At 38.4% G+C, this 144,179-nt stretch overlaps 1 protein-coding gene across 6 annotated transcripts; it reads right to left on the reverse strand.

Annotated features, from left to right (window-relative positions):
• Positions 1-803: 803 nt before the first annotated feature.
• LDAH (lipid droplet associated hydrolase) lies at positions 804-111,926 on the reverse strand. Of its 6 annotated transcripts, none has more exons than XM_053939065.1 (8): positions 111,783-111,926; positions 110,590-110,812; positions 98,086-98,244; positions 79,819-79,953; positions 63,668-63,837; positions 37,900-38,140; positions 13,471-13,553; positions 804-1,123 (listed from the first exon to the last, which is right to left on the reverse strand). In XM_053939065.1, exons 3-8 carry the CDS (start codon positions 98,237-98,239, stop codon positions 932-934), a joined length of 975 nt encoding a protein of 324 aa, XP_053795040.1. In that variant the 5' UTR covers positions 98,240-98,244; positions 110,590-110,812; positions 111,783-111,926; the 3' UTR covers positions 804-931. The 6 variants fall into 6 exon arrangements, with proteins under 6 accessions (XP_053795040.1, XP_053795041.1, XP_053795037.1 ...); XM_053939066.1 differs by lacking the exon at positions 111,783-111,926 and adding an exon at positions 111,440-111,575; XM_053939068.1 differs by lacking the exon at positions 110,590-110,812 and adding an exon at positions 3,851-3,927 and having other exon boundaries at positions 1,046-1,123.
• Positions 111,927-144,179: the final 32,253 nt, after the last annotated feature.

Genomic DNA, 144,179 nt, shown 5'->3' on the forward strand with positions numbered 1-144,179 from the left:
TACCTAATTTGTGGCTTGGCAGAAAATTCCATACTTCAGTCCTTAGAGCAAAGAACTGAAATTTAGACATGCATCAAAAGTGGTTCAATTCTTTAAAGTTGCTGAGCAAGCACTGTTCTCATGGACTTCATCAGGAGAGCTAGGCCACCTAGAAGTTCTTATACATGGATTCTGCAATCCATTTTAACTTTTAAATACTGACATTTTTGACCAGTGTACTTTCCCTTCTCTACAGTCAATTGAAAAATGAAACACTTGGCCATGTTCCAGGCAAGAGATCCTTATGTATTCCCTTGCTGAGCAGCCACAGATACCTTACAGCATTTTTAATACCCCATGGAGTCCTGGCAGTGCCCCAAACCCATGGTGAGACTTGGAGAAACTGCACACCTGATCTACACATCTTCCCTGAACTCATCCCAAACTCAGCTTGACCACTGGCCCCCTCTGACCCAGAGGAGACAACGTCAGGGCTGCCCAGGGCCTTGGGCTGCTCTGGCTGCCATGCACCTGGCTTACACAGAATGGTGAGACATGAGGAGAGGGCCAGGCCTTTCACAGCGTAGCAGGACCCATTGCCAGGACCCACCCACATCCTGACACTTCTCCAGCAGAGACTGGGGTGGCAGTAGCTCAGGTACAGTTGTATCAGCATTGTCTAGAGCGCCAGCAGGCAATAAATATTCCACCCTTTGCCAAGTCTTCCAGAGTCCTGAAGACTTGGGATGAAACTACATAAGCACTGAGACAATAAAACTGTACTTTGGACCAGCCAGTCTCTCTTTAACTTTCTCTAAGACATCTCAATAGAAAACAAGCTATAATCTATAGTAAACATAAAAAAAATAAGACAGACTCTCTCACAAAAAAAAAAAAATTACACGTTCACAAAATAATTACATCATTTTCTTGTTGATCACTGAATTAGTGTTTATAATTTGGTCAGATCATCCTGTAGCCAGTCTGTGATCATGGCAGCCATCTCCTTGCTGGCATCAAGCACGAAGGCATGGCGGAGCCCCTTCTCACAGAGCCGAATGTCCCCGTCTGGAAAATCCATTTTGATCTCATCGTAGTAGTGCTGTGGACACCAGCTGTCTCCAGTTCCATAGTAAAAAATCAGCTAGAAAGAAAAGCATATCAAATAATCAGTGTGGACAGTTACTGATGGAGCAACCAATACAATTGTTTGGAAATAAGTAATACATCAAATCCTGAGATACACTGTGAGGAATAGCAGATCAGTAATTCTTGGTTGTTTCCAGGTCTGCAGGTCTCCAATTAAATGCTCTGCAACTCGGTTTCCTCACCTGCAAAACTGTGGAACACAATACAGGTTTAACTCTGAAAACAGAAATCTGCTGATGAAAGTCTGTCTGACTTAGTAAATTTCTTATTATGGCTCAAAACATCGAGTTGTCCATGGAGTCCACCCCCAAGCAGCCCAGCCTCTGTGTTTTCCATAGCTGTTAGCAGTTTCCTGTGTTAGCTTTCCAGCTATTTTAAAAAAGCATGACCAGGCACATCTTCACCTATATTAGGTTGCTCAAATCCCCATCCAACCTGACCTTAAATATTTTCAGGGCTGGGGCATCTCCATGACCTCTCTGGGCAACCTGTGCCAGTGTCTCACCACCCTTGTTGTGAAAACACTTCCTCCTGATAGCTAGTCTGAACTGATCCTCTTTCAGTTTAAAACTACTGCCCCTTGTCCTATTGCAATAGGCCTTGCTAAAAATTTTGTCCCATTTTTCTTACAGGCCCCCTTTAGGTACTGGATGGTGCTCTAAGGTCTCCTGGAACCTTCCCTTCTCCAGGCTGAACTGTCCCAACTCTCTATCTTATCCTTGTGAAGTGCTGCCTGTGTGGAGTGCAGGCACCTCCCAGAGACCAACAATTTTCTTCTGGGTTGTAACTCGGAACTAAAATTCTACAAAAGTCCATTTTGTTTTGATCTTGCCCAAATAACCTTGGCCAATGACATACATGAAGCAGGTGCCACCTGCCCTAGAGCCCACCTGAACACAAAAGTTGTAAATTCCAGGAAAATACCATCTTCAGGGAAGAGTCTTTTCTCTCTGTTAGAAACAGTGAATGTCATGTTTCCCCAAGTCATCGTTTCTCCTCATTTTCATCTCGACTTTGCATGCTATAGCTGTGCTTTTCAATTTCTGTAAAGTATATCAGGGGAAAGTAGTTTTCTGGGAGAGAGTAAAAACCTATGGATTTCAGACTGTACAAGAACAAGATTAATGGGGAGCACTTCTCATACTAAAATGTTTGAGTGCAGGTACCAGAAGGATGCTGATTGCTCAACACATCACACACAGCTTGGCCCAATTCCATTATTCACATTTGTTTCATATTTCATTTCTGTACTTCAGTGAATAATTGAGCAATGCTAACATAAATTAGGGGACAAGAAGTTTTCCTTTCATCACAAATATCTTCAATTCCATCATTTTTGTAGCCATGTGGAATATAAATAAATAGACCCACTGGGGTAGAGGTAGGCTAAGAGCCCAGACTGCATTTCACAAACTATTACAAGGTTTTGTCTAACTCACTTTTCTCTTGCTGAAGTTTGCCCAAATCTTGTACATTACTGATTATTGGCTATATCCAAAATATAGTATCTCAGTTGCACAGACACCAACCCCAGTTATACTTCTATTTATGTACAAAACATAGAACATAAACCATCCCATGTTAACAAACATTATTGGTTTCCTTTGTCACTCACTACTTGCTGAAAACAAGGTGTGTGTAGCTCTAGCAGAAAATTTCTTTTGCTCTTGCCTTCAAGTCATCAATCACAAGATATCACACTACCAGAAGTTCTCCAGAAAACCCAATGTAAAATGTCCAGATGCATTCAGGCCTTTTGGAAGCAAAACATCTGACCAAATTATGTTTAACCCTGGGCTCTATTACCAACAGATACAGAAATAAAGATTATGAAACTGAGGGAAAAAAAACAATGGAGCAGATCCAATTTAATGGAGTAATCCTTGAAATGGTTAGATTTTTTGAAGGGCAAGTCACAGAGACTCATCACATGATCATTTAGAAAAAGATGATAAGCCAATTACACTTACAAAGGTGGATAAAATACTTGGCTTATTCTGCATGGACTGTGAAATGGGCTGTTCTCCAGGTAGGGTTGTAAACTTGAGAACTCGCAGATTTGAAAATGCCTAAATAGAAGATTTATGTGCATTCTTAGCTTGCCCCTGGTATATCTGCATTACAGTTTAATCTTTCACTGCATGATCCAAAGGATCCTTGATTCACTCAATCCTCTGACAAGTTGACATTCAGCTGATGAGCTGCTATTTGATAGTATTTTTCATTTTAAATTCTGTGTGCGGTCTGAGGATTTATTTACTACATATTTCATGGTTTACAGACAAGATTTATTTTCTTTATGCTCTACATTCCTCTGGCATGCACTACTACAGGATTCACATGCTCACATTTATTAATTTAGTTTTGCAACACCTTAGTGGCAATTTTTATCTTCATTTCGCAGGTGGGGAGCACAGAAATTAATGTCAAACTACATTTATTAATATGAAAACATGTAGTGTAGAGTGAAACACCTTGAGCTGGTTTTCCAGTGTGTGCAGCATTACACACTATTGACTGTACTCAAAGGATAGCACTACTGGACTGCTTATGCAGGTGTTCTGAAACACTGTTTATCTGTCTGTAATACACATTTCAAGGTTTTAAATGAGATGTTCAGAAAAATGAGAACAAACAGTGACTATCTATGAAAAATATTGATGATTTCACCAAGAACCTATTCTCTTCAAAGTTTAGGTGCCTTTACAATCAACTTACTCACTTTCATTTCAATAGGCATTTTACCCCTTCTGCCACAGATGAGGTTGTACATCCTGCTGTCTCCTCCATTACACAGCTCTTTTGGTTAATGAAAGAAGAAAAAGAAAAAGGGATGTTTTAATGAAATATCAGCGCTGAATACTTACATGAAAAGTGTCAGAATTGAGGTCAGTGCTCCCCAACTGTGAAATGTTTGGTAATGCAACTGGTTTTAGCAGAACCTGTGTATACAGTCTGCCGGGCTTCGAGGAGGTAAACCAAACCTCAGGTATTTCACATGTGGCACCTACAAGTACTGCCAACATTGTCAACACCTCTAGATTTGCTGCTTTAGGCCCCTGTTCCTTAAGGTCATGGTGTAATTGAAAGAAGCAGCACTGTCAGCTTCTGGCCAGAGGAGCATGGGACACCTTCCTGCTGGTGTCACATTGGAGGCGTCCAGCACAGAAATTAATGATTTAGTTTGAAAATCTATGGTGTGTTTTTGGAGCAAATGTCCACTTTGTCCATATTTACCATACTTTGGATACCATACTTTGGACCACATGGAGTCCTTCCAACTGAAACTACAGCAAAGATGCTCTTCAGGATAACACTTAAAAAACTCCAGTCACCAATGGACATTTAGTCAACTGTTGGCCAAAATAATAACCCTCTCAGGCACCTCCATTGGGAACACCAGGTCCTCACCACTTACTCTCCATCTCTAAAAATTCCCTTCTGTTGTTCTGCTTCTGTTCTTAAGGCAAACGTAGTAAATGGCATCTGCTGAGAACAGGAACAATAAGATTTCAGAAATTTAGGTTCCATTCCAAGCAGAAAAGGGCAGAACTTTTACCAACTACTGGTCTTGCTGTCCAGTCATTTGCTCACTCTTTACAGGTATGACTTCTTGAGACCCTTTCTGGTCTCAAGACTGCCCTACACCCCCTTCGGTTCTTTATTTCAGTTTTATTCTCCATATCTCATTATTTCTAATTCCTACTACTTCTGTTTCTTGTTCTCGTCCCCCCTTCTTGCCCTGCAAAGTCCAAATTTTAGTCTCCTGGGTCCTCCATCTCCTTTTGAGTCCCAACTCCAACCCCAGTTGTTTTTTCTAGAGCCTTTGCTCCCAGAGCTGTTCCCCAAGCATCTCTCAGAGTAGCAGTTGTTCCTGTCAGCAGGATTGAGTTCAGTTCAGCATAAAGACATCTATATACAGGTCACTGTACTGTGGTGTTTACCAGGCATCTCAATTTCCATCACACATTCATGAAAGATGGCCTTGCTTGGGTAGTTCCAAGCCACCACCTCATATGGCACCAGAAGCCTTCCTTTGGCCAAACAAACAAAGCCTTTGGTTCTTCCTGCCTCCTCCTCCTCCTCCTCTCTGTTACTGCTCCCTCACTAGTTACCTCTACTGGCTCAGAGCATGTCTCCTCTACACAGGAATGAGAAGCTTCCCTCTCCAAGCTAGGAATTGCTACCATGAGAAAACAGTGCATTTTCCCCGAGTTTTATTTGTAGACATTGTAGAATCCTTTGGATTGAAATAAAACCAGTCAAGGTAGGAAAGACACTTGTGTCATACATGCAACTAAGTAAGGTCTGGGTCTGTTATAATCAACTAAGAACAGTTTTTAAACAGATGGTTTGGGGAACTTGATTTGATGCTGCACTTATTTTGCCTGCTTATTTCATGTGCAGGTGGTGGTGTGTGCACTCTGTCCATGTGCCCATGCCTGCACATCCAAAACTTTAACAGAAGTGTTTTATAATTGCAGAATTGTTTTCAAAATGCTTCCTTATTACTGGATTGTGAGAAAGACTAAGACTGCAATCAAGTTTTCAGTGATCTAGATGTTGGTACAGGACCTAGGAATCCTGACAGCTACTTGACTGCCATTTATGAGACAGAGGATCTCCTTTTGAATGACAAAATGTATCTGCTCTTTGCCTGTGTCATACACAGACATGAAATATACAGACTTTAAAATGCCACCCTCTTTCCTAATACATTTAAACAACATAGTTTTAGATATATTTAAATAAAAGTTTTCAGAATCCATCTTCCCATCTTAATTTTAACATCAGGAGCTTTGCTATTGCAGCAGGCAGGCAGGAATAATTAACAAACCATGTGTAACCAGAGGCACATGGGATCTCCATTAATGTAGGGAACACTGGCATGCACTGCATGGCCTGCATGGCTCTGTAAAGTGCGTATTTTCCTGTGGATGGTGGATGGCTGTAAAGACATCCTGAGTCAGCACAAACACTGCAACAGCAATGGAAAGCTGCTGCCAATCTAAGCATTCAGAAATGATGAGTCAGGCCCCCAAAATAATTAGACTAGCTTAAAAATAAACAGATTTCCAAAACAATAAATAGGAAGTTCTTTCTGTTTTTGCTGTGGGCTTAAACTTTCCAATATTTGCATTTTTTAACTTTTCTGCCATGAGGGTGAGAGGATTATCTTTTATTCTTTTGCAATATTGAATGGTGAGACTTCCAGGTATTCCTGACTCAGAAGAGAAATGGCAGCTACCACTGGACATGACAAAGACTTTATGATTCCTCATGCAATATCCTGCTTGCTATGAGTGACTAAAACATGTCCTCCATCAGGATCTGCTGTTGAAGGCACAATGAAGGGGAGGTGGGCTGTCTTTGCCAGCCATTTCAATGCTGCATTTGAAATAGTTATGCAATTTCTAAACTCCAAATAGCTTTAAAATAACAGCAGTATTCTTAGATGATGATCTACCATTAAATGGCTCAGAAGTATTTTCAACCTTAGCTTCTGTAAAATAAAACACAAGTCTGAATAGGGTTCTGTCAGCCTCATACCCTGTAATATGCTATGTGTACTCTGACACTGCACAATGATGGCAGCTGCTAAGTAAACATCAGAAGAATCTGAGATTTGTATCAACAGGATGTTTACATTTTAAAGAGTTTCTAAGAAAATAATAAAGATTTCCTGCAGTTGACTCCATTGGCACTCGTTATAGTATGTATGACAGTTCACAGAAGTACAAATTACAGAAAGATTTATTTTCTGCCTCTTCTGTAACTGTCATAGACCAGCACTGAAAAATAAATCAAAAAAGTTAAATATATTAATTGAATTTGTTATATCTCTCTGGATGTTGGTACATGTTATAACAACTTTAGAATCTTATGACATGAGCAGGCTTCACTCCAGCTGATGGCCAGGAGTGAAGGACTGATCTCTGTGGATATAAAGGAGTGGCACACATGCAATAGCAGGACTGCACCAGTGTCCTTGTCGAAATCCTTGTCTCTGATACATTCACATTTTATCAATATTACTCCCACATGCATCCCAGAATTAATTTTAGTTTCAACCAAAGTTTATAGAAAATGACTTAGCTTCTCTGGAATTATGAAAGTGTCTCCACCTTATCCTGCCAAAAGAATAGGATAAATGACATGGGAACAGATTGGTTTGGGACATACTTTTTTAAAAATTTGCTTCAGCTGTACTTTGGCTTCTGGGAATTCAAAGAGCTGGCATTGCCTTAGGAAGCCCTAAATGCTTTGGGATATGGTTCTCTGAGATACCATCTCTTTCCCTCATGATCCTGCCATGGCTGAGATCAGCCAGTTTGATGGTCCTGGGGAACTTGCTTCTCAGCTTGTTTTACCAGAACTGGGTTTTCTCAGCTTTCCAAAGGCAGTGTGAAACCAAATGTTTTCAGTTGGACTGTTTTGAGAAAAGGCAGTTGACAATCTGGGGTCTGCGATTCTCTTTATAAATACTGACCTGTAGGACTTGCAGCAAAGGTGTAATGGGTAGTTCAAATGCTTGTGGTGAGTTTATTTAACATAATGGTGGCCAATGTTGTTAAACCAGCATTAAAAAAAAAACAAAACCAGCTTCCCTGGTCTGGAAAGGAGGTGAACAAACATTTTACTATCAGAAAAATTAGGATGCAATCCCTTAGATAGGCCCTGATGTAGTGGCTACTTTGCATGTGATTCCAGGTGTGTGAGTGCTCTCCCCAGTGTCAAGTATTCAAGTATTCTCACACAGTTTTCATGCCTTTATCAATGTTGAGACTTGGTAAATCAACAAAGGCAAAAGGGCTTCTCTAACTCTGCTGCAGTTTATTATCAACACTACTGGCTGCTCTGCACAAAGACCCATAAGATCAAGAGAGACCACTTTTATTGCCACTTTCTCACAGATAATGATGGTCAAACTCAATGCAAAGTAATACTGTGCTTTCAAAAAGGATGCACAGGATTTATCAACAAATCAGGGTGATTAACTTATTTATATTATCTATCTTACTTTTAAAGACTTAAAAGCATTTTGAGGGTATATATTTAGATGTGTCAGGAACATGAATATTTCAGAAGTCAAGTCTGTATAAATACCAAAATAAAAACAAACAGACTTGAAAACACTATTTAAGCAATACTACTGCTGGGACAGATTCTTCCAACTGTATTTACTGCAAACAGATTTTCCCTCTGAGTATCAACCTGACACTGTCTACATTCAGTGGGACTTTATGTAAGGTAAATCAGTCAAATCTCTCTTGCAACAGCAGGATCAGCATCTGGCTGTAAAAGGCAATGCTCCCCAGTGGTGTGCACAGTAGAAGCTAAGAAATAAAGGGGCAGTAAGGGGTTGGTGGTAACTTTTAAATGTTCTTCAGAAGGCTGGGGAAATACTGCTGTCTTTGCTCACTGTGTGTAGCATACACCTTATACTCACCCCAAAAATTTTGGAAATTCTTATAATCACTTCTTTACTAGAATACCACACAGCACAAATGATGGTAACAGGCGCTCAGTTACAGAGTGAATGAGACATCACAGGTAAGCATACTGTGGTACACTGACTTTTTAAAATGCTCACTGGGATCCTTTTCACCAAGAAGAGAGACTGCTGATTCCTGATTAGGCATTCTGGGCACCTCAAAGAAAATTTTGTTCTTGTGGTTAAATGACACCAAAATCCCCAAGCAGATGTGCAACTTCCCTGGCTTCAACTCTGCACCTCCAGGGAGTGCAAGCCAACAAGGATGTGAGACCAGCCAAAAAAAGAGGTGTCCTTGGCTAGAGAGAACACTTTACACCTATTCAGAAAGAGTTTTTGGAAGGTTTTTCACAAATGTAGGCAAGCACCTCACTCAGGCTGTGGGCAGGAGAAGTATTTATAACATTCTTTTAAGCGTGTATCTTCAGATCATACTCCTGTCACTGTGAATAACTACTAACCCCCATGGATGTCTACAGAGACTCAAACAAAAAGACTAGGCAACATCAAAACAGTTGCCTCAGGGGTCAAAATAGTTCTTGATTGATTAGTTTTAAAAAATTTCTCTAGCAGGACAATCTTGCAAAAGAAAAGTGTAGCACTTCTCTGTGGAGAGGAAATACTTCATTCTTCAGCCTTTATTCTAAATCTCTGCATGTCATGGTTTAGTTGATACTTTTGGAGAACACATTATCTATGGTATCATTAGTGTGATATAAATTTGCACTGCTTTAAATTCTAGATATACCATTGCAATAAGCACAAAGTAGTAAACAGAGACTTCATTAATTCAATTATTTCTAAATTGTATTTCTTCCCCACTTAACCATCCATAAGGTCCATAAGCCACCTACAATATAAACTTCCACAGTTTGAATGAAAATAGATTAATAGGTCAATAAATTTCCAGTTTATAACTTTCTTCTCAGACAACAGGTTGGGTTTTTTTTCATCTTTGTATTTCTAATTCAGATGTTTCCTGTCTTTTTCCTTATGCAATCAATGCAACGGCTACACCAGACCATTGGCAAAAAACTCAAGGAACATATAAATGTTTTTGGTTTAACATGCCAGCCAAAAGAATCCTGATTTGCAGCTGGGAGGAGATGGTTTATGATTTTAAAAAATTATGAACCACTAAAAAAGTTCACAGATTCAGGAATTCCTGAAGCCTGTGGAAGCTCTTCAATGGATTTAAAAGGGCTTTGGAGCAGATCCTACAATTCAAAATAGGACTATTGTGTATTACACGTGGACTAATGAACCAGATATACCTCTCAATAAATACAAAATCTGAGGGGTGATTATTTTAAGAGAATTTCCTCTGTAAGCACCTAGTTTTACCCTTTCATGCAATTATCTTCTTGATTTATATAAGGTTATATTTATTATAACAGGTTTATATGCTGAGAAAAAGACTCAGTAAGTCTAAAAAGAGAACAATGAACAGGGCATGCTGCAAACTTAAAAAGCTAAGTGCTGTAGAGAATCTCTAGAAGGAAATATCATTGTCCGTTCCAGGAATGCCCAATACATCCATTTTCCTCTGCCTTTTAATTTTTTTTTTTTTATTCTGTAAAAGCTTCATGATGGTCTGTGCTGATCCATCTTTTCAGAACATGGAATTACACCCACTTCCTCTTGTGCAGGAATAAACTTTTTCTAGTTCAGTAGTATCTTTACCTCCAGCTTCTGTTAGGAAAGGGAGCTGGTGTTATTACAGCAAAAGAACATAGGTAGCTCAGCTTAGACGTGATCGGCTAATAATTAACCTCCAAAGCTGAGGAAATCTTTTATCAGTATGCCTTAACTTATTTGTTTGGATTTTCTGGTTTATCACAACCCCCCATGTCACTGCAATATGAAGCTCAAATTCCTGTATGTCCATGTACTGCTTGATCAGGACAAACAGTTTTACACAATATTTCAAAGGCTCTATCATATTACTTTCTTAGAAGATAGGTCTCCATCCTCCTCATACAGTTCCACTGCTATTTAATGTGCACAAGTCCTGACTTGAAAAGAGTTTAAGTGAAAAACCTCACTTAATTATCCAAACAATATTCCAGCTCCCATTCTTTCAACATAAGTCCAAGCAATTAACTTTGTTAGACTAAGAATCTGCAGTCTGGTGATAAAATTTCTCCTGGTCCCTAGCTAGTATTAATTATAGCTAAACCTGGACATGGAAAGATTGGAATAATTTTGTGTCTCTTCTTTCAGATCACAGAATGCAAATAAGATCCAGAAATAACTTTTCTATTCTGCAGCAGCTGGCAAAATCAGGTGTTAAGATTGGCTTTTACCATATGATCACAGCGACTACTAAACAGTATAAATTTTTTAAAGGAACAGCTTGCCAGTTCTATAGCAACTTGGACTATAGTTCCTGTTTTTATAAACTTCCAACCTTTATAAGTTAAGCCCATTTTTATTGTCAATACTCTTCACATTTAACATGATGCCAACTGAATTTTTTCCCTTAATTCTTACATTCCCAGAAATTACTAGAAGATGAAAAAAGAGAAGCATTTAGCTTCACTTTTAAACCTGCTTTTTCTTCAGTTTGCTAACTCTTACAAGCTTGCTTCAGCTTTTTGTTTTCTTGAGTGTGTTTGCCACACATGTATGAGGACACAGAAGAATCAACAAAAGAAAGTTAACACAGGTTTAAAACAGCTGCTGCCTGCCAAGGCCATGCTTAGATTGACAGAGTCAACAAAAGCACAGATGGAACAGACTAGGACACCTGCAAACTCTTACTGTTAGCTATGGGCCTTCATTCAGTACAAGAAATCGTATTTTTTTAATGTGATATCAAATCACATAATTTGTAATGTGAAGCATCTGATAGACCACCTGAAGTCACTGGAGCAGCAGCTGATTGTCACCACCACTGTCCCACCCAACAAAGCATTTCTGCTTAACTTCAAGCACCTGTGCTTGTGATTAACATTTCCACAAGCACCTGGAGCCCTGCTCCTGCAGTCTTCACTTTGTACCCTGGCCAACATAGGGACCTGCTGTCCCACCCTTCAGGGCACTGACAGCCCTCACCAGCCTCACCTGGCCCCCAGCCCACACTTCTGCACAGGGCTCCAGGGTCTCCAGCTCTGTCCTTCGTAAGTCTCAGCCTCCCAAGTGACACTGTGGAGTGACTTCAGCCCTGGCCCTGTGTCCCAGACCAACATCAGATACACACTACACACAGCTTGACACCTGGATGGCTCCCACCTTGCAGCTTCCCTTCCACCATGTCTTTGGCAATCCCTCCTGGACAGACTTTGGGCCCATGTTTAGCCTTGTCTCCACTCCTGTCTCTGCCCCTGTCCTCTTTTGCTCCTCACTGGATTCTCTGGATGGATGCTGGACCTGTAACATTGATCTGCCTTGTCTGGGACAGTCAATAGACCCTGCTCCTGTGCTCTGCTCAGGTGCTGTGGGACTGCATCCTGCTTGGAGAGGGCACTGCCTGTGTGGGGTCAACCTTGGCTCATGGTTCAGGGAACAGGCAGATCCTCCAGCTCTGTTACACTCAGAGGAGTGATTCAGTCAGTAAAATCAACCATTTTCCTTGAATTCACTGGGCTTTGGATCAACCCATGGAAAGTTTTTTTTAAGACAATGGGAGTATTTGCAGTCTGCAAGATGAGCCCTTCAGACTCTTCACTGAGATTCCCCAGAAAGTGCAGAACTTTGAGTGCTCTGCAACAAAAATGAGAAAGCCCAGACATGCCAGGTACAGTGCAGGGATCCCTGTTAATGTGTGCTACTTCAACTCCTTTAAAATATGAACTTTCAAAGTGCAGAGAAGGCAAATGGGCTAACTAAAAATTAAGTCTATTTTCAGCCACAAAAAGAAAGATTGTTTTATGAAATGAACTTTATACCATTTCTATTTAAAAGGCACAGAGTAATTTTACATAAATCTAGGACCTCTGTCCTAGAAAACTCCATTCTCTGAGGAAAATTTATTCCAGTGCAAAGTGTTAGAATCATTCTTCCAGCAAAAGGACAGGGATGATACAGAAAAATGTAGAGAGGGAAAGGAACACAGTAGCATGTTACCCTGATTAACTACTTACACAGAGGCTATCTTAATAGAAGTTTATTAAATGTCACAGTTTTCTGGCTCATAAGCCATCTGGAATTATCTGACCATGGTCACACTATTAAATTATCTCAGCCTCCAAAACATGGTGACCACAGGGTGACCACATCAGAACTCCAATTAGAACAGTTCCTGGCCTGTGCCAACCCTTGAACTGTGACTGGGAAAATGCAATTAGTCCAGATAAGAACTTTACAGAATCTCTTTCAACAATAAATCCATACAGACAAGAAAGCTCAGTATGAGAAAGGTCCCTGAAATGAATTAATTTACCTGTAGAGCAGTAGCTCCAGCTTCTGAGGAACTTCTCTTATGTTACAATCCAATGGGTGAAATGGTGGAGCCATAATTTTGCTGACTCCTCTCTGTTCCATTTTAAAGCTATGGAAGATTGAGCCTGCAGAATTCCATAATATTTGACACCCCACGTGTGTGATCAGAACTCAGGTAACTACAGGCCCCACTGGGAACCACACCTCATGCCCAGCCAGAACACAGACTGCTTATCCTCCAGCAAGGTAAGCAAACCAGATGGTTCGTCTGATAGTGATGAATGGTACATCTACAAAGGTGTGGATCAACACATTTTAAGAATCAGTGACCCCTTTAATGTAATGACATTCACAAAAAAGCAGAATCAAGCCTGCTGAAATTCTTGTTTTGCACAAATGTAACTAGGTGTAACATCTTCTCGTGCATGTGGGCTCCCTTTGAAAACTGGGGATTAAATAGTTACCTTCTTTAAATTTTGCTTTATGGTTGTACTGTCTCTCTCCACCACCTTCATCATTTCTTGGCTTGCCATGTACAAGATGTTGGCTGCAGAAAAAGAAACAAGCAATAATGTAAATACATAGCAAAACTGTTAAAAAGAACAATACAGACACAACTCTGCAAAAAAGGAGAGCAACTAGAGCAGTCATCGTCTTGACAATCCCATGGAAAAGAATGCCACTGACAGAGCAGTTTGTCTCACTTAACCAAATGATTAAAAAGGCATACAGACTGAATTAACTCACCTCCTATTAATTAATTCCATAATGAATGGAAAAGGAAAGGATTTTTCAATTGTAACTCTTATCTATCTATCCTACAGACTTCTAGATCAGTCCATAGTGAGGACTTTCTCTCTCCTGACCAGAGAAAGAACTCTAATGACTAGCTTGTGTAGCAAGCACATTCCTCTCTCTCTCTCTCAGGATTTTTCATAAAGGTATACAGAGAGAAATGAAAGAGAAAACAATTTCTATTTCTGCTCCTTGTTTTTCTCTTGTGGAATTGTTTGGAGAATTGTTTACCTAGAGTGATCACTTGGTTGGATCATGGTGGATTGTTTGGACCTGATGGCCAATCAGATCCACACGTGTCTGGACTCTGGCGAACAGGATCATGAGTTGTGAGTAGTTAGATATGGTAGTTAGAGGAAGTAGCATGTAGTTTTTATACTTTTATATAGTATATTAATGTATTATAGCATAATTATAATAAAGAAATCATTCAGCCTTCTGAACTAAGTCAGACATCATCATTCTTCCCATTGGGTTCGCCAGCATCTACAACAAGCTTGCACTACATGCTTTTAGAAAGGTAAAGGTCAGTATGAAAATCCCCTATGAAGGGTTTTCAAGACTGGGCTTTAAATACAAAACATAAATTACAAGGCATTATTAAACAGTAGATTATTCAATTATTGACATCTCATTATGCAAGTCATTCAAACATTCAACACAAAAAATAATAAAAACAATGGCAACTACAAATATGTAGTTGTCCTGTGTAAAATTGATGGTACCTGTCCAGTTAGGACTGGACTGGACACCAAATATCTAGGCCTTAGCTCTCTGGAAAGTAAAGTATTAAAAATAGCTTAGTGCAATTTATTTTGAGTTGATCTGGAAGATACTGTCTCAGAGACATAAATGATTAGTCTAACATTTGGACACTTAATTAATTTTATGAAGTCTTGAGTTGAGGCATGTCCCCTGTATGTTAGACAGCAATGGAAACTAAGCACTTCTGAAAAGTGGGCTGGTTTTTCTGGATGCCTAAATATTCACCAATTTAAACATTCTGATACAGAAGGATCACAATGTCCACCTAGCCTGACTTCTCGTACAACAAAACCTACAGAATCTCAGCGTACAGTCCAAAACCTGGCTTTGAACACGCACTGTAGATTATAAATTCTGCTGCTAGAAAAAACATTGTATTCAACTGCAGAATCAGGAGCTGCTCCATGCATTATGTTTCCAGAATATGAGAGGATCTTCAAAGAGTGTTTTAATAAGGGCTAGCCATTTCTGTCATCATCACACTATACTGAAGAAATGTGAAGCCAGCCAATGAATTAGCACTTCTTTTATCTCTTTTTTTGGGCCAGTTAGCTTACTGGGCTAATAAAATGGCCAAGCCTCTCCTGACCTCTGATCACAGAGATATTCATAACCTATATGTGGGCATAAATGACAATATTCTACTTTCTCACCAGCTTGTAAAACCAATGTGGCTAAGTTATCCAAAAGCATTTCAATTTCTAGGTCTCAGAGTAACTGAAAGTATTCTAAGATACTAAATCTTCTCCTGAAAAACAGGAGAAAATGGAAAGATTCTGATAATTTAAAAAATCTGAACCAATGAAGTTTTGTGCACAAGTAGTTAATGACAGTGCTGGATCTGATGTTGCTTTGAGACAGGAGTAAAACATTCTCATACTGTGAGATAGCGAAGGAAATGGCAATCACATAGGTCTTTGGTGGTGACCAAAACATGGAGTTGGCTGAATTCCACCAGTGCTCTAAGGAAACAGAATGCCACTTAAGAGATGAGTGATGCCACTGGAGATCAAATGTTAATAGACAAAGCCAGTGCTCTCAAATGAATAAAAAAAAAAATCCTAGAAAGTAACATGTACTTCTGAGCCAGTCAAAGCAGATGCAATTCAGTTATAGGCCCGCAGAGCTCTGCCTTCTTCAATCAAACATTGAATGCAGCTCATGCAAGTTCTTCCTTTCCTTGACAAGATGAAAGGGTTGTCATAGACAATCCAATAAATTTGCTGGTCCCATCCTACTCTGCTTGGAAAAGTGGTCTGCTGTTTCATGTCTAGCAACCCAGTCATCCAATCCTGTGGTGCAGCTGGCAAAATCAGTGCATCTACAGCATTGTTGAGTTCATATCCTGACATTGGTTGTCTCCTCAATTCATCTTCAAACTGATGAATGACACACCTTGTTTTTAGAAAGATGCACATCTTCAAATGCATCTTCAAAAATCATCTAGGAAAAACTTAAATAAGAGATAGGAAAGAAAACTGGAACAAGTCCAGAGCAGGGTCAGTAAATTGACCACAGGGCTGGAGCACCTCTCCTGTGAAGACAGGCTGAGAGAGTTGGGGCTGTCCAGCCTGGATAAGAGAAGGATTTGGAGAATATTTATAGCACTTTCCAGTATCCAAAGGGGCTGCAACAGAGACAGAGAAGGAATTCTCACAAGGGCATGGACTAACACGATAAGGGGGAATGGCCTTAAGCTCAAAGACGGCATGTTTAGATTGCATATTAGGAAAAAATTCTTTACTGTGAGTGTGGTGAAGCACTGGCACAGGTTGCTTCAGAAGCTGTGGATGCCCCATCTGTGGAAGTGTTCAAGGCCAGGTTGGATGGGGCTTTGAACAATCAAGTCTAGTGAAAGGTGTCCCTACCCATGGCAGGAGAGTTAGAACTGGATGATCTTTAAGGTCCTTTCCAATCCAAACCATTCTGTAAGTCCATAATGAGGAATTCCATAAGTATGTAATTAATTTCTGATTGAGTTCTGTTTCTAATGTGATAACTCTATGACTTTAGTGCTCAGAACTATTACCTATAACTGAAGCTGTTTGCCAAAAGCCCTGTTCTGTATCAAGTCAGGATGTGGAAAGCAGCCCATGCTACTTTAAGTGCTGGTGATTCAGGTGACCAAGGTGGCTCACTGGATTTAGAGGATTTCTCAAAGCACTAAGTGTAAGAGCCTGGATTTGGTAGGATATCTGTGGCAACAGGACTTGTACCAAACGCCCTATATGAGGATCTCAGTATGTCAAGACTTCTACTTTCCAGCCCAGAATGCAGTTCTTGTTAGCAGGCCACAGTGGACAGCACACATGCACAGAGCTTCTGCATTACCTTGCAGTACCTGCAGTGGATGGAGGCCAGGGATGACAAATACCAGTGGCCCTCAGTGCAGAACCTGACAGATTCAACACTACTGGCATGCTGCAGGCAGCTCTCCACCCCCAGTTCAGTCATACAGTGGGAACAATAAGTACTGTCCCTTCTCCCATCTTCCTGGTTCCTCTGTCCTACCTCCTGTTCTCGGTGCTCTCTGCTCATACTTCTGGGTGGCTTGTGTGTTTTTTTCAGTAAATAATAAGAATTGAAGAGGAATTCACACATGTAGTAAACTGAGATTAATCACAGAGATACTAAAAGTAAAACTGTAAGACAGCAAAGGCAGTAAGGGCAGTACTTCAAAAGGAAATGTCTCTGAAGGTTTGGGCACTGTGCAAGAAAGGGAACCAGGAAGGCAGGATTAAGCTAAACCGGATGAACAGCAAGGTTCAAGAGTCTATTTCAACCAAACAGGAATCCTTCAAATTTTGGAAACATGATCCTAGGGAAACCAATAAACAGGAACTTAAACTTCAGCAGGCGTTAAGTAAGAGGAAATTGCAAAGAGCAGAAGTAGGTTTCCAAGAACAAACATTAAGGGATTTAAAAATAAACAATAAAATATTCCTTAGGTATATCAGAAAAAACATGCTTACAACAGAATTTGTATAGGCTAAGGGAGCAGCTAAAAAAGATAATGATGCTGTTTGGAAGATAAATTACTTTCCTTTATGGCATCCAACTTTCTTGTTCAATACATTCAGGAGGTTTTTGCTCTCTATATTCTTTTTCTGGTGATAACAATTTCTCTTTGAGTAGTGAGATATCAAGAAGTAGCAACAGTGGAGAGAGAACAAAGAATACATCAGAGCTAGAAGATATATTCAGGGTTTGAAAGAACTCTAAATAGAGAATTGCTGAGTTAATAACAATCTTGCTACACAAGAATCACCCTGTCCTATGGCTTTGGGAGTAGAAAATACTATCTAATTGCTACTGATTTTACAAAGGAAAATAGGATTTTACTGATCTTTAAATTCTTCAGTATGCACAACCAGTTGACAAAAATTACAGGTCTTTAAAAAACTCTTTCACATACGACACAACAAACTTTGGCTGGAATTAAACATCTATAAAATTAAAGGCTGTAATATGATAAGGAGTTTGAAAGCAAATAAAAAAAAAAGGCTTAGATAATCCTAACAATAAAGAAGGTCTAGAGTTCTCACAACTCTAAAAATAATAAATTTATAGCAATAAAATTTAAATAAATCCTCATAAATTAATACAATCTGAAATTTTGTTTTAAAATCTCTAAATAATTACTGAACACACCTGGCAAATTAATAATTTCTTCTATGGATTAAATCACTTCTCAAGATGACTCTATTTTCAATGATAAAATCTTTAGACCTTAATCTGAATTAAATTACTAAATTGAGGTGGAATGAATCCTGGCCAAAGATTCTAGTCCAGGTCAATATTAAAATAAATGGGTACCTGATTTCTTAATGATCTGGTAAAGTACTTTACTGACAGCATTTACACAGGACACGATGTTTGTCAGTTGTGAGGAACAGGCGGTGAGAATGAGACAGATTCGATGAGAAGAGAGAAAAAAAATCAATGCACTAATGAAATTCAAATTAAAGAAATCAAGATGCATGCAGAAAAAAGACAGAGTATTTTTTCCATTACTAGCTTACAATCAATGCAAAGAACGTAACTGGAATCCAGAGATCCCCCAGATGACTGGTGTTCATTATCTGCATTAACTCAAAAGTCCAATCAGACCATATACCAAGTTTCTTAAATAGTAGTAGGAGGATGATGCAGAATTCTGCAGTACCACTACAGATCACACCATGTGACCATACCTGAAGAACCATTTATTCTGTATGCTGACAGTCACAACCCCTGAGGGACACTGCAAAACTGAGAATGGTGGGGAAAACAATCAAAAAAGTACAATTAAAGATCTGTTGCCATCATGCTCGTGATACTTCATGACACACTGGTTTTCCCTCTCTTAGAGCACAAAATATTTAAATACAAAACAATAAAAGGAAATACTTTTTAATGTTAAATGCAATTAATTATGAACCTTGCTGCCACAGGAAACTGATCTGCACACATATTTGACACATTCACTTTAAGTGTGTTGCCCTGAGCTTCTCTAATTGTAAACACAGTAAATAAAATTAATTTTAGGGCAAATCTCTACAAAGGCCAGATACCTCATACTTACATCAACCTCACCTTTTAGGTACCATTCTCTACATCTGCTACTACTCTTTTCTGGTTTCCTATGGATATGACCAGTGGCTCCTCTTTCTCTTGAATTTTACTGATGCAGAATTTCAGCTTATGCCAGTGTGTCTCTCTCTTCAACAGCAGAGCTGCAGCTCTTTCAGCCCTTGTACCTCTTCATATGTATGAGAATTATGCCTCATTTTACAACATGTTAACCCACATGAATGAACTTGTGACCCACAACAGTCCCATGATATTTTCTTGTGGAACTATTCCTTAACCAGTAATTTACCATCCTTGTAAGAAATTTACACAGAACAACTTGGCTCTCTAATGAATGACAGCATTCTCCTCTCCTTGCCCCCCAGTCTTGTCTTAGCTTATGAAGGTCATTTTGATTCTGTCCCTCTCCAGCACATCTGCAGCATATTCTAGCATGGTGCTTTCTGTAACCTCAGCAAACACACACACTGTATTTCGCTGGTCACATCCCTAAAGCCACTGAACACTAAAGGAATGAAGATAAAACTGATGCAAAATCCTACTAGATATATCTTTCCAGTTTCAAAGATCTTCCTGAATCCCATTTTCCAGGTAGTCATACATTTGTCTAGTAGATGCTTCAGGTATATCATATTCCCCAAACTTTGTTAGAACGTAATGGGAGACACTGTAAATATTTTTATTATGGTCAAAATATCCTAAATTCACTGTTTCCCTCTAATCCACATTACTGTAAGATGTTTAATATCTGGGGAAAGCTATATTTAAAGATATACTATTATAAACCAGGAACAGTAAGCTCTCTTGCTGATACGGAATGTCAATCTGGGCTTCTTCAAAAAAGCTATTTTTCTCAGTGGCTAAGTCACAAGTTCAGGGAGAAATCTCTCTGCTATTTCCTAATACTATACTCTGCTAACCTTGGCATGTTTTGAATATTTAGTTCTTTCCTTTTCAAAAAAACTTGTTCTGTTTCCTTATTTCATGAATACCAAGCGGCTTTTTCTAAGGAAATAACTCAGAACTTACTTCTTTTGTGTGCAATTAGAAAGCCATCTCAAAAGGCTCTCAAGGACTGTTACTTAGAGCTTTTCAGCTGCTCTGAAAATCAGGTTGTGAACTGGGCACAACCAGATGCTGACACTTAAAAAATGAATGGCATCTGAAATCTTTCACCAGGTTTGGAGAGGAAGGATGTCCTGCGGGATCACCTACCCAGTGTTTGCTACATGGTGTTACAGTCTCTGGAAAGATTTCCAACCTGTGACAATGCTTGCTTTAGCAGGAAATCTCTAGAATCTCAGAATCATTACCAAGAGTCCTGGAAAAAATATTTCTTGGGTTTTATTGTCATGATTTCAACTAGAATATAAAATGCAATGTAGAGCCCACATGCTGAACTTCCTGTGTGAAGCTGTTGCACCCAAACCTGCAGAACCAGACACTGCACAAAAATAAAGCACATCCAGCAACCTGCAGCACTATGGCTCAAAATGCAAACGTAGGAAATGCACTTAATGGGCTGTGTGGAAGCTCTGCTGGAGCTGTGACCCCAGTGTCCATGCTGGGCTAGGGTGAGTGTGTAGCTTCAATCTGTTTGGCATCCAACACTGACACTGAAGAGAGAAATACCCAGGGTTCAGTAAAAGTAAAAGAAGACTGAAATAAATATTCTGAAAAATCATTAAAAGTGAAAGGTAAGACTGTGGGACGAAAGGTCAAGAGGCCTGGAATTTTTCTGAATTATCACTGAAATCCTCCAAGACCCTGTGCAAATTAAAAAAAATCTCTATGTCTCAGTTTTCTCATTTTAAAAACACGCTTCAGGCTGCTATGACAATGAAATGTGTTTTGTAGACTGTCTTAAAAATACTTGCAAGTGAAAAACATTGTGTAAAAATGTCTATAAATTAGTCCTTGAAAAATGTATTTCTTTATCAATAATGAAATTTACAGAGCTAAATTCATAATGTTCCCTTAGAATTGCTCACCACTACCTTGAACGTTGCTTTTTACAGTGATAAGTAACAAAATCTTCACAGCTAACTGATGAAGAAAACCTCAAAAACAGAGCCAAAGGTTAGTCTGAAAGTACCCAAAGTCAAAACACGCCTCTGTGAGAAAACTGTGCTGGTTGAACTTAAAATCTTTCTCTGAACTGGCTTACTGAAGCCAACACCAAAGGCTTGGAGGACCTAATACTGCACCCATACATTCTGCATAGGATGTGCTGCCTCTGATTTTAGCAGGAATGTTTGAAGTGACAGTGTTAAATATTTGAAGGATGAGAACTGTCCTGTAGCTTGAAATTTGTGTGTCTTCCACCAGTCCCTAACTGGTATTTGGTTCAACTGAAATAAGCTGATCCTGCCATAAAATGAAGGTGTACGCAGTGGTTGCCTGAGCTTTATAAGTTGTGCACTTGTAGAGCTTCCTCCCAAAAGCAAGGAGGGACTGAAGGAGGGACTTCACCAGTGATAAACCATGAGAACATTCAGTGTCTAAAGAACACAACACAGCTATGATGGGATGAGATGAACACCACTTGCATCAGCTCTTTTGGTAACCTGGATGTTCAGACCCTGAAATGAGGAGGGCGTTCTCACGGACATGAGTGTGAGTGCTCCACAATTCCAGTCACAACACACACAGTGGCTTGAAAGCTCTTTACTGGGCAAGGATGGTTTGCAGCATCAAGGCTGGAGTTAAATCCTAAATCCTGTCTCACAGGGATGTGACTTATGAAGCTATCTCTCTACCTGCTGAGGATACATAAACTGCAGCTCTCTCCTGAAAAGAGTTTGGAAGAAAGAAACAACAATTATTTTTTTCTTATCCTTTGCATGGAAGGCAAAAGTCCAGTGTCCCTGCATCCCTGCACTCTCAGCTCTATCTAGGAAACAGGCTCCTAACAATTTGGCTTTGAACCAGTCAAGGATTTCTAGGAAAAGAAATATAGAAGCTCTTTAGCTTTTCCTGTAAACATATTTTTGCTTATTCATTACGTTGATCTGGTTTGACAATCTAAAGCAAATTTGAGTGGGCTTTGTTCTTAATTTTCTTGGCATAATCCCATTCCTTCAAATCTGTACTTTTGCATATACTGGACTGATGCATGATGAGTCAGCCTGAGTCAGTGGGATAATCTAAAGCACAGAAAGTGAAGCTTATAACATGAATTTTTCCAGTATCATGGCCTTTGTAAATATTCCTTCATATGGATTTATTTCTAACAAAACAAACACAAAAATGTGGTTGCAAACCTACAGAAACTGGCCAAGGTACCTGGTGACAGCTGTAGAACCCCAAAGTGTTTTTATTATGTTCTATTCTATCTCAAGCTACTGATACCCCTTGTAATTAGTAACCAGGTCACCAAGATTTAATAACAAAAAAAAAAGCTAGTGTTAATTAGCCATCATAAATAATTAGGCCTAAGAGCTTAAAATGATTCAAAGTTTAAACAGACAAATACCATGTTTATTGTGTTTTTAACCTTCTTAAAATGCTGTAATTTTTCATAAGCATATCTTTTATATACACAGATTACCTTGAAAAATGGAAGCTCCTCATTTATTCCCAGGTCAGGCTTATGAAATTTACTGCCAACTTAGCTTCTCCCCATGATCCTGCCAGTGACCTTTTTCCTGCCCTGGTAGGATCATTCCCTCTCCATGGATTAAAGGTGATTAAGGATCAGTGTCAGTTCAGTCTCACACATTTGCTAAGCGGAGACGACAAACTGTGCCAAAATGTGTTTGATTTACTTGTGGGGGTTTTGTGATAGAGGAACCCTGATTGGACTCAAATCAAGGATCCAGAAAAGAATAGAGTGCTTTATATCATTGGTAGCTCTTTAACCCAAAGTGTCACAGCAAGGACTTAATATCCTTCAGTTAAATTATTAGTTTTCACAAACAATAATGACTGAAATCAATCAAGCTTTTCAATGCCTCGGGTTATTTAATCTCCAATTCAAGCAGCCAGTTGTTAGATGGATACCTATATCAATTGAGCTAAACTTCAAACACATTGATACAGCCACAGTGTAGCCAAGCAAATCATGTGTGAAATAGAAAACTTCCTGATTTTTAAGAAATGTAGGCTTAGCATTATTATTATTGTTTTCTAAAGATTTCAGAACAATAGTCAAAACCAATTTCTCATCCGTTGACTCTCTGGGTATTAAGAGATCTATGCTAAAACTTGGGAATTTCAGGGAAGAAACACATTTCTTCTTCAGGATAGATAAACTTTATACTTGATTCTTGAAGCAGTACAGAGATTTCCTGTACTTGGACAGAAATATGTGTTTTTCCTTAAGTCTCTATAATTCTTGCTTGATTATTGAATATCCAAAGAAGATTTGCCTGCTTATTTGCAAAAAAAAAAAAAAAAAGAGATTAGATTAGGGCTAATTAATCATAAACTCACACTAAAAACTGAAGGGTCACACTCTGTGGTCTGAGAAAATTTGAGATGATCTGGAACTATGTCTTTATGGAAAGAATTATTGAAAAAAATTACTTTGAAAAAAATTACATGGCGCACATATCCATAAACTATAAAAGGTTATGTATTTCTGACTTAATTCTGATGAACTTTCAGAGATATACATGCCCTATATTAATTTAAAAATAGCTCTGTGTTGTAGTGCTGTGACAAGAGCCCATTCTGTGTGGCTTGCTCTGTAGTCTGTATATTAATTGCATAAAAATGATACTGTGTTCTTTGCTGGGCTAAAGAAATGAATTTACTATGATAGAAAGAATAGACAGAAAGAAATGCCATACTAATGAAACAAGGGGCAAAAACAAAGGAAAAAATCCTTTTCAACTTCATTGGCTAATAAGTTTCAGGAAATCATCAAAATAGTTCCTTTTCCAACAAAAATGAGTGGTTGTGAAGATAGCCCCAATCTAGACAATTTAATGGATGCACACACACATTCTTTAACAGCTTGCTCATCAGACAAACAAGACTACAAAGGGTACCCGAGCTCACTTCATTTCCCTACTGCTGCTGGCTTTAGATTATGTTGACTCTATCAACAAGATTGTGGCTGTAGGTGTTAATTTATTAAGTCTTACACATCAAAATATTGTTCTATTTTATAAGTTAGTAGGAGCTATGCTCTGCAATGGATACAGGGAGAAACACAAAGCCAAATTTGTACTTCAAGGTCCAGATAGTACAATTTCAGCAACATCAGCCTTGGAAGAACATACTGTAACAGTTTCTAGAGTGGACAAATTTAGAGGGAAAGAAGAGCATGGCCAAGCCTTCATGATGCTTCTCAAATGCAAATTGGGTGCCACTACTCAGATCAACCAACCCCTCAAGCAGATGAATACAGAGAGTGGAGAGACACCTTACACTGTTTTGTAAAGGTCACACATACTAAGATATTGTCTTTTTTTCACCAAGAAATTAATAAAGAACTGAAAGGGTTTTTAAGAGATCAGTGATCCCCTTGTGACTGTGGTGCAGGCTGTGGTTATTTTCAGTACTTCTGTAGGGTATTCTGAGATTCTGCAGCACAACAAGTTTTATGACCCTTCCTGGCCATGCTCACCCACCCACTATTTCTGGCTCCCTTGATTCTGTTCCCCATCTATAGAGAAGCTATGCTTTACACACTTAAAAAAAAATTCTTATGTATTCCATTAGCTTTATTTTTCCAGGCTGAATGTCACTCAGTTAATTCATTTATTCCTCAGTAAAACAATATTTTGCAGCTGGTCTCTGTCCTCCCTTGTGTTTGAGGCTGTCTTTTAATGAAAGACAGCTCACTATTGATTCAAAGCCACAAACCTGATGTACAACCAAGCCAGGAAGAGAACTCTTGAGTTATTAAAAATATTTTGCAAATCATTTGTAATATAAAGGAATATTAAGAAGTAGAACAACATGTGAAAGGAAAGCAATTTTACACGAATCCATTACAAGAACATCTCAAGGCCAAGAAATTAATATGAAAAGACAAAGACATTGGAAGTCAAGGAATATTTAGAATTCTCTCAACAAATTCTAATTTAAATCTACATACTGTAACTACAAAAGCCTCAGGTCTTTAAGCCTTTACCTCAAGGAACAATGTCTTTACTAACTGGCAGACTTTTCTACTGCAGAATTTTTGACCATTTCTTGAAAGCATTTTGTTCTGCCTATTGGAAATGACATACCAGGCAAGATGGAATTTGGACCTAATTTCCAACTATTATTTCTTGTTTAAGTCAATAGTATATCTCAGTATGATGGTGTTTATATTCATCCAATTTTGAGCTAATTTTTCAGCAATATTTATCACTATTTCTTAAAAAAAAAAATTCTTGTTTAGTGTATTATTACAACTACTGAACGTCAGTTCTACTAGACTTGATATAAAAAATTTAGGAATGGCTACAATTTACTTAGTTATTCCACATTTCTTACATAGAAGTCTGAGCAAAGGTCTTTATTAGTTTGCCCTTCTCTGACATTAGAGCCTTACAGGTTTGTTCTTAAACCCAGTGCATAGTACAGTTCTCCCAGACATGGCTTGATGGTTTGGAAAATGATGGTGCCTTTCATTGTACCTTCATCAAGTACTCACTAGTTAGAGAAAAATCTACTAAATTGTTCCATAACTGCCAGGTTGTAAAGCACATATTTCCATATTGGCTTACTTTTGAAAGTCCTTTGTCCCTTCACTGATCAACAACTTTGTAAAAAGCCTTTTCTAGTCTATTTTACCCCTCTGCCAACACAAAATGCATCTTCTCAGCTTCTGCTTTGACAATTGTGAAGTCAAACTTCCACAGTCTGTTTTCAACAATCAAACTGTTGTTGCTTTTGCAAGTACAAATGTAGGCTATATCTGCACCAGTGTATGAAGTGGAACCAGGAACTATTCTGAGGCCCTGAGGCCAAGTGGAATAGAATGGCTTGTTTCCACAGAATTAGATTCTTCCCCTACACAAACTGCTTATGGGGATGATGCATGGCAGTGCTAACTCAACTGAGCCTGAATAGCTGGAGAATGCTAACTGGAGAAGGCGAAAACCATACCAGAATTCAGTCACATTTTATGAACTTTCAGATTTGCTTTTAACTAATGTCTGACATCAGGCATGCTTTACCTATATTTGGGTTTCCTCAATCATTCTATGTTGCATCTGTTCACCTGTTTTGCTTGGTTCTTCTATGGTAAACTGTCCCTCATTATGGGTTCTGAAATTCTCAATGCTACTCTTGTATATTTAGTCAGCATTACAGGGCTGGAAGTGATCTCCATTTTTCTTAGGATGAATCAATGGTACTATTGTTATTTTCAGCAGGTACTTATGCATCCTGTCATTAGGAAGCGCACATGATGAAAGTTTCATTATCTTCATAGGAAATCCCATCTAGAATTCTGCTCACATCATTAACTAAAATCTCATCTGAATCACTTTTGTTGCAATGCACTCCATTATATATTACCTCATCTACCATGGACATGTAAGTTAAATTACTGCTCTTTACTTGAAAACTCTTTCTATGTTCTTCAGTTGTCTCCTGTTCAGTCTAAACAACTCTATTTTATACCTGTCACAGGATTCACCTGATTATATGTGGGTACATAAAGCTTAATTTTTCTTCACAGTCAGATGAAAGTACATGGTTCATCTCATCCTTAAGTACTGACCAAGATACATAAGACAAGTGTTACCTCTTTCTCCACTGACTATGTCAGGATTTTAAGGGGACTAGTGAATAAATAGAACTTTATGTTGTAAACGTGTTAAGTATTTCTGTTCTAGCACAGGTGTTACCCTTTTGTGAAAATATGAAGCCAATCTGCCCCATCTTCAAATGCTCTGTATCAAACTGCCATTACTCTCTGCCAATTGCTTTTCCTGCTCTATTACATATATATTTATATATATTTATTTATTTATATATATATCTCAATATATATGTAAAGCAATGCACTGTGAGAAGTAGCTGAACAGTGTATGTTGTGGATTCCCTCCTCTACCATCAAGCATATTACATGCTGCACTTTGGATAGCTCCAAATTTTCTTAGAAGTCCCTTAAATCCATCTGTCATGCTCTGGCGGACATGATATTCAACAGGTCTCTTGTCTTTAATATGTGGATGCAAAGACAAGCACATCTATCCTCCTGCTTTCTCACTGCTCTTCTTTCCCAAGAGTGTTAGGTCCCTTCATATTGATATTCCAGCTCTGTGAGTTCTCTCACCTCTGTCTGTTAAGACAATTAACTAATAATTTTGATGTTTTTTGAAGGTTTGCAGTGTGATTTTATTTTCCATACTTTTGAAATTTACATGACCTGCACATCACCTGCCACATCTACCATCTTCCAGTAGTCCTTTTGTCCCTTATGATTTTCTTTCTCCACCATAATTTCACATCATTCATGAGCACAAATTTGCTCATAGTGATATACAGAGGGATTTTTTATCTTTTCCTTTGAATTCATCAAGTGTCCTTTAGTAACTGTTTCAAGGTTAATCACCTTTTCATGGCTAAGGAAGCCAAAGCTCCCATGACACTGGTCTGATTGAAAGTGCTCCAACCTCTGTGCACACTTGAAAATATTCTTTTGAGGAAGCAGAGTGATTTTAATAGCCAAGTCTTATGCCCTGTGAAAAACAAGCAACCTCATTACCCTGTCATTAGTCTCTCACTCTCTACAGTTTGTTTCCATACATCTTTCTTTCCCATATTGACACTGCAGCTTCCCAGGAGACTTCTGATGCTCTGCCTTACAAAACTGTCATTTACTGTCAGGTTTTTTTTCACAGAATGAATCTGCTATTTCACCATTTGTCATTTAATATCTATTACTGCTATTACATCAGACTGTTGTTTGTGTTGGCTAAGGACCATGTAGAGACTGGGGACATCTTTTGTCAGGTGCTGGCAGTACTGACATGGAAAAGCCTGAAGTGATGCTTTCTTCTGTCACACAAGAGACTTCCAAAAAACCTCCACAAATTCTTAGTCTCTTTCTTCCATAACATTTCATTGATGCATCCCCTAGCAAATCTGCCTCGCAGCAGGATAATTTCACAATAATCTGTTATTACAAAATGCTTCAGAAATATTTTTAAATATGCAAAATTACAATGTTAAATTCCCACTCCTGGGCTCTGTAAAGGTAAATTGGACAATATAAAATTAAATTGATAATTTGCCAGTAATTGTAGCCAAAGGAAAGAGTCCCAAGTGCCTGACTGGATCTTTTTTTTTTTTTGGCATCTAAGAAAGAGTTATACTGCATGTGAGTGCTAATGGTCCCAGTCAAGCTGGCTTCAGCATACTTAGGCTATCAGGAAAATAACATTTCTGCTCCACAGATTTTACAGTTTATTTCTAAATTGTTACTGCTGAACATTGAGTTGCAGATATGCACACAGAGTTTTGCTTGTCCTTTTGAGGGACTACACGCAAAGGGTAAAAGAATAAAATAATTTGACTTCAATGGGATGATTATTGCCGAAGACTCTCCCATGAACAGAGCTGGGACTGTTCAGACTGGAGAAGCAAAGGCTCTGGGAGACCTTATGGTACCTTCCAATACCTAATGGGGCTACAAGAGAGCTGAGAGGGACTTTTACAAGGGCGTGGAGTAATAGGACAAGATGGAATGACTTTAAATTGACAGAGAGCAAGTTTAGATTAGATATTAGGAAGAAATTTATTACTGTGAGGATGGTGAAACACTGGAATGGGTTGTCCAGGGAAGCTGTGGGTGCCCCATCCCTGGAAGTGTTCAAGGACAGGTTGGATGGGGCTTTGAGCAGCCTTTTCTAGTGGAAACTGTCCCTGCCCACGGCAGGGGGGTTGGAACTGGATCATCTTTAAGGTCCTTTCCAAAACAAACCATGCTGTGAGTCTGTGATTTTCATGTGCTGCACAGTTCATCTGAACTTCAACATGCTGCAATACAACTCTTTGAAAAGTTCCTTAAAGGAAAGTTGCCTAAATTGCAAAGTTAAGAATAAATGCTACATTTGTACCAAAATGACCTGTAAATAGTTGGCTGAATTTTTGAAAATAATTTTACCTCAATTAATATACTACTATCTGATCATATTTTTTTCCTGGTAAGTTGCCTGTCTTACTGTAAGGTTCTTCAGTGAAGTGTAACATTAGCTTCATTTCCAGTTTATCTTTTGCTCTTGACGAAGCAATCTCTGTCATTCCTCTGAAGGAGTCAGAAAACAGTGGTAAGAAGTAATAATACCAAACAGCACTGTAATTTCCTATGAGGAAAACATATTTTCTACCAGTAATTATTGCCAACAGCAATCTTGGAAATATTGTATAACTTATTGTTTAAAACATCAAACAGAAGGAACTGCTTTGTATCAAGGATGACTAATGCAGGAACATGTGCTTCCACACATGCACAGACACATTAGATAAAATGTTGATGTTTAGAGGTTTACAAGATATAAACATTGACTTTGGGGTCTGCTTAAGTTTACACTTGAATTTAGAATGCAAACACAGCAGTTAATGTATAACCATGATGGACATGAATAGGCAGAAACAGCTGCAATTGTTACGGACGGGGGCTTCTCCAATCTGCTTGGTACTACAGTTGCAGGAAGATCAGAACTATACAAGAAAATCAGTCAGCTGTGTTTGAGAAAGCAGAGTAGAGGCTAAAGACAAAAATAAAAAGTTATTCAACAATTATACCCAGGTGTTTTGCAAACAATAGATGCTTTGTTGGGGAGTGCGAAAAACACTCATTTACTTTGTGTGATGAAGCATGTGCAGATGAAGTGGCATGTGTGATGGAAAACTGAAATGTCCACAGGCTTAATCCTGCCTGAAGCTACTTTGGAACAACTCCCACCATCTTCAAATGATAGAACTGTCCCTTAAGTAGAAAAATTCATCTCCAGTTTAAGCTCTCACATACCGTGGCAGATGGCTGTGATGCTGGGATTTCTGCCAGTGTCCAGACTTTGGTTATGGAAAGTGTCTGCTCTTACCCTGCAAGAGGGACACAGAAGGATCTGCTGTAGATGGTGCTCATTCCATAAGGAATGGCCAGGATGGACACTGTCTGCAGCAATTCAGCATCTCCACCCTGTGGTTCCTGCCTGAGCTCTATGGGATTACCCTGGTTTGCTAGACAGGGGTCTAGCCTGTGAGTAGCTACATGGAGATCAGTTTAAGTGCCCTTCTGGACTGGGACCTGGTGCTGATTCTTTCTTGAAGAAGCCTAATGAAATTCAACGTCTGGACCACCCATCCTTTGAAAAAGGTGAACCTTCTTTCAAATGAAGTGGCTTTGTTTCATAAGAAAGGTGGACTTCATACCACTTTGTACTTCGTAAACATAATCCACTACTTTTAAACCTCACTTTAAATAGAACTGACCTTTGCACTAAGCAAAGTGACACTCTTGTGCCACTGGGTTTGCTTAAGAAAAGCCAGCATTTCCTTCCCAGATCCATGAAGATTCTGTAGGAATTTTCTCCTTGTCAATATTGTCACATTAAAGAATTATTGAGCACTGGTGGACATCTTCATGACAAGGTGCAGCAGCAAAGTGGATTGCCATATTGTTTTAGCTGATCATAGGAATTAAATCCAAACCAGTGTCCTCTTCAGTCACATGGAATAACAGGTACTAAATTAATTACCTGCTTTGTAAATGCTGTTTTCAGAAAAAAAACTTATTCCAAGACACAAATGTCTGGAATTTACCCATGAGTATGGATTTAGCATGTGTTTAAGTGCTTTGCTGGTACTTCATGATGAAGGAGTTTGGTGAATCAGGCTAAATTTCTAACCAGTAAACACAAGTTATATCAGAGCCATGAGTTCTACTTCAGATATTCCTTGGGGGAGTTTCACCAGACATGTCTCATTCAAAAGGCATGAGCCTGCTGCAGAAGGGAGTCCTTCCCCTGAATTCAGGGGGGTTTGTATTGGCCCAGGAAAAATAAAGTGCCAATTCGCAGATGACTGTCTGGCATAGTTTAACACAAAGCAACTGTAGCTGGTAGCACTTCACTGGCATACACTTATTTTCAACATCCTTTCTGCTTTGTTGATGTTACCTCTTCCTTTTTCATGCCATTTGCAACACATCATTAGACTCACTGCAAATTTGTGGGTGTAAATCATGTCCCTGGGGATGAAGCCTCAGCAGGGGTGAATAAATAATCTCCCCTTCCCCAACCAAATCCCAACTGTGCCTCACATTTCATGGAAATGATCAGCAGTTCCACTATCAAAACATTCACGCCTTATGAGTAATATTTATGATGGGAGTTTTTTATGTTGGGTTTTCCCCCAAGAAGAAAGAGAGGAATAATTAACAGAAACAGACCAAATGAGAAATTTCCACATTATTACTATTATTTTCATAAGGCTTTCACAGGAAAGTAAAAGCTTTTGCAAGTAATAAAAGTCCTCATTAAACATATTTCTTTCTTTTTGAAATGGGGTAAATTATGAAGCAGATTAACTTTAATAAATAAATAGGACTATAAATACATAAAAGTCATTGCCTTCCTCCAGTAATTTAATATGAGCATCCTAGTCTGAAATAAGGAAAAGTTTATTCACTCACAGAAAGAATAGAGCAGATGTGAGGTTTTTCCATCAGCTTAAGTGCTGCCTTGGTAAGGTGAGTTGTCCGACTACATTAAATAAACATTTTAGTCAGGCATCACACAGGAAAATAAACAGTAGCAAAGGAAACATGAAAATATTAAAGACTGTTATTCTGTGGCACCTTTTCCTGCGAAGCAGGTGATAAAATATTACTGTGTTTCCACAGGTAAGGAAACACGCTCTTAAACACTTTACAGAAACACATATTACGATCATCACTTAAAATGTCAGAAGTGGATAGGACTCAACTGTGACAGCACACAAGAGGCTGCTGAGAAATGCTGCAGGACCAGAGGTTTTTGCACACTGGGCCAGGCTGCTGGGCTACCTAAAGCAGCCTTCTGGCAGAACAAATTCAGAGAGGCAAAAAACATCTTGCAGGAGACAGCCGTAGAGTTACCTGATTTCAGGACAGACTTCTCTTGAAGCCTAATTAATCAGATGCTAGTGAAGAGGGAGAGACTACCTGTTGTATCAATTTTTTGACACTTCTGTCCCACTGAGCATCAAAGAATGCACACTGGAAGAGAGAAGACCTGCTGAGCTCCAGTGTTTTTGCCCACCTGTGATATACTGCACTACACTGCACAGATGTAACATGGTTTAGTTTATGTAGATGGAATTTATGTACCATGTCAGTAATTTCTGTTCACCATGAAACTTTGTCTGGCTATCCATCATGTTTGAAATTCTATACATATTTAAATATAAAACATCCTTGAAATGGTTTCTGCATTGTAGCCAGAAGTTATCTACAATGTACATTCATCAGAAGAAATAAAGCAATCACTTTTTACTACCAGGGCTTGGATTTCCATCAGCCTGGAAAACCAACTTGAAAGTGTCCTGGTCTGGGTTCAAAGAACTGCACAGTTACCCAGTGCCCAGAGTGTAGGGAAAGCTTTTATTCTCCTGCCTACTATGATGGTAGGATGGTAAAGATGTAGGTGTGAGATTGCAAGGTGCTTCCTGAAATCCTCTGTAGTATCAGTTTCTGTCTCTATTTTGAAATGCAGTGCATGCACCAGCCTGTCTGGCCAGTGTGGTTTGGGGAAGCTGCTCATTACTAACATACATACATACATATATACATACATACATACATACATACACACACACACACACACACACACACACACACATATATATATATATATATATATTTAAGTTAAACTAGAGGCTAGGCAGGTTCAGTAGATCAACTTGCTGCCTTGGGATGTAGGTCTATGTAGAGTTCTGCTGCTGACCAGCTAAGTGATGCTGGCCAATAGCTCATCCCTTGTCTTGAACACTGGGCTCTTTTCTGAACATGCTGGTACAGCATTTGAAATAATAAAACCTAGATGAGTACATAATGTGCATATCCTCCTTGGCTGTGCATGTCTCAATGGATGGGTTTTGTTCCATTCAGCATGGAAGGCAGAGCTCTTCTGATTTTGTTCCATTCAACAAAAAATCAAAAGAACTATGCTTTCTGTGCTGAATTTACATCTGCTCATCATAACTTCTCTTGCATTTTAATTTAAAAAGCAGAGCAAGAAAGAAAGGTAAACTAAATTTTAGCTGTGCAATTATACAACTTTTAAAAAGATTTTTTCAGGGGCAAAACCTCTTATTTCACCATTTCATGTGAAGATTTTTATCAAGTGCTTACCTAATACCTTAAGCACTGGTTTTTATCTCTGAAAAATACAAGCAGAATAGGTGGAGGTGCTACTGAGTTCCATGAACACAACATGATGCAAAAGCTGCATAGAAAATCTGGAACACATTGTTTCCTGGTATCTGAAGCAAAAAGAACAGTCAGTAGATTTTGAGTGGCATTTATCTCCCTCTGCTTTTGGTTTCTAGTAGAGAGAGTCCCTCTGTGATTAGTAAAATGCATCAGTCATTGCAGGGTGTGATTCACCTTTCCTGCTTTAAAGCCAACTATTCAGACAGTGTGATGTTCACAGTGATCAGATGAAGACCAACCATAATGTCACATTATTATCTCTGATAAATAAAAAGAATTGGAATAGAAACAGATCTCAAGCTATGATAACTCCTGAGGCTGGGTAATTCAAACCCAGAATGCTACCTCCCAGTTGGCTTCCTGGAAAGAAACTTTTAAGATAACTTGAGTCGTCAATGTAAAAGCTTCTGTTCCATTTTCATAGGCAACTGGAAGCTTACATTTTACTGGCTTGTGATGTAAATTTATCTCCAAGGTGCTATTTGATAGTGTAAAATTTATCCCACAATAGAACCTTTTGCTCTCTGGCACCTCAGGGATTTAATTTTGTCATCCTGTACATCCCACAGGGAGAAGCAGCTACTGCTGGGAGATAAGCCTCAATACCTCAGATGGGACTTGCTTCCTATACAGTCCTGTGGAGTACCTGAAACTGCCATAGCCCTTTTTTCCTCTGTAAAACAGGGGAAATTTAAACACTCCACATGAAATCTGAATGTTTCCACACTTGGAACAAGATAAAATTTGAAACACAACTCTGGAGTTTTATCTTAATTATTTGTTGTACAACTTCTGTTGGATGCTTAAATTAACTATTTCTCTTATTTCCAGCTTTCACTCACGTGACAGCCTGAATGAATTTGAAAGCCTTGTTTCAGGCTTCTGAGTCCCCTCCTTCCCAACCTGCCCCAACAGTACAAAGCAGATCTCCCCCAGCCCCAGGCTGCAGAGCTCCCCTGCTCCCCGACCAGGTTAAACAAACAGGTAGATTCCTCCAGGGAAGTCACAGGTTCAAGATCACAAAGGACCCACCTCATTTGGGCCAGTTAGAGGTTTTTCTTGCTATTGTGCTTATCTGTATCTTCCCTGTCATCCAGACATTAACCTCTGACCTGTAAGCCTGCCTCTCGAAAAAGCTGTGCAGTGTTTACCCATTATGTAATGTCTGTGCTTTTGTGGAAATTTTACAGAAACAAATGGAGGAAGTTTGCCAGTCAAACGGCTGGACAATAAATCCTGTCCCATGTAGAAAGAATGGTTTACTGTCCCTGTAAGTCTACTACTGGCATCTGTCACCGAAGAAATGTTTACAAATTTCAGGACATTGGAGTGCAAAAGTATTCCAGCACTGCAGAACTATACATGATTTGTAGAACTACCACCACCGTGTTAGATAGGGGAAGCCTTGTTTTGCTAGCCTGAATAAACAGAGTGAAAATGTTTCAGATAAGTCAGGGTCACTAATGTTCAATATTTCTGTCTATTCATCTCCTAAGTTCCTAAATACAAGTACTCAACTGCTTGTTTGTCCACTGTAATGCTTTTTCTGCCCTAAGATATCTTTGCTAGAAGTTAAACCAGGTAAGCAAAGGCCCTACAACCCCTTTCGCTTATTTCTTATAGGTCCTTTATTATTTATACACCTTATGTTCCCATCCTTCCTTACAATCCATCTTCTTTACAGTCCTTGCTGTCTCTTCTCCTTCTGTGCTGTTTCCTCTTTGGGACAAGACATTCTGTTATGTTCCCTTTCTGGACAGCGTCATCACAGTTCCTCTTGCTGTGTAACTGGGGCTTCCATATATCATCAACTATGGAGTTAGGACAACAGAAAGATGTGTTTGGATAAGAAGCAGGAACAAACGTAATTTGTAACAGTGGGGCAGATCGGTAATGTAATTCTTCCTTCACTGATTCTTTCAGCCAAGGGCCTGATCCTGCAGCAACTGAATGGAGCTTTTCACTCTCAGTGTCAATGGGAGAAGCACTTGGTCTCAGAGTTCTGCTCTAATTAAGTTTTCAAATCTCATTTCCTTTCAGAGGAGAGAAAACATTGTTGTGACTAAGCCTTGGATGTGGTAACAAATCCCTGGCAGGTTGGTTTGTTTTAACGGACGTATTAGATTTAAGGAAACTTTTACCATCTTTTCTGCCCTTAATCACAGCTTTTATTACAATTACAGTAACGCAACAGAGTTACATGCCAAAGGCAATATATATATATTTTTAATGAGTTGACATGCAACCTTCCTGGAGAGAAGAAACAACTTCATTTGCTGAATGTTTCTGAACCATATCTGGTAATTTATTAAGGGAACAGGAAATGTTCAGAAAACCATCTACCACAAATTCAGAGGCTTCAGCAACTCACAGATGAGTAGTCTCATAAGATAGACTCAGTTGTTGTGCTCAATTAGCAAATTTTTGCTGAATGGTAACATTTTCTATTGTCCTCAAACAATAAAAGAGAAGGTTAACAGGCAATATCCGGATGCTCAAAGATTATTAATCCATGCATGTGGTCCTGAGTCACTGGGCTGTAAAACATCATCAGTTTCCAAAGATGTAAACCAAAGGGGAATTCTGCTTGAGAGAGATGCTATCACAAGCCCAAAAGAACTAGTTGCATCAATAAGGCCTATTTATGCAAGTTTTACAAGACATTGGCTCCCAGGGGTTTTCATTCTGGTAGAATTAGTTCAGGCAACAAACTGAACATAGGCAGAGAATACATCCTATGAGTGAAGAGCCTTCAGCCTGGTTTCTTGCTTCAATTTACCTTACAGCTAGGACACAGGTCAGACACTGGTACACACAGGAAATCACAACAGGCTGACAGGCACACATCAACCTGGCTCATTCACCTGGGGACTAAAGAGCTCAGAGGGTCAGCCTCCAACAGCAGAACACAAAATCCTGTTCTGTTAAATGATTCCTGTCGCTGCTGTGGCCTGGGCCAAACAACACATACAAACAATGGCTGGCCATACTTTTTTGGAGGTTAACACAGGCCAAGGACCATTTCCAATACAACCCTGGCTGTGTGTAACCTGTTTTTTAGAGGTAAAAGTTTATCTGTGGGGACCAGAGAAGGATTCCTGGCTTGTGGAGATGTGACCTCACAGACCTCCACATACCTTCTTCTGAGACAAAACTATTAAAGGAAGACACTTGAACACCCCGTGTAGGCATGACTGCATGGTTGCTTTCTCCTTGGTCATCATGAAACTGTCATCAATTAATAGAAACTCAAGTAATAAACTATAGGAGTTCAATCAGAAATGTGCATTATCACCCAGGAGCCTGCTTTTGTCAGGCACAGGGCACTGCAAGGGAGTGACTGTCATTATGTCCTGTCTGTACAACAAAAGTGGGGCTGTCCAGGCTGGCAGCACAAACCCATCCTGCTTTTGGTCTGTCTACAGTCCTACAGTAAGGACTCCCACACAGAGCCACACACCCACAGATCCATGAAAGGTACAGCCCCTCACTGCAATCCAAGTTACTCTGGCACATCTGTTTGGATGATTAGTAAGTAAAATTTAACTGATAGAAGACAGAGCCCAAGTGGAAATGTAGGAATGTGTTTTTACTACCATTAATGCAATCAAAACTTCCTTCTTGCTATTATTACTGCGTTAGCATGTCAATTCCATTCCAAATTGTTTTAAACTGTTAACTTACCAAAATACCTGGAGTATAGCACAATTCATGTTCTGGTTTTCATTCTAAACTTAACATAATAGATCTGAAATTATTCTGCTTCTTGAAGTTGTTTCTCTAGCTAGAATGTGCAAAATATATGTACAATATGCACTGGAGGAGCGTTAATCTTTCTCTTTATGCCCAAAAAAGTGCTGAAATTCAATGCATAAAGTAACTTCTATGTGTCTTTGTAGGCTGAAGGTCCTTTTCTGAATTTACCAAGATTCCAATTCAGATGATAGAGTCTATACAGCTGGCTAAAACAGCTTAATAAAAACAGATGCAAAGAACTCTTTGTGAAACTGATTACTGATTTACATTAACCATTCAATACGAATGAAATGGAAAAAGTAAGCAGATGTAAGTCACATAAAGTAGACTGTAAAAAGAGTGTTTTAATCACGTGAGAAATCACAGCAGTAGTATAGGCCGGTTTGCTTAAGAAATATATATTCTTTGTGAAAATATTTTGTTATTTTGCCTTTAAGATTTTTTTTTTAAATTTACTCACATGAGACTTTCCTGTACCCATGGTCTTAATTTTAGAAAAGACCAGATCTGTTATTCTTCAAAACTCATGCTTTAATATTAAAAAACTAAATCAACATTTAAATTAGAAATTTAGAATTTTTCTCATTAAATGAGAAAAATACAAAAGATGGTTTAACACAGAAAAGGTGCTCACCAATGCAGTCGACACTGAAGAGATTTATGGAGGTTGTTATTGAAGACTCATCACAGGTCTTCATCCCCCGCAGTGCAAACCTCACCAGGGAGGCCTTGACTCCCTCGGGGAGGAAGGACAGCAGGTACACGGGCATGTACAGAGCGTAGCGGAGCTTGCACAGCAGCGGGGTCATGAGCTTCCCCTGGGGGGACTGAGCCATGCGCTCGATGGTCGGGAACAGCAGCACGGAGCGCAGAACCTGCCAGAGCATGAGAAACCACTGTCAGCAAGGCCACAGCACCAAAGCCCAGCCTGCCAGACCCAAGCTTTAAATGAGTCTCCATCGCAATGAAATTGAGTTTCCAGGCACATTGTCCCAAAGGCTATGTGATGTGCCCAGATTCAGTTTTTTTAAAACGTGAAGCAAACAAGTACATGGTTACAAAATTATGTTTTATAATAAGAAAGGGAAGAACTCAAGAGGTGAGTGGCCTTTGGAGATCACGACAAACCGGGAAGCACCAGCAGGAGTAACCCCAGCAGAGGGCAGCAGGCAGGAGCCCTCCACTCAGTCCCGGCGGGCTTTTTATGTCAGGAAAAGTACACTGCCTTTCATTTCACCTGGTAAACTATTTTCTCTAAGTAAACCAACCGAACAAATTTTAAAATGTCAGTTGCTGTGATGGTAACTTTAAAAACTGACAACACACAGAGTTTTAAATTTGCACCTCAATACATGTAAACTTGGTCAGAACAAGAAGCATACAGCCTCTTCACTACAGTGGTACACTGGCATAAAATATTGGTTTTTATATCTTATAATGAAAACAGACAATCTGAAGGTGGTAATTAGTTTATGTTATAATAATACACTATAGCCTTAAAATACAAATAAATTCATTAAAATCACACCCACCCATACTAATCAAAACTGAGTTAATATATTTGCTCATAGTTATATTTCAATGCTAACATCAAGCAAATATTCTAAAAGAATAACTGCAATTTTTTTCTGGAAATAAAAATATATTGCAATAACTCATATAGAAATAACCTTCAAAGAGACACAGCCCTACCTAACAGAAGAATCAATAAAAAAAAAGTAAGAGCGGATCTGGATATGGCATTGTTAGATAATACGGTATAAACAGCTGGGCTTTCTTGGTGACTCAATATCAATAAATGTAGTTACATATGTCTGCTTAGTGCACATCATTCTACATGTCATACAAATTAGATTATTATTTATGTAAAATATATTTTATGATAATTTTCTTTACTCCCAGATGAGACACAGCTAATGTATGCCACTACACCTGTGTGCAGCACTCCTGGTCCCAGCAGCCCTCCAATGGAAGGCAGGGAATGCCACCAAGAGATGCTTACACAATCTGGGCATTGTAACAGAGCATACTGGAAAAAATCAGAAAATATAATAAAATCACAGAATCCTTTAGGTTGGAGAAGGTCTTTAAGATCACTGAGTACACGTACACAAATAAACCATGTTCCCAAGTGCCACATCTATCATTTAAGTACCTCCAGGGATGGTGAATAAACCACTTCCCTTGGGCAGCCTATTAAGTGCTTGGCAACCCCTTCTGTGAAGGAATTTTTCCCAATATCCAATATAAACCTCCCCTGGCACAACTTGTTCCTTGGAAGAAGAGACTGATCCCCACCTAGCTACAACCTTCCTTCAGGTAGTTGTAGAGCAATATGGTCCCCCTGAAACTCCTTTTCCCCACTCACCTCCCTCAGCCACTCCTCATCAGACTTGTGCTCCAGAGCCCTTCCCAGCTCTCTTGTCCTCTGGACACACTCCAGCACCTCAATGTCTTTCCTTTGTCATGAGGGGCCCCAAACTGAACTCAGCACTCGAGGCATGGCCTCAACATTGCCCAGTACAGGGTGATAATCACTGCCCTTGTCCCGCTGGTCACTGACAATTGTGCATCTGTGCTGGGTAGCAGGTCACTAACCATTTCCCCTCAGATTATGGGGGCTTCATTCTGCTCACTGTCCATGTCTGGACACACAACTGGTCAGAGTCAGGTATTGATCTGCTGGCTCTGCCTGTTTCTTCCCTCATCATTCCCTGCAGCTCGAAGGACAGAGAACACTATCTATGCTTTTGATTCCTCAACCAGTTGTCCCAAGGCCCTGAAGTCTCTCTTGATTGTCCTTGGACTGCTTGTTGCAATTTCATTGCTGTCTACCTGAAGAATCAATAAAGGATAATAATCCAAGAGCTGTACCAGGGTGGGAAGATGGGAAGCTTTCTCTTCACATTTTTAACCTGGCTCAGGGAGGCAGCAGGCTTCCGTAAGAAGTGGGTCCATTTCCTTCAGAAGGAGTCTCCTTTGAAAATGACTCATCTGTTTTTTTCATGGTAGCAGTTTTTATGGAAGCAGGTTGTAGACTGACAACCTCAGCAACACCTTCAAGCAGGTGAACCATTGTTCTGGTTACTGTTCTTGCAGAGCCTCACACCTGTCACTCTGGGGCACCTGGAAAGGTGGAGAAGTCCCAGAGGAGACACCGGCTGTGCCAGGCAGGAACTTGTCACCACTGCCCTCTGTCTCTGAAGTCACTGTGTTCAGATAGACAGAGAGAGGGCAGAGAAACCTCTGTGTCATGCATCCATCATCAGAAACTGTACTTCTTACAGAATTTTAAAAGCAGATTTTGAAAGAGTTATTTATATAAAATACAGAAATATTTTAATAAATCTTTCTACTTTCCAGCTGATACTACTTTGGTTTGAGACAAAGAAAAATACCTTCTCAGGGAAATCAATCCTGGGCCTCTTTTTATTAAAGGCAACCAGCAGCTGAAGTAAAGGAATGCAAAACTTTTACTAAATTACATGGTAGTTTTGTGATATTTCAGCTAGGAGCTGAACCCGAACTGTTGTGATCTAAAGCAGATTTGACCTGTGTTCCCAGGCACACTTTAATCCTTTGACATTGCAGTTTATAGATATAGGATTAGTTGCTTGGATGGCTGTACTAACCACAGGGAAAGCTGCTAAACCTTGGCAGAAAAAGGACAAACCAGGAAAGCTGTTACCCCATCCTGTACATTCCTGCATTTTGTAATGGCCCACAAATTTAAAAGATGGAGGATAATTTTATTTAATTTCTCTTTTAAACTTTTTGCAGACAATAACAGAGAAATGTAAATTTGCATTTTTCAAACATTTATTCACTATTTCTTAATTTACTGGCTGGATTCCCAAGCCATGATCTTGAAATGTGCATTTGGCTGCAGAATTGCTTGAAAGACTTAGTTCAACTTCTTTGCAACAGAAGTGTAGATATGAGATTTAACCCATTTTGTTATAATGACACATATAATGATAAAAAAGCATGTCATATTTGTGTCTTGAAATAAGTGAAGTAGAAATATTCAGGTAAGATTAAGGAAATTAATAATATTCAAATGCTCACCATCAATTAATAATTTTTGGTTTTATTTTTATTTTTTTTTTTTTTTTTTTTTTTTTTTTTTTTTTTTTTTACTTTTTAAATGCCTGGAATTTATCTATACACAGTTTACACTAGCTGAAATCAGGTAGATGGCATAGAATTATATTCAAGTTATAATTTTCAGAATTATTATAAAACCGATTATTCTGAAAATGGAGGACACTGCCTGTCATAAGTACCACGTATTGCCACAACTATGAATGACACATAAATACCATTAAATAATGTGCAAAGGTTAATGTTCCTCCTATTTATGGAAACCGTTCTCATAATTCATTAAGTTTCTTGAGATAACCATCAGTCAAAATACAAAAAGTACCACAAATATTTATTTATATAATTAAAAAAATATATCCATGCATATATGTAAGTTTAGATATAATGCACAAATATTAACAATATTAGAGAGTAACATTCAGATTAACCTAGTTTAAACTACCCCCAATTCAAACTCCAGTAATATTTATCTGTTAAGCACATGGAAAGGCAGAGAGCTGAGAAAGAGGAGACATTGGAAACAGAGACTCAAATGGATCCAGGGACTACAGAAAGTTGGCTGAATTCAACTGAAGGCAAATACACCTCGTGTCCAGGAGTTGCTGGGGCCTGTACCACCTATCTTTGATTCTGCTTTGGTCAACCCACTCAAAACAGTACAAGTACTGTTAAATTATACTGTCACTATTGATTATAATTGTCACTATTGATGATTGTGACAATCAACACTATTTGTACAACTGGTCAATTTATTTACCAGTTATTCACTTATCATGCTAGTGAACTGCAAGATGTCAACACTCAGGAGAACACATACGCTGAAGTCCACTATTCAAGGCATAGATGCTCCTTCGGTTACTCAAGGCAGCTGCTTCTATTCCATCATTAATTTTTAACTCTACATTTCACAGGGCTCAAACCCTGTGAAATGAATGGTTCAAGGGCCTACAATCTGATGCAGTGTCTCTGAAGTTCCACATTTTGTTAAGAACCAAAAGCTAACATTACCTGCAAACTTCACATTACTCATGTGGGGCCAAGGCAGCTCCTACTCCCTCGTCTAGCAGTGTGTATATATCACAGAGAGAATGAAATGGTGCATGGCCTGAGCATGCATCCAGAGAACAAACTAGCCCAGAATGTTCTGCTCTTGATTCTTTCAACACACACCGCAGGAGCAAGGCGTGGGGACTTCGGGAGTTTCCCTTTTGACACTGTTTATGTATTTCCATATCTAGAGCAATCAGTCCATTAACTTCAGGAATGTATGAACTGCACAGTAAATTTTAGAACACAGAGGGAAGAGAAACTTCTTATTTTACAGGAAAAGTGAGCTCTCAAAACAAAGAATATTAAATACCCATTCTGTAAAAGCATGGTATTGACCAAGGTGCTTTGTTTAGGAAGGATCCCCACTGAACATGATTCACTTCCCATCATCACTGGTCCATATAAATGGCTAGTAGCAAGATTCCAGTACATACATTCCTGTACATCCGAGCTTTTGATTGAGCTTTTATCCAAATCTATCCAAAGCAAGATGACAAAATGACAATCGAGTACCTTCACAGCTTCACTGCATAAGGCTTATGTCCAAACTTGGGTTTGGATTTGCAGCAAAAGCTGGAAGTTGTTTTGTTTTGATTAAGACGAGAACAGAGTACAAAAAAGCCAAATCATTAAATTTACAATAAGTTGCTGTTTAACGCTGCTCTGTTTAATAGTCTCAACCACACCAGCAAAGGATTTTTAAAAAATGTTTAAATGGTTTCCTTATAAAAACACTACAAGTATGCAAATTGGATAAAGTTTAAAACACCCCCAACAGTAATATTTTCCACTAGTGCCTTCTACTGAATGAGTTTAAATACATCCTTCAGCTACAATTTGACATTTGAGTGGGTAATACTACTTGTTTAAGGGACTGGTAAATGACAGTGCTGAGGATGCAAAATCATGCTTAAAACCTGGATGCCACTTACAACCAGTACTCAAAGAAGTGACTCAATTTTCAGAGCAGTTAAGTCCTTCGATGCCAACAACAGGAGGTCAATGCTTTTGAAATCAGCCAGTTTTGATTACACAAGAAATGCTGGTGGCAGACTCAGGCCCCCAGGTATGTGCCTTCTGAGCTCACACAGCCAAGGCCTGGAGAGGGCTGTCACATCATGCCACCTGCTCTTAATACAGAGAGACATTTTGCTAATAGAAATAAAACGGGAGAGAAAAGCAGTCAGGATGTGAAAAGGCAGATACTGGCCAACAGAAAAGAGCAAGAGCCATTTTGAAGATTTTTTTCAGAGGAGACTCCAATTAGGTGAATACACTAATCATAGCCATGCTTTCTCAGTCCTGTCCCTTGGCTCTCAATGAACAGACCAACCTTACCCATGACAGACCACAGGTATGCTCAGATATCTCTATCAGGGCCGTAAATAAAAAGACTCTTGGTCCATTGAAGAAAATACCAGAAAGTGAAACTTTCTCAGAAATAAATCACTGGTTCACTCTGCTTTAATGACAGAAGCAGTGGTTGCTGGAGGCTCTCACTGGCTTTTGAGCAGGGAAGTTTTTGGAAAGCACTTGCTCCTGCTGCATAACCCATTCTTGATCATCGGGATGGCAGAAATGGTTAATAAAATAACCACCACCAAAAAGATCACAAGGCTCAGATCCCACACCAGTTATGCATTTCAGAGCCCAGAGGGAACTCTGACTTCAAATCAGGGGACAGAAGAAAGGAAACAATCCATGATGTGTTACATCAGAGTCATTGCACCATCTGGTGCTCAGTAATGGAGCGCCCAAGCACCCACACAGCTCTGGAAAGAAAACAAGTGAGGAAGTTTTGAAGGAATTTAAAATTTCTTCAAAATCCTACAAAAAGCAAGAGCTGCTTCTCTGTGAAAAGCAGCACTTCTTTTGATATATATTAAGCCACTCCATGTATTAGTTTGTTATTCCCATCTTGTGTTGGCAGAAGAAGAGCTATTATCTGTCAGGTGAAACCTAGTAAATTTCTCAAAGATAACATAATGATGCACTTAATGGTAATCTACAGTCTACCCTTGACACGGAATGCCACATTAATCACACAATTTCTCCTACTCAGTATGCAGAAACCTGCAGGCAAAACAACAAGAATCAGGGCTTGTGCTTTATTGCCACAGCTGTGCCGAGCAGATTTCCAAGAAAATGCACAGGATAAACCAGACAGTGTTGGCTTGGGCTGTTCTCTCCCCACAGCAGGACTTGCTGGGCTTGTCCGTTCACTTTGCTCACTCATTAATATAATATATAAAATATAGAGTTATACTTTAAAATCTTGAATAATTTCTTTTTCGTCTGTTTAAGATGTCATTTGGTTTCTGTGCCAGCGAACTCTGTCACACCTCAGTATCAACAAATCCACAAGACTTCATGACAGCAAAAGAGCTAAAGAATGGACACAAATGACAAAACATTTTTTTTCTCCTGGTGGGAAGTCCAAACATACTGTATGCATTTTCTTCTACTTTACCCTATGGATCTCCTGTAATTCCTAGCAAATGTTTGGCATATTAAAGAGGTAACAAAACAAATATCTCAAACACAGTTAACAGAAGATTTTATAACTCTTAATTTCAAAATGCTTTATAAGAATTAAGCCCCACAGAGAAGTCTTAGCATGCTTTTTATGGACAAATAAACTGAAATTTGTGAAGTTAGATGATTCCATATGAAAATATAGATTGCAAAAGCAGGAATATTTTAAATTACTGTATGGTAAATTACAATTCTCTGCTCTAACGAAAGGTTACTTTTCTGGGTAACCAAACTGTTCCTGTAAAACAAAATGGTAAAAAATTGTAAATAACCAACATTTTGTAGAAAAGTTTGTATTTTTTGTTACAATTAATATCATGTAGCTCATGATATTAATCATGATATTATCATAATTAATATCATAGCTCAAAAGTGGCTGCTTTGCACAAGAGACTCTTCTGTTAACATCTTCTATGGACCCCTCCCAACATACAGGGGTTATAGAACAGGGCAGAGGAATGTGCACTTGATTTCAAAGTTTCGTTTTAAATTTTCTACATTTTCTGTTTCTTAGTGCCCAAATTTTCCCTTTGTCTCCTGGCATCAGACGCATTCTATTTTTTTCTATTTCTTTTTTTCCAGCCTTCTAATTTCATTATATATAATCTGTGAGACTAAGTGACAGAAGGAAAGATTTTTAAATTTTCTACAAAAAGTGTTTTTCTATAAGGAGCATACCATGCTCCCTGAAGGCTGAATTTGTTTTCCAACCAAATGCACAGTTAATATATGCAACTCTGTGAATATGCTGGTAAAACTAAATTACACTCTTAAATTCTCTGTCAGGCTGAAGGAATTCTTGCTCCCTAAGAAAAACAGACTTTTTGAGTGTCACCAACAGCATCATGTTCATGTTTGTCAGCTCCACTTCACTAAGGGTATTTGAATTTTCATAGTTTGAGAACAAACTGAATCAAGGATCCAGAATTGATCACAGGACCTTCTGGTAGAATTTCCATAGGTATACTGAGGATCCAGCTAGGGATTGAGTTCTTGAAGGGAATCAAGATGCATAGGCTGTGAAGGCACGTGGAGGATGCACAGACACTCACACAGGTAGAAATTCTCTCAGAGACATTACTGTCTGGAGAAATTACTCTTCAGCAGAACTACCTGATGCCATCTTTAAACATACAATGACCCAGTTATTGTGTTCATGTAGGTGAGAGCACAGGAGTATAAATGCAACAGGAAAGCAGCAGAGAGCAATGATCCTTAGGATAAACATAATTTACAAGGTCAGGATGCTATTTTCCTTTTACATAGACACATATGCACTCAAACAACAGTGCCAAAGATATAAAACATGAGTATGTAAAATCAAATGAACTTTTAAGGACTGAGCATAAAAGCATGCAAGCTTTTCCCACATAAACTTTGGATTGAATTTTGCTTAACAACTTCAGTGCCTTTACCTCTAAGGCATTAGGCCTTGGCATTGTCTTGGGCATGTGCCAAGGCCAACACATGCACACATACACACGTGCGCATACCCAGGTACATGCTTCTAATTCTTCACTGAATTAGAAAACAGCAATACCTAGAGATCCCCATCCAGCACTCTGGTTACATGAATATTAATTACATCTTACACTAAAAGAGCAAATTCATAAATACAGTAAGGCATGCATACATGCACAGAGCTGAGCTGTGCCAGAAGAGCAGTATGACAAACAGTTCTCTGTCAGTACAGCAATAACATGAGCTTTATCAGAGCAGAGGCACTCATTATTGACTAGTCAGCGTGTTTTTTTTTTTTTTCCCTTATATGTCTTCTGTAAATATAAAGAGGTGAAACCAGTACAAAAAATGTTATCTCCTAACATATGATAAAACCCATGTTTTCCAGTCTGCATCATAACCTCAGTACTGGTAAGTGAAACTGGGCTAAGGCCTAAGCTCCAAAACCAACATCTTTTAGTATTTTCTCTGGCAGGATTCTGGCCAAAGCCAGCTGGACATCTGGACACAGGCTAGAAAACAGTGTAGACCAGGGATTCTTCTAAATACAGGACGTCTGTGAAGCAATCAAGTTTGGGTCTCGGAAGGCTTCATGCCTGGAATCTAAGCTGTATTTTGCCACTTGCTGTCAGGAGCCGCAGGGTAGGCCCTGGTATGTTTTATACAAAAAAATAATTTAAATACAATTCTTAGCATATTTACCTCAATCAATCAGAAATACCTTGACCTGTTCAGTGATATTTAATAATTGGTTTTGTCTACACGAGATTCTAAACACATGGTGGGGCAACCCTGGCAAGTATATAAAAATCTCCTCTTTGTTATCAAGGGATCATTCATCAGATGCTCAGCATTCATCAGATGCTTCAGCAAGGAAAGGACAGCCTGTCACTAACTCTGTATGTGTTTATAAACACAGATATTAAAGGTGCTGAAATTGCACCATGAAATGGTGGGAAAATAACTGAGAATAAACCTTTGCCCTTTCAGAGTTCATCTTGGTTCAGTGTTATCCAAGTTCACTACTGGTTCTAAACTGAGGTGCCTGAGTTAGGAGTTAAATCACCCAAGACTCCCAACTGAAGTCAGTCATGGACAGATCCTCAAAAAATATCAAGTGATCTAAACCCTAAACCCACTTTCTAGTAGAATTATCTGCTTTCCACTAATTACAGAGCACCTACAGCTTCTAGCTAGGAGCTTCATCATATAGAACAAAATGAGACCCCTCCTCCAGGGAGAAGCAGCAGGGCACACTTCTAAACAATATTTTGAGGGAAACAAAATGCTACCATTAAGCAGTATCTGAGCAAATGTTCTCTAAAGAGGCCCATCCACAGCAGTGTATGATCTCTAGCACTGAAAATACTGTAAATGCACTGGTGCCCCTTAACATGGCAATGTAAGAAGACCAGAATATATTACTAACTTTTGTAAAAACTGAAAATATGCAGTAATTATGATATTAGGTGAATGTTTGAAGATTTGATCTTCAAATTGCAGATAGGCTGTGTAAGACAAGAAGCTAGAGGTATTTCATACTGACTGTCACAACCTCTTTTGTAGCTAGATTGTAGTTTCCATGGACATGGTGCTTCAATACATGCCAAACAACCTTTCTGAGATCCAACTTGGGTGCCTGTTTTATAATCTTTAAGGTAATTTTCCTAAGTAGAAGTTCAGAAAATACCTGCCCACCAACAAAAGCCCCAAAACAACACCCACCTTCACCCCACTCCTGAACTGGAAAGCAGTGGTATAATAATAAGGTTAAGTTAAATTTGGTATTTTAGTTATTCAGCTCAAAGAACAAACTCAGAAGCTACTGCTATTTTTAAATAGGCCAAGAAAATATAATCTAAAGCATGAATGAGTAGCAAAAATCCTGGCAAATAATACAGTGGTAAAGACACGTGGGAAATTCAAGTTTGCAATATAATATGGTGCAGAAAGCAAACAAGAGAGAAGCTCTGCAACTTCATGTTACACACAGTGAGGAAACACATCACAAATGCCAGAGGAAGCTCTGCCTCTGCGAGATAATGCAGATTGCATCCTGTGCTCTACATCCTAAATGGGAAGATTTCAACCAAGAGTGAGCCACAAATACAGCGTAAAATTAACAAGGGGCTTGGATGATAAAATTTCTGGAAGAAGTTATATATAGAGAAAAAAAACATGAATTGTATGGCAAAATGGGAACAAAAAGGTAATGGGGTGGAGAATCATACCTACACAATTTTTTAAGGGCTACAAATGCAAAGGATACTCAAAAATATTCTGTGTGGAACAAGTGACATAAGTAAATGCAATGGAAAGAAATGAAAAATCTAAAATGCTAAAGCAGGTATCAGGAGCCTGCATTGACACAAATTTTTATGCTGCATCAAGGTATATAGTCCCAGCTGTAGAACTGTTACCAGCAGGAATGGTGCAATAAAGAGAAATGCCCCCCTATATGGATGTACAGACAGCCTGGACTTCCCAAACCAGAACATTGTGTCTGGGAGCAGTAAAAAACTAGTTAACATAAAGCCTGATGATGTTACTTATATATTCAACTTTTCTCATGCAAGTACATTGTCCTGGGACTGTGTATTACAGATGTTGACTAAATGAATGATGAAAAGCAAATGCATTGACTTAAAAAATGAGGGTTTTGTCCCCTCTATTCCTTATTTTGTGTAAATGTTTAACACATTCAAAAATTAAAAATCTATTTATGTTTCAGTTATACAGCAAGCTGGCAGAATGCCTGCAGAATGGTTATGCTCAGGAAAGAAATATATAGGAGAAAACCAATCACACATTATTCCTAAAGCTTTTATTCTTCCTCCAAAAAAAAAAAAAAAAAAAAAAAATCAGAAAAAAAAGTGAAGTTAAGAACACCCTGGAAAAAAATACTTATAATTCTATAATTCAAAGTATTCTGTTAATAAGATGAACTTTTCAACACTACAGCACAAGATTGATCATTAAACCCAGTCCACAACATTCTCTATTTCCTTCCCATCAAGCTGTAAGAAATCCTCCAGCACCCAATGATATATTTTATGCTGCTCTGGAAAAAGATCCAAACCCCCAAAACTGATGATACAGCACAGGATGAGAAGATGGCAGACTCACAACACTATCACTCTCATGGGCCCCCTTTTCTAATATGGAAGTCATTAAATTAAAATATTTTTTAAAGCCCAGGAAAGGATTTTTTTTTCAGCCTAGAGAAAATGCTACTGAAACAAAACACAGAGATCAGTGTTGATGGAGAATTGCTTTGTGATTTCAAATACTTGATGAATTTTACTGTGAGCATGTAAACAACATTTACAGTGTTATGGGGAACACAGCATATGCTCTCTACCTGTGGTCATTTTTTACTGCTTCCAAGGAAGGCAGATGAGGGCACAGAAGCTATACTTCACATGAGGACAAAAAATATTTGCTGGACTATGGAAAAGTCCATAAACAGGAGCTTAGGTATTATAATAACAATTACATTTCATAAATAAATACACATTTACAATATTTACATGATGTAAAAACTACAGCCAGCATAAAAGATGTACTCTCTTAGCTTTCTTTACAGTCCTTTCCATTAACAACTCACATCCTAAGCTTAGGCTGGCTGTGTGACAAGGGCTGTTTCCTGTCCAAGTGCTGTTTTCCATTTACCTTTGATGTCAAGGATGTCTCTGCCTCTTGGTGTCTGATGCAGTCTCCTTTTTTCAGAATTAACTTTATGTCTTTATAGTTAAAATTACTTATAGTATATTATAATAGACTGGGATATTCAATTCAGCTTGAGGAGGAGACCACTCTTGTTTCTCTTGCATCTCAGGTACAGCCCATGGAGACCCCTCTCACCTCTAAAAAACTTCATCACTATTACTGATCTTAAGGGAGGTCTTAGACAGGTCTCCATCATTCTGATTTATAAAAGAGAGAACTTCACAGACTACAACAGGCTGGCTTCAGGACAACACAAATTCATATAACCACATATCCCATGGTTTTAGCTATTCCTATCTGGACCTAGCATGAAGTATCAGCTATATCAGCTCTTCAGAACACAGTGTATATAGATATATACTTCCTGGAAGGTTTCTCTAAGAAACAACATACATATAAATCTTCCTGGAAACCTCAGACATGCGTTGTTTCCAAACACTTCAATAGCATTAACTTCCTTTAAGATACAAGGTAATGAAAGATACAGGGCACACTGAGACCCATCTTGTGAAACTGGGCATAATCCTCACAACTTCACAATGTTCTGTAATGGTATCAACTGTTGCAAAATATAAGGTCATACTTGGATTTTTTTTTTTTAAGGGAATTAAGTTGTATGGGCAATGCTGACTTCAGTGATACCAGACAAAGTCACTATTTGCAAATGGCACAAATGTAAGTCAAGCAACAGTTAAGTAAATCTAAGGGAAATTTCCTTTTGGTTCATAGTTCCTGACCAAAAGGTTTCTTTGTATCTTCCTTCTGAAGTGGTCAAATGTAATACAATGGATCACAACAAACTGCATTTTTATAAGTTATTTAACGTATTGTTTCTTACATTCAATATGTCCAATATTATCATATAAATGAAACCTCCTTCAACATTTGAATTTGACCAACTATTTAAAAATATATATAATCCACCCATTTTTTCAAATGGATTAAAACTTTTGCTTATTTTTTTACTATTTTCTTTCAGCTTCTACCTGATGATATATATAGCAGGCAAAATTTGCATCTGTTTAAAATACTCTACAGTGATCACATGGTTTTTCCATGTCCTGGCACCTTTTTTATTTAACATACATTATCCAATTTTATTGAAGTACACCTATAAGACCCCAAGCCTCCAGTGCTTCCTGGCAGTTCCACTTGAATGGAAACAAAATTCAAGGACCAGCATTTTTGTTAATGTATTTGCATTTCAAACCATGATCTCCAGTGTAATGACAAATACAGTTCTGGGTACAATGATTACATCCTTAAGTATGTGGATCTGAGTGTCATTTGCACCAAGGTGAGGTGTGACTAAATTTATGTCTACTTTAAGGCCACTTTCCACTGACTTAGCATAAATTTGATTCTGAGCCTTATGCACTGGAGTCCTGCATCCAAACTCATTGGACTCTCCATATGAAGAGTCCTGTTAAAACATGAATCACCATCAGGCTTCTACAGTATTAACTTTGTGCTGTATTATTAGGAAAATACTACAAGTTGCTCTGCAGAGTTTAATTACAAAAGAACTGGAATGGGACAAAGGTAACTGAGGATAAGCAAGTGAGAGGCATGGAAATCTCAGCAGTATCCAGCTTCAGCTACTGAGAGTAAGAAATCACCTTTGACAACAGTGATCACAAGCACAGTAACCAAAAAGAAGAGCCCTGATAAGACTGTACCCAACATCCCTTTGAGTACTCCTGGTGATCTGTGACTGCACCTACACTACAGATGGGTGTGTGATATTGCTCCTGTTGAAACTCATGGCAAAATATTCATTAATTTAATATCTCCTAATTCTGCCCCATGAATAAATTCTGATCAAAGGACTATTTCCCAGAGATTAAATGTGACAGCCTACACTCCATGCAGATATCACCAGACACAATATTCCCAGCTCTAGAAACCAAGACTCTCTTATCTATTCTTGGATAGACAGATGAAGACCATGGCTGCCATAAAACACTGATCAAAGTAGTTAGAGATTAATCTCTTGGATTGACAAGTAAATTGAGACCTTTGACAATTTCCTTTGAAGCAAGTATACTTTCAATCACACTTTTCAGCAGGTATCAGTATTTTCTGTGTACTTGACTTCCAATGCTGAAACTTGTTTTATAGCAATAGGGGAGGGACTTTCCATACCTCACCTTACAACTGGGTCATGGCACAGGAAAAAACTATCTATTGCTTCACATTACTTGAAATATTTTCCAGTAAGAAGTACTCCTAGAATTTTTCCAGCTGAAGCCCAGAATTCTGCTAAATACACAAAAGTCTCAGAAGTATTCTCTACAGACACTGCAAACTATTTTTCAACAGGTCAGCTCTACATACTGAACTATTTGCAAATTATTATAAATATAAAAAATATTAAACACACAGACTGTTCATTACATTTATAAGTCTCACAGGGCTGAAATGCAAATTACTCTGTACTACAAATATTTGGGTAACTGAAAACTTGCCCAAAATGTTTGAATTAAAAAAGAAAAAAAAAAAAAAAAAGCCTTTTTATGGGTTAAGGTAAAAATGAGAAAACTGTTCTCCCAAAAATCTGTATCTTATTGTTGGACTGAAAATAGTTTAATAGAGAAAATATTCATTGACAGGGCAGTATTTTACATAGAGAATTAAGCCCCATCAAAGTGGGCAATGTCATTCCATCTACAAGGGAAGTGCCAAAGGAGACGGCCAAAATTTGCAACGGTGTGATAATACCAGCAGGGATGGATTTGTTGCTATTATGATTAAAGCATATAAACAGAAGAAGATTAGGAGGGGTGAGAGTGAAAAGAGAGGAAGAATAGTTTATTGGTTGGAAGAAGGGCAGGGAGAAGCTTATGTTGGAATGCAGTGTCACAGTTACACACCATAAAGCTTTCAGTTGCTCCCATTACATGAATGTCAGAATGCAGCTGCCACTTTCCAGCAGAAATTCTTTCCGTTTTCATTTTGGAAGAACAGGGTGGGGTTTTTTTCAATGTAGCACTCCCATGAGATCACCACATTGCATCTACAGGTACCCTTATGGCACAGGGACTGGCAAATGTGACCTTTGTACACATTCTCTGGCACATTTACCACTTAGTATGAACCAGCAATGTGCCCTTAAAGTGAAGAGGTGGCTCAACCAAAAGAAAACATTAAGAATCAGACTTTGTGTTGTCTTGAACCAACTGCTTTCACAGCCATCGATGTACAGCCGTACCTACCAATAAATCTCAATGACAATCCATTCAGTTTAAGGAAATGGGGCTGAACAAAGTAAATGAGAAACCAGCTTTACAATTAAAATCTCATTCTGCTGATGAAAAGGAAAGGCCATGATTTTCCATCAGTGCCTTGAGATCCCTAGACTTCTATTTTTAAGTGTTCCACTCAAGACATTTGGAAGGGGTTTATTTTACCACTCACTTGACTCAGCCCTCAAAAAGGCATCCAGTCAAACCAGACCCATAGTCCTTCTCAGCTCAAAGGGTTAGGAGTTAGACAAGCTAAGCTGGTATTGAATATTGGAAGTTCAGGCCCCTACCATTTTAACTAATTAAAGTGGCTTGCTTAGTGGCTTAATGATGTATGCTGAAGAAAGAAGAACAGTAAGGTTCTGCCTTGTGATATCAGTGAAAAACAGGATGAGTGAATCAGGAAGTATACACTGAGCAGAACTTTATATTTTTGTCAGAGAATGAAAAGAAACCATGAATATTTGAGTTCTGAGAGAGAACTTACGTCCCAAATTCTTGTCAGGGTATCAGAGGAAGGTAAAAAGAGAGAGAAAGGAGTTAGGAATTCTCTCAGCTCATTTTTCCATCCTTGCTTTCATCTTTCCAGAATTGTAAGGATTTTAAATAGTAAGGGAAAAATAGAAAATTCCTTCCTGTGCAATACTACAGACTATCACTAGCCTTAATTATTATGGCAAATTGAATATATGCAGGAATCTGCTAAAAGAGAAAAATTATCATTTCTAACTTATCACATAAATAAAACTGGTCATCAGGTAAGTAAGGGTTTTAGTTCAACTGAGAACAAGAATTTGCAGAATATCTTTCAATTGCCAGTGCAGGTAAAAAGTCTGAGCCATGCCAGCTCACATTTAAAGGTCACAATTTAAATTATATTTATTGAAAACTGTGGTTTGTACCTTCCATCTCAGTAAAATACACTTGCAGTAGTCATACTACTGTTTTAAAACATAGGAGCAGAAATTCAGTGTTTTCAAGAACAATCAGGACTTGGTGAATTCTGCTCCTTATACAAAACTATGCTTTGTTTTGGAATTTGAAATGGAGCAAAATGTTCTTAAAATTTTCCAGTGACTAAAAATGTTGTAACAAAGTTATTAAAAGCATATTTTCATTAACATCAATTCAACTTCCTTACAGGACTTCAAAGGAAATAAGTTAATTAAATACATTGTCCTTCCTAGACTTCTGCTTAAATATATATTTAACACTCAATTCCACATAAAAGAGCAAACTCCAATGAGTTTTTTTCACAAAATGCCACAGATAAGTAGACTTGCACCCAAACACCAGAAATTAAGTATTTCAAACGCTTACACATTGAAACAAATAGAAAAGTAAGTGGACTTCTATTACATTTAATTTTGAAGATAGCTTCAGCCATAAGAGTACAGATGGGGATTCCTAAGAAGAAATCTAGGGCTTGATTTAGTTCCCTAAAGACAGGCTTATAGTCATGGAACACATCCTCAGGTATCTGAAAAGATCAATGGTGGCAAAAACTCCCCTAAAATAATCAGCAATCAATGAACTACTAAAGAGACACAGAAAAAAAATTCTCCAGCATTTGCCTGAACTTAATTCCACAGGGTATTAAAAATGCCCTCCATGCAGTGGATGTGCTATCTAAGCTCAGAGATGTTATAACTGTTTTGTATGAAGTTTGTGTCGTTTTCCGATTCCTTTCACTCCTGCAGTGAACTCTTCAAACAGGACAAACCACTCTTGGGTAGAAACCAACGCAGCAGAAGTACCCCTAGGCTTCACCATGGATCAAGTGCAATGAACAAATGATGGCAGAGTAGGAAATATTTGCAATTACAACCCTGTCCGTCTTCAGTAACCTCTTTTATAAAGTTCCAAGCCAAGTCCTTCCTCATTGCCTGAGCAACTGTACCATATATAACATGAGGCAAGAGCTGACAAAGTAGCTCAACTTCTTTGCTGAGGGCTCTAGACTGGCAGTGAAATTCCATTTTAATATAGAGCTTCTAGGAAGAACAGATATTGGTTACTAGAGCTAAAGCTGAGCTCAAAGCATAACGACGTTTGCGGAGTCTATGTTCAGGAACTCCACAATATCCCTTCACCTGCTCCTTTCATGAACAACTCTTTAATGTCCTAACTGGCTGCGTTTGGTGATCTCCTTCACCTACTATTAAAACAGCATGAGAACTGCTAGATTTTTGGCTCTGTTGTCTTCTGTAAAAGCACATTAACTGCAGTATAAAACCAGAAAAATTTCAAGCTATGTGCAACATATACTGAATTCCAATCATTTGGTCCAATTCTCCAAAGAGATGACTCTGATTTTCAAGAGCTATGCACACACGTCTGCAGAATTTCAAAAGATCTCACCTCCCAGCATAAAATGTTCTTTGGGAAATCTGGCTTGTAGAAGGGTGTTGAGTTGAGCTCTTCTTAAAACATATGCCATAAATCCTAATTGTTTTTGAAACTCACTTCTTGCTTTCGATTCCCTCATTTTTATACAATCATTGCAGTTATTTATTACAATTTGAATCTAAATTTCTGGAGATTCAAAATAACAAGATTTTATTAACAAATCTGCAAAAATTCACAGTACTTAGTAAATCCTGTTATTCTGCCATTTACCATTTAAACCATCTTTTTATTTTTAGTCCTTCATTTCCGCCTAATTCTCATGTTTTACTTTGGATTCCTGATGAATGATCACCGATTCCACTTTTCAGTTTATTTTTCTTTCTTTTCTGTTTGTACATGTGGCTACTTTAATGTCTTTTAACTTCCTAGAAAAAATAATTTTTATAGGTGTATTAGCATTTTGACTACATACACTTGAAATCAGATGTTTCATTAGCAGTGAAATAAACACAATGTTATGAAAAAAATAAAGTATCTTGAAATCAAAATTATTGTTCTTAAGTTTTCCTTCTTGGAATTAGCAGAGGTCAAATCTTGCTTTTCATATTATTTTTATATTTAACTGAGCAGTAAACCAGTATATTAAACAAGTTGAGAGAAGTTGAAGTGAACATTATGAACAAAACACAATTTTTCACAGAAAATTTCGGGAATTAAGCTTTTTCTCAGGCCTTCTAATCACAGGCTTATGGTCCAAACAAGGAAATCTCAGGGCAATGCTGTTTATTAACTCTGAATCCTCACTCCTAAAATGTGATCAGTGTTAAAAACAGAAACTATTATTCATCTGCTTGGTAATTAGCTGACAGATACAGCATTGCTGATTTTGTCAAGCCTGTCTTTTAATTGCAAAAATTGTAACTCTGCTATTTACCAATCTCATCTCATTTTCAACACTTCTGGAAGGCAAATTTTCTTGACTCAGGAGAGTACTGAAGTATATGTAATCCATTATTCTCCATAAAGACCTAGGATTGAGCAGGTTATACCTACCTGTTTCACCCACTTCAAAAACCACACAAGGTACACTATGGATACACATGGCAAACTGTTCAAAATTTAAAATTCCCTCAGGCATGTCACATCTTAAGAGTTGGATTGCCTTCAACAGGGTTTACCTCATTTAATTTTAAGTTTCTTAAATTTATTTTTTTGCATCCTTGAGACACTTCACAATCTTTTGTTTGCTATATTACAAGGTGGGGTTGTTTGCCTGTGAAGTAATTTCTAGCAGACCTACAGAGCACATGGGAATGGAAAGTGCCTGCTCCTACTGACAAAGGCAGTGTCCGTTGAGAGTTATACAAAAGAGCTCATCTGCCTGTTGACTGCTGCATTTTCTTACTGTTTACATTTTTAAAGCTTTTTTTTTTAAGGGGAAAGGTAGACGAGAATATAACTGGATGCCTCAGGGTTAGGGTCTGTCATCAAGCCAGTGAAAATAATGGTTGCTAGCAGTCTCTTGGGTGAGCTGACACTTTCAGCCTCATTCTGCAGTTATCAGCCTTTCACCGATGGTGTTTTCAAGGTTTGTTGAAATTTTAAATCCAAGCCTTTTATGAGTGTCTCAGCCAAAAGTTAGTATTTCCCTTAAAAACCTTTGTTTGTCATGAACCCATCTCCTTACTTTGCAGCCTCCCACCCAAACAGAGAGGATGTTTTATATTTGCCTTAGCTTTTCATGTGAAGGTTTTTTCATATTTTCTTTTTTAGGAAAAAAAAAACTTTCTACAAATCTTTGTAGCAACTTCTTTGATGCTTCAAAGATACAGTATCTTATTTATTTTGTTTGGTTAGATTTAGTAAGTCATCTGCACTACTCTCTTTTTCCAGGCGAGTGAGCTGCAGAACATTTGCATATGCCCAACATTCCTATTGCTGCTTTACTGCCTGCTCCATCAGAATTACTGATACTGCCTGAAGCATTATCCAGAGTTCCGAGGTGGATTTTGCAGACTCTGTAATGTGTAAGCTGTCAACCAAAGCATATTTTATTCCAATTGCTGTCTCAGATCGCCTGGGCTTCCTTGTATATGCTTCCAAAGACTTGATACACCAAGAATTGATAGAACTGCCATATCTCTCTCTCTGTCTCATAAAAATAATCCAACTCAGAGACCAACTTAAAACATCCATGAAGTTAAATTAACACACTCATCTCACTGAAGGCAGCTGAACTTAGATTCATGTTTAAATCTGTGCAAAATTGTGTCAGAGTAAGTATTTTCTTGCTTCCTCAACACGTAAAGAAGAATGAAGGTGGCTGTATATGATCCCAATGCCGTTTGTTCTTTTAATATGTATTTCATTTATATGGATGGATGGACTGAAGAAGAAAACAACACTAGATTCAGTTCAGTTTTATACCATGGCCTAGAAATTCATAGCTTTCTTCACAAGATACACATTTATCTGAAATGTGCACCAATTCCCTTGTGAAGTCTGCTAAGCATAGCCATCTGTTTTTTTCCCCTGTATAATAATTTTACAAATATTTTCACTGAGTTTGTGTTACTGTAAGTCTCTTACCCATTTTATTTTTTATGGTGATTTTTTTCACTTTTTCATTTAGGCCTGCAACTAACAAGAAATGAATATATTTATTACTCCCTCTCTCAACATATATTTCTATAATATTTCTCTATTTTATGCAGTCTCACTGTACTTTTCAAAATATCTGAGATAAGCTTACTGTTGAAAGGGAGCATTCAAGGTGGTTAAAAATATGCCTTGCTAAGCATATTTTATAATAGACAGTGAGACCATTGGAAGTTAATTTACCTAGACAACAGCTATATAAATTGACTTTGTTTAAAGTACCATGACATCTAATTTCGGTAATCAACATTGGAATCAGATGCTATTATATCAAATGAAACTTTCAAATATGGAATAAAAATTTATATTCCTTTTTCTCTCATGAGTGGTTATATTTTCATATTTTCTCTCTTTCCAAAAAGCACCAGAACTTCTAGTCACTACCTGCTACACTGCCATCCTTTCAGAAGATGTTTTCTGTAATGGTCACACCATGAGTATTGGATTACATATTTAGGTTCTAATGTCAGCAAAATAGAAACTGAATGAGTGTCACTACTTTCATATATTCTTCCCCCCTTCCTTTTATCCTGCTGAAAAGATTCCCTACTTTCTCAAAGGTCAGACATGCTTAGTACTGCCTGTACTGTTAAAAAAAATCCCCCTCTTTCAATCTCACAGATCCTGTAGATTTCCAGTAGTTCCAGAGTAAAGAACTTTGTTTTCTTGTAGAAGTACCCATATTTAAAAACATGGCAGTTTTCTCTCTCCTAACATTATGAAAGTGCTTCCCGTACTCACAACCAAATGTTCAACAACTGAAACTAAATAATCAGTATGTGCACTGAAATGATGAGTCAGGGTTTCCAAGTTAGGAATGTGTTTTAAAAAGCCTAACTATTCCAAGTTCTGTGTTTTTAGATATCATTTATGAAACCAACAAATTCCAGCAATACCCACAATTTCTTCACACCACTGAGACACAGTAGCAACGCATGGGTTTGATTTACATATTACAGAAATTTAATTTGCTTGAACTGATACTACTCAGAGGTTTTAAACTCTTCCTCTTCAATGAGTTTTACAGGAAGATCAATACTTATATTGTACTCATTAGCAAGAGTTAATTTACTACTACAAAGGTGTTGGCATTTCAAAAGCATCACTGCAAATGTAAGACTAATGCTGTAAGAGATTGAATTTCACTAGCAAGGAAACTTGTCAATCTTTGATTAAATTAATGATCAAATGAAGTGTTTTAGGAAACACTCCATAGTGCCACCAGTAAAGTACAAGGAAATCCTCCAAGTAAGGATTTGCATTTTAGAAGAGAATGCCTGGAGGATGTAGCATATTTATGGTCAGATGCATGTTCCAACAACTGAGAAAATAATTTTGTCACTGAGCCTCATTTTTCAGTTCTGTTGTCTGAATAAAGAGTGAAGAAGATTATGAGGTTAAGAGCAAGTATCAAGGAAGCTGTACATTACTGCAATTTTCCATCTTCACAAAGCGAGGCTGATTTTTTTCCTTCCCAGTGCCAAAATTTTTTAGCAGTCCGGCAAAATCTGGATGCTCTACTTCCCATGGAGAGGTGAATGTTGTTAAGACTTGAAGCCCACCATGACAACTGGAAAGTGTTTGTGGTTACTTGTGAGACATAAAACATCAGCCAGGAATTATTCTGCAGCTTCTCATTGAACAGGAGGGCACAGGATGGTCTGTGCTCACATGGATGAATCTCCTCCTGCCTCCAAACAGGATGTCAGCATCCAAACTAACTACTGGGAATGGTCCTGTGTTGGAACCCAAGGTGTCCCTCAGACACTCTTGGATGTTCCAGGCCCAGGTCAGAAGCATCTGAGACCCTGGCAGGCAGCCGGAAACCCCTGTCGTTTTGAATTTGATCCATGGAACAATTTACCAACCTTGCAGGAAGAACAAGAAGTCACAAAAGTTTAGATATTATAATAGAAGTAGTCACAAAGTGAAAGGAAGGATTTTTGAGTGCTGTACAGGGGGGTTTTAGGCCTTGTACAGAGGGGTCTGAGTTTTGTACATGGAGGTCAGAAGTTCTAAGATGGAGGGATTTGGGCGTGCCCTGTCCTCCTTCTTTCTCCTTCCTATCCTCCATGTTCTTGCTGATGTTGGCACTCACAGATTGGTTTAGAGTAGTAAGCCACTGTTCAATATAGGTGATAGGCATTGGGAAAAAACTATAAACATTTAATACGTAATGTGTGATATAAAAGATGGCACCAGCCCCTGGGGCAGGCAGAGAGAGGGTCAGATGCGGAGTGAGAAGGAGTCCGAGAGAGTGTCAGGGAGTGTGTGTGCTTTGAGATAACATGCAATAAACTACCTTGAGACTGGATGACTGAAGACCACTGAGTCTTTCTTTGAAGGCCCGTGTTGGAGGAGAGACTTTACCACCTCCCGGGGTCACCCCAGTCTGGGGGTGAGCCTCGTCAGTCCTGGACCTCAGCCAAGACCAGAACCATGCAAGGGTGCTGCTGGGAGTTGCTGCTTCCTTTGGGCCAGAAAGTCACTTAAAGACAAGTTTCAAACATCACTGTCCCATTGCTGAAATCTGTGCCATAGCCCCACTTAGTTACAAGTATGGATGGAACCTGTGTGCCCTTCTCTACTAATCAGACTTGGTTAAAGGCATCAACCTAAGACTAAGTTTGTGTTAGTGGCTCTCCTGAAGGAACCCTCAATGGAAGCCTCCCTGAGAGTCAATGGGAAAATAGTGATGGGCTCCAAAACTGAATTCATGCTGGAATAAACTGGCAATTCCTGTTTCATATGTACTAATTAAAGAGGAAAAAATGCAGAACCCCATTTACTTGCAGAGCACAGGGGCCCTAGATAGCAGCAGCATTTGGGTCCAAAGAAGGGCAATAAAGCTGGTAAAGGGTCTAGATAACAAGTCTTATGAGAAGTGGCTGAGGGAGCTGGGTTTTTTAGTCCAGAGAAGAGGAGGCTCAGGGGAAACCTCTACAACTGAAAGGATGCTGCAATGATGTGGGGGTCAGTCTCACGTGAAAACATATGACGAAATGGCCTTAAATTGTACCAAGGGACATTCAGATTAGCTATTAGAAATCTTTTTTGCACTGAATGAGTGGTTAGGCATTGAAATAAGTTGCCCTGGGGGATAGTGGAGGCACTGTCTACAGAAGTGTTGAAAAGGCATACTGGATAAGGCACCTGGGAATATGGGTTAGAGATGAATATGGTGGTCCTGGGTTGTTGACTGGACTTGATGATCTTGAAAATCTCTTCCAACCTTGATGATTGTGATTCTCTGAAAACTGACAGCTGAAGAGGAACCAAGGAGGATAGAGAAGGGGATGTACTTTCTCCTTTTCATGCATGCTAAGGGAGGGACAATCTAGTCTGTATATGGTTGAACCATGGAAGAGCTTTAAATTGTGAAACAAAAGTTTCTTCAGTGAAGCGGGGTCAGGCACTGGAACAGACTGCACAGGGAAGTGGTAGAATCACCATCCTGGAAGTGCTCAAGAAACATGTGCATGTGCCACTGTGGGAACATGCTTTAGTGCTGAACACAGCAATGCTGCATTAACAACTGGACTCAATGACCTTAGAGATCTTTCCCAAACTTAACAATTCTATGGCCCTGTGATTCTAAAAATCAAATCTGCTAAACATACATTCCAAATATAAATGTTTACTGATTATTTGAATAAAAAATATAACAAATTAACCTCTAGCTCAGAATAATAAATTGTAAATAATGAAAGGCTCTTTGCAAAGCAGAGAATTTAAAGACCAAACCCAAAATTCATATAATGAAAAAATATCACCAAGAACTACACAAATATAAAATCAAATGATCTAGCTACTAAAATACACATATGCTCAAAATCTTGTGGGAATCAAATATTCCAGTAAAAATAAAGGGAGAGATGGAAACACAAGTTTCTTATTATCACACTTCATATGTTATAAAACCTAAGAGTTAACTTATTTTTGGCAAAGGGACAAAGATTGCACAATACTCCGGCTTACACAAATATTTTCTATTGTTGAATGCATCTTAAATGTAGCTTGTCATATATTAACTTTATGCACACAGTGCACCATGAGGTCTAAGAGGGTCCCAAAGATCCCTATATTTCAAAATACTGACAAAAAGCTGCCAGCATCCGGTGAGCCAGGTGTAAAAATGTTACTCAACAATTTTTAGTTTAATTGAAAGCAGATAAAATCATTTGAGCAATAAAGACTACAGATTTTGACCCCAAAAAAGTTGGCATGTTTGAACAAATTAATGCACATATTTTCTAGAATGCTCCTTTCTGAAAATATGTAAAATTTCTCTCAAAAATATTCTTGTTTATAATCACAAAGTGAAATATGCTTGCTATTATTATATATCAGGTTATCCTCATGTTTCACATTTTTATCCCTTTTACCTTTAAAGGAAGAAGACTTTAGATGTGCAGTGGAAATGGTTATGAAGCAGTGGATATGCATATATTAATCACATACGTTACATGTATTAACCATGTGCATATATTAACCCCAGACTTCATGTCATCACTAACATGGAACTTCCTTCCACCGAAGATTTTATAAAATAAAGGAAGACGCAATGATTTAATAAGTGTGAATGTTTAAGAATAAAAACTCCCTATTTTCCATTTATCAGCCACTAACAGACAGTTAGTACTGAGCAGTTTGCCATTTACAGAGGGCAAGGATATGGTCCTGCTTCAGCCTTCTTACTGCTTCACAGGGACAAAGAAAAATGTTGAGATATACAGAGAATGCAGTTACAGCTCTCATTCTCATTGAGTTACACAAACCAAGACTGAATTGCAGAAGCAGTGATATTTGTATTAAATTTTAAAGTCAATGTCTTTCATAGTAGTACTACTCATAATTTATATTACTATTCATTCCCATACATTTTCCCATGTCTAACCAGCAATCAGTTCGCCTCAAGATAAGAGACCACTATAAAATTCACTACCAATCTTAATTTTTAGTGTAACACATAATGCAATTGCCAAACGTCTGGTGATTTGCTTATAAATTATTTAAAGATGACAACAAGGAAGTCATAAATATATGTCTCACCATTATTAATTATTTATATTCCAAGGGCATTAAAGATCCAAATTCAGACTCAGAATTACATCAATCTGCTGTATTATGTTACTAGGATCAAGCCATTTTTTTGTTTGTTTGTGTATAACAAAATAGAGTTTCCACAAGAAATACATGGCATTACCCACAGGCTGAGCACATGCACTGCTTTGCTGATAAAGCAACTCCCATTCAAGAAGGTTCATGTACCTGAAGTTCTGATGCTCGTTTCATCATCTCCAGGGTGATGTAGCAACCAATAGAATGAGCAATCAGTACCAGCTTTATATCTTTTGATACATTCTTTTTGAGGAAGTTCAGCTTATGCTCTACTTGTCCGTTAAGTCCAAAAACATCCTCTAGCTCCTTAATATCTGTGTCTGAAACATAAAAGAAAAGGAGTCCTTTGGTTCAGTGAATAAAATTTCAGGCATGTCTCTTTTTTGCCCCTCTTCTGTAGAACACTGAAATAAAAACATGTATTAATTTTAAAAAAACCAAATAAACCAAACACAAGAAAAACCCCTCACCAGACTTAAAAATTTAATTTTCAGTTACCACCACTGGAAAATACTGACTGATAAATCACATGCACAGGATATAAAGCCTTATGTGTAGTTTGGGAATCAGCACAAGATATGTAAACATGTGGAGATTTCATAGCACATCATCCACTATTCTGATCTCCTTCATTCAGAACAAGACCAAACTCAGGGCATTGGATCAACTTAAATCAATCCAACTTTACATTGGGAGATCAGGACCTACAACAGCAATACTGCCCAGGAATGAGTCCCTCCCCACAGAAGACAAACTACCATATATGTCATCATGCACTAGCAACCTTCAGATATTCAAAATCTCCTGTATTAAAGATGCACAAAAATGTCCCATGGAATGAGGAAAAATAGGAAATGCCTATGTGTCAACACAGAACACCAGCACCTACATAAAATATCCCTGTTAATGCAGGTTCTTATCAATGTTAATTCAGCTGCAAAGAGGAAAATCAAGTTAGCGCTTCATGGTTCTAAATTACTGTACAATTTCAATCCTGTTTTGCCAGGGACCTTCTAAAGGAGCTTGGGCAATCTCTCATGATGAGGATTTAGCTCTTTGCTTCATAGCCAGTCAACAAGACAAACTGAACTGGTGTCTGTAAAAATATACACCACTTCAGGCATCTTTAACTTGCTTATTACAATGGTAATGTGTATCTGAAGTTCCCCAGTCTAAGGGGGTTCACAGCTCTTTCATCTGCTAGAAAAGTGCTTTACCCACTAAACTAAATGTCACTGTTGAGTAAGAAATGATACAGACTCACCAGAAGGCTGGTTTGCACAGCATCTTGCTTTACTTCAAAATTCTCTCTTTTTATAGACTGTTCTGATACAGACAGACCAGATTGGTCAATTAATCAATACATTTCACCTGATTGGCTAATTAACAAAATGCCCTTCTTATAAACAATCTTTAAGAAAAACAGGAAAACAGAGAGTAGGAAAACAATACCTGCAGGTTGTTTATAGTAACAAGCTGTCATTGTTTATCTTCAACTCCCTAAAGTCTCACAAACCGATTCTGGGAGAACTTACTAGTTTTCTCGCTCTCTGACCAGGCTGTTACATCCACAATTAAACACTAAGTTAAGTATACACTACTGCAGTTTTTGCTGGACTACTCTACTGACATGACTGTAAGAAGAAATACTAAAAAGAAGAGTAATAGAAAAGAGACAGAAAGAATGAAGGAATGCATGCCCCTAGCTTACCTAGATGAGATGGAGTGGTACTAGTATCACTTAAATCTGTGCTATTATCTCAGGATAATACTACATACTGTAGTAGACTTCATACTACAGATTAAACTTCTGAGCTTTTATGCTCCTTCAGGCTGACTTGCAGTGCAGTTTTAGCCTGAAGTAAGCTAAACCTCCTGGCAGAATAATTTGGACACACACTGGGGACCAGCTCGTTACTGAGGTTCCTGGCAAAAGCCACCCACCTCTAACAACTCAGGAGCAGCTAACAGAGTGCACACATAGCCCTAACTGGCCCAGTAAGGTGTTTAACTTCCCACTTGGTGTCTTTTGATGAGCTCTGCAACAGTCCCCTGTGTGAAAAATAGATGTGGAAGAAAGTGTCTATCAGGCAAAGACACTGTAAAGATAAATACATTAAAAAGACTGAAATACATTGGAAAACAACTGTACAAGAAAGTCAGAATCATAGTTCTGTTTCAGATTGTTCTGCACCTACTTGAGGAAAGAGGCAACTGTGAGTTAACTGCCTATGACTGTGAACAACATGTATCAAATTATGGCTGTCAGTGCTTTAATTCATACACAGTAAATTTCACGGCAACTGGACAGTAACCTCAAATACTAAAGATTACTAACACTGCTGTAGCGAAGCTATTGGGAGGTTGATATGACAGAACTAATTGGTAGCTCAAGTGGCCTGGCACTACATCACCTTTTTGATCATGTGTATGAAACATACCCTTTATAAGCAAAATAATTGCTCAAGATGGATCTTTTCTGAGTTTAAATAATTACCATCAAGGTCCCAACAAAGTTGCTCTTCAGTTAAACTAGTATTTCTGCTAAAACTACCAATGACTGTATCCCAGCATAATTTAGAGCAATTTACTCAAAACAAAAAAGGGTTTACCAAAATACACCCAAGGAATGCAAAATTAGATGAGAAGTGATATTTTGTTTATTAGGCTTTCCACATGTAATGGAAAACAAAGAGTTTGTTCTATTTTCCAAAACCCTAAATAAAACCCCTAAGGCAAAACCACTGTTTTTAAATTTAGTTTCTACTTTTAGCAAAAGTTGCCATTCCTACATTAAATTACACAGCAGCTCAGCCTCATGTAGGAATAGGTTGTCTACATCCCAAGTCTAATTACAGGTATATGTAACACAAAAAATGCCAGCATAGTAGAAACATGATGGCCTACTAGATAGAGCAACAAGTGAAGGAGTAAGTTATATTGAGTATATATGTATTACAACACTTATTGTAAGATATATGTGTTGGTAACATATATACTGTTGGGTTCAGTGAGTAAATTATCCCTGATAATAATTTGCTATCATTTCCGTACTGTTTCACTCAGGCCCTGCCATCTCAGTAGTTTATCAGCACATCTTTTAATGTTTTACATTTCATTTCAATTATTGAAAATAAGTATTTTCAGCTTATTTTCCAGTTAAAGCACAGGAAAATGAGGCAAAGTAGGTGTACAAATCTTGTAGAGAACTTTTCATGGTTCACAAAACCCCAAAAACCAAGCAGGGAACAAGACAAATTTTTATTTGTATTATTCAGTCTCATGAGGTTAATGGCTTTTCCATACATGAATTCAGCATCTGCTAAAAAGGGCTGCTGAAGACTGCTGCCATGAAATTAATAAATAGCACAGCAGAGACAGTTTAGGCCCATCTCAATACTTTCCAAGTTTAGATTAACTATGTTAGACAAATACAGTTAATTAGCTAAGACATTACATACCTAATTTAATGTTATTTACCTAATAAATACCTAATAAATAGACATTGTGGCAAACATACCCAAACCCATTGGCTTCAGTAGAAATGGGCCTGTTCAGAACCAGCTGTGCTGTCAGAGCAAGAACCCTGAGGAAGGACATGGCTGGGGATTGAGAATAAAGTGAAAACAATGGCTTTTTCCTCCTTGCATTTGGCCAGACTTGAGAACACTCAATTCAAGCCTGTGCACCAGTGTTTCCTTAAGGGAGCCAGGGAGAGTTGAGCCTGCAGAAGCGATTTTTAATTGGATGGATGGGTCAGATGTGATTGATGATGATCATGGACACTCATTCTATTGTGGGCCAAATCACCCTCAGAGCAGCCCTGCTCACACACTCAAAGCAAAGATGCTCTGATTCCCTTGGCTACTGACCTGTGTTGCACACACAGAGAACCTCTCTGAGACTGCCAGTCAGTCCTGACAGCCAAGGCTGACCCCAGAGAATTGTTTCAGCTGTTTAATACAACCTTTCCTTTTCTTCTGAAATAGTGGTTTATTGCCAAAGCCAATCATCTTGGCACTATTCCTAGAGAAGCCACACTGGGGAATGAGCATGTAGTGTGGGAACTGGTAATTCCCATGCAAAACTCTCATCATGGACCAACCCCACACTCCTCAGGTGAAGCTCCAGCGTCACATAACCCTGTACTGAAATAGACATCCTATTTGACATCTGGACAAACACAAAATTGCCCACGCTTCGTGTCACTTCATGTTTCCCCAACACAAATGCTACACTTGTAATAGTCCAAAATGTGCAAGAGTTGGGCTGCATCACAAGTCTGAAAGATTTATTTATTTATTTTACAGAATAAAATCACCCAGGGATTATCCAAAATCAACATGAATTTCTTGGGTGGAGAAGCTTAAATGGGTTCTTTGTATAAGCAAACAGACTTGCACAAACACACTGGCAGTCAGCACTCCAATGGCTCTACATCAAAGAAGAGACCAGAGTGACTTCACCTCAGGTGTGGAATACATGCCATGGCTGAAGGAGAGCTCATTTAAGCAGTTTTCAGATAGTAGAGATTATACGACTTGTACCTTATGCTACAAACACCCCATCTGGGCTAAGACATGATTTTAAGACTTTATGTAACTGGTGTATTAAAAGAAATACTGTATTTCTTTTTTTTTTTTTTTTTTTGGCAAAGCATTAATTTTCAGATGTGCTTTTGGAAAAACAAATGTGCCATCACTTTAATGAATCTCTTTTTCTAACCTCTGCTAAAACTACAGGGAGAAAACAATGATAGATTAAAATAAAGTGTTTGCTCTAAGATTACTTGACAAGTTAATCTTGCTAGGGAAGAGGACTTTGGTTTTCAGGGAAATAACAGAGAATTGTGTTTGTTTGTTTTTCTGCTGTGTATGCAAGGGAAATTCTTATGCAGAAAAAAAGTCTAGCATTTATATGAGCAGACTTGAGGTTGCCAATTCATAAAAGTTAGCCTTTCATTAAAAGTCTGCTGAATCATAGACTTCTTTTTACTGGAAGATTCAAAAAGATACTGGAGGCCTGACTTTCTAACAAGACCTTTAAATTTCTGCACACCTTTGTACTTCCCTAATTTTACATGTCCAAATTCCGAATTGCCCCGGTCACAACAGGTGACTGAGTATTTGAGCTCAGTACATATGAACACTTGTCCACTTGTCATGGAGTGACTTCGAAGAATGTCCCAAGATCAGCTCATAAACAAGGCCTCCAAATTACTCCTGAACAAATAAGGAACCATGAGGAAAGCTGACCTGCAATTACATGTAATGAAGGAAAGGGAGATAAAAACCACTGGTCTACCTGCACTGTATCTTCCTCTTCCATGGACCATTGACTCTAAGAAGTGGTAGCAGGATATCTAAGGACAAACTTCAAGCAATCACTTCTATAAACTTGTGTGGTCAAGAATTTTCAGAACTGGACCTTTTGCAGGGTAAGGACAAGTAAGTGTCTGGAGACTGAACGAGTGGGGTAGCTCAAGGACATATAAATTCCTCTGCATCTCCACCAAATACCCAAGTAAAACCAACATATTGAGCCAAGTGTTGTAGACTTTACATATACCACCTCTTTTTTCTACCGCAAACACACAGACAGACACTGGTGGAAGCAGCAGTAGTTTTGACTGAATAACTTATGTTTAGATGAAGCAACACCTGGAAAGTTTTTATTTTTTCCTTTATGTAGTGACAGGCAGAAACATTAACCAAATTACTTAGCTTAGCTGTTAAAATGGTGTGCATAATATGAAGTCTAATTCTGGAAATTAAATAAATAATTTGATTGCTTTTTTTCCTCATAGGAAAAGACAATAATTCCTAAAAACTGAACCATGCACTTTGAAAGTGTTAAAATAGAACTGTAAGCTTGAAAATTGAGACTTAAGGTTTGTGGGTCTAGTATGGGCATCCCCTAAAGATATATTGCTCAAAGCCTAACTGCTTCACTCAATCTTTTATTTGATTAGTGAACCATGGATAATTTGTATCAGCAAGCAAAAAAATGCCAAAGAAATAGGATGGAAACCCTGAAAGAATGTTAAATAAATATTGAAGAACTCCTCCTGACACCAAGGACCAGGTCTTAAAGCATTGTGTTTTAGATTAACCCTTAGACCTTAGTCTGGCCCTAGCACCCTCAGGAACTGTTCATGAAACTTTTAATATAAACACACCACTCATTAGTGTTTATTAGAGCAATTACTTTTTGTAAAGGTATCCTCCACAAATAAATTACCATTTACTCAAGACACTGAAGTGGTCATATGTATTATTTTCTTTACTAAAAAAAAATAACAAGGCCTTGTTTTACAAATTGAACTACTGATTTCCTTTGCTTTCTACACACCTATTGCTGGGACACTTGTTTAACACCTAATATGTTTTTCAAAGGAAGCTATATTATAATTAAATTAGTACAAGAGTAGTCTGACAGAATGAACTAATAAACATGACAAGTACTAAACCCCAGACTTTTATTAAAAGCATACAGAAGCACCCTGAACTTTTAAAATTATCTCTTAGAAACTTATTTTATTTTACATTCCCAGTCTTGTTTCCCTCTGTTCAGAGTAACTATTATCAAGTAATTATGAAAGAACAGTACAAACTTTGAAGCAGAATTTTGTTGGTTGTCTCCAATGCAAGGCAAACATCATTAAAACATGTTTTATTATGCAGTTCTACACCAATCAACATCTCCATTCCAAGCACTTTAATGAGCACAAAGCAAATGTTATATGGGTGTTTTACATAATGTATATATTAAAAGTTTTCTGTATTTGAATGACTGCATTTTATAGTCAGTAAGCTGAATAATTGCAGGAAGTGCAATCTCTAAGAATTCTCAGCATTGTATTATAATGAGAGAAAACAAACAATAAAACAAACTTACAAAAAAAACTCCACACTTTGCAGCATACAGGCTAGAGACCCATCACTGTACAGGAGCAGATCTGAACTTCCAACATAAAATGACCTCATGGGGCAAAAAACAAAGAAGTCTGAGTCCCTGGGAAGGTGATTGTCCATGCTATGTTTTTTGTTTCTGGACACACTGAAGTCAAGTACAAGGCTGTGTCAATGCCCCCCAGTCACCCACACAAACTAAACTGCACACTTCAACACAACTTACTTTTATACAGATTAACAACAGCAGAAAACCAGACTAATGAGGTTCTGCACACCACCAAGAATGGGGAGGTATAGCACAGATGGTAAGGAAAGGACAGAAGAAATTGTGTGAGTATTGAAGGCAACAAAAATAGGTGAGTATCACTTCACAGGCATTGATTCCATCGGTTATGACTAATGAGGTGCTGCACCACAGTAGGCAAGTCCAACAGTCACACCTATTGAAAATAGCACTTCAAAACTTTGGGAAGTTTAAACAGATACAAATAGAGAAAGAAAGACTGAGAGCAAACAAGGGAGAGCCAGAGTTTAGAGCAGAGTAAGACAGCTGGCCAAGGAAGACAACCCATGTTATTTCACAGACAGGAAATAAAAAGAATTATTTTCAAAGTAAGAGAAAATGAGAAGGTGCACACCATGATACTAAGAGAAAGAAAAGGGAAAAAGCAAGGAGTTGAGAGGGGCAGTTATACAACAGTCCAAGTTACAATACAGAATCTGTACTTCACAGTGATTGGACAGATTGATGGGTGACATTTTCTGAAGTGTTTGATGCTTCTACTGAATTCAAGCTGTAACTTTTAATTTGCTAGGCCAGTCCAAATTTTTCTTGAAAATCCATCCAAAAGTTTTATTCAGTACTGTGGTATCAAACAAGACTGACATGTTCAATTAAGTATGACTCTTCAGAACAATACCAAAATAACAGTAATGCACTTCCTGTTTCACCAGCTCCTATAACGGGCATTAGGATGGCATTCAGTAAACTTAGTCTATTTCTTTGCCCTTGTGAATATTCACCTTGGATGACACTGTTTCAATAGAAGTATAAAGAGAAATGTAGGTTTCTATGTTCATTTTTCCACAGAAATGTCAAATTTAATATCCAGATCCAAATTATGTAACAACATCCTTTTTAAGGAGTAAATGATCCAATTAGGCAAGCATGACATTTTTCCATCTTTCATCTGTATCCCTCAAAACTGATGGATTATAAGAACCCTTCAATATTATTATCTTCTATTCTCTGCTGCAGTAAACTGGTAGCACAGAACTGACTGCAAAGAGCTACGTCTGTTTATGGCAGCAGAGAATAAGACTCCCTACTAGCAGTGCTGAGGGCTGTAGCACAGCACATCTGCAAAACATTCTTCAATGCAGTGCCACCTCACAGGACTCAGTCAACACTCCCAGTGCTACCTGCCTTGAAAAGCTTTGTAATCTCTGCCTGGGCTCCTCTTCTCACAAGGAGTGTGACCGGACAGCAGAGGGAACCAAGCATGGCTCAGTGACTCCCAGCACTGATACCCACTGATAAAAGAGAAACAGACAAAACAGCACCTGCAAAAGTCTGAATTTATGAAAATCAATGGTAAAACTCGGCAGAGCAAACAGATTTCACCTTGTACTTTGCATAAATGTAGCAGGTTTCTTTATCAGTTGTTGATGCCTTAAGTAACCATACGCTGTGCAGTGCAAATTTTGTATCTTTGGGGAAGAAACACATTTTTGTGAAATGACTACTTTAAATTCTGATTTATATCTTTTCTTCACCAGTGTTCTGCTACACTGTTTAAAAATTAATTCTCTGTTACCAAGATAGCAGTTTCCTTTTTAACCTTCCTGAAGAAAATGCTCAAGGTTTCTTTACTAACCATGCACTTGAAGTGCCCAGCACACAACTATGGCAACCTGCCCAAGGTACTGCTGTGATAGTTTTATTCTACTTGGAGTTTTACCTGATAGGTGAAATAGAGACTGAAGTGCCACCAGTACAAAACTGAGTACTTAAAGGGGCTACAAGAAAGCTGGAGAGGGACTTTTACAAGGACATGGAGTGATAGGAGAAAGGGAAATGGCTTTAAACAGGAAGAGGGCAGGTTTAGTTTAGATGTAAGGAAGAAATTCTTTACTGTAAGTTGTGGATGCCCCATCCCTCAAGGACAGGTTGGACTGGGCTTTGAGCAGCCTTATCCCATGGAAGGTGTCTCTGCCCATGGTAGGGGATGAATAAGGGAGTTTTGGTCTTCATTTTGCACATGTGAGAGGTCCTTCATGGAAAGTAAATCAGTTCACCACAAGCAGTTCTAGAGTCACGGCTGTAAAAAGTTTGGTTTCCTCACTCATTTACGTTAGCAGATATTGAAGCAACAGCTCAATACAAACATATTGAAACTGCCTGAGGCTTTACACTATGATTTATATAATAAGACACATCACCTGAGTTTTATCTGCGCTCTAGACATAAAAAGCTCCAAGTATGATGAAGTAGTTTCATAGTGAAGTGTATTCAGGAACACTGATATTGCCTTCTTTGTGATTAACTGAAAAATCCCCCAAATCATGTAAACCATAGCATGGAAGGAAGTGGCAGCAAGCCTAGCAATAATATGCTTGAAACCATAGTTCTGTTCTAAAAAAAGTGCCACTACCATGGCACTGCCAAAGAATTTAGATTATCTGCTACAACATTTACCCCAATGGGGAATTACATGGCAAACAAGTATTCACCTGACCACACCGGTAATTCAATAACTGTAGTAAATTAGGTTATTTTAATATATGTATTAATTGACAAAACCTCAAATTCAGCCTTTAGAAATGTAAAAATATGTCTATCTTAAAGGAAGACAGTAGTGCCACGTGGTATCAAAACTAGAAAAAAGAAAAACTTCATCCAGCAAGCAGCAATGAGACTCACTCATTCAACCTGAATCCACAGTACCACATAATTTTGTTCTTTATCATCTCTTCAAGCACTCTGCCTCTACTCAGATCTTACAGATTTAAGATACACTAGAGGTAACAGTAATTCATTACTGGTTACTTAAGAATGAGGCCATTCGCAGTCACTTCTTCTGCACACTCTGCCTTACAGTTTCCTGTATTTCCCTGAAATGCCTACATTGCTCCTCAAAGGAAGGGAAATTCCTAAAACTGAAACAAAACCAGAAAGGATCCATGTTCCAAACCTGATTATTTTTAGAATCTGGAATGATGTTGTGCATTACTGATAGTTTCTCACTCTTACAGCTGTAGATCACTATCAATTAAAAATAAAAACGTCATTAAACACTGGACTGATCCCATCAAGATCTGCACCATTTGTTTCAAGTTTTATGGGTATCAAAATTAAATCAAAGGTCCCTAATACAAATTAGAATTGCTATATTAAAGTAATGATCAGCTTTTCTTCCTGCAGCCAACCTGTGAAGTGAATAAACTTTTTGACTCAACTATAAAAACAAATCCAGGCTGCCTCTTACACCTTCAGACATAATGATTATTCCCTGCTGTGGGGTTACTTCATTGTCATTCTGTTAGCAGATGCAAGAATATCTTTCAAATTGAGTTGTGTTAAAAGATTTTTAAGTATTCTCCCTGGGGAAAATAACCTGATCCTCTAAATACTGTATTTTTTTCAAATTACATTAGGTTTTACTTTCCCTTTAACAGTATGGTAAACATTAAACAGGCTACTCTGAAACATCATAGCAATGCTCATCCCAGGAAACTGTGACCTGCCTTCAGACACCAGAAGATGTTACCTCTTGACCAGGTAGAACATTCTTGAACACTTTTCTCCCCAACTAAAGCCACCTGCATCTAAACAGAAATGGTGGTATCAGTTGGAGAACATACCTATGTCATGGGACAAAATGCACAAAATAACCCATAAACAATTTCAAAACCTACATCCAAAGTTTCCTGGAATGCAGTAAAGACATTGTGCTCTCTAATGGATGAATTCTTGCCTTTTTTTTTTTTTTCTTTAAACATCTTGTTTTCTGGATAAAGATCCAGAAGATTGTATCAGTTTTCAAAAATCTTTAAAAACAGAATTATATTTTTCTTATTTGTAGGTATGGATAAAAAATTCTGGTTCTTTTAACCAAGGAATTAGTTGAATGAAGTATTAGAATGGATTAAAAAGCTCTCCACGTGGACATTTTTTAATAATATTCCAATACATATTATGTCAACAAACTTAGTGGAAAAGCTTTAAAGAAAGAGAATGCAGAGAACCTATTTTTCATACAGCTATAAGAAATGTAAAGACAAAGTCCTAGTCCTTGTAATGTCAGCAAAAATTAGTCACTACTCCGTCAAACGCAATGGGATATACATTAAGCAGTACCAAAACGAGCTTAATAGTGTTTAAATGATCTTTACAATTAAATACATGGCTGCTATGATAATATAAACACTTAAAATTGTTAACATTTTGAATGGCCAGAAAAGAAAACAACAGAGCAACTTAGAAATACTTCATATACGGCAAAATTTTAATTTTCTTAGTTTTGATTTTGAACGGAAGACTTTCAAACACATGCTTAAAATTAAGCAGGACTGATAAAGTCAATGCCAAATGCCAAGATTTCACTCTAAGGATGTATTTGCATAATTATGGGCATGATTACGGGACCTCCATGAATAATTAACTGAATGTGGTTTAAAGGAAAGAAGTAAATGGAGTAGTGCACCATCCCTAGGGCTGCTTACTTTTCACACACCTAGATTTCAAGCATTCCATTGGGTTCATAAGATGAACTGACCATTTGTTTCCTTAAAATAGACACTAAGCATTAAAGCCATACAGTAAAATTCAGATCTTACCAGGCCAAGACAAAAACCTCAACATTTAAATGGCTCATAATAACTTTTACACATGCACACAAGCTTCCTTCCTTAGGTTGTCTTTTCCAAGACAAGGAAGGAATAAGGTTTCTGGGTAACAGCAGTTGCTGGATCACGAGGGGCAGCAGGACTGCACTGCAGTGAGCTGACAGTTCCTGTCCCATCCTGTGAAAACAAGCAGTCCTTCTGTGCACACCTTGACCTGGGATCCCTCACTGCTGACAAATACCACGTGAGGAGCTCCATGTGAAATTAGTGCCAAGGCCAGCTCCATGAACAGGAACCTTCCCCTCTCTATATATTAAAAAAAAAAACTACATCTGGTATGAAATAGTTGTGAAACCAGCATAATTCTACTGTGATGGCATGCTCGAAACTTAGGGATTTTGTTGTATCTACAGTGTGATACCACTAGACTGTGAAACATTGTGTCATATAAATCTGCATTACAGTTAAGCAGAATTTTAATGTATTCTAGGCCATAAACATGACTATAGAGTTTTCTGCATCTGTAATATAGAAATATAATGGACTAAACCTCAAAGGAACTTAAAGATAATTCATCTTTCACTGATTCTCAGATATTGTAATTGATAAGCCTAGGAAGCAGAAAATGTTATTGAAATAGAAATTAATGTGAATTAAATGTATATAACATGACTGAAATGTGTATAAGCATAAGCTTAAAGTATGCATATGAGATGCCAGCCCAACTGCCTTCCTACTGCTTTTCTCCCTATGTATATATGTATACAAGACATAAATGCTTTTTAAACACGGCTATCACTGCATACCTCAGTGTGGCCACATATCTGCTGTTATAACTTATCATACAGGGCTGAAGCACAGATAAGGATTTGCTGGTCAAAAAACTTCTGAATATGACAGAGATTAATTCTGAGGTTTTTTTTTTTACAGACCAAAGAAACTGCCAGTATCTCTGATCCACCTGATTTAGCAATGTAGGTATTTTCCCTCATCAGCAATTGCTAATAACATCTATTCTACTTATAAATAAATGAGTCACAAGCCAGTAAAAACTATGAAATGCATACAGAGTCCTTGTGCCCGTGTAACTTCTGTCCCTGGGAATGTTTAAGACCAGGCTGGATGGAGCTGTGAGTAACCTGGTCTAGCAGAAGGCATCTGTGTCCATGGCAGGGGGGTTGTAACTAAATGATATTTAAGCTCCCTTCCAACCCAGGCCATTCTATAATTCTGTGATACACAACAACAAGGAAAAGTCCCTATGTTTAGGAACCCAGTTCTTGGAACACCAAACTTCCATGACCTCCTCCTCTCCTGTTTGCAGCCATGCAGACCACAATCCCACTCCTTGCCAGCACCACACATTCACAGTGGCACAACATCTCCAAGGGCACTGCAGCAAATGCTTACACAGAAGTGTTATTGGAAAAGTATTCTTAATCACTATTCATTCCACTTAGCAAGTGGAAAGCAGCGAAAGTGCCAAGTGCATCTGATCAGCCAGATCACAGTTTGGGAATCACTGCCCTAAATAACTCGTAACCTCTTATTATAGAACACCACACTCTTTGTCTTGCTCAAGCTACTATTTTAGGCTCTTTCCTGCCAGCAAAGCATATCATGATGGTAAAAACTTATGGCTCATATCTGCTAATCATGCCCACACTTCTATCTGTCATTTGGTGGACAATTAGCCAGCAATTAACAAGATTATTAATTTGCTGAAGTATAAATTCAATTTTACCCTAACAATTTCAGTCATTTTTTCTGGATTTATACCACTTGAGCTAGAGGCGGATTCTCACTCACAGTCAATTCTGCAGTTTCATTAGAAGCCAGAGAGCTGCAAAAGCAAACTCCATTCAGATGAATTATAACAACAGTCAAGAAGCAATATATCAAATAAATTTAAGCTACACACCGCTTCCAATTTTTCCTGTAATGCTAGAATTTATTTCTTTTTATGCACAACTTAATTTGAGTTCAAAAATTCACACTGATGGTACATTAACATTTCAGGTTCACATAATCAATGTCTTCACAGATAATTTATTATTCCTTCACCACTTCTCTGCTTTTCCCATACTGTTTCTTAGGATGTAATTCAGTTTCAAAATGGTCTGAAGGCCCTACTCCCCCTGTGTAAAGAGCAAGCAGCAGAAACACTCTTTTGATGGACTAGAAATCAATCATTAGCTATTTTTTTCACCAAGAACCATAAACTAAGGCTAGTTTAGCAGATTTTAAGGACACACTATTATTTTCTACAGGCCATAGAACATAAAAGATCAAACTAGAAATTTATTTTGTAAATTGACTATTAAGAATGCCACTCAAAATTTCCTGTCATGCAGAAGGAAAAACATGCCTTGCTGATTTGACTGTGTCAAACTCAATACTCATGTGTATAGTTTATGAACTTCTAGAGATTTATCTTGAATATAATTTATAATTTGACTGAATATTGTATCATTAAGTCATGAATGCTGATTAGCTACTTATAAGGTATATGATATTTTAATACATCATTTGTTTCTCTTTAGTTGATTAAGATATGAATCACAGGATTCCATATTTCTGTAGCACTTGGCAAATATAGACTATTAGGACAAATACATTAATAATTTAATTCTGATTTAATTTTTCTTTATTCTCAGTCTCACTTTGCTACCTAAAGTAGTATATTGGCAGCCCTAAGGACAAACAAAAGCATGTCTTCCATCTTCTTGAAGGACATTGAGGTGTTGGAGTGTGTCCAGAAAAAGGCAATGAGCTGGGGAAGCGTCTGGAGCCCAAATCTGATGAGCAGCTTAGAGAGCTGGGGGTGTCCAGCTTGGAAAAAAGAAGTTCAGGGAGGACCTTACTGCTCTCCACAATTACCTGAAAAGAGGCTGTAGCCAGGCAGGCAGAGGTTGGTCTGTTCCAGGTAACAAGGGATACAACAGGAGAACATTACCTCAAGTTGTGCCAAGAAAGGTTCAGGTTGGACACTAGGAAAAATTTCTTCACTGAGAGTGGTTAAGCATTGGAACAGGCTGCCCAGGGAAGTGGTGGAGTCAGCATCCTTGGAAGTGCCCAAAAAACAAGCAGATGTGGCACATGATATGGTTTAGTGGGTATTGTGGCATTTGGTTGCCTTAGTCTTTTCCAAATGTAATGATTCCATGATTCTACACTTATTTCTGTCTGAAATGTTCTATTTCTTATTTCTCATCCAGCCACAGCAGATGTCCACAGAATTAAACCACTTTAAAACATTGCTATGTATGTACACCTGCTGTCTATGCATATGTTTTATGCTAATTTTAAAGAAAAATAAGAGAGAACTAGAAAACTGTTCTTCTTTTTGTAATTTTGCCTACACCTAAGGATTGATGTTGGTCTGTTTTACATTCACAGCAGTGTTTAAAACAAATGTCTTTTTAAAAGCTGAGGAGGAGGATAAGGGCATTGAAACTGAGGTATAACTTCTGTATTGTATTCAATGAGTAAAATTAAGTTTCAAATAGTTTTGCACGGTGGATTGACTGCTGGATGTTCAATTAATGGTGTGTGCCTCTGTGGAGCAGAGTTTGCAAGAGTTCTCTGAATAGAAGGATATCATACAGAAGTAGAAATGAAGGGTGAAGCTTTGTTCAGTTTTCAAATTGCTAAGTGATATCCCCCCAGTCAATTAGGGAAGTAGTCTGTGATTGATGGCTGCTGTTGGAAAACTTACTTTAGTCTTTATTAGACTTCCAAAATGTACTTGAACTAAGTCTTATCAGCTGTATTATTCCTTTGTAGTTTCCTACATCATTCATAAGTCATGTGCACAATTTAAATGCTTGCACACTCTAAATCACTCTATATCAGTGGTCTCCGAAGTGGGGTGTTTGCAGAGTGTGATATAGGAAGAAAATATCCAGAAACACTGGCTTTACTGCTACATCGTCTAGAGGACTTCCTACATCAATCAGCTTTCAGGACAGGAATGCTGCAGGTTCCCCCACGTTCACTGCAGGTTCCCCCATCTAAGTATGCTTGGAGCACCATCTCTTACTGCAGATCTGCATGTTAAAAGACTCTTAACAGATACACAGGCAACCTCTCCCCTGCAAACATCCCATGCCCCAGTCTTAGAAATTCGTACTTGCTTCCAGGTAATTCACTGATTTAGTACAGCTATTTTTAAATTCAGAGATAATTAAATCTCTCCCAACGTACTTAATCTCTGGACATTTAATTTAAAAACATACTTCTCTAATCTACTCTTCTTAACATAAACACATTCTAGAGCTTTTTCATTGTAACATGTCTCTAATGACTGCCAACAGTTAACTCTTTTATTCTCTTAACAGCACATATTTGCCTGGCAAATCTAAAATACTACCTATTACCGAAAATATTACCTAAAATACTTCACTAACTTCTCTTCACATACAACTGTGAAAGTGGAGACAATTAAAACTCATGTTAATTTGTTTTTAATAAGCACAAGTTTTGCCTCTGAAACTGGAAGGGTACAAACAATTCTATGCACAGTTTACAGTATTGTACCTTCAATCATTTCCATCCCACTTGGAGGTTTACAGTGCCCAGCGTGGCTCACAACCCAGACGGGATACTGCTGGTTCAGTCCACAATAAAGGGCCTGTATAAAGGTCCTGTAATAACCTGCCAGTCCAGGGTTACCTGCCAAAAAACAAAACATACAAGCACAGTCAATAATAACCTTTCAACAGCAAGAAATCTGCTTCAAAACAAACTAAACAGCATTACACAGCAATTTGTTAATTTATTTTCTCTAGTACATTTCTAGTTTTTATTTCCTCAATGTTATGGGCTATGCTATTCAACTTGTTTAATTCCACCGACCAATGGCACGCATGGGAAACATTTTACAGAATTACTTTGAAATTGCAAAACCTAAAATTGAAGTCCAACACAAGCGAAAACATCTTTTTCATCAGAGGTCAACAAGCTCGCTTATCTATCCCATCCAGTCACAGGAATGTGAAATTAAAACATCACAAAGTCTACAGCATGTATCACGTGATCCCGATGCCTGCACTCCAAATATCTCAGTGTTGCCACCTCAAAATAGGTATGTGGCATTGTTAGTATATAAAAAGGCTGTCCTGACCCTAAAAGAAAGGATGATTTTATCTTAAACACATTGGACCAAATAAATATTATCCTGCTTGCAACTTCATTTTCTCTCTGTCCCTTTTTACACCAGTGGAAAAGCTCTTTCCTTTTCAACTCCTCTGCTCTAGAACCATGGGATAATCTGTCCTCCCTCCTATTGTCCCACGAGCTTTTGAGGACTTCTCATAAGAAGCTGGTGTCTGAATGGACATGTTTACCCTGGGAATTCAGACCACCCTACTCTAAAATCCACTGTTAAACATGGAAAATATCAACAGTCATATACCATTGCTGAAGTGGAAACTGAAATACTGTCCCAAAGATGAAAGTATATATATGAAAGGGATCTCTGGATTGCCAAACAAAACCCTATGCTTTGCTCCTCCTTTTTTCTTTCTTTTTTGGATATCACTAGTGGATAAATTGGAGAGGAAATCCATATGAAGATGAAGCAGAACTTTCCTAATTTCCATATGATGCGTAAAAATTCCACACAGATATCAGAACATAAAATTCCTATTTATTTATTTATTTACTGATTGATTGATTGATTTTCCAGAGTAGTCTACACTGATTTTTTATTATTGTTTAGATGCCATCAAAGCTCACCATCATGATTGGGATTGCTCAGTTATGTGCCTTTCAACTCCCACATCAGGCAATTCTTAGTCTGGATATCTTCAACAGCAAAAGGCAGCACAAGTAGTATTGTGTAAATAGCTGTCATTTTTTAAGACAAAGACATGCCAAAATAACACCAGTGTATTACAAAACAAAAAAGCCTTCATTCAAATTCTGTCAACTCCTCTATATCAGTCTGATTATAATAATGGAGGCTGAGCTGTGTAGGTATTGATAATGACAAAGAAGAATTAGACCTATAATCAAATTAGTACCTGTGAAAACGGTGCATGGAAATAAAAACAAAAAATTTTCTCTTTCAGTAGTGGGTATTTTCATATTTTCTTGTTTTACTTCCACCCTTTTGGTCTTCAGGTGACACACGGTAAGTTCATTGCTGTCCCAAGAGGTTACCTGAGCCCAGTGCCACCGAGGCACCCACAGCCACCTGGAGCAGAGCCATGTGCATGGGAGGTGGTACCACAGCTCACTTTGGGATGATGCATGAGCACAGGAAGGGAGCCTTTCCCTCTAGGTAATGTATCCCACACACTTCACCCCTCACTTACATGTAGTAAGTGTCTCTGTGGGGTTTTAAGTCTTATTAAAACTAGTGATCTTAGAAAAACATTATTTTTACTGGACTACACAGATGTGGAGGGAAAAAAAAAAAAACCCAAACCCAAAACATCACTATCAGTTATTATGTATTTCCAAGCATCTCTTTGTAAGCTTGCCATTAAAGGAGACTTTAAAAAAAGAAACTGTTGTTTTGTAAAAATTCCAGACTACAACCAAATTTGTGCAAGTTGATTTCCAGGAAAACAATTTAAAATTCACAAGATTCACACATCCATACAGTTGCATCATGCTTTCATACATCAAAAATATACAACATGAAGGACTCCAGAGACAATAAAACATAATCTTGACATCATTTGTCAAGTTCCTTGGATTGATGTTACACAGAGCTTTCTGTCTTTCAGCAAGGCTGAAGAAAAAAGTAGCAGTAATCAAAATCAATTGTGTCTTTTGTAGTACAAATGATCATAATGTTTTGCATTATGTTTAATCCTGGAATATAACACCATTAGGAGTTTTGAGATCAAGGAATCATAAAATTAATCACAACATTTTTTCTTTACACTTTTCTCTCCTTTAATAATGCAGAACAAGGATGCAAGAAATGACAGCAGCTGAGACATTTTGGTGCTCTTTCCCATCATCAGCCAGGTGAACCTAACACATAAAATCTGCTCAGCTGAGGAACAGTCAGGTAAGAACTGCTTAAGAACAGTGAGGCTCTGCATCAAATATTATACAAAGTCTAATAAAATCTAATACTTCTTTCAGTTAAAGGGGACTTTTATCCTGTGATAAAGGTGGTGTGTATTTTATGCAGGTAGAAGTAAAAATTCATAAATGCATAAAAAAACCCAGTCCTCATAAGCATCTGCTCCTGGTAAGAGATATTCTGAGAGGTCTGAGCGATTAGAACTGCTACTGGCATTTCAAAATGCCTTGAAGGGGTATGAATGAGAACTGCTGGCACACAGGGGAATGAAAATCAACAAGAATTTGAACAGCAAAAATTTCTACAGAGAAATCACCATGTGTAAAGTAGCTACAAATTTATTCTTTATTGAACTCGCAATTCCAATGGAGTTATTCCAGATTTGTACTGACCTAGGTAAATGCAGATTAATAGTCCCTGCTCTTGCAAGCTGGCATCTACAATATTTATGAGTGAAGAATGTTTATCTCATATGTCTTCAAAGTAACTTTGTATGCTCTTGATTGAGCTGCTGTCAAAATACTTTATGGGAGGAAACAAAAAAAAACCTGGACTGATAAAGATTTTCTTCATACAACAGAGTAATAGTCACAGCTAATAGAAATAACTGGGACTTAATACGTACAGCAGTCTGTGATCAATAATGTTTTAAGCTTATCTTTGCAACTGGACTGTGTTCAATTAAATTATTTTATTTTATAGATAAAGAACTACCAGGTTAATCACAAGGGCACCCAGACAGTGCTCATTTGTGCTTTATAAGGATTTCCCAGTACAGTAAACCAGAACTGCCTATGCTCTATCACTCAGCAACTAAGTGTCAAAAAATGGAAACCGTAAGTAAGTGTTAACCCCCATGATTTGAAGGTTACTCCAGTTATTTGAATACCACATCAATCCTTAGACACCTCAGGGCAGCTGAATCATTCATGCATGCCAATAAATCTCAAACTGCAGTCATCTGAACCATGAAGCACATCTCAAGCAGTTACTCTCAACTGTGCTCAATTTTCAACAGCATTTATGTTGTTTCAGAAGTCTTTTAAACAATAGCTGTAAATGGTGACCATAACAGAAATAGACTCAAGACTGTAATACACTGAAGATTTGTCTAATTTGCAAAAGATTTCCAAGCACTTCATGGAAAGAGTGTGTCAAATGGACAACTTATATAGTGAGTGAGAACAGCGGGACCACTTTCTCTGATGTGCCCATAAGCTGCAATAAGCAAAGGACTCCTGCCACACTCCCTGTTTTTCTATGTAACACATGACATTTCACCCAGCTATTCTACATTAAGCTCAAAGTCTTTCCATTTTTAATTTGAAGTGGGAATCCACTGCTTCCTTTTCCAATCTGTTCTACCCACAGCTAACACAAAACAGTACAGAACAACCAAGAGTGCAGAGCTATTTTAGGAGGTAAATATTCTCCACTTCTATATACTGCAGATACAGGCTTCCAAGAACTAGAAAGAACTACTCTTTAGTCAGCCATATAAGTAGAAATATGAGCATTACTTATAAAGATGCATTTGCCTACCTTTCAAACATTTTCCTGTAATGCTTTTTCCATCAAGTCATGATTTTAAATGCCATCTGCTTCCTCAATAAGACACTTAGGCAGTGGAGAGAGAACAACTTCTATAAACAGAATATTTACCCCAGGATATCTCTTCTAAAGAATAACCTTTATCCTGATTTTACATGATTTCCTATACAATGCATCATAAAGTCAAACTTGGCCTGTCTTATAATGAAATACTAATATCTGAGATGCTGCACTTCCACAAGAGAAATTATTCAGACTTGATAAATTTAATTTATATACAGTGCACCGTCAGTGCAACTGTATCAGTTTAATTATGAATGGAAAACAACAAACACATCATGCTCACTTAAACTCACAGACCATAGCCATTCCTCACAAGCAATGACAGCTTTTATGGCTTTCAAATTGCCAAGCATTTTGAATTCTTCAGCAACAGAACACATTCATGTCAAATGGAAACTACAGGTAAGAGAACACTAGCATTAGATAATTCCATGCAAAAAATGTTCCAGGTTAGAAACAAAGATATTCACCAAAACATGAAAGAAGTCTTCTGTGCAGAAAAATATAAGTCAAAATATATACAGCTTGTTCAAAATAAATTGAGACTAAAATATAAAACTAAGTAATTTTTAGCAGTTTTGGAAGGGATAGCTGAATTGAGAGAGATTTATTTAAGCAGTATATAGTAAAAGCCAAGAGTGGTGGGGAGAGAATAAAAAACTGACGTGTAACTAAGTCATCCCAAACAAAGACAAGGTTTCTTGCACTTTGCTTTGAAACAAGCATTTGGGTTCCATGCACTGTCCTTTGAGACGTTCCCCAGTGTTTCCAGTGGCATCCCAGGAACCTGACCATCCATGGGGGCAGCAGCTGGCACTGAGCCGTGGTGCTTTATTCACTTCTCCAGCAGCTGCTTTCTGCTTGTTCGGGGACTTCAGCAGGACTATAAAGAATAAAGGCAGCTACATGAATACAAGGGAAATACACAGCCAGCAGTGGGTTTACAGAGAACTTTAAGGAACTGGAAAATACACCAGCAATTACCATAAGTGTAATTTTAGAAATAATCCAGTTTCAGAATGAAGTGTATGCCACAGTATTTACATTATAGTCTCCTGCAAGAAAAAACAAATGCAGCTTCTAAGAAGTAAAAAAAAAAAATAAAAGAAGTGCAGCCATAAATCAAACTTGAAATCAAGGGGTGCACAGCAGGACACATAAAAGTCATTTTTGTGGTGATGATTCTCACTGCCTCTTCACAGAGCTGCCAAAGCTCCCAGCTCCAGCTCGAAGAGCCTCAGTGACAAGTTCCTTGCTCAAGGAAACTTAATCTGCCTTTGGCGTCTGACCAGCCACCATGGAAGAAGATGCAACTCCCCTATATTAATGAATGGAAAGCAGCCCACACAGATGTCAGAAGAATTTAAATGGAGCATGCAAAAAACACAATGATGTTCTCACACTTGGGAGAAAACTGCAGAATCTGACACCGTGGCTGGTGAGCAGGCCTTAAAAGGCAACACACAGGTCTCTCTGACATGCCAGGTCAAGGGATTTCATATAAAACACGTCAAATAACATTTGAGTGACCATCATAAACTCATGTCAATGAAGCTTTCACCTGTTTGCAAATCTCAGGGGCTGGCATTCTTCATCCTGTATCCCTTTATAGTCCCCATTCTAGGCGAGCAGCATCAGCCAAGGAGCGAAACATTACAAGGACGCTATACAGAAACACATGTGAAAACTCTGTTTGATCCTCTCTAACTCTGGAATAGTGAATTTGGCTGGAAAGTAGATATTTGCTTGGGTTGTGAAAATAGGGAATCTCAGAAGGATTCAGCCAGGTGTCTGTAACACAGCTTATTAGAGAGGTTTTTCAAGAACATTTCACATTTTTTCCCTATATAAACCTAAACACATACACTGTTATTAGTTTGAAACAGCTATAAAACTTACATAGAGGATTTTATAATACACATTCTTTGTATATATTTTGCAAAGCCAATAAGCTTGTCTGTTTTTCCCTAATGCTGCTTCACCTTCAGGATAAATGTAGGTTCATACACCTCTAAAGAAATCCCACAGACAGTCTGATAAACCTGAATTAACCTAACACAGCTGCTTTTGCCCAAGTGACAAGAGTGCCTGAACCTTCTGAATTAAAATTACCAGCTAAAAATTGTGACAGTATATGCTGGTTTTCCCATGGCAATAATTAACAGCATCTATCCAGGCGGATAAGATACGAAGCCCAAAATGCTGATTGCATCCACTGCAAACCTACTGGACTTTGTAATTAAGCAATATTGCAAGGGTTCTAAAGTCTACAGATGTACTTCAATAATTACTTCTGCCATCTCAACCAAACGAAGTACATAAATACAAAAGAAGCCTTCATTTTAATTTTTTAATGTCTCTGTAAACTAATGTTTCTTGGGAGTTAAGACAGAGACATAAAACTGAAATAATTGAGTTCTCAATGGAATAGCCAATTTTTCACACTTTTCAATGGTAGAATCCAGAATTTTCTAGTGCTTACAATTAAATAATTTTTGTGTGTTGTTTTCCCCATAGTAAATGAAAAGTTAAAACATTTAGTTAGCTCTCCTAGTACACACCTACACATACACAGTCTCTTAAGCAGATGAAGACAGATATAACTACTTTTAACACCTCAGAGGTAGTTGGTCTGACCCAAACCATCCTATAACCAATGCCGGCAGAGAGGCTACTCCGAGTTCTGTGCTGGGTCTAGAATTCCCAGTGGGAATTTTTCAGCCAGCTTCGTTGTCTGAAGCAGCACTGGAGCAGTGCTGACAGAAAGAGGGAGAACAAAGGAAGTGCGTGAAGAGGAACACGAGACTTGATGTCAAATGGGTTCACAAGAAAGCCTATGAAACATCTGAATAACACAGCCCTGATGAGACAACAGCAGCAGGAAAAAGACAAAGATGGGAAAAAAATTCAAACCCAAGCTAACCACAAATTATTTGTTTTGTGCAGATACACAGCTCTGAAAATTTGATCACTTTTGAATAATATACAAGGAGAAAGGAAACAGCACACTCAAAAGGCACCAGAAAAATATTTTCAAATTTGTATCAGATTTTCCTATGTTGTACCACTGGTAAGAATTAAAAAAAGGAAGAAAATGCACAGGTTTGGGTGCTTTGGGGTTATTAGGTTTGGCTATTGCTTGTTTTGTTTTATCAAGGGAGTAACAAACAGACAGGAAACAAATGGCAACACCCAGACAGCTGATTTCAGAAAAAAAAGCGGAGAATGTGTTTCTGCAAATTTTGTGTATTGAAAGTTCAAGGATGTTGTATTTGAAACCAACAATCTAAGGTGATTTTGTGAACTAATTGTGCATTTGCATCTGCCTTACACCTTCAGAAACACAAGATAAAAGAACAGACTGTTCTGAACATGAATAAACTAAGATTTACCAATTCACACCCTTAGGGACAGACTCTTTGCATAGACACCAATGTATTTCTGACTGAGGAAAAAGGCCATGTAGTTGGGGTATTAATACTGGTCCAAAGTAGATGCTCCATGAAGACTTCAATTAAAACACTGTTTTCAAGAAAACACAAAACACAATTCACTTCACAAGCACATTTATTCACCCATTCAAGATCTATTGCCAAGAATTTCTGCCTCTTAAGAGAAGGTTGTGATAATGGATAAAAAATATCTAAAACTTAAAAGACGGAAGGCAGTATTTATGTATCATTATGTATTTATTTATTCCTGTAAGAATTTTTTAATCCAACAAGGATAATCAAGGTTTGTTTTCAAAAACGGAAATCAGGACAATGAACAAAATCTTCCATCATGACGCTAACAGAAAAACAAGAGCAAGAGTTATGACTAACTGAGTTTCTGGTCATACTGTTTTCCATAATCCAGATATTGAACATAATGGGTCATATTTGTTTCTATTACAGACTCAGTGATGCATAAGAGTTAATATTGGATAGAAATAAGACCATGTGTTAACTAGAATCTGAAAGAGGATCTTTATTTTTCATTTTCAGATATAACTAAGTCAAGATGTTTAATACCAAGGCAAATTCATAGTAACTCAGGTATTTCTGGTATCAGCTCCCAGAAAGGAAGTACACTATATACTGCTGCTGTACCTTTAAACATTTTAAATGTTTTGTTTGTACATGATGCACATAGAAACACTGGATTTCCTTCATAGGTAGGGTCTTCACTAAGCAATTTCTTCTTTCCTCCTGCTTCAGTCATCCCATGAAGCGAAACAGATCCTTTTTAAAATTTTCAAATCAAGCAAAATACCCTAGAACACAACTTTTCTGTAACTCTAGCCAACTCAAGCCACTGCATGCTGCAGGAGAGGGATCACTTCCTCCCCTGATGCTGTTCATACAGCCAGGCAGGAAGGACCCATGCTGAAAACGCCTCATTAGTAGGGAGAGGACACCAAAAGAAGACTGTGGATTGAGAAATTTCAGTAAGTCACTTCAGTAAGTCCCATCTGCCACCCAGATTTAGTGGAGGGAAATACTGTCAAACACAGCTGGATGTTCAACCATCCTGTCATTACTCTGCCTTCTCAAACTTAACAAGCTCAACTGTGCCAAGCCCCCATCAGAGGTACTTCTGGAGCACTGGGAAATTCAACAAAAATGGCATATTTCAAGCCTAGATCTGACATACAGAGTCCTCTCTGCATGAGGAAGTTTTTATTTTTAATGAAAGACTATGTTTTTTTCTGTTCTAAAGACAATGGAAGCTTGTGGGCTGACCCAGTAAACAAAGCTCAACTGTCAGCATAGTTTAAAATATTAGTCACAAACAAGTAGTCCATAAGCAGCAAAAACAGTGAAGAACAATGTCCTAAGAACTTGATTTTTTAATATATAATGTGGGATAGAACACACACCTTTCCTTAAGGGGGTACTCCACCAGCATGCATGTCTTCTAGCCAAGCTTTTATTTTAGTATCCTTTGGTATCTACTATGTCTCAGAAAAAAAACCTGGGGAAAATTCACCAACATATTCAAAGTTTTATGTGGAGTGAAAGCACAAATCAAATAGGTACAGACAAATTAGTATTATCTGCTACAAATAATGTCCTCAGGAAGTCAAACTATTTACCTCAGTAAGTAAAAGGGAGGGTAATTTGATATTTATTCACATTTTATAAATAAGAAACAAAGCAAATAATCAGTGGCTAGTAATACTTTAATTTTCATGCACAAACTCCAGCTTACAGCATCTTACATGCATGACCACCTGAGGAAACAAGGCTGATCTGGTAATTGTCATGAATATTTGTGCTGGAGATAAAGAAATGGCTAGAAAAGTTGGGAGGAGTAGCTTTGGAAATATCAGGTAGATATGGGTGGGTTGTTTCTTGGTTTGTGTGTGTTTGTGCGTATGCTTTTGCTCTTGTGCAAAGTGCAAATACACAAAATATAGTGACTCACCCCATACAAGCATAAGATGAAAAACTGTTTTGCAGTGTTTATGTCTCACTGAGATAAAAAACTGTGCTCTTACTTCCTTACCTGCTGATAAGAAGACCAGTCACAGGGAAAGGGAAAAGCATTTTATCTTACTTCATGTACTTCTACCTGGATTGTTATGCTGCACAAACTTTCAACTCCACAGTGTAGTCTTCTCAGTGATGACTTTTTCATCCCACATACCAGTTACTGGAGAGTAGGAAAGCCAATTTTTTTACTCAGAAAAAAAGAAATAGGTTAATCGCAATGTAAAATACAAATTCTCAACATCAAAATCTGAGAACTCAGGGTCAAATGCAAAGAGCTGGCAGCTTCAGCTGGAGCTGCAGTGGAAACAAAAGCAGAAGCCTCAAGGGAGAGGCATTCTCAGTGAATCACTACCACCTGGAGAGGCTGGTGGGGCAGCGCTCCTGCCAAAGTCTCAGGCAGAGCTTGTGGACTCATGTATGTGCTGAGTGCTGTGGACTGACGCCATAATTTAATAACAGAAAGTTCTGTGACAAATCCAGCTGAAGGAGCTCCCACCTTCGCCCTGACTATCATTCCCACCCTCATACCATGGCTCACCAGCCCCTGAATTACACTGGCACAACTCTGCGGGGGCCCTGCTGTGAACCCAAACAGGGAACTGTTCCAGCTGGAAAAAGATCCCAGAAATAAATGTATGTATTTATTTAATTCACAGCACGATCTCTGAAAGTATTGTTCTGGCATAACTGAGGGGTGGAATGGCACACCATGGTGGGTAAAGGAATACCTTAGGCCAGTATTGTTGACAAACATTTTGAATTGCAAAATAATGGCCTTAGGAAGTTTTTTACGTGCTCCAAGCACTAATTTCTTGGATTTCAATTGTCTGGTGAGTCTTAATTGAACACTCTACAAACAGTTTCTAACTTCCACACTACTCTACACTCAGGAACATCTGCTTTATACCTAACTTCATGGTTCTAACAACTGTGTGAAGGCAAGAGCTATATGAATGGCTAGTCTCTTCACTAGCCACCCACATCTAAAGAGAGGTTAAATTGCTTAAGTGTTACCTGCTAATAAAAGCAGGTAATGGTAGAGACTTTCCAGGAAAATTCTGATTATGTTACGCTGATCATGTAAGATCATAATACAGGGAGGTGGAATATAGGGAAAGACACGCTTGAAAATTTTAGGAACACCAGGTAGTTTTCTCTGAGCCAGTGCAATGAGCAGCCCAGCAGGCAAATAATATGTTCAAAAATCAATTGGTTGCTTCAATCCCTGTGCTGCAGGTGAGGCCACAAAAAAAGAGCACAGCATTTCTCTTCCTCTCTGAAGGAAAGCACTGCAGATTCTCAAACATCCTCTCCACACAGTAAAGAACAATGTTTAATAGTAAATAATCCAGTCAAGTATAGTATCTGCAGAACTAAGTTTAATTTCAAGCACTGCAAATATCACAGAATGGGTGAATGCTGCTGCTAAGATAAAATGTAAAAGAGAAATTGTTCCTAAACAGAGTATCTGTGCACACGCAGAAGGAATTCTGCTCAGCTGTTTGGATATGAACAGCATATAATAAGGACACAAATCAAATGCAAAATTCAGACTTTTTTTGTTTCCTGCTGATCAGCCACATGTGACTCAAGTGTGCCAGCTGGACTAGATGCCATTCTGAGCTCCATAACCCTCCACATGCCTTGTCAAGAGAGCCAAGACTCCAATAAAACAAAATTTTTGAGTTGATTCCCTGGACCAGATGTGTTAAATAACAACATAACAACTTTTGAACACCTAATATTTCCTTCTTCTCTGCTCTATTGTTTCAGCTGAGGATGGACAACAGAAGCAACCATCTCTTTGGGATGGTATGATCAAAATGAGGAAAGACAATAGGACTCATGAAATCTTGTACCTTACACTAGTAGAGATAGGTAAAGATAAACACACAAAACACAATATGATGGAAAACATCCACATAAGAAACAATCTCAGCTTTAGGTCATCAGAAATATGTGATACAGGACTAAGAAAAGTGTACGTTAGTGTATGAACAGGGGACCTCTGGAGCTTTTTTCAACATAATGTAGTTACACTTTCAGAATTTCACCTAAAAATTCTAATTGCATGAAGAAGCATTACTTAATTCAACACCAAAAATCCAAAATTAAATGAATGATTCCTTTAAAAAAGACCTGAAGTACTTTTATGTGATGAGTTACTTTCCTTAATGTCCTTTGGGTATTTCCTGATGTACACTGGAAGGTGATACCTGCCCTGGCACAATGAGCAGCCCATGGAGCTGGTCAATGACTTAAACATTCCAGAGAGGAAGTATTTGTTGTCGCACTCTATGCAGCTGTGCTTCTATGTTAATTTATTTACTTCGTGTTAGTTGATTGTAAGCAAATGCTAGCCTAGAAGCTTAGGTTATTGTATAATTACAAATACTGTAAATGTGAACAAAGATTTTTTTGGTGCTTTGGGACACAATTTGTGAGGAAGACTGGCCATATACTGAGAAGGAACCCAAAGGAAAGGTGGGAACAGAAGCCCCAGCACTCCCAGTCTTATATTCTCTGCTCTAATTTGACTTGCTTTATCTCACTCCTAATGCAAATAAAAGGCATTTGTATGACCCTCAGCAACTAACATAACTGGTTAATCACTGTCACACTGTCCTATAAAACAACGATTTTTTTTTTTAAATACGAATACAGTAGAGATGCTTACCTGTGCTTTCAGAGGAGAGCCTGAAGCCTGCAGTATGGTATATCTGGCTATTATAGCAATAACTTTGCCAAAACATGCTATTTTTTTTTTCCTAATCTTTAGAACAGCTCCCTCTTCTGGCATACTCCGCTTATACTGTATTTAAATAGCATGCTTCATTCCTTATCAATTTTTAATTCTACTTGATTCCCAACAATTAGCAAACCCAGTTTCATTTTTAAGGTTTTCACTGTTCAGTACAGCTGTGAAGGGAAACTACAGCTTTTGAAAGGATGATTAATTCTTAAGAATTCTTAAGAATTCTTAAGATTTATCTAAGATTATCCATAGACTTTAGTACCTTTTGAAAGTATCCCAATATCAACCAAGACTAGAATCCACACATGGAGAAGGAGCCTGGATGGCCAGTTCAGGGGTCACATTTGCAGGATCACTGAATTTGGAAGGGATCATCTAAGATCTCTGAGCCTAGCTCCTCCCTGCTCATGCAGAGTCACAGCAGGCTGCATGCAGACACAGTCAAGTTTTTATTATCTCCACAGATGGAGATTTCACATCTCAGGGCAGCCACCTAATCCCTCAGTAGGCAGAAATGCTCATAGCAGTGCCATCCCTACCTACTGGTTCCACAAACTACCCAGAAATTTATGCTCCTTCCTTCAGCATCTGAATTAGTTGTTTAATCAGGCTGCGTGAAATTGGGCCTTAGAGTCCCTTTCTGAACTAGGTGTCAAGCCATGGACTCAGTTTGACCACACCCCACCTCTCCCTGCCTCAAAAAAAACCAAACCAAACCAAAACAAACAAAAAAAAACCAAAACCAAACAAAAAAAACCACAAACCAAACAAACACCACCAAGAAAAAGGAAACAAACAAACAACCCCCCCCCCAAAAAAAAAACCCTACAAACCAAACCAAACTTCATAAGAGCTCTCATAATCCTGATGATAGTGACAAAACTGGAAAGAACATATGGGAACAGGCTTTTTTTCCTGGATGATGCTCTGGTACTATTCTTTCAAAAAAAAACCAAGTAAGAACAACCAACCACAAAACTAGAAAGAGGAAATAACTGCCTAATGCATTCAGACAGAACAAGTTCTCAACTTCCTTCACAGAACTGCTGCTGGAGCTCAGTCAGTGACTTTAGGCACAAAACATAAATAACCCAGAACTCAGAACTCCCCTTGCCCTGGAGGTAAGAAATCTATTTTCCTCTTAATATGTCTGTCCATTGCGAGCAACATTCCCTTTCCTCCAGCTGCATTTCAAAGGCAAATCGTGAACACTGCTATGTGCTGGGGGAGGAGACTCTGGCTGCTGACTTGGAAAGTAGTGTCTGAGAAGATAAAGTACCTTCCCTGAGTAACTCCATGGTCTTGACTCCAAAATCAGATTTTGCTTCACATTAACAGTCTGAACCACCCACATGAGATGCCAAGATTCCATACAGGATTCCAGATTATATCCTGGCTAAGGTTGCCAGAAGCGACACAATGCAAGCTCATCTGATACTGAGAGTCTTTACTAGATCCAATTCAGTTGCTGCAGACAAAGTCATAATAAGAAAATTTTGTACCAACAAGGGCATTTAGTCACATAAATTTTGTATAAATCAACACCCATTCAAAAACCAAACTTAAGAAAATTAAGGATGCTTTACACAGTTTGCTGAATACGGAAATAGATTCTTTTACCCCTTGGTCTCGGTGGTGACAGTAGACCCTCTGAAGAACAATTCATGCCAGTAACCGCTGAGCAGAGTGAAAATTAGTAACTTTTAAAAAGCTGGTTTGGTTGGAACCAAAGAAACAAAATACAAAGAAACTAAGCTTCAGGGCTATACAATTAGTTTTATTGAGCAGCATTGTAACACAGTGATTCTTATTATAACTTTCCTTATGCAAGTGTTGAGGGTGATGACTGTTAAGTAAAACAGCAGGTGAAGACAAAGGCAGATAATGTATAGAAAGCTTTCTGGAGTCCCTATGTTACAGTCAAAAATTTAAAGATTTTAAAACTAACAGGAACTCTCATCTCAAGAGAGAATATACTAAAGACTTGTCATAATCCAGACAAATTGTTTACACTGTTTTCATCGCTGAAAAATAGTTCAGTACTCTTCAAGTGAAACAGTGTTGTTGATGTAAGTACATCTATCTACTCCTAGGAGATGAGAATCCAAATATGCAATTTCTGTTATGCATAAGCAATTCTTGATTCAGAGGATTAGCTCAGAAGAAATACCTTTATACTTGAAAAAGTGTCTATTTAAGTCCTCATAGCCCTTAAACATCACCAAGTGACAGCATGAGTTGGTAAACAGTAATATGATCCAAAAACCCAGCAGTGATTCAACTGCAAACAGGCAGATCAAGAAACTTGGCAAAGCATAGGGAGTACTCTGAATGCAGGCCAGAGAACCAGATTCTGAAATTATTTCTGTATATTAATGAATGAAACTTGTGTAACATGATTTACCACAAAAAATATTATTTACATTATATATGCTTCCCAAGTACAAGATTGTAAATTCCAAAATTGCCTTGTTTACAGCAATGGCAACACAAATTAAAAAGCCTTTACATCCCAATGTATTCCTGCAATGAAATGCAGGAAAAGCTTTGATGAAAAGCAAAATGTCATGAGCTAAACAGCACAATGGTTTTAATTTTTGTAGAGTATTTATTTACAAGACTAAATGTTTCATAAATACACAGGGACAAATAGACAGATACTATTAAAACAGGAAAAAAAATCCATTACAGTTTGTGGATTATGGTTTTCAATGAACACAAGCAATGTTAAATATTGCTGTAGCAGATTTTGTATTTCACTAATTTTACACTAAACAAACACTGTAAAAGCAAAAACAGTCCTTTAGGACACAAGAGGAAAAACAGTAATTTCTGTCCTTTCTATAACACCTACATATCCAGAAAATCATATACCTGATCCTTCAACTGTACACATTTAATGTTATTCTCATGAGTAAATCTCATCAATTTTAATAGAAAAGAATTCATATTAAGAAAGTCAAACAAGTATACATATATATTCTGGACTGAGGAGTAATTTGACCTTCTACACAGTAATTACTTTAGTAAACCACATTATTGCTCCTATTCAGAGGTTTTGTGGACACAAGAAGAAATGCTATGAAACAAAGTGTGTATTAAACATTTAAATTAATACAGTAAAGCTTTATTAAAATTATAAGTTCACTCACTCTGCTACTAACAAAAAAAAAGAAAAAACATTAGCCTGTTGCAGTGAAATGAGATTAAACCTTGCTGCATATTCTGTTTTTCAACTGCTTCAAGCACAGTGAGTTATCAGTTCTCAGGAGGCAGAATAATCCTGCTTCATTTTAAGTCATTGATTTCAGAGTAGAAGCATGTTTTGGAGTTTTTTTTTTTTTTGTTTTTTTTTTTTTTTTTTTTTGTTTTTTTTTTTTTTTTTAAGCCAAGTTGGACCTGAGAGGAATCCTCCCTGTTCTGAAGTAACCTGATTAAAACACAAAATGAAAATAAATATACAGGATTTATTCTCAGATCTCTTGCAACAATTAGATTCCAGCAGAAGCTGAGAATTTTGTCATCTTTCTCAATACCCACCCACAACTCTGTTTGGTTTGACTACATGTTAACAAAATCATATGCCTGAATCTCATTAGGACTGGAAAAGTATGTACCAGAGCAATTCAATGCACAGAACAGAGTAACACATACAGCAGGACTAATCACCTTCAGTTCAGATCACTCAACACTTGGCTATGCATGCTCTCTTTTTTAAAGTCAGAGCTGCCCTTGTCTGGATATTGCTTTCCTTGACTTGTGTACCAAGCTGTGCTTATGCCCCTCTTTCCCACATTCCATAAAGAATCTCAACCATGGATACATGCCTTTCAAGTGTGAAAATTGCTGGACTCCAGAAGGGCTCCACATTTCATACTCAGGAAGTTACAAAAGCACAAGGGGAATGCTATCTAATCCTGACTGCATAGGTACATGAACACGTTGCCAGATGACCCAAATGTCCAGATCTCTCCTAAGGCTGTGTTTTTTGCACTGGCAGATAAGTCTTCCCTTGAAGGCTAAAAATTAGGCATGTAACAGTAGCAAAAAACCCCACCATTTGTTTTATGAGAAGCAAAACTGCACTTTGTTATGCCAGGTCCCACTAAGCTCCCTGCCAGCCACAGCAAGAAGCTTGGGTAACTTAATTCACTACTGAATTAAAGCACCTAAAGTGAAGATAGCATTATAACGGTTGCTGAGGTTTTAAATTGTTTTTGCAGTGAGAAAACTTCCAGCTTGTTACCAACATAATTCTGAAACAGGAGCAAAACCATAAATCACCTGCTTGCAAAAGCCTGAAGACCATGACAGAAGCACACTGAGTATTTCACTGATGTCTGTTTCTGAACATCTGTCTAGTTAAGATGTTATTAAGGAGTCTTCACAGAACTGTTCTGCAGAAAATCAGCTCCGTGTAGCGTGCCACTACATTTTCTTGCATTAAGAGTTTCCTATTATGAATATGGAGACCATGCAATGTATGTGACTTGGGACATTTTGAACAGAATAATTTACAGGCCTAGTAAAGGTACCAAGCCTTGGATGCTAATGTTTGACTTTTGTGCTCTTCCCCTACATATCTTTCTACTGATATAATCTAGCTTTACAGATTTATCTTTGTTACAGCCTCTACTATCACCCCAAATAGAAGGCATCAGTCTGAAGACAGGTGAAAACTCCAGAACTTGTGGGAAAAAGAAACTCTAAACTTAGCTGTTCCATTAAACCTTCCACAAATGCCTTAACTGAGAGAAAGCAGCAATTGAAAAGCATGAAATCAGGCTTGTACCTCCAGAGAGGTACTAAAGAGATACTGCGTAGTGTATTTGATTTAAAAGGTTATTCCCCACAAAACAGGAACAAGATGTACTCATAGAAGGCTTCTTCTTTTCAGTTAAGCAAAGAATTTAAACTTCACTGTCACTGGCTTAAAAAGTTACTATTCAGCTCCTGGAGGCAAAGGCATAAAATCACTGTGCCCAAGGAAACTAACATAAAACATTCTATGGACCTTCCAAAACATTGAAAAAAAAAACCCTGAAAAATTGTACCTGTGTTCTCTTTCACCACTAAGTAAAGACCAAGCCACACACAGTCCCATAAACAGCATCTAGGAATGCTAACAGTGAACCAAAGTTGTGGATACTCAGTAAAGTCATTACACCACTCTTTCTGGGAGAAATAACAGCAGTATCCAGTACATTCAAATAAACAATAGAAAGCATTAGAAATCTTCAAACTGTAAGGTGGTGAAAGAGTCACAGTATCTGTGCTTGAGTGGGTTCAAGCTCTACTTTTGCTAAAGACAGAATTTCTACAGTTCATTCGTAGACTTCAACAAAATTAGGACTTCTCCATTAATTTTAACATATGCCAAATGCAAGTTTAGAGCTCTCATTTTAAGACAGCCACATTTAAATATAATGAAGAACTGTACAATACACACTGAGTTCAAGAAGATCAGCATAAAAATTCATGTGCAGAAATCTAAATAAAAAACTTTTACTATTAAAAACAACGAACTTAAAGAAACAACTGGATCTAGAATTTTTCCTCAAATACTGTAACTTTCATCTGTCAGTTGGCACACAGCTGACATTGCAGTAACACTTCAAGGTGCAAGAGATAAATGGAAGAAGAGCAATGAAAACAAAAAAAATCCCACAATGCTCTCAGTAAACCACCACCACGAAGAAAATTTCTAAGTGCTGCCTTCTGGCACTGTTAAAAATAAAGGTAGCAGTAGCAATCAAATGCAACAAAGAAATTTCACCAATGCAATATTATTGAATTTTTGGCCATGTGCATGAGCCAAAATCTACCACTTACATAGTGAGATTTTTGAAAATGAAACTGGACATACCTCTTTCAATCAACAAACTTCTAGACTTAAACAAAAAAAAGACCCTTACCAGGAATAATCATGAACAAGAGCCTGGGCAGATTTTTACTTTCATCTTTTGAGAGGTCTTTCCAGGGCCCACACTTTAAGACATGGGTAGCAGCTCCACAGCAGTAGATAAATTCTTCATGTAAGGGGACTGGCTCTTCTGACCCCGAACTCATGTTTGCTGTTGAGCAGAATAAGATACTGTTACAACAGGTCAATACTTACAGAGTTGTCTCTTTGCTATGCTATTATGCCTTGCCCCAGAATAACTGAAAAAAACCAAAAACCAAAAAAAAAAAAAAAAAACAAAAAACAAAAAAAAACCAAAAACAAAACAAAAAACCCAAAAACAAACAAACAAACAAACAAAGCCCCACAGCCAAACCATCCTACCCCCAACACCTGTCATATCCAGTAATCTGAGGCCCTGTTCAGTATTTGATGTTTGAAGGGGCTGTAGAAGGTGATACATGTTGCTACTGTATGAGAGAAAGCATCTTTCAGTTTCTGTCACAGAAATACATAATGATGAACTGGACAATAAGCTCTATTCTACCGTAAAGGCAAATAATTTTCAATTTCTTGTTCATACTGTCCACTGAAAAGATTAATCTGAAACCTGTTTGAAGGCAAACAAATGAAAAAATACCAAAAAAACAGAACTAGTGCATGAATGTCTTTCCAAGTTCTGTGTGCCTCGTAATAAAACTGGATATTGCAGCATAACACTATGACCTTTAAACATCAAAAGCATAGTTACAAATAACATTAAGCCTTTCAACTATTTTTGCTTAGTGAAAAATGACCATTCATTTTTGAGTACAAGGACACAAGTTCTATTTCCTAGTCAGTTTGTGAAATTTCAGGCATGTAAACCAAAGCTTGAAAAATCTGCAAGGTCTGCTGCACTATTAAGTGGGGGACACTATCCTCACTATTAAGTGGGGGACACTATCCTCACTAATAGTCACTGAAAAATTCTCAGTGCTACACAACTTAAAAGGAACAGATCTGACTGAAATTTTAAGTAATGACACTTGACAACATTAGAAAAGTACATGTGAAGAAACAACTTTCCTTATTTTCCCCAGTTTTAATCTGGGGTTTTGAAAGGTTTAAGGTAAAGAACAATCAATGCAGAAAAGATAGAAAATGTTTTGTTTTGAGCTAACAAGTACCACCTTGAAAAAAACTGACTCTAGTACAAACAGAAAACACTTCTGGAGGGAAGGGAGAAGTGTTCTTTAATACTGTAAGTAACAGCACAATTCTCTGGATGAAACCTTGTACCCCCATCTGCCCATTTCACCCCAGCACCCCCAAAAAGAAGTTCTTTTAATACTAATGCAAACACCTTTACTACTTCATTGTTTGCCATGTTATTATCTAATTTGTAGTGACTGAAATGTAAGTGAAGTCAATTTTGCCAAACTATAAAGAGGTACATTTTTAATGCATTACCCTTGCTTGTATTTCTTCATTATTTAAAGCCGAAAGAAGCCAAGAACAGTTTACATAAAGAAATCTAGTTACATCAACAACCATTGTGAACATAAATTGTCACCCCTGTTCTGAGGTGCTTAGAATCCAAGAAGCAAAATTAACTAGTTCTTATCCAAGAAAGTAGGTTTTGGACAAAGTTTCTGATCATGAACCAGTAAAATCTGTTGCATATTTTCATTATGAATTGATTTCACACAACAAATCTAAATGGAAATCCCACTGACAACTCTTCATTCAAAAGAAGTATTTGCAACATTAAGGTCAGAAGTTAAGCAATGAGAACAGAAAACTCAGCAATACATTTTGGACTGGCATGGGAGGATTTTCAGGTTCACACAGACCTGTTGTAGCTTTGGTCCAGCCTTTAACTTAACTTCTAATCTCAAAAACACAGAGGGCTACAGTACCTGAAAGGAAGACTTTACACTAGACAAGAAATGGTTATCTGAAAAACTGCCTGAGACAATTCCAAATAGCTTCTTTGTACTAGGTCTATGTAGTATCTGAGGGATTTTTATTTATTTATTGTTAGGTTTTTAATTTAAATGACTTTATGGCCTTTGGTAATAAAAATGGACACAAGAGAAAACCAGGGAAAAGATAAGTGATATTCTCCCAGAATACTATTCAATCCTGTTTCAAGATGAAATCAGTAATAGCCAAAAATACCTCTGGATCTCTCTCCTCCTTCCTAAATGAAGCTTTGAAGAATAGTAATTCTATTAAGGCATCTATCTTTGGCTCAAATTGCCTGCATTTCCTCTAGAAATATCCTAAGATGGTCTATCAATTTCCAAACAGATTTAACAGGCAGAGGTTTTGAGAGATGAGCCCACAGAGAGAGCACAGTTTGTGCCACAGCAGCTCCAAGAATGTTGAGGAGACAGAAGGACAAACTTGACTGATGGGAGTTTCACAAGTTATCATGGAGAAAAGTAACAAGGCTCAAAGAGATGCATCTATGTAGGAAATTAGACGTTATTACATCCCAAGCAGTATTTTCTTCCTTCTCTTCAACACCTGCACATAAATTCGCTAACCAAATGCAAGAAAAGTATTACAAGAAATTCAGATTCTGTCAAGAGTGCTTAATCTAGTATCAAAATTTCTGTTAGAATATTGAAATATGGGTTTCGATTCACAGGGCTTTAGCTCTAGATTAACACACCCTTAACATAGGTGTTGACCAGAAAACAAACTCCTATTACAGGATACAAAGCCTTAGGTGTCAGTACACGAACTGATTAGGGGAATAATCGTGGGATCAGTTTCATGGTTGCCACCTCCAGATTAGAAAAATCCTCTCCTGGTTAGCAAAGACTAAAACATTTGAAGACATACAAGTGCACCTGCAAACCAACACATGTATTTAGGTGTCTCCCTACTGATCCAGAAGCCACCTACAGTCATTTTTTCAGAAAGGAATATCTGGAAACAGAGTTATCCAAAAAGGGCAGATTACCTCTGCCATAGGACCAATTCTTATCATCTTTGGTTCAATTGACCCCAAAGTAAAATGCTGATAGTAAAGCTAAATGAATTTTGCAAGCGTCGGGCTAATTATTTATGCCTCTTTCCTGATAACATATTTTAACTGCTCCATCCTACACTATTACTTGGACTTGACATTTTATTTCAAAGATAACTTGGAAATAACAAAATTTGATCGACACTTAAAGAGTGCTCAATAAAAGAATTATCACAAACTCAGACTGGCACCATACAATGTAATGAGAGTAACTAAATTGATATCTGGCATAGAAACTATTCAATCACAAGCCAAGACAAACAGGTTGGTGTACCTATTCTGAAGCATGATGCTGTAGTGAAAGATGCCAAGGTAACTTGCATAAGGGCAAAGGTAACTTGCATAAAACAATGGTGAAACCGAAATAAAGGAGAAAGGACCACTGCAGCAGATTTGACATAAAAGGTTCCACAAAATCATAAGAGACACATCCCTGATGTCCATGGCCAAGGCGACTGTGAGGCCACTCTCTATCTTTTCTGGTAAGTCGCAATGACATTGGAAAAAGCTACCCAGGGGAGTGGTGGAATTCCTGGAAGTGTTAAAAAATGTGTAGATGTGGCCCTTGGAGACACGGTTTAGTAATGAACATGGAAGTACTGGGTTAACAGTCAGACTTGATGACCTTAGAGCTCTTTTTCAACCTTAACAATTTTATGATTGGAAAACATGTCTGGAAACTGCAAAAAAAGCAACCACCATGCCCATGTTAAGAGTGTCCAGGGAGCTCTAGGCCAGTCAACCTCACCTCAGTTCACAGAAAGTTATATTAAAAAAATAAAAAATCCCACTCGAGGTTGTAGCCAAGAACGTGAAACAACCATTAATGTACCAGCGATGTCTTTTAAGGATGAGTATTGGGCAATAATGTCCAATGCCTCCACTGAACACCTGCACACAGGACAGGAACCACTATCAGAAGGGTCCTGCAAAATGTCAGGGAGAAGAAGACAAACCAACTGAAACACTGGAGGGCAGGGCTGCTATCCAAATGGACCCCGACAGGCTGGAAAGGTGGGAACTACATGAAAGCCAAGGGCAAATAGAAAGTCCTGCATCAAGAGTTCAGCAATCCAGTGCAGCAACACAGGCTGGGGGCTCAAAAGCTAGGAAGTGGCTTTCCAAAAAAGACACAAATGATTAGCAAGCTGAAAATGAGTCAGTAATAAGCTATAACCACCAAGCTCAAGTGCATACAAGGCTACACAAGGAATAGCCTGCAATCTTGGAATGGTTTTATCTTCTGCTACTTGGCATTGGAAAGACTGCATCTGGAGAACTGTGTCCAGTTTTGGACTCCTCAGACAAGCAAGACATCAATATACTAGAGAAAGCCAGTTAGATGATATGGATGCTGAAGCATGTGACGTATGTCCAAAGGACAATCAAAAACAGTCAAAAGTTGCAGTGAAGGAAATTCTGATAACAAAGGTTTCCCCCACATGCACAGTTAGGACTACCAAATAATGCAAGTTGCCCTGAAAGGCAGGACAATCTCCAACTAGACAATGCTTTCAGCAATGTGACCTGCTTTGACCTTTTTAAGAAAGGACCTGGACTACATCTTAGGGATAACCTACAATGTTAGGAAAACGTACAAAGCATGTAAATTCATGAGACTGGACTAGATACACCACAAAGTGCCAATTGTAAGGATGCCGTTTATCAAAACCCACTGTAAATCAGCGGAGGTCTTGATGGTTAAGGATAAAAAGGTATTTAAAATCAAAGCTATTTTCCAGCAGAAAAGGCAAGAAAGAGCACGCAAGGCTCTACAGGCAGATCTGGCCCAGCTGACTCCACAGGAAAAATCACAGGAGCATGTATTGTGTAAGTTCCTCTGATCACATAAAGGAAGAGATGTTAATCAGAATAAGAGACCAGTCTGCCACAAGCAAACCATGCTCAAGGAATGCAACTGCCCTCAATCAGAAAATACCTGGCTACAAGAATGAAAGAAAATAAGTAAATGTACACTGAAAGAAAATATGTAAATATGCAAACTGCCTTATCAAGAATTTTGGCACTGTCTCCCACTGCATTCTCCTTTCTAGGCCAAGGAAATGCAGGCTGAATAAACTGACTTGCATAGTTTGAAAAGTAACTGAACAAGCTTAAAAGATAATCAACTACTGTCTGCCAGCTGTCAAGTAATCTTGGGTCAGTACTGGAGCCTGTAAAACTCAGGATGTTCATCAGGAACACCTCCAACACTGAGCCCAGCTCCGTTCAATCCCACCACACAAGGAAACTTGGGAGGGTCAAGTAAATAACTAGGCTAGAGGAAAAGCTTTATGAAGGTGTTCTTCAGTCTCCCATGCTGCAATCAAGTAGCAACCTAGAGCCATTTGAAGGAGACCTGCAAAAGCAGCATAGCCAAACCTTTCTTTGCAATGGAAGATGGAAAAACAAGAGGTAATAGCCATAAGTTATGTCTTGACATTCAAAGGTATCATAAAAAACTACTTGCTAAGAAGGCAATGGACAATTGCTAGAAGGCAGCGGAATTTTTCTAGAAGTTTTTAAGACTCAGCTGGACAAAATGGTAATTTTGATCTCAACAGAAAGATGTACTAAGTTTTCTCCAGAGTTTTCCACAAACCAACAGTTTACAATTCTTATGGCCCTAAAACAGCAGAAAAAATAAAGCAGGAGGTACAACGAGGATCTCAAACAAGTTTTCTAGTACCTTAGTAAATGCAGAGTTTCATGAATACATTCCATGACAATTACTAAGTATTTAGGTGAGAGAAAAGGAATCTAAACTAGACCAGTCCTCCAAAAATATTGGAAACTGAAGTAGACGTATTCTATTTATTAGCTGTACCAGGTTAAATAAAAAAGAAACCCTGCCCTAATAGGTGATTTTATGTGACTGAATTCAACACTAGAATGTAAAAGAATAACTAGAAAAATAGCAAGATTCCTTCAGCTGCCTTCTACACTAAGGCTCTGACAATTTCTTCATTATTCCCACAGGAGAATCATCCAGACCTGACGTAAGCTCTTTGATTTGCAGACTGGAACCTACATGCTCACAGCTAGGAAATAGAAAGGGACAGACCGACCTGCTAAGAAAACTGTAAAGAGGAACAAGGGAAGTGGGGATTTCATGATGCGAGAGATGAGATACAACATAACACACGATGCCCAGATCTCATCAAAGATTTATCTGGACAAACAACAAACAATGGATGCCAGATTTTCTCGGGGAAAACAATAAACACAGGCCAAAGACTTTGCAAGCTGTTGTGACATCAGTCACAAATCTTGACCAATTCTGTGTAAGAAAAGCAGCAGCAGCCAGTAGCACATAAAAAAGAAACATTTTTTCACTGTACTTTCCAGCACAATTCTCTGTCAAAGTCATATACGAGTCCCTTTCACACTAGCTCTGAATTAGTAAATAAAAACTGTTGGGCATTATTTGTAAAAATTAACAAAGCTAAAAAATTAACACTACAGACATGTCAAACAAAGCAATGTAGTTAAACAAAATAACACTGCTTTCCTCTAAAACCAGTAAACTAATTAGGAAGCCTTGTTTTTAGTAATCATTTGATGAGCTAACAATACTAGGCCTTCAATTTGTTTTGTTCCTGTGTCATTCCCCCATGCCACTCTCTCAAGGAGTAAAACTGCTGGGAGAATTTCACTGATGATTGTACAAAAATATCAGTGACACATGTGGAAATAGGGTACAGCTTACTCATGTTTAGGGTTGTAATGATAAAAAGCTGAAGTGCAGAATGAAAACTGGTATCACTTTCTCAAGTCTGAACCTTGTTCAAAGACAACACATGGGGGACTGTGTGAAGACCTAAGGAGGGAGAAACATAGTTTTAAGAACTGGATCTACCTGCAAGACCTTTGTAACAGGGGATTACCATTAATAATATTGTAGCACTGACCAAGAAAGTGTGCACAGTCCTGTGTTAGGGATGCAGGGAAAATAGCTTCTGGGAATCCATTTTGTACCAGACAAGGTGTACATGTCACTGCCAAACATTATAAAAGCAATTATTGAGACAGCTATTCATCAAAGCAGGACAGGACTCACAAATCAAAAAACTGTTAGCTTGGAAAGATCCATCTGAGGACTCAAATCAGGAACAGATGGATTCCCCATCAGTGTTATTCGAAAAAGGTGCTTTGCTCTGAAATGAATAATTTGAAAGAGTTTTGGAGTTAGCGAATCAAGAAATCGAAAAACATTTTCAGATCCCACAATCATACATTAGTCTGGCACAAAATTATTCAACAGATAAGATGATCAAAACCATGGGGAAATGGATTAGGAAGACCCACCACAACTTTTAAGCAATCTTTATATATCACTGTGAGTTTTAGCTTTAAGAAGTTCAGCATGCACTAATGACTAAAAAAAAAAAAAAAGAGCTTCTAGCTTCTGTTAATTATCATAATGGAACTACTACAGTACTCTTGGCCTTGACTTTCTCACTACTCTCGAGAAGGTAAAAAAGCAAATTAAAGACTTCCATGGGGATCAGGCACACTTATGAACCTTTACCAAACCTTTATGAAAGCAGCCACACCTCTGAAAGCATCAACTGGGGGCCTACAGCACTTAACAGTCGGCAAGCAGATACTACAGCTCAGTTTCACTACAGCTCTGGCAACAACGCTCTAAGTTTGATGCTTGGTCTCTTTCTCCTTTGGCAATCACAGACCTCCAGCTTAACAAAGGTCACAAAATCCCAGTTATACTTGCCCAGTGCTCCAAGAGCAGAGTCCATGTCCTTTGTTATCAACTAGATCAAAGCTCCTCCATTTGCCATCGCAGTTTAACACTTGGTTAAACACAGAGCACTGGAGTCAGAGCGAACTTAGAGGAAACCCTGAGAAGTTACCCTGGTGTGGTCGAGGGTCCGTGAGGCTTCACACAATACCAGACACCACAAATGTATCCAAAAGAATAAAGACATGACCTTCTAAAATTGGAGTATGTTTTACCAAAGACATTTCAGGATACAGTGGAAGAGGTCCTACATATCAGGTCTTGCTATTCTATTTAATCACACCAAGATGGTAACTTTCACTTTTTCAAAAGCAAACTGTTTGTGAACTGTTGAGAGCTACCAACATGAAAATGATCCCAAACAAGTACAAGTTTTTTGTCTTGGTTTGTTTTTTTTTAAAGTAACTTCATAAGCATAATTAAGGTTGGGAATCCCACAGATTACAAGAAAGTGGTAGCTATTCTCCCAAATCCCCAATTTCCCAGTCAGTACGCAGGCCTGATGATAAAACTAAGAATGTCCATGACCTAAAATGAAATGAGCAAGAAAGCTGTTGCTCAAAGAAACAAATCTACTCAAAGAAGTCATGGTGGTTTCATTTGCATGAAAGCAAATAGGATGGCTTCATTTGGTGTAATATGAAGCATTTTCCAGAACAGAAAGTAGGATTTTGGGAAACCTTTTAGTCTCAAAGGAAGAAAAAGCTGTTCACTTCTACACACTACTGAAATTTACTGGTGAAATAAAGTAACTTTCAAAGACTGCTTTCCCTCCAAATACTGCATTAAAGTACAGGATCCAGAGAGAAAACAGGGCTTTTTTAAACTGAAATCTCACAGGGGAATAAACAGAAGGTGGTAGGCATGAATAACATGTAGGTATAATAAAGATACTTTATACTCTGAGACTAAACTGCAATGTTAGCAAAACCTCAGTCAAATAGAGTATCTACATGAAAGAACATAAAAAGCTGCTGCTGAAGTACAATGTCTACATGGTAAGAAAGGTTTCTGGGGGGAAAAAATCTATGCCAGGTCTCTTCTGACCAATAAGTTTCAAAGACACAGCAGACTCATGTCAAGAGAATCTTGTAAATAAACTTTCCCAGCTGCCCATTGCATTAGAAAGTCAAAGGGAGAATAAATCACTTTGGAATGGATAGCATGAGAAAATTGTCCCAAATACAGTAAAGTTTGCAAAGTATGCAATTTGTTTATTAGAATTATGTTGAACATCAGTATTTTCAGAGGCAGTGGGCAAAACTGAAATGTAACACCATGACTACAGACTGGGTTAAAACTTGGCTGAAGTTAGAGGTGGGAATGTTATTCTTCATGAACAAGAACCCATCATGCTTATGTTTGGATACAGAGAGAAGAAACATCCCTGGTCTCTAAACTTCAGCACAAATCACCACACAAACAAAAGCATGCTCTAAAGTGAACAGTTGTGTGAATTATGAGGAAGAAGACATGGCCTTTTACAGGGTATTGCTTCAAAGGAGAGAGAGAAGTATCAAAATATGCTGCAAAAAAAAAAAAAAAGAGTGAAGAACTAGGTTATCAAGGACACGTGGACAAGAAAAAACTGAAAATAGCACTGAGGGAGAGGAAACATATACAAGCCTGCTTGTGATTTAAGAATTTGGGAAAAAACCACTTGCTCACTAAACAAAGATTATGCTTCTTTACCATGTGGTTCCTACTATCCCTAGGGAAAATGAGAACTTTTCAAAAGAAAAACACCAAAAAACTATTTGGCTCTTCAACCTTATGTTCTATACTCTTACTTTTTCCCCTACATCAAAAGAACTACAGGTGCCACATTTCTATTTGACAGATGTTTAAGTAAAACAGGTAACTGCCCAACAGTCAATGAAACATAAAAATGCAACAATTTAAAGTAACAGCAATCTACATATTCCCTTAAACCACAGCTCCGAGAAGTTAAGCATTTGAAGAAACCTCCATCTTTCAGCAGCAATAATAACAGGCAAAAGCAGAAAAAAGCAAATCTATTTCACCTTATGCTCAATAACTTCTTTTCCACCTCCTACCAGAATAAGATTCACTACTTCATGGAGAGCACTATTCTTTCTTTTATCTTGTCGAGTAATGCAAAGTTCAAAGAGCATAATGAATACTAGCAAGAAGCCGATATCAAATTAAAAAAAAAAGTCCACAAGTACAATTAGCATCACACTGCCCTTGATTTGGCTTCCCCCATCCTTTCCTATGCTGTTCAGCATAAATCTCCCCACAAAACTATCCCTTATTTCTTTGCTTCTTCCATATTTCTATGTTAGTTATTCTCCTTTAACTTAAAATATGCTCCAAATTCAAAACATCTTTTTCTTCCCATTTTATTATTTCAACTTGCATATGTTCTTACATCAACTGTTTATCTCACCTTCAGCTTAGCTCTCCAGCTGCTGCTGGTTTTCTTGCTTTCTAATGAGGACATAAAAGAATTAGTCAAAATCCCATGGACTCACAGTAGATCAACTTACTAGTCACAGCTGCATTCTCCAGTAACCCCTCAACCCGTGCTTGCCGCTTACCACCTCCTCATGTTTCCTGCAGCAGCTGTACATTCTGATACTCATCCACTCACCTAAACAGGTTAGGAAGGCACTGCCAGCAGAGACATGAAAACAAACTGAAGCAGACTGCATAGAGTTGTGTGCAAAGGACACAGAAGTCAAACAGGAGAACCAATGATCAGGAGACAGGAGTAACACCAGTATTAGATCCCTTTCTGAGTCACTACAGCAATTTAATTGTCTGTACTGATGTGAGGCCTGGAGTCCGAGTCCTTCCCAGTAAGAAGCACTGGCTCTGCTCATCAGGAGGCCAGGACAAGGAATTGAACAGCCAGGCTGGACACAGTGGTGCAGGAGCCAGAAGCTTTCTCCACAACCAGTGCTGCAGGAGGGCCTACACATGCCAGTGCTCTGACATGCAGACCTACAGTTCTAGTCACAAGAGGATACAAAGACAATTCACCATGCTGGGAAAACTGCAGCTTGTTCCTCATGGCACCAGTAACCCCTGAAGTTACTCTATTACAGCATTTTGCACAAGGGCCCAGCTCCTCCCATCAAGATAACTCTGCTAAATCCTGGTAACTCATGACTTTGAACAAATACATACAGGGACAAAGCCTGTGTTCATCACAGCTTCAAATAAGAATTCAGTTATCATCTCATACCCATTCCAAATTGGCGCTACAATTTCTTTCAGGAGGTGAAATTTGAGGAGTCAGACTCTGCAAAACGTTTGTATCACAAATTTTTTTTTTTAAACTACAGATTTGAATGAAGAATTGGTCTAAACAAAGGACAGTGGTAACAGATGAGATGGAAAAAGGAAAGAATCAAGTGAACATCATGGTAGCAGCAGAGGAAACAAAGATACTGAAGAAAGAAACAAGGATAATGATGAAAGAAACCCTGCCAAACCTGAAGTTGTAGCATCACTGGTTACACATTGTTCTGGCACACCAGGATTACCTAACATTTGGTAACAAGGTGCTGTCACACTACATGAGGTGGTTGTGCAACCCCAGCGAACTAAACAAGTAGTTCTCATTCATTTCACCAGTGACTATGTAGTCAGGCTTGTATTCAGTATGAAAACTTCCATTTGTTTCACGCCTAATTGTTCTTTAAGCTCAGACATTTCATATTACATGTTTTTTTTTCCTATTATGAATACTCTTACCAGAATAATTTACTTCCCCCAGTATAACCTGTTTACAAGCCTCACAAGACATCTAAATGTCATCATTCAACATGTAAGCTGGAATCTAATGTTGTCAAACATTTCACTGGGAATTCAGTGTCTACACAGTAGTTTGTCAGGAGCAGAAGAAACATAGCCACATTGCTATTAAGAGCATGCCTGAAATAAGTAAGTGAAAATTACCTGTCCTTCATATCCTGCAAACATGTTTTCTGTACAAATACATACATAGCATGCTTTAAAGCTGAAACCTTGAAATTATGATTCTACTACTCAATAAAAATAACCTAGACATCATCCAAAATGGGGATCACCCCTTTTTCCAGACAAGGTGCCCTCATTATAACAAACCACAAGAATGAAAAAATAAAGTTTCATTTAAAAGAAATCAAAGCTATCAATTAAAAACAAACAAAAAACAGCACTGAAAACAATGCTGTTAGGAATTGCACTGAAAACAGTGCAATTAGGAAGCTGCAGGGTAAATCTTGTCAAATTTACTGGTAAATTCTTTGGCTTGGCCAGTCATATTGGAAATTTTGTTTTACCATTACACATATACAATTTATTGTAATTGTCCTTGTGAATCAAATGAAACAGATAATGCTATGTAGAAGTAGCAGAAAGTGTGTCGAAAACCAACAGATGTTAGTGAGTTAGTGGATTTTTGACCCATAGAACTACTTGAGGCTGGATGTTTGGAAAAGTAGAGCTACCTATGGGTCAAAGGCAAGGATGAGTTGATGGAGAAATCTACAGTGGCTCTTTAAGACCTCAGCACATCTATTCCAGAAAGTTCCTGGACTGCACTTTATTGCAGGTTGAGTGGATACTCACAGAGGGGAACTAGGTAAAGAAGACATACTTGCCTTTTTTCACAGGCATTGGCTTAGGGTACTGTCCAAGATTCATAAAAAATCACTAATTTCGACTGCTTTGATATAAACCTTGTAGTAATTCCATGATGGAAAGTATAAAGTGTCATCGCTTACCCAGGTCTGTAAACGTGTGACCACTTCCCTCATTGACATCATAAGCAAGTGTCACAAGAAAATAGGAAGCTGCAATAATCACAATTAGTAATTGAAGGCTTCTAGTCTCTGAGGCACACAGAAATCAGATTCATATCCAGATTCTGACACAGGCCCATGTGGATGGACTCTCAGACCTTAACTGGGCACCATAACGTCCCAGAGGGCCAGGAGTATACAACACCTAAAAAAAAAAGAGTCTGCATCATTCAAGCCATTCAAGGCTTTATTATTATAGTTAAGTTGCAAGAAAATAAGCTGTTTCTTCATTTTTGCAATGCAACAAAAAACTTAGCACTAAGAAAGCTCTCAACAACTGTCATGCCTCAAATAGCCCTTCATCTTTATCATAATTTCTTTTACCACACATTTCCATTCCAGCATTTTCTTGCTTCCTGACCCTGCTGCTCACCCTGTCTGGCACAAGCACCTCTTCTCTTGTGCAGTAACTACAGGCGTGAAGGTGGGTGCTGACAGTGATGATGCCCTGGGACCAGCAGTGACAGCAAACCTGACAGACAGCAGGCTCCCGAAAGAGGGTGTGAGCCTGCAGGAATCCTTGCTTTTCCAAACCAGTACCTCCACAACTAAAATACGCCTCTTTCCACTTAAAAAAATCTCACTTCTAGCTGTTAAGAATTTATAATTTTATTTTCCTCTTTTCCTATTTATAGGCCCTTCAGGTCACAGACTTTTCCTCCATTTCTTGTTTTATAACACGGCACCAAGATAACAAGCATCACTGAGCGCCAAGAGATGCTTCACAGGAACAAGCGCTAACATACAGAAAAAACACCACAAATGGCATCACCTCAGTTATTTTCTGGAAAAGGAGACACCACTTAGGACTCGTTTCATGAAGTCTCCTCCATGACAAAACAAGTCAAGGGAGCAAGCACGAAGCGCTTCTTTCTGCATGGGATGTGTCAGTCCATCCTCGAGCGCACGCCAAGAGATCACCAGCGGTATTCGTTGGAACGGGTCTGTTACAGACCTGACACCCGACACAGCCGGGCTGGCGGCACCTCCCTGCTGGGCGAGGCTGCGGGTCAGCCCCGCACGGCGGCGGGGGGTGACCGCCCGCGGGCTCGGGGTGGCTCTCGGACCCGGCACAGCGGCAGGGAAGGGCAGAGCAGGGCCGCTGAGGCACTTACCTTCCCCGTTGGCAGGCTCCCCGGCTCCCGGCACGGCGGCGGCCGGCGCTGTCTCTGCCGACACCGGGCGGAAGCAGGCGGCGAGGAGGGGCCGGGCCGCTCCTTCCGCCGGGGCCGCGGGGCGCGCTGAGGGCGGGCCCGACCCGCCTCCCGCCGCCCGCGCCGTGAGGGCGGCGGCTGTGACCCCCCTGAGGGAGAGGACCGGCCTTCCACCCAGCCCTTCCTACCCAGCCCTGCTCAGCCGGCCTTAGGCGCCTGCCACACGTTTGGGAATGGCAGGAGCAAGAGGGGAGGTCATCCCGGGACGCGCGTTTTGGGGCTTTCCTTCTGCCTGTCATTCACTCTTTCTCACAGGTCACGCTTTTTTGGGAATTCCGGCGAAGGAGAAAAGGAATAGGTATTTTTGAAAGAGCAAAATGAGCTGGAGTGCCTAAAAAATGGCAGAGAAAGGGGTAGTGAAGTGCAGGCTTACCCTTCAGTATGTTTGAAGGCTTGAATTATAGAATCACCAAGGCTGAATCATCCGGTCCAACAACCATCAGCCTAGTGCTGCGGCTGCAACCCCAAAACCACTAACCCACATCAACCCGGCACCAGATCGAGACGCCTCTTAAAACACCCCCTACCATGGTGACTCCACCACTTCCCTGGATAGCCTAATTCAATGCCTGACCACTCTTAACAGTGATTTTTTTTTTCCTAAAAGTCTGTTTAAGGCCATTTCCTCTGGTCCTCTCACTGTAGGCATGGCTGAAGAGACCACCCCCTTCCTCACTACCACCTTCTGTCAGGCGGCTTTAGAGAGCAAGGAGGTCCCCCCTGAGCTCCCTTAGCTGTTCCTCGTAAGGCATACCTCATAATGTTTTCTAGACCTTTCATGAGCCTTGTTCCTCTTCGCTGAAAACACTCCAGCACATCAGTGACCTTCTTAAAATCAGGGGCCCAAAACTGAGCAGACTACTGGAGGTGCAGCCTCACCAGGGTCAAGTCTGGCTGGCAACACTGTTCTTGATATGGGCCAAGATGCCATTGGCCTTCTTGGCCACCTGGGCATGTTCCTGGATCATATTGAGCTGTCTGTCATCCAACACCCCTAAGGATGTTTCCCTTAGTTGCATCTAAGTGAGGAAACTGGACTAGAGCACCTGGACTGTAGCAACACACTAAAGCACACTTTCCTTCCCACTCCAAAAAAAATTTAAAAAAATGTTTTGAGAATCAACTTGCAAAAGAATGCCATGCAACTAGCAACATGATAGGAGGACATAGTCTTGAGCTGTGCCAGTGGAAGTTTAGGTTGGACATTAGGAAGAAATTCTTCACAGAAAGGATGATTGGACCTCAGAATGGGCTGCCCAGGGAAGTGGTGGAGTCACCGTCCCTGAAGGTGTTTAAGGAAAGACTGGGCACGGCACTCTGTGCCATGGCCAAGTTGACATGTGACTGTTAGGTCATAGGTTGGACTCATTGATCTCAGAGGTGTTTTCCACTCTAATTGATTCTGTGATTCTGTGAAGATAATAAAAGTAGCAGTAATTTTTTTTCCCTAATGACCAGGAACCTGACACAGAGTCTGCACACCTGCTACGTAAGGTGTGAAAGGAACTCGGAGAAGATGTAATGGATAAACTAAGCCCTATGGTTATCAGAGAGGAGCTCAGGGAGGTTGTCATACTAAAATGCTGCTTTTTGGGTAGAAGTGTTGGAAGAGATGTTTCCAGTTGAAGCCAGGGTAGCAGGTAAAAAGAAATAAATTGAATAGTAGGAAACTGGCAAGATTGGATGGTGTTTATTCAGGAGTTGCACAGGGATTCGGGCATGAAGCAGCTGGACTATGTAGTCACATGCTACGGGAGGTGCTGGAGGACTGGGGAGTACTGCCTCTAGGCAAAACCTGAGCAGCTTCAAAAGGAGTCCCTAAGGTTGGTATGCATGTTGATCAAATCAGTGGGAAGAATAACAAACACAAGTGGAAGGGGAATATTCCTGGCTCTGGACAGGAGGCTCCAAGAATCCCAGCATGTGCCTTAGAGCATTGTCCAAACACTTCTTGAACTCTGTCAGGCTTGATGCTCTGAGCACTGCCCTGGGGAGCTTGTTCCCAGTGCCCAGCCACCCTCTGGGTGAGGAATCATTTCCTAACATCCAACCTAAATCTCCCATGACTCAGCTTCCTGCCATTCCCTCAGGTTCTGTCACTGGTCACAAGAGAAAGATTGATGCCTGCCCCTTGGCTTCCCCTTGTAATGATGTTGAAGACTGCAGTGATGTCTCCTGTCGGTCTCTTCTCCAGGCTGAACAAGCCCAGTGACCTCAGTTGCTCTCATACGGCTTTCCCTCTAGACCTTCACCATTTTTGTAGCTCTCCTTTGGACACTTTCTAAGACCTTTATATATTTTTTATATTGTGGTATCCAAAACTGCACACAGGACTCAAGGTGAGGCCGTACCAGTGCAGAGCAGAGCAGGACAATCACCTCCCTTGACCAGCTGGCGATACCAGGCATGGTAGGCCCTGCTGGTTGGGGCAAGAATTTTCATTAAGGTTTTTAGAAGATTCAGGAGTCATGTTTTATTGAGCCACTCAAGATTTGAGCCCCTCAGGATTTGATTCAAACTGCAGTTTTTTTAGTTGTTAATTAATAGCTATAACAAGACAGTTATGATTAAGCAATTGCATTGTGAAAATTGCATGCTTGGCTAATCTGTTGTTTTAAGGAAAAGACAATCCCAAGATGAATGAGCTGTCTGGATGACAGCCACCAGGAGTGAAATCAGGAGAACTGAGCAGTAACTGAGGGAAAGTCCAGCAGTAGGAGATCATGACAATCAGCTCATTGACCACCTACTCTAAACAGACTCCCAGCTCTAATGGGCGAAAGAACTGTGCATGTGGACTAATTGTCATGAGAAACAAGAGTTATAATTAGCATATAAGGGGTGTGAGTGCTAATTAATTAAAAAATTATGTAATGCTGATGGCATTGTAGGCTAAAACATATAAATAGTGTAAAGTTTTGGTGACTGGGGAGCCAGCGTTTTGTGTCTTAGCACCAAGATCCCTATTTTGCACAAACTCGAAAAAAAAAAATTGGAATACTTCACCTCAATATGTGAATTGGTGGTGTGCACTGGTGAACAATATCAATGAGATAAAGGTTACAACCTTCAGATGGGTGGATATTTGGTAGAAAGATAGGGTAGAAAAGAATGGGTAGGAATTGATTATCATCTTTTTCAATGGATTGTGTAACAGGTAGGACTTAAAAGGAGTTTGTCTGAAGGTCAGTACTATTCAACACAGGCATAAATAGTCTGGAAAAAGGGGCAGACAGTGGAGTAGTAAAATCTGTTACTCACACTGAGTTATTTAGATTTAAGAAAAATTGTCAGGTTGCAGAAGGACTTCTTGATTCCTACTGAGCAATAAAATGACGGACATGTTGACATGTGAGATAAAGCTGAGTATTAGGTGGAATATAAAGCCTTGTGCTTCCATGGTCAGGTAATATTACCAGCTATTGGGAAGTGAATGCCATGATTCTTACTCTGTGTGATGGTGACGTGCTCTCTGCTTGAATGGGATCTGCAGTTCCTATCTCTCAGAAAGGGTACAGTAATCCTGCAAAAGATATGGAAAATGTGACAAATTTTTTCACAGATCTGAAATGCCTCCATGTGGGAGGATGGATTGTGAGAAAATAGAGATAGTGCAGTCAGGGATAGTGTAGTGCAGGGATAGAGAAGGCAATCTCACCCCTGAGGAGTTGCAGCTGTACTAATTACCAAAGAGTAGGAACAACCTTGCCTTTAATAGGTCACAGCTGTGCCCAATAAGGATGGACCAATAGGATGGGTGTTATAAAAGAGTGGGTCAGCTGATCGAGAGGAGAATTGGAGTTAGTTGGCTGAGCTGCTGTGAGGAGTAAGGGATTTGTGTTAGGGACAGTAAGGGTTAGTATTTGCTACAAGGGAGAGAAAGTGTTAGGAGGTCATGAGAGGTACAGGAAGGAGTCAGCCAGCTGTGAGGAAGAAAGGGAAAAGGAGTCAGTGTTGCGAGGAGCTGCCTGTGTGAACTTGAAGAGAGAAGGTATGAAAGTCTTACAGGAAGGTGATAAACTAATGGTGGCAGTCAGTTTCCATCCATCATTGGTGGATGTGACACCAACAATTGGTGGCCCTTACAGGGGTGAGTTCTGACACCTCCACATCGTAAGTAAAAGTAAAATGGAAATTGGAAGAGAAGCTAATGAGAAAAGTAGCTTGGGGAAATAATGACGATGGTTTGTGAAACCAAGTTGAATGGACAGTGATTCCTCATTGTAATTTCTAATGCAAAACCTTTGGAAAACAAATTAAGCTAATAGGTAGCAGTTTCAAAACAAAAAGTATTTTAAGTAGTCTTAAACTTCATTGGAAATGTCACAAATTTCTAAAATTTCACAGGAATTTGCAAAAAGATAAGGCAGACTTATGGAAAGAAAATTTATCAGGGACTGTTAAATGTGAGAATACTCTGTAAAGGTTCAGGTAGCCCTGAGAGCTGTCACTCTGCCAGAGCTTGCACCAGGGAAGTAGTCCAATGTGCTTGCCCTTTCCTTGGCACAACTGTCGGAGGCTGTCAAAGATCAAATGGACTTTTGGCCTGATCTGATACAGTTTTCATGTTCCTATTTGCAACTAACATCGCTTTTTTTCTGGAGTTCACATCAAATCTTTTGGGTCATTTCCTATAGTTTGTCTAATGTGCAAATATGTAAAAGAGCCACTGAGGTGCTTGATGTACTGTTGATCAGACTACATTTTATTAAACTGTTTATAAAATTGGTTTATCAGCAGCAGGTTATCTCATATGTGATGTTAAAATAATGAATGCTTGTATTTCTTTTGATATGAACTAGAGTTGGTAAGTTGCTGTAGTGAAGTCACAAAAAGCTCTTTCACTTAGTGGAAGAGGCACTTTGCCCTGGTCTGTGGGCAAAGGGAAACTTGAAGCAGAAAAATGTCCTTATTCCACATCTCCTTGGAAAAAAATGAACTTGACATAGTGTTGATTGTCTCATTGTGCCCAGTAGTGTGAGTACATGCAGACCTTGTGCCTTTATGTTCCTATCATAAATGGCAGCAATAACATTTTAGTAGGTATTCCTGTATTATAAGACTAAAAAAGGCAACTGCAAGGTTTTGGAATCAGAAGTTGGTTGGTGATTGTGTATATTATGTATCTCTCATATATATATGTAGTATTGCTCTCATGTGCTGGTTTTTTTTTTTTTTTTTTAATATATAAAGCCACAGTACAGCAATCACAAAACTTGGAGCATGTGAATGATCTAGCATAGAGCAATGGTCCCAGAGTTTCTGGACATGCATAGGCTTGCTTAAACAAACAGTATCCTGGAAAACAGTGATCTTAAAGTGGCTTGTGTGCATAAAAAATTTTGGTAGATCAGGGTGGAATACAATAAATACATTTAAGAGCTCATTTAATTCAGGCATAGGGAAAAAATGAAAATTATGTTATGAAAGCTTGGGGTAGTGCTTTATAAGGTCAGATTTTCATGAGTATTTGGCATTACTTCCCTGGTTATGTTGTTACTGCTACATGAAACAGGACCAGTGAGTGTCCTTTAGTGCTGAACCACTGTTTGTTCAGATTGGTCAAGTACTGCCCTGTTCTGGGCCTATGAACACTCTGATGAATAGTACTGGGTGCATTCCAGGGCATGGACTTGCACCAAAAGTCATGTTGAGTAGTCAGGATGAAAAAGCCTCCATCAGACATGATGTTCTTCACCTCGTGTGGTCTTCCAGAGCTGTCCTAGCAGCCTTTGCATTCTCACTCAGCCCATGCCATCACACTGCGTCCAGCCCACGTTTTGTGAAATGAAGAAGTCATCCTGGAGGACTGCAGTACAGTCTTTGTATTTTTCAAGTACTTTTGAATGAAAAAACCCCTACACAATATAACAATTTTGTCTAATGGTCATAGTGGTACCACCTAGCTTCAAAAAAGAACTGAGCCAAGTACTAACAAGTGTAGGTGTGGCCAGGCTGTGCCCCTTGGATGGCTAAGGGTCTCTGGTGCTGCTTCATTTTACTGCAGGGCCCATGGCCCAAGTAGGAAGGTTTTATATAGCCAGGTACCACGAAGGCCTTGAGGAATATTGGTGCTGAAACAAATAAGCCTGGAATATTTTTTCTGGCATCAAATGAGAGACACAATGGTATTCAAACAGGTTTGAGAAGTTAGTTGGTAGTATCTCTAAGCACCAAATAAATCTGCAGGAGTTAGGTTCTTCTGGCCAGAGCCCTGGAGGCCATCTGCTGCACACTTGTTTAGTAATATAAATAACACAATAATTGCTATGACCTATATATTTAAAGCTATTTCATAATTCAGTTTAAAATGCTTAATCCAAAGAAAGCACAATTCATGTCCAATCAAAATAGAAAATGCCCTTTACATGTCAACAGTTACAGGATAGCAAATCCTGTCGATGAACAGATGGAAGTGTCTTTGTTAGTGTTGCCCCACACATGAGTGGAAATTAGTTTTAAGGCAGCAGAGACAGAAAAAAGTGTATGTATGTGGAAAGTATCATACTGAATTCGCTGAAACTGCATAAGCATATGAAAAAAAGTTGCTGGTAAAACTTCCTGAAGAGACATTTGGTTCTTGAAAGTACCCACTAGTGTAAAATGTGTTTGTAGCTAGCTGTTAATGCAGCTGTGTGTACTGGAACAACTCATACAGCAACTGCCTCATATTTAATAGCTGCAAACTGTAAATGAAATAAAACATTGAATTTCAAGAAAATAAATTTCATTTATAAGTGCATTTGAGTACTAGTTGAATAATTTGTGGTTTCTTTTTTCTCTTGCCTTCCCCTGTTGCTATCTAAAACTGACCATGAGCACTGCTAATTGTGAATCACAGCCGTGTTTGGCTAGGAATCCTCATCAGAGATTTTCTGATGTTTTGGAGGGTGCAGGCTTCAGCCTTTCTCTTATAAAAAGTCCGTTCTAGCCCTACCTTTTGCCTCAGCAACATGGAACACATTTTTGCTTAGCCTTTGCAGAATACTGAATTTTATTCTGAACTGTTATGTATGATTACTTGGATGTGATCTCCCTTTAAACAGTCATATGCAGAGTTAAAAGGCGACAATGAAATACAAACCACTAGAAAGTGGTGAACTTTCCAAACACCTTTCTACACTATTTCCTTCTTGTTAGTGATGAGACCAAGTACTTTGCCCTTGAGGTCAATATGCAGCAAAAAAACTGCTGTGGTAATGTTTTGGTTTTAGTCCCAATGCAGATAGTAAATTAAAATTATTTCTGCTTCCGCCATTTTAAATGTATCAAATTGTTCTTTTTTACAACAGCTTTTGCTTAAGTTTAACTACATTAAATCCCCTAAAATGTTACGTGTTCTTATCTGTATCCTTGGTAATAATGCAATATTCTTTATACTCTAAAACTGTATTGTTGGTGAAGTAAAGTCTGTGACTGAATTTTAATTTAATGATGTATTATAATTTTCCTTTAATTTATGTCAGTGTTACATGAAAGAAAGTTTTAACGTTTTAGAACCCTTGTTTTCCTTTCCCTGCCACCATTATATTGTTATAGTACTTTATAGGGCAGAGTAGGTAACTTTGATTTTCTATTCCCTTGTTTAATTTTAGAAAGAGTTATAGTTCCAAAACAAACATGAGATTTAGCCATCAAATGGAAGAGAGGACAACCCATCTGCTCCTGAGTCTAGCACAAATGGTGAATGGAGTACGTGGACAAGTGTAACTACATAGTTGTAATCTAGCACAAATGGTGAATGGAGTACGTAGACAAGTGTAACTACATAGTTATAATTTCACTCTAGAAGTTAAGCATAGGAAGGACAAACCAAAATATTATTTTTCTACTTTTGCATCTGCCCTTTTAAACTGCACTTACAGATACACAGACTCACAGGAAGAATAACATAGGAATGGAGTCTGTAGATTTTCTAGATCAATTCCCCTGCCCAAAGCACAGTCAGATGCAGCAGGTTGCTCACAGCTCTGTGACCATTTGAGTTTAATTCTCCCCAGTGATAGAGACTCCACAAGTTTTCTGGGCAACCTCTTCCAATTTTTGACCAGTCTTACCATAAGAAAGATGGTTTGGGGTATTTTAATTTTTAATTTTATTTCCCAGAAGTTTGTGACCACTTCTTCTTATCATGTCACTGGCTCCCACTTCTTTACTTCCCTACATCAGGTATCTTTACTCCCCTCAACATTGATAGGAGCTCCCTGAGATTTCTCCAGGTTGAACAGTCCCATCTCTCTAGGCCTTCTCTTGCTTCTATCCCTCAGTCATCTTTATGGCGCTTTGCTAGACTTGCCCATGTAAGTCTATGTCTCTCTTGCATTGGGATCCCATGACTGGATACGGCACTCCAGATGAGGCCTCACCACTGCTGAGTGGAAGACAAGGATCATTGCTGTCAGCCTCCTAGCAATGCTCCTCCTGCCACAGCCCCAGGATACTGTTGGCCTTCCTTGTTGCAAGGAATCATTGCTGGCTTGCAGTAAAACTGTTGTCCACCAGGACCCCCAGGTCCTTCTCTGCAGAGCTGTTTTCCAGCTACTTGTTCCCAGCCTGCTTGGGTGTGTGGGATCATTCCTTCTCCTGGTGCAGGGCTTCATACTTTCCTTTGTGGAGCTGTGTGAGTCGCTTCTGTGGCCATCTCTGCAGCCCACTGAGGTTACTCTGAGTGGCAGTACCTTCACTCCAGTCCTCCCAGTTTTGCTGAGGGTCTGGCCTGTTGTCCAGGTCATGAATGCAGAGGTCAGACTGTGCTGGTCCTGCTATCAACCCCTGGCTGTGCTGTTAGTGAGTGGCCTTCAACTGAACTTGGGGCCACTGATTACAGCCCTTTGAACCCAGCAATTGTTGATATTTTGCCATGATTTCTGGCAGTTTCCCAGTTTGCAGCACATCAGATTTTCTTACATTTTCTGTGAAAGTGCCTATAATGGCTCATCTATTATTCTCTGATACATTCTTTATCAGCCTTTTGTGCTTGTGTTTCTGACTTCAAAGGACATCATTTTCCCCCTGCACAGGAGAAGGAAACCTCATTCTGGCTTATTATATTTTCAATCGGTTAGCAGTAGTGAAGAAGCTTTTCCTATGTGCCTCTCTCCAGAATGCTGCATGGGCATAGAGTGTGCAGAGTCTTCATCTTTCTTGAGATGGCAGACTTTTCTTTTGGATTATAGGCAGACACATTTTCTCCCTCCAGTTTCTACTGTTTTTTTTTGGGGGGGTCCAAGGCAGGTTCAATTACTAGATAATCGGGGGAAAGGGTGAGGAGGAGGCCAGAGATTGTGGTATTTGTCTGTTGCTCTGAAATACTTACCTATTTAAAAATATATCAATGACACAAATATTATACTGTGGCTTGCTGGCACATGACAAAAAACAAGAGGGTAGATTACATTTAACGACGAAATTATTGATGAGCTTGGTGAAACACTGGAACAGGTTGCTGAAAGAGGTGCTGGATGCCCTATCCCTGGAAACATTCTAGGTCAGGTTGGCTGGGGCTCTGAGCAACCTGATCTAGTTGAAAGTGTCCCTGCACATTGCAGAGGGGTTGGACTAGATGACTTTTAAAGGACCTTTCAACCCACACTACTCTAGGATTCAGTGATTCAATGACTGACAATAAACTCCTGTTAGCTTACAAGGTACATTGAAATAATAAACCCAGACAATTCCATTTGAGAAATACTCTGTAATCTTCTATGGTTATTTTCCATTATAGTCTATGGGAACCTATTGTTTTGGGGTTTTAGTTTTCTTGGGGTTTCCTTTAGGGGGGAGTAATATTTCAAGTAGTTGCTATTTTCAATACAATTATTTTTTAATAGCTCAGAGGTGGGGTTAGGCTGTTACTGGAGCTACTGAGGTCAGCTGTTTCACTGTTGTGGCCAGTTTTGCTGTTCACTCTACTTAGAAAGCCATTGGAAACTGGATTCAGCTGCCTACATGTAGCAATCTAGTGCAATTTGACAGATTCTTGTGCACCTAAGACATATGTAGGGGTCTGGCACAGGAGAGACTGGATTTATCAGGCACTTTCTGGTCTGGCAGCTGGTGTCTGAACATCTCAGGACAGCAAAATCCCCTAGGACATCTTGGCTGGGACTTTCAGGTGTTTGTGCAACCCAATCCTGTCCTGGCAGTCAGCCATCGTTGAGTGAATTCTAGTGAGCAGCACCACCTTACCAATTGTATTTAAAAAGACTCTGAAATTAGCAACATTTCCAAGTTTACCAATAAATTCATAGTTACTGCACTTGAAAGAGAGCAGAAGAAACACATATGCATACTGATACCTGTATATGTGGAATGTGATTGCAGTGGGTTGATGGGAAGACTATAAAAAGGTCTTTAATAAAATTATGTATTACCCAGATACAAAATAGAAAAGAGTATTTAATTAAGAAAACAATTCCATTTGCAAACTGGGAGGCATGCACACTTAGAGAAAGAATGCATTTGGTGTATTTTTAGAATTTCTTAACAGTCTGTGTTACAAAAGTGACATTCTTGCACTGAGTTTGAAAGTGTTAACTGGCCTTAGTATAAATGTGCATTAAAGCTGCTCTTGTTACACATGAACTAGAGCTGGGGGCATTGTACTCATGTAAGTGCCGAACTTTCTCCACTAGTTCCTGGGCAGGAGCCCTGTAATCCTCTGGGAAGGTGTTTTGACAGTCCTTTTCATTGCTGAAAGCAGTGCTGAAAGGAATTTCCTGCCTTAGATTTCAGAGGTCTATTGGAATTGCTTTACTGGGGAGACGGACTCTTCAACAGGCAGGAGGGAGGTGGCTATGGTAGGGCAAGGCTTGCTCCATAAAACTTGGCCTCGCTACGCCTTCCAAGAAAAAGAAGGGAAACTGGTCACTTTTTCTTCAGACTCGGAGGTCAGCAGCTTGAGATCCCATAGCATTTTTGAACATTCTCCCCTTCCTTTCTTGTGTTGTCTGTATAATTTAAGTAGAGAAAGTGTGTTCAAGAATTAGCTATCAGCTTTTTCTAGGTCATATTTCTGAAGACCTTACAAGCATCATACTGCCATTTGCCAAAAAATTAACATAAGGTAAAGTGAAATTCCAGCATATGGCTGGAAGAAATCCAAGTGAGTGCAATATGTAAATAATCAGACTTTTAGCTTCTGCCCTTTACTAAAGGTGTTTCCTTTGTTACAATCAGTTCTTTATTATCTGAATATTTCATGCCATTCTTTCAATCACTAAATTCTCCTCTATTCCTAATTTCTTCTTTTCTCAAATAAAATTTAAAAAGTATGTTTTGCTAAAACATACTGAATTTAATATTGGCATTTTTTTCATAATGCTTCAAATTAAATAAGCTTGGAGTATCTCATTACTTTAAATCTTACATTGCTAAAAATGGCAAAGGAAGTTAGAAAGGATAATAAGTAACACCTTTTTTGACTGCTGAAATTAAAATTCAACTAAATATAAACATTTTTTTCTCCTTGAAACTGAGATCATAAGTTGACAGCCAAATCTTTTCCAACTCCAACTGACTAAATCTAGCTGCAGATTTATTTTAAGCACATAATGCCATTGCTGATGAATCTTTTATATGTTTATCTTCACAATAATCCTGTGAATGTAGGAGTTGCTGTTGTCTCTCCTTAGAAAACAAACACATCAGTTGCATTAGGTATTAAAACAATTTAAAATCTAGCCTAACTAGAACGAGATATTCATGTATAGCTGGCTTATTGCATGAGTTTTCAGAGGTGTATTTGAATTATTTGTTAAAATCAAAATTCTGTAATATTCATATATAAAAAGCAAAGTCTCTGAATTCACACTCTTTTGCAGTAGTATATTGTTCCATCTGAAGCAGTACAATGGTGTGAAGCAATTCTTTTCCTCTAGCACAGAAGGAAGGTTCTCAGAATAAAGTTCTCCCTGGTTTGGGGGACATACTCCTGTGAACCTGAGAAGGGAAGCCTCTCTTCGCAAGCAACCATCTTCTCTGGGTACTCAAGATGAGCCTTGCTTGGCCACAACTACCTCTGGTTTCTTTTCCTACCTGAAATGATCTGGCAGATGATAAGCCCCTGCAAATTAGGCAGCTGCAGTCCCTCCTTTGATCAGTTAACCCCTGCACTGCCATGTATCAGTCACAGGAGCAAACACGGTTGATTTACATGGGGTTTGTTGTAGCTCACAGTGAGTATCAGCAAGTTTTGAATCAGCATCACAAGCCTCCCATTGTTTATGCTAAAATTGCTCACTATGGATGCTGAGAACATAAATTAGCAAAATGAGGTTTCAGATGGTTTGGGGGAGTTTTTTGTTTCAGAGGTTGCCTTTTCTTTCTCTGCTTTTTAGAAAAAAATCAATTAAGCTTTAATATTCTTGGTGCATTTTTAAATAGTATAGTCTATGTTTATACTATTTGTCTAATACTATTTGTATGAAGTGGCCACCACCTGCATTTAATTTATCTTGTGACAGGTCTTTCCTGCCTTGATCTAAAATTCTTCAGAACACAGACGTGGTGACTATTTTCTGCTTGGACTTTACTGGCTAGCTCCAGTTTGATTGTTGTGGGCCTCTTCGAGCCTAAACAGATAACATACATCCAGCACACAGGTTTTTAACTAATTACTGACGTTCTTAAAGCACTTTGAAGAGTAAAAGAACAATACATGTGTTAATTATTATTAAGAACTTAGCTTTGAACATCATGTTCTGATATGAAAAATGTTTAGTGAGTCCTCACCAAATTGTAGCGTTATAAATGTATTTCATTAAGAGGTCATTAAGACATTAAAAGGGATCATTACTAATCTATACATGATCTAAGCTTGGCAAACCTCTGTAATCCAGACTCATTATATTAGCATGAGTGCCTTTTCAGCCAAAAAAGTGCTGAGATTTTGCATGGTAGCGTTTCCATTTATCAACGATATTACAGATGAAATAAAACCTCTGATTTTTGGAAAATCTCCCTTTCTAGTCCCATTACTTTTTCCTGGGCTTGATATGGTGCAGTTGTTGTTTCTGGCATTAATGCCTCTTAGGTTCAGCGTTGCACACATTATTTGAATTGAGTAGTCTTATACATTAAGTGCAAAAGATCTTCAGCAGGCTCTGTCCAGGGGTTTCTTGGATATGCATCAGTGGATTTTGTGGGAGAAAAAAGTATTTCTGGTGCATAAGAGTTATACATGTTCTTTGATAATGTGTTGTAGAGAAACTGTTAATTTTTCTAAATTACCAATTGTGATGTGTAGCACAATAAATAGACTGTTGAAAATCATGGTGATTTTCTTTAGAGTATGTATGATGAAAATAAAGATTAAGTGATGAACTTCCAAAATGAAAAATCCTCAAAGAAATCTGCTAAAAAAAATCCAAGGGCCAAGTGGGCTGCCTTTTCAGTTTTTCTGCAGCTTTTATCTGTCACTTATAAGTGCACAGTTGTTTTTGAATTTGAGCTTTTCTGCTTTGAAAATTAAAAGTGTGGCCAGCCATTGACATGTGAAGAAGAATCCCAATGTTCTTCTTATTGTAATGTACTTCTCTAAACTGTGATAAGAAAAATGAAACATTTTCTTAAAATGTGAAAGCAATTTTTCAAAATAAATTTGATGCTTCAAAATATGAAAGTGTCTTTTCTGGGATAATTTAACGTACTATAAGAAAGTGTTAATACATTTTTATAAACATGTTAAATCAATCTAAGGATAAATGTGACAATTTAATATAAGGACTGAGATCCACAAACCCTGTTTTGCATGTAATTGCAATATTGTAATGGTACAGTGCAATCATCGTGTCAGTATTCTTGCTTATAAATTCTGAAGTATTTCACCAAAACCATCTACTGTGGCCAATGTACTTACTTTACTGTAAAATTCATTTTATTTAGAAGAATGCAGAAGATTTTTTTGAGGTCCTGTGCTTGCAAATGCTCACATATCAGGTCATTTAATGGTCACTTAATATACTGAAGTGCATAGATATGCAGCACTGGAATTTGCAAAGCTTCTAAATGTCTAGTTCTATGTATATAGTTAAAAATTAGGGATTTTACCCCTGACTGCCTTTAAACTTTCTGTAATAGAATTCTGGTCAATATGCTGACTTGTAAAATACTTTCTTTCCAGTTACAGAAATTTATGCTTAATATTAGATGCCAAGTCAAAACTCTGTTTGGGATTTAGATTCAGATTCAGATGCAGACATCTAAATTGGGTTGTCTACAGTACAGCTAGTATGAATTACCTAGGTAAGTGAACAAACTCTATGGCCTTGATGCAGTTGTCCACACTTGAGACTCTGCTGAGATGCCCCTGGGCTTTTGAGACAATGGCTGCTGATGCAGATGTGATGGAGGATCTGTGGGAGCTCCTTGCCTGGCTGAGGAGGTGGCAGTGGTGAAGAGTCCTGCATGAAGGGGAATATATGGAGATCCTTAGGAGAGAATATTGGGATGATACCATTTAGATTGTGACATTAGACTGTTATCCTGGAAGCTATGAAATTCCACTGTTTCTCCAGGAGAATAACAGGGCTCTCAGCCACAGAATTCTCTATCTGCACTACAGTTTTGCAATGTAAAAAAAAATGTGATAGAGGCTCTAGTGGCACCAGCCAAGTGAGTTTAGTCCTATTTTCAAAGGTGGCATAACACTTTTAGGTTGAGGGTTTTGCCATTGTTATACAGTGCCATACTAGAGATTTTTGAGTGGTTTCCAAACAATCTGGCAGGCCGGTACAACACAGCCCTTTTGGAAACTGATACCCAGGGTCTTGAGACTTTAGCCAGACACATTTTGACAAATATTCTTGAATAAGGAAGAATTAACAACCAGGAAAGGTAAATATTTTCTGGAAAATGTTATGTTAGAGTAATAATAGGGATGCCTGCAAAATAGAAATTGGGAAATTGAATATTCTTTTTATTTTGCTTTCCATTTTTCAAAATAATATTAAGTGCACTCTGCAAACATGACCAAAATAATACCCTTTAATATTATTAGAACTGGTTTACGGTGCAATGTTAACATTTTCTACCAGAACTTAAAAGCTTTGTATAGAAGAGCTGCCTAGTATAAATAAATTGAATATATAAGACCTACACTTTTTCATCACAAACTGAGTGATTGACTCCTTTATTCCAATCAGATCAGTCGAGTCACAGTTCAGTGTTACCGAGCACACTCTTAGGTTGAGTATCAGATAGCAGACTAATATACTGCAGATTGCATTAATCTTTCATGTTATCTTTTCTTCTCTACCCTTTCTTTCCTATTTTTTGTGGTTTTGATTCTATGTTTGTTTCCATTGTTCCATAAGAAAGATTATCTTTACAGGACACAAACTATAATTATGTATACACATGCTTCCTATATCTCATTTACCTATGACTGGTGTTTGAACTCTTAATTTCTTTGCTGGATTATATACACTTAATAAAGAATAGCTTAAAAAAACCCCAACCTTAACTGATTTATAAGCTTTTGTGCTTATCAGAACAAAGCTCAAGAGCACTTGGCTCTGATATTAAACATGTAGTCATGGATGAATAAAGACTTCCGTAGTCAGCACACAATTAGATTTTAATATCTTAAGCCCCTATGCATCAACCCATAGAGGAGCAACAATGTCTTTTGTATAGAAGTTTCACAGTTTCATAGCTAAGATATGTACCTAACAAATAAGATTGGGACTGAAAAGTTACCTTATAGTCTAAGGAAGTTTGCTAACCATGAAATTGTCTGTCAGCTGAAGACAGAAAAAAAGCAATAAGATGGTTAATACCTTACCTCTCTTGTTGAAGTTAAAATATTTTGTATATACAAATGAGAAAGTAATGGTGTCTGGAAGGAGAGGAAGCACCAGGAACCCTGATTTTGAAGTTTACTCAGTTTTCATTGCTAACAATATGGAAACTGGTTTTACATTGTCCAGTGACTAAGATAACAATCCCAGTGTCAGCATATCTTATCGCAGCAGAGTGCTCTTTCCTCTTTGCTTTTTGGGTTTCATTGTCAATCTTTCTTGTTAGAGTCACTTCAGTTTTTAAATTGACCAAATGTTCTGCTGCTGTAGTTTTTGAAAAACAGCTGTCTGCATCCTAGATGGGTATTTCAATGTCAGCAGTGAAAAGTCAGGTTTTGTGGTCATCCACTCACAGTGCAGCTGAGGTTGTCAAAAATCTTTGTAGGTTTCTTAGTCCAATCTGCCTGCTCAAAGTAGGGTGAATTAGAGCCACTTCCACAGAGCCTTGTGTCCAGTTGGATTTTGAACATCTCCCAGGATGGAGTCTCCAAAAGCTTTCTTGACCACTGTTCCAGTGTTTGATTAGGTCCACACTAAAAAAAAAAAAAAAAAAAAAAAGCTTTTCCTTTTTCTGAAATGGAGTTTTTTGTGTTTCGACGCATCTCATCCTGTCAATTGGTGACAATGTGAGGAGTCTGGCTCAATCTTTTTCATTCCTTCCCATTTACCATTTGAACTCTTCGAACTAGGAAATGTTGGAAGCTTTTAGTACTGTAGACACTACAGCACAGTTAGATAATAAGTTTGTTTAAAATTATTGTAGTTCTGCTCAAATACAGTCATTTTTTCAGAAGGGCATAGCCAAAAGCTGGAGAAAAATCTTGAGCAGTCTTACAAAAAGTCATGCCTTGTCTCAAAAACTAGTAAAAAAAGATGAAGGATCCTAGAACAAAAAGTATCGCTGAGAATACCACACTATTAATAGACCTTAGTGTTTTAATCTCTATGCTCTAATGTCAGGCCATGCAAGTAAGCTGCATTTTTAATGCACTATAAAGAGAAGTGATATCTATCACTATTACATGACCAAAGTCACAGTGTTTTTTATCCAGAAGCCAATATCCTCAGTTCCTTCCTGAGACAAAAATAAACCTGAAGATCTAGGGAAAAAAATTGAAAGAATTTTCCCTTGAGTAAGTGGACTCTCCAAACCAAAACATATTAATGAGTGCAGAAGCACTGACACAAAGATGGTAAGTATCCCCAGGGTAGGGAGAAATAGAAAGTTAAAGAAGAAAGAAAATGCTTGACTTGCTTGAAACACTATGTTTCAAATTACATGTGTTTAGGAAAAATAAGCACAATCTGGAACACAGTCATGATAATAAGATGAGAAGGTGATCAATTACAGGAGAATCTAAACAGATTGCTTGGGAAAGGGTTATTGTTTTTTATATCTGTATTAAGAGAGTGATTACCAAAGGTGAAAAAAAAGAGTGAAAATAAAGAAAAAAATCCCTTTGAAAACTGAAGTAAATCTAATATTATGTAGCAAATATAAAGCCTAACTCTTTTTGCAACAGGCCATTGTTATTTCTCTTCTCATAGTGTCATCTGAATGCTTAATAGTCATGTTCTGTCTCCTATTATTGAGGTCATTAATGAAAGTGTACAGTGAGGTATACAAGCTACTCATATGCTTAACATTAATTGAGCACATAAATGTTTTCAAGACAGATTCCTTTGTGGTGCATCAGTCACAGAGGTTTTGGCAATTTTATACTTTTTATAGCAGTTGAAGCTTTTGGGGTTGTTTTTTGGTTTGGGGTTTTTGTTTTATTTATTTTTTTTTCAATAAAGCCATAAATTGCAAGACAGGCTTTTTAAACTTTTCTGATAGTCTCTTTTTCTGACTATTTGAAAATGTATATAAATCTTATCTGCAAAGTTTGGAATTTCCCATTAATAATAATGAAGAAAAAGAAAAGAACAATAAATTGTTTGAGAAGAGCCTGGAATTTTTCACTGAGAGATATTCAATAGAGTAGAAAACTGAACAAAGATATAAACATCAAACAAAAGAAATTTTGATTGTCATTTATGAGGAGAAAACATCTGTAATGGATAGAACAAGCAATCTTGAATCTTAATATTCAGACTTTAATGAGTAAACAGATGTTTCACCATCTTGTAAAACAATAGTATTATGAGCTCAATCTGGTTAGAACTACTTGGGTGCCTAAAGACAGCCTTAAGTGTTTTTCTGGATTAGGCCAGAATGGTCAGCACCCTGCCAGATTAATTCTTGGAAGAGTTTACAAAAGATAGTGTGAAAACTTCTTGTGCATAGCAAGAAATCCAAAACAGTGAGCAAACAATGTGTATTGACAACAGGGTGAGCCAAGGTCTTGAAGAGAATGATCTGAGGTACAGAGTGTCAAAGAAAAAAATATTTTTAATCTTTTTTTTACTGGAAATTTTTTTGTCCTCAGTGACAGTTGAATGGATTCCAGGCCAAAGCAGAGTTCCAAAACTATTTTTGTGTAAAACACCAGGTTTGAAAACCCACTTTCATTTGCACAAGTGAGTACGTAAGCTCACTTGTGGTTGGGTTTGTGGGAAATGCTAATGTAAAGAAAATCAACACTTTCATAAAACAATGCAAAAAGCAGGGACTGTGCCTAGATGTATGGCAACTGCTCAAAACTGGAAGAACTTTGAAATAACTTGCCTGTCGTGCTGGCTTGGTAATCCCTTTTCATCAGAAGAAAGAATTTGCATGTACTGTTCCCATTGTAGTGTTTTCAAGAAAATGTTTTACACTTCTTCTACTTATGCTTCTTGCATTACATCCCCTTCTTTTTTCCCCACAGGATGGGTGTTATGTTGGTTCTGTAATATTGCTTGAGGATGAGATCCTCCATCTTCATGAAATATTTTGCTTTCTCCTGATTGCCCTTTGTGTGGGATCACTGAAACTCTTGCAAACGGTTCAAGGCCAAGTTGGATGGGGCTCTAGGAGACCTGGTCTAGTGGAAGGTGTCCTTGCCTGTGGCAGGGGGGTTGGAACTGGATGATTTTAAGGTCCCTTCCAACACAAGCCTTTCCATGATTCTATATGGTTTTAAGGACAGTGGGATCCTTAGTCAAGTCCATATTTGCTGGTAGTTGGTGACTCTTCTACATGCTTCTTCCATTCACATTTCATCAACCCAGTTATTCCTTAATTAGTCTTTATTATGTATTTACTATCCAGCCACTCAGACAAATTCTGATTTCCCTTTGGCTCTGCTTGGGATGGAGTTAATTTTCAGCACAGCAGCCTGTGCGGTGCTGTGCTTTGGATTTGTGGCTGAAACAGTGTTGGTGACACAACAGTGTTTTGGCTTTTGCTGAACAGTGCTTGCACAGCATCAAGGTTTTCTCCCCCCTTGCTTACCCCCAGTGAGAAGACTGGGGTAGGACAAAATATTACAAGGAGACACATCTGGGACAGCTGATCCCCACAGACCAGAGGGATATCCCATACCCTATGTCATTGTGCCTAGAAATAAAAACTGGCAGAAAGAAGAGGAAGGGGAAGTTATGGCATTTGTCTTGCCAAGTAACTATTGTGTGTGCAGGGCCCCTGCTGCCCAGGAAGAGGCTGAATACCTGCTGGCTTATAGGGAGTAATGAATTCATTACTTACTTTGTTTTTCTTGCACATGAAACCTTTGTTTTCTCTGTTAAACTATTATCAACTCAGTCTGTGAGTCTTCTCACCTTCCTTCTACTTTCTCACTGTCCTAGGAGAGAGAAGAGTTAACTGAGTGAGTGGGTGGGTGTTTGGCAGCTAGCCAGGGCCAACCCACCATCTTGGCTAATTAATTGCTTGAATTGAGTAGGAATCCTTTCATTGTATAATAATAATCTGTGAAATGTATAATTTGGATTGATCCTAAAAATATAATTTACCATAAAGTGTGTAAAATCTGGAATTTTTTTTTTGTTCATTTTGTCCATCTTTGTTCTATAATGTTTAAGTTTCTTATGTATTTTCAAGTCTGTAGGAGAATTTTATGTTGGCAAAACTGCAGCAGTTTTACAGGCTCCAACCTCAGACGCATATTTCAGGTTTTCAGAGTTCTTTCACTATGTACAGTACATCTGAAGGCCTTGTCAGTTTGTATCCAATTTTACATGTTTTTGCACTCTCTGGGTAGACTTTGGCCTATTTTATAAGAAGAGTTAGCTGATCTTGTCTTTGAAGTCTGGAAGCACTGCTGCAGAGATTGGCTATTAAAGGAAGGGAGGCACAGTGCCTGCTGTAAGGGGATTTCAGTCTTTATCGATCTCTAACATTTCCAGAAAGCAAATAATCCTCATAACATGGCTGATCAGTTCAGGGTAGTCTTTAAAGCAGAACCATACTGATAAAAGCAGAGAGGTAAACTCAGTGAATTGTGTATGTATCCTGTATTTACTCTGCTCTGAATATTGCGGTGGTAATTTGTGAGGTCAATGAATACTGAGACTTTTTGTAGATAAGCCTCCAACACTTAATTAGTGCTCCTTGTAGGAACTTGAAGTATGCGTCAACTGAGAAGCCAAAAATAATGGGAATATCTGTCATTTTCTGACCTCCCTAAATTCAGTGGTAACCTGAAAAGCCAAATATTAGAACATTGTTGCATGGTATTGTAAAAGGCAATGGAATTGTCAGCTTATTTACATGCAGAAATAACTGCTCTATTTGTGATATTTCAGTTGTTGCAGGCACCCATCGGTAATCAAGGAAACACCAGTAGCAAATCTTCATGAACAGAGCAATAATTCTGACCCCAGCAGGGTCAGTGATTTATCAATTTAAATAATTGAATAATTTAAATATTTAGTTTAAATTATTTTGAAAAAGGAAATAATTTAAACAACTTAAATATCACGAGATTAACTTAAGAGCATAATATAAGCAAGTCTTCCTTTTGGCTACAGCTCTAGATCAAACACAACATTTATTAATACTTTGGTCAAGTATTGTGTGATGCAATGAAATGTAAATTTGCTCCCTGTACAAAAAACAGTGTAAATAAGGAAAGGTGATGGGTTGTGGTAGCAGATAACTCCCTTCTGGGAGGTACAGGAGCACCCATTTCCTGGCCTGATGTGCTCTCTAGAGAGGTATGCTGCTTACTGGGGGCTGGGATCAGGGATGTCACCGAGAGACTGCCAAGCCTTGTATAGAACACAAAGCATTATCTGCTGTTGTTGTTTTGCATGCGCACCAGTGATACAGGCAGGAGCAGGCTGAGCAGGATCAGGAAGGATTACAGAGCCCTAGGAGTAACCGTAAGGAATTTTGCAGAGCCGGAATTTTTTTCATCAACCAGATGAAACCAGTCCTCTTAGTCACAAGGACTTAGTCACAAGGGTTTGAAGGGCCAGTCAAATCTGGTTGACTGGCAAATGGTTGCAGGACTGGGGCCACAGCCAGGGGTTCAGCTTCCTTACTACAGGAGTTTTAGATCTATGAGGTGGCAAGGAGGGCACACAGCAAACTCAATACCCTCAACTTCAGAGAAGCAGACTTTGGCCTCATCAGGGATCTGCTTCGTAATGTACTATGGGATAGAGCCCTGAAGGGAAGAAGGGCACAAGAAAGCTGGCCAGTATTCGAGGATCACCTCCCCCAAGCTCAGGAGCAATGAATTCCAACAAAGTAGAAGTCAGCCAAAAGCCTTAGAAAGCCTGCGTGAATGAGCAAGGAGCTCCTCGACAAACTCAGACGCAAAAAGTAAGCATACAAGAGGGAGGAAGCAAGGACAAATAGGCTGTGAGGAATGTAGAGAAGTTTTCTGAGGACCTGGGATCAGGTTAGGAAAGCTGATAGAATTAAACCTGCCCAGGGACATCGAGGGCAACAAGCAAAGCTTCTGTAAGTACCTCAGCAATAACAGGAAGACAAGGAAAAATGCAAACCCTCTCTGGAAGGAATTAAGAGACATGGTCACCCAGGATATGGAGAAGGTTGAGATACTCAACAACTTTTTTGCCTTGGTTTTCACCAATGTGTTCCAGCCACACTGCCTGAATTGCAGAAGGCAGAGGCAGGGATTGGAAGAATGAAGAACCACCTGCTGTGGTGGTGGTTCAGGTCAGAGACCATCTAAGGTCTGCGACCATCTAAGAAACCTGAAGGTGCACAGGTATGTGGAACAGACGAAATTCATCCACAGGTCCTGAGGGAACTGGTGGTTGAAATCACTAAGCCACTACCCATCACATTTGAGAAGTTCAGATATTATGGCAAAGTTCCCATTGACTGCAAAAGGGGAAGCATAACCCTGATTTAAAAAAAAAAAAAAGGTAAAAAAGGAAAACCTGGGAATTACAGGCCAGTCAGTCTCACCATTGTGCCTGACAAGGTCATGGAACTATACTGAGGCAATGGAAATCAAGGAGTTAATTTGTAACAACCAGCCATGTGATGTAAGCACTGGAGGATAAAAAGAAGAGTAGAAATAATCTTCTGTAATTTGAGGGGTAGAATTCAAATTGCTTTAAATTCAGAATGAATTTAAAATTCAGAGCCTAAACCTAAATAACAGTCAATATTTGTGCATCTGCAGGTGAGCTAGGTGTCTAAGATTCCCTTACTGATGATGTAGGCAGCTGTTTGATTGCCAAACTATAAATTCCTGATGCTGTGACATACAGTACCCGAGATGTCCCCCTGGAGCAAGCAATGTACAATAGACCCATCTGGAGGCCAGAAAGATTCTATAAGACATATGAAATGGCATGGGACTCCTTTGCATTAACAACTGCCATATGCCATAGAGCTAGATGAGACAAATAATTTTCTATGGAAAGAGTATTTAGCACAAAAGGAATTTTTATGGTCTGCAGTCCTAAGGAGGTGGCTAAGACCACCTTTCTGTTTTACTCAGCCTGTAGAGAAACTGTCAAATGGCAATAACCAGTAGCCAAAAATTACTTAGTTTACATTCTCAGGTATCCCTAGCACTTGTGAAATGATCCTGTGTGGGGATTTTCCTTTTTCAAAGGAATGTTACATTTAATTATATATTGGCTTTTCATAATAACTTCTCTCATTACTGTTATGATCATACAGTCCCTTCAGGATTTGGTTTCTTCAGCAAAACTTTCTCGCAGCAGCAGCAAGTGTGGGGGTTGCATTATCTTACCTTTTGACTGCTGACCCAAATGATTTGCTGTTGCTCATTGTGTGCTTGATAATCACCATAACAGGCATAAATATAGTAGGTCTGTATTCTTATGAACTTCTGATATGCAATACGAAGGTCATAGAAAGAATTTGTGGCTGCTCATTTTAGCAAGTACAGCTCTAGGTAGTTTATCTACAGAAATTCAATAAGTTGCACTGGAAAACATGACATACTGCTTATGATGCCAAGCTTTACCTGGAATTTTTTTTTTTTTTTTTTTTGAAAAGTCAGTAGTGTAACTTCAAAAAATTCCCTGCAAAGTTATAATACAGATACACTCTCTCAGTCCATGAATCTTCATAGTTTTGCTCATACAGAATACAGAAGTACCACCTGTAAGCCTCTTAAAACACAAGATCCCTTATAGTGTGCATCACTGAGGAGGAATATAATCTAGTTATGTTTAAATCTGTAATATACTAAGACTTTATTTTTCCTTTTTCAGAAATATGGGAAGAGATTAGAAACTCAGGTATGGAAACAAGCAAGCTCTGTGCTGTTCTAGCCTCTCTAAAGGCAGCCAAGTGCAGAAACAACCGTTGCTGAGTAGGAACAAATAGCAATGACTCTTTACTGCACATTCTGCTTTTGACTTTGTAGGTATCTATAACATATTGCTTTTTACCTTTCTAAATTATATATTTTGTAAATATTCTGCTCTGAATCATTAATTTATCCCAATATTTTTAATACCCTTCTAATAGTCTGCAGCTTCCTTAAAGGAGACTGAATGCTTACCTGCTTTAAAACGAAAGTTATGAAGAAGATCCTTTTGGGTACTATGGAGTTTAAAAAAAAAATATTGATGTTTGACATAAATGCTACGGAGTTTTGTAAAATAACAGAATACAAAAAATATTTAAAGAAGCCATAGATGCTTCCAGCTGAGGGCTAGGGCATCCTGACCGCAGATCTGGAACTACAAAAAACAAGTAATAAACCTCTGGACCTTGGAATTAAGAAATCTGGCTCAAAAGGGCAAAACCTATCTGTTCACCCATAGTTAACAGTTACTCCTTTTTCACAATTGTATATGCAGAAGAAAAACACATTTTATTGAATAAACAATGCTTACCTCAAGCAAAAACAGCTGATGCTGTTGGAAAAGTGTGAAGGACATTGAGGAATAAAATGATCATCAAGCTTGAGGCACATGCAGAAAAGGCAAAAAAGAAATGCAGAAAACAAATGTGTAAGAGACAACCAGACCTCTGGTGCTTTTCTCAGCTGATTTTGTTTCATTTGTTGCCTTTTTCATTGTCTCTAATGCCAATGTGTATGTACAACAGAAACTGAGGTACAGTGGAGAACCTGGGGAAAAAAGACAAGAAAGGAAAAGGAAAATAAGAGAAACTAGACAAAACTGCACATGAAGTAAAAGAAAATGGTATAGATAGCACTAATAGGAAAAGGAGACAAGTAGGAATCAGAAGGGAGAAAAGACAATTCACACAGAATTATACATAAGGGTAAGGAACATGGTGGAAAGCAGAGAGAATCTGCAAAAGGAAAAGATGAAACTAGTTACAGATAAAATGGAAAAATTTTCATTTTCTAGGGTGTAAGGGAGAAAAAAAACCAACCCACAACATAAAGGAAAAAGTAGGTAGGGTACCATTAAAAAGGAAATGGAATAGCAAAATAGAAAAAAGTAAAGAATAATTGAGCAGAAGCGCTAGAACCTGCTTGAATACCTGCAAGTAGATGGAAATTGAATAGACAATTGTATCAAATTGCCAAAGTATCTGTAGGGGATACACTTGCTAAGTATCAGTTTTTTGATGCAGTCTTGACGCAGTCTTCATTGCTCCTACACAAGAAGTGTACTTTGTGAAACGAGGTTTCCAATGTACCATCTTGCAATTCTTCCTCCTCATCACCAGAAGCTTTATTCAAGTTATTTGCCTTTGTATTGTCATGCCAATAAGACAGGTTTCTGTAAACCTGCCAGGTGGTCTTCTTTCTCAAATTCTCTGTGTGTAAGGCAAAGCGTTGATGAATTGGGGAAGACTGATAAAAAAGGGGAAAAATACGGCAGTTCTATTTTCATTGCATATACTTCCCACCTCACTTCTAGGAGGCTGGCTTAGATCTGAAATATGATGTTGGGGCCTTGTTGGTGTTTTATGCCAAAAAAAAAAGAGTAGTAATTAATATCAGGCTGCACTAGGCAAGTGGTAAAACAGATCAGTAGGTAGAAAGAGCAAAAATCAATTCCAGTGTAGAAAGCAATTCCTCTAAACAGGAAATCCTGTGGAGAGAAATACCATTGTTCATAAATTGTTTCTCTTTCTTAGCTAATTAAAAAACAATTTTGTAGTGTGGTTAGGCCTCAGCTGGCTGGGATACAAAATCTGGTCATGTGAAGCTTAATGAATTAAACTCACAGTTTTCTTGTCTATTTGGCTTGCAAAATTTTCCCCATGTTTCTCTTATTAAAAAGAAAAAAGCAAAAAAAAAAAAAAAAAAACCCACTTGTTTTTTTGTAATATTTTGTTTTACGTTGATAGCAATGAAATGTTTTGGTGAGTTTCTCTGCTGTCTTTTATCACTGATTCCAGCCAATAAACTATGTATGACTTCAACAGATGTTTCTTCTGCTACGGACAATAAGATGTTTTGAAGTCCTCAGAAGCAAATTAAAGTAAGAAGGAGAAGTTTTATGGAAATGAGAGACATTTTTCCATGAAGATTCAAAAAAAAAATAACCTTTGATGTCCTATTTAGGCCTAATAATAAAAAGCAGAAAGATGTTCAGGTAAAGACATAACTCTGCGTAGGAAGAGAACATTCACAATTAGTCACAGTTAATGTTAAATCTGGACTTTAGATGCATCATGCCAGATTTTCCTTCAGTGTGACTGTAACTACTTTGATAAAGCTGGATGGACTGTTTTATATCAGGTAGGATCTGCCCTTCTGAGTCATATTGTGAACAAGAAGAAAAGAAGGAACAAAACTTGAAGAAGGATTAGAAGATGCCTGGTTTGTATCTCATTTAAATTCCTGTTGGTTTTCCAAAGCATCATGAAAGTTTTTGCATTTTGTGATGCTGTATGCAGCATTGTTAGAAGTATCTGTAATGTAATTCTTCTTTAAGTAGAAATTATTTTGATTCAGATGTTAGATACATATTCAGATGTAGAAAAAATACTCATAGGATTTCCTTCTCTTTTCCTCTCTGGGCTAAGCCCAAAGGTTTGCTATCTTTACCCATTTCTGTAACATTTTTAGGCTTGGAATGGTGCTTAATTGTCTTATATAAAAAATGTTCAAGCCTTGGAAATGTAGGGAAAAGAACCACAAAATCAAATCCTGGACTCAGTGTTCATGGGACTTAGAGATGAAACTACACAAAATTAATGCATTTCTGGTAGCATTATTTATTTTGTCAGTAAGAGGACAATACTGAAGAATGTCATCTAATGAGACTGATGTTCAGGAAAGCAGCAGTACATGTGAAGTGACGAGTCATACTCCATAAAGTAGGGGACAAAATTCTGCTAGAAACATAATTGATCCCAAAGAGGAGACGAAGGAGGAGGTGAAAAAGCTTCATTAGTCAATTTAGCGAATTCCCATACAGCTAAGCTCCAAACAACAGCTTCTACTTTGGTGGAAACTTATATCTATAGATCAAATTTCAGACTAGGGGTGGAACAGTGGTGATAGACTGTATAAATGGGATTCATGAGACACCATGTGTGAAATCCCACCTGACTTTCAGTTGGGATTCCACGTGACTTTCAGTTCAGGTGAAAGGTGGGGCTTTTCTGTAGGTTCTGTTTAATACGTGTCAGAACTTTCAGATATCTAAAATGACATCTAAGAGGGCTTCTGATGCCTGGGTCTCACCAGAGGATCTTGGTTCATTTTCTTCCCAGCTGCTGCTGCTGCTGCAGAACATCCATCACTGTATGGTCATCTCAGACACAACAAACCTAACATGACAGTAGACACATGTGGGCAAATGAAGGAAATTCCAAAAAAGTGACTGTGTAATTCAGCTTTATGACAGTGTTTATTTTCAATGAAGAGGAAAGATTACCTCCTCTCTCCTATGGTGCATATGTCTGTTAGGATGGGATGAATGGATATTATGCCCAAAGGACTCTTATGTTTCCCAATGGCAGCAGATACCTTTGCTTAAGTAACCAAATCCTAACCTAAGTGTGCCAAGTGAGTTGAATTGCTTTTTCAGTGCGCTGACTGTACTGCTTCAACTAGAAATTCAGATTATAATGGGAATATTATTGTTTCCTGACTGACCTCCAGCTGCTGCTCTAGAAAATTGTTGGTGGTACATCAGAGCTGCCAGTTCTATGGCTCCCTTACTGTCCCTTATGTGTTCAGCCCCTTTACCCAAGTATATGACATCTAAATTTAGGTGGCTGAAACAACCTCCTAATATTAGTATTAGAATTAGGTGAGAGATATCACACTCTAAGTAAGTGACCATACGTAATTATTTAAAAATAAAAATATCAGAGAACTCTTAGTATTTAGATATGCCCTTCTCATTTTAACTTAATAATGCCATGAATGATATTCATATTAGATATTACTCATGGTATTCAATAACTGAAGTCGTTACTGTTTTTTGGTTACTATGTTAATAACAGTTTTAGTATGTAATACTATCATAACTAAATATAAAAGTGTTCATGGAGCTCATTTATTCATTTCCATATCTAATCGTATTACAGGTATAAGTAGGGAGGTAGAAAATAATTTTTAAACACTTAACAAAACAAATAAATAACTGCCTTGATCAAAGACACTTCCTGGAGGAAAAAAAATCAGAACATATAGTCAGAATTGACCTATATTGGTTGAAATTAAAATACATTAGTATTTTAAAAATCATGTTATTTTTATTATTTTTGTTCTTATTATCTTCATCATTATTAGAGTTCCTCAGTATTTTTTGCATAGCATTAAAATCTACTCTCAAAATTCTTTAGGCTGGTTCAATAATTTTCCATCAACCAGAAGGAAATTTCAAATTTTTGAATACAGTGGAATATTCTGAAGATATATATAGAGAGCAAATCTGAATTTTTTGGTTTATCTATTAAACTAAACTAGTAATGTCACCTCAGAGCTCCAGCCCAGATCCCTGTTCCTAAATTACACTTCAGGAGAATCAGTCAATATTTGTTTAATGTCTTTCTATCTGTATCTGACTTAGTATATAAACATATAGCTTTTAAGTTTGCAGAATTGTATACAAATCCAAATCAAACAGAAGTAGTTAATTTTCTATTGCAGTAAGATGTTGCTAAACTAATTTGTACTGTCTGTACAGGTGTACTGTCTGGAAAGAGGCCAGGAGAAACTTCAAAAGTTGCACAGTGAAATCGTAAGACTTTTCAAATAGTGATGGGTTGTGATTCTACAAAGAGATATGCGTCTAAGCAGGGAAAAGGGGTTCTAATCATGGCTGACTGAGTTTGAGAAAATGCTGTCTTGTTTGAAGTGTTTCATAGGTTGCAAATCTTCTCAATCTTTTTGTCTTATTTTTTTTTATAACTCAGATTCTTACTGACAGCCTTTTAACTAGTAACAGTTGCTGTCCTTAAGATAAAGCTTTTCTTTAAGCAGGAAAAGTACTGTCTGAGGACCAAACAGGTATAGAACTCTGAAGAATTCTGAGTGTTTACTGAATGTGTTTGAAAAACTTTGTCCTGTAAATTTGGCTCGTATAAAGTGACATATGGGTTTAATCCTCCACTTCAGTACAACAGTTTTGCACTGGTGTAACTTTGTTAGAGTTGCAAGGGTGTAGAGTTGGAATAACAACGTGGAGAATCAGACCCACATGTGTTTCATATCCCCTGGGAGTCATGGATCACGTGCTTCTCAGATCTGAATCACGCGGAGTGGCATGGAATATCCATGGGACAGATCCTATGTCGTGTTAGCTCATGTAAGCCCATATATTATCACGTTTATGGTAGTGGATAAAATATGTACTTTTTGAGGGGAAGGAAAGTGATATAAATTTATGCAAAACCCACTGTTGGAATAAGCAGTAAGTAATTTCAGCTCTGCCTCTGTTCTGGTATTTGAGATAAAGAGTCAAGGCACTGGTCCAGTACTTAGGAATGGCTCACCACTAAGAGAGGTGAGGGAACCCAGTATTGATTTGCAGTGAGTACAAAATGAATAATTTCACTTATGGAAGGCCATCACTGCTTCTAAAAACCATCTGAATGGGAGTTTGAGATTTTATTTAGTTTTGTTAAAATTTCAACCAAGCTATGACCCAGCTCAAGTCTGTTTATGTTACAACTGGTGGATCTGTAGCACGAGGCAACAAGACTTGACTAACAGCTGTAGGAAAACAGTGCAGGGTCCTGATCTGTGTACAAGATTCACAGCATATGTTAAATAGTTATTGTGTACAATGGAATGAATTTAATTATATTTAGCCATTCCGTAATTTGCAAACCAATTGTTAAAACATGCTGCAGGATGTCAAACTCATATTTTTAATAAGCTGGGCAAACTATCAAGTGGTCAATGTTCTTGTGATTCAGCCTTTTTTGATTAGTTGCCTTGCAGGCGGGTTTGGACAGTTATATGGAAACAATACAAGGATGAACAAAGAAGAAACTGGAGTGATAATTTGAGAGAGTAACTGGGAAATTGGTCAAAGGAGAAAAAAACATGATGTAGATGGTTCACGGCATGTTGCTTTTTATCCTGGTCACTTAAAAACAATGTGCTGTAATTTATGAGAATACAGACCTGGTTAATGCTTGCTTGGTTTATGTAGATGCTTGGGTGTCCAAAAGCCCTAAATCAGTTTTATAGTATGCATTACATGTACTGTTGACTGGCTGACCTGAATAAAATTAAGTTTACAAACCGGTTTTGATTAACCGTGTCTGAATGTAGACATTTAGCCCATTATTAAATTTAGAAGCCACTCGTTTATATGTTGTTTTATTGCTAATCATCTTTTACGTTACTGTCAGAGTTTCCATAATGTCCAATTAAAAAACAAACATTGTGCACAGATAAATAAAAGCTCTCCAGGCTTGTTAGAATGGTGTAGATTGTGTTTGGAAAGCACCCGTTCAACTGCATTGTATTTCTATGGAAGAATAACTGCCAGAGACAAAAGACATCTGAGTCTCCTTTCTCTACAGCAGACTGGATGGATGGTCTGTTAGTTTGACCAACGCAGCTCCACTGGCTTTGCTTACAACAACAAAAACTACTGGAAGCACATCTTCCCTGACCGTTCATCCTGACAAATGAGCGCCGTCCCTGGACATGGCATAGGTGCTTATTGCGGTATTTCTGTTTGGAGGCTTAGAGTATAAGGCACCCAAAACCAGTCCTGTGAGTATCCCACACTGGGCTCTCATGGCTACTTAACGCTTTGACATTAAATAATTAGAGCTACACACACTGACTCCAGCTCTTCCAATAAAGTAATCACTGCTGGTGTGGGTCCAGGCACTGCCACATGTTGTCCATATTGTTTGCTAGCACACAGTCTCGGGCATGCATTTCACTTGTGCCAAGAAGCTGTCTCCCAGGTGATGCCTGAACAGACACCTATGGGTGGCACGTACCAGAGTTCATTCCCAGTAAAGGGTTCAGAGGTACCACTGGGTGTGAGCAGTAAGACTGTTCAGTTGTACGGATGAAACCTCTGCTGTGTCAGCTGGGCAGAGAATCAGTCGTGGATCATTTTCATTACTGCTGTAAATGTGGCCATTAAGTTGTAGAGAGGCATGACTGTTCCTGAGGTATGTACTGCCTCAGAGGAGGCCCTAAACAATCTGTTTGCATGTGTGCCTCTCTGAAAGGGAAAACATACAGTTTGAAAAGCTATTCTGCTTGGGGATGCTTACAGGGGGCTTAGCTTCCATCTGAAATCTATTTTTCCTGATTCAGTGCCTTGAATATAGCAACTCATTAAGATATCAAGTATCTTAATGTGTGTTACCAGCAAAAATACAAACTGTAGATTAAAATCTGTTTTGCATTGAACCTGTGGGACTGAAATATTCCACTCTGACTCCAGCATTTACTTTGAGTATGTGGAAGGGCTGGGAGTAATCAACTGCTGAAAAAGACTCACCTCACCATATCTCAAGTTGATTTCCAGCTTCCATTTCAGGGGAAATATCTGCATATTTTCCCAATAAAAATAGTAAAAAGAGAAACAAAACTAGAAGTGATGTGGTAACAATTAAGGAAACATCCAGCTAGAATTGAAAGCGGGAGGTAATGGCACATCACAAACACCTTTCACACAGCAGGAGTTGACCATGTCTTGTTGCATGTACCTCCACAGCCACTGGTTTGGCTTGATTTCAAGGTGGTGACTGTGGAACAGGACATACTTATATTTGGAGTAAGGTGGCAAAAAGTCATTCATTGTCTGTGCCTCAGATCATTGAGGTTTATCAGAGTTTTGTGGGTGTTGTTTGCAGTTCCCTTCTAATGTACATAAGAATGCAGCCCTCATTGCCTCTAGCCTTCTCTCCTCAGCTGAGATTCAACTGTGTGTCTTACAGTGTGTCTGCTAACAAACCACCCTCTCCAGCTTCTTGACATCCACAAAGTAAATATTGCATCTCATAAAAGAAACCAAAGCTCTTAGGAGCAGCAATTGCAATGGGTGTCTTAACCACACTGCACAGTCTGCAGAGCATAAAATTGATGTGAGTTGGGAACACACTTCTTCCTTCATAGGTCAGGAGGGGATTGTTGTTTCCAAATTACCACACCTGTTCAGTGTAAACACAGCCTTTCCCTGCAAACTGGACAAATGTGCGTGCTGCAAGAGTAAAAGAAGCCCTGTTTTCCATCTGACCATGCAGTAACACAGACCTACCTTTACCATCCTTCTACATCCTGTGGATCTACCCACTGCCTCACTGGAGGCCTTGTGGAAGGCTGAGGTCCCCCCTTCCTGCTTCCCTGAGGAATGTTTGAGCAGTCAATGTGAACAGATACAAATGCTGCATGGGAAATAGGCACATAAATAAATCTGATTGGGAAAAAAACCAAAGCAAACCAAACATATATTGAATGTATTCAAAAGTTTAGAAAAAAAATCAGAAAAGTTTTAGTTTTATAGAAGGTTCAAAATGTAGAACTGATTAATTCTTTTACTGTCATAAAAGCAAGTTTTCTCCTGTGAATGTTTCATGCATCACTGCCCAGCTGGTTATTTTTTTTTATCTTGACATCTTGGCAGAACATTGTTGGACTGTGTCAAGAAGTTAAACATTTTTTTGTGTAGGAATTTTTTTCCCAAAAAATTTGAAGATCAAGATTTCCTACCTTTATAAAAATTTTAT

This window comes from Vidua chalybeata, chromosome 3 (genome assembly GCF_026979565.1).
Source record: "Vidua chalybeata isolate OUT-0048 chromosome 3, bVidCha1 merged haplotype, whole genome shotgun sequence".
NCBI lineage: Eukaryota > Metazoa > Chordata > Aves > Passeriformes > Viduidae > Vidua > Vidua chalybeata.

Coding starts and splice junctions, on each gene's coding strand:
- LDAH (XM_053939062.1), bottom strand. CDS start 98,239: ATGAGTTCGGGGTCAGAAGAGCCAGTCCCCTTACATGAAGAATTTATC. Junction 13,554..37,899: donor CTTCAGTGTCGACTGCATTG/GTGAGCACCTTT, acceptor CTTTTTCTGCAG/CCAACATCTTGTACATGGCA. Junction 1,124..13,470: donor TAAAGCAAAATTTAAAGAAG/GTAACTATTTAA, acceptor TTTTCTTTCTAG/CTGATTTTTTACTATGGAAC.